At 42.7% G+C, this 144,179-nt stretch overlaps 2 protein-coding genes across 2 annotated transcripts in view; both read right to left on the bottom strand.

Moving 5' to 3' along the window:
• The window catches only part of LOC114572381 (synaptic vesicular amine transporter), a 33,342-nt gene extending 19,085 nt beyond the window's left edge, over window positions 1-14,257 (bottom strand). Inside the window, exons 1-9 of the mRNA XM_028603990.1 lie at window positions 14,204-14,257; window positions 13,899-14,080; window positions 10,693-11,029; window positions 8,252-8,310; window positions 8,069-8,152; window positions 6,532-6,624; window positions 6,068-6,157; window positions 5,842-5,885; window positions 3,339-3,399 (exon numbers count right to left, since the gene is read on the bottom strand). Coding sequence (XP_028459791.1) covers window positions 3,339-3,399; window positions 5,842-5,885; window positions 6,068-6,157; window positions 6,532-6,624; window positions 8,069-8,152; window positions 8,252-8,310; window positions 10,693-11,029; window positions 13,899-14,031 — 901 coding nt within the window. The 5' untranslated portion in view covers window positions 14,032-14,080; window positions 14,204-14,257. The remainder of the gene's footprint in view (window positions 1-3,338; window positions 3,400-5,841; window positions 5,886-6,067; window positions 6,158-6,531; window positions 6,625-8,068; window positions 8,153-8,251; window positions 8,311-10,692; window positions 11,030-13,898; window positions 14,081-14,203) is intronic.
• Window positions 14,258-54,236: 39,979 nt separating this feature from the next.
• Window positions 54,237-134,006, bottom strand: LOC114572384 (synaptic vesicular amine transporter-like). The gene is made up of 16 exons (XM_028603995.1): window positions 133,980-134,006; window positions 133,675-133,856; window positions 130,464-130,800; window positions 129,639-129,697; window positions 129,456-129,539; window positions 125,867-125,959; window positions 124,004-124,093; window positions 117,216-117,259; window positions 113,918-113,978; window positions 110,327-110,422; window positions 98,808-98,886; window positions 81,785-81,836; window positions 79,854-79,917; window positions 78,910-79,029; window positions 76,241-76,374; window positions 54,237-54,529 (listed from the first exon to the last, which is right to left on the bottom strand). Exons 2-16 carry the CDS (start codon window positions 133,805-133,807, stop codon window positions 54,503-54,505), a joined length of 1,473 nt encoding a protein of 490 aa, XP_028459796.1. The 5' UTR covers window positions 133,808-133,856; window positions 133,980-134,006; the 3' UTR covers window positions 54,237-54,502.
• Window positions 134,007-144,179: the final 10,173 nt, after the last annotated feature.

Below are 144,179 nucleotides of genomic sequence, written 5' to 3'. Positions count from 1 at the left end.
ACAATTAGATAAAATGTATCACCTTTTGCCATCAACTTCTAACGGTTCACCTATAAACGCAGGACTGCTAGAAAGAATGACAAGACCTGACATATACAGTACTTAGACTGCTTTTATCCTATAGACCTTCAACAATTAATGTTAAAGGTGTCTTCAGCTAAGCCTTCTACCTGTATCTTAAACCCCATCCCAATGAGGCTACTTAAAGAAGCCTTACCCATGGTTAACACTTCATTACTAGATATGATCAATATGTCCTTATTAACAGGTTATGTACCGCAGTCATTTAAAGTAGCTTTGATAAAACCTCTTCTGAAAAAACCTACCCTCTATCCTGAGGTCTTAGCCAACTATAGACCTATATCTAACCTTCCCTTTCTTTCAAAGATCCTTGAGAAGGTAATCGTTAATCAGTTATGTGATTTTCTACACAGCAATAGTCTATTTGAGGACTTTCAGTCAGGATTTAGAAAGCATCATAGCACAGAGACGGCACTGGTGAAAATTACTAACGACCTTCTAACTGCTTCAGACAAAGGACTTGTCTCCATACTTGTCTTATTAGATCTTAGTGCTGCATTCGACACTATTGACCATACCATCCTGTTACAGAGATTGGAACATTTAGTTGCCATTAAAGGAATCGCACTAGCTGGTTTATGTCCTATTTCTCTGATTGATCTCAATTTGTTAATGTCAACGATAAATCCTCCAGGTACGCTACAGTTAGCCATGGCGTTCCACAAGGCTCAGTGCTTGGACCAATTCTATTCTCCTTATATATGCTTCCTCTCGGCAATATTATTAGGAAACACTCAATTAACTTTCACTGTTATGCGGATGACACCAGTCAGTTAGCTAAACTTCAAGCATGCATTAAAGATCCTGGATGAATTACAATTTTCTGATGTAAAACTCAAACAAAACTGAAGTTATTGTGCTGGGACACCTCCGAACCTCATTATCCAAAGATATAGTTACTCTGTATGGTATTGCCCTGGCCTCCAGCACTACTGTCAGAAATCTAGGAGTTATTTTTGATCAGGATATATCCTTCAACGCCCACTTAAAACAATCCTCAAGAACAGCCTTTTTTCATCTTTGTAACATTGCCAAAATTAGGCACTTTCTGGTCTCAAAACGATACTTCCAGGCTGGACTACTGTAATTCCTTACTTTGCCCCATTAAGTCCCTTAAGACTCTCCAGCTGATCCAGAATGCTGCAGCGCGTGTTCTGACAAGAACTAAGAAAAGAGATCATATTTCACCTGTATTAGCTTCTCTGCATTGGCTTCCTGTAAAATCCAGGATTGAATTTAAAATCCTGTCCTGACCTACAAAGCTCTAAACGGTCAAGCAACATCATATCTTGAAGAGCTCCTAGTACCTTATTGTCCCACTAGAGCACTGCGCTCCCAGAATGCAGAGTTACTTGGGGTTCCTAGAGTCTCTAAAAGTAGAATGGGAGCCAGAGCCTTCAGCTATCAGGCCCCTCTCCTGTGGAACCAGCTCCCGGTATGTGTTCGGGAGGCAGACACCGTCACCACATTTAAAAATAAACTTAAAACTCTCCTCTTAATATGGCTTATAGTTAGGGAGTGAGGAGTTGCAGCGTTCGCCTAGACTGGCGGGGGAGGGTATATAGCTAAATACATGGCACCCCTTCTCTTCTCTGCTTCTCTTCATAGTCGTCAGATTAATCTACCATAAAATCAATGATATAATCAAAGTAGAGGGAGGCAGGCCAGTACAGCCCGATCCGGCAGGGGAGAGTTCTAGCCCAACCAGGCTCCTCTCCTTTACCTGTCTCTCTTAGTTATGCTGTTATAGTTTTAGACTGCCGGGTGACTTCCTTTGACACACTGAGTTTCTCTCTTCTCTCTCTTTCCATCTGTGTGCATCCTTGTCCCAGAAATGCTTGTTACTAATTTAGCTCTGGGGAGCTTATTCGCCGGAGTCCTTATGCGTTTCTTTTGCCCAGCATGTTTCCTTGGACTAGGGTGGCACCTAAATCATGGTTGCAGCTGTCCCAGTGGTCCTGCTCCACGCCCTGCTATGCCCTGTTACACCCTGCTACGTTCTGCAGTGCCCTGCTACATCCTGCTACGCCCTGCTATGTCCTGCTACACCCTGCTTTGACTCTACTGTGCCCTGCTACATCCTGTAATGCCCTGCAGCGCCCTGCTATGCCACTACTACAACTACTATTTCTGGTCATTGTTCCAGTATCTTTATTGTGACTATTATTGCCATTGTTCATCACACCCCCAACCGGCACCGTCAGATACCGTCTACCAAGAGCCTGGGTCTGTCCGAGGTTTCTCCCTAAAAGGAAGTTTTTCTCACCACCTGCTCTTGGGGGAATTACTGGAATTGTTGGGTCTTTGTAAATTATAGTGTGGTCTAGACCTACTCTATCTGTAAAGTGTCCTGAGATAACTCTTGTTATGATTTGATACTATGAATAAAATTGAATTGAAATTGTGGCAGCGATAAAAGCAGTGATGTTTCCTTTTCACTGTACAGGATTCTCACACCGCCTCAAAACACGTGGGTTTGCGTTTCGCCAAAAGTTGATTCGGTCTCAAGGCCCCCTGCGTTTTTTTGAGTTTCCCCCTGCTGCAACCGCTGCCGCAACTTAAACACACTACCCACATTTGATTGTCGTGGACAGAATTTGAGCAACTAAATACTGGGAAGAATCCAGTTTGGTGACCTAAGGACTGCACCGTTTTGCTGATGATGTAGTTCTGCCTTCTTAATCAACCTGTGACCTCCAGTGCACACTGGGGCAGTTTGCAGCTGTGTGTGAAATGGATGTGCTAAGAGTCAGCACCTGGTACTGTCCTAGAAAACAGTGGATTGGCCCCTTTGGCAATGCTCTCAATTTCAAAGCCGTGTTCCAAACGCTACTCCATGGTCTTGATCTTTGGCTGGTGACTGAGTGTGCAGACAAACAGCCAAAATGAGTTCAGAGTGTCTGAGTTCAACCTATTTTACTGGGCTCTATTTAGAATTTAATTGTGCTTGATAAATATACTGGTAGCTTAAGGATGGTACATTAATTAAATATAAGGAAATGATGGAACACACTGAACACATTGTTGTTCACAGCATTTTTCTGATGGATAGATGACTCTCTTTAACATGCCAAACCCACTTCACAACATAAGTCCAAGCCAAGCAAAGTGCTTTAGACAAAAAACAAGATCCGGGTCAATTTCTCTCCCTACTCTTTTCCCAGCCCTATTATAAAAGGCAATATTCCACTGATGCTTCTCCTAAGTGGGATGACATTAGGTTTCTTCATAATACTGTGCTGCTATTATTTTCTTACCAGCTGCGATCAGAATGTATGGATCCTTCATTAGCGTCAATAGCGGGGTCCCCTTCTGACTCTGTGAAGGACAAAGGCACAAGAACAACATTATATATTAAATACAAAAAGCTTATACCATAGCCCTCAACACAACGCACTTGTAAAAGACTCAGGTTACAAATCTTAGTGATAAAAAGCATTTTTATACTTCCTTTGTATGTTTGCACACACTGCCAACATCACCTCGCTTTGTCAGACCTTCATCCACAGCGCTGCGGAGGAAGGTCTGGCTAGTCCACACAACATTCCAGGATGGGAGAAAAACCTGCTCTGGTTTATTGGCATTTCTTTAAACCAACCACAATCGTCTTGGGCGACACTAAGCACCAGACGGAGCCACATTGGTTCTGCTAAATAGTCTCAGGAAGGAACTTGTTTTGGTGGAACATGTGTACGTTCAAAAGTAGTTTTAGTCGTGCAACAGAAAACTCAGATTGGACAGATAGTCTAGCTAGCTGTCTGGATTTACCCTGCAGAGATCTGAGGAGCAGTTAACCATAGTCCTCACAAATCCACCGGAGGTTAGAACGTCTACAATAAGAAAGAGGAAGGAGCTGACATCCGGCTGAAAAGAGTGACATCTGGCGGAGCAATCCCAGAAGAGGAAGGTTGTGAATATAGGGCCCTATCTTGCACTCAGCGCAATTGTGTGTTGACTTGGGGTCACATTGACCCATTTTCAATTTTTGTTTTATATCAGAAAATATGGGACGTACAAATAAGCGCTGAACACGTGTAGAGGAAAAATTTAACAATTCAAAACGTTGGAAAAGGCAAAAAAAAACAATTTGAAAAAAAGGCGTCAAAAATGTCAAAAAATTGTGTTTTTTTTTCAAGGTTGACGGGAAGACAACACAAGGGGTATTCATGAAACAGCAACTTTCAAAGTGGCTTATTTGGTGCATATTTTTCCATGTCGCTCTTAGTCTCGGCCCTCCTTCGCTATCAGATGGGTCTGACCCATGAGTTTGCTGTGGGGCAAGGGGAGCTGCCCCCCTGGTGGCTGAAACGGATAATTGCATTGTTTAAAAAAAATGCATGTTGCTAGTCTGGACATCTTACCGTGCCAAGGTTGCAATAAAGGTTTCCTAAATGCCACATTTGATGTCAGCTTACTAATCGATTGCAGGTTTTGTGTAGATTTGGACTTACGTTTATTTCACTTTGTTTAAATGGCGAAGTGGAGGCCTAGTGACGAGTCCATAGCAAGTTTATTTCATGTGAATACTAGTTTACTAGAGGAGTAACTTAGTATTTGAAGTAATGCAGTAATGCAGGAAGTGTGCATGTAGTTTCCATGCTTATTGTGTTTCCACAACATTAGTGAGTAAATCTACTGAAATGGCCCCCACACCATAACAGAGGAGTGTGATGCATCAGATGAGAATGCAGAGGTTTAGTCACGTATGTCATTGCTGTAAAAAAAACAATTGGAATCTGTATATATTTGCCAAGCGCAAACCAGTACAGAAGGTATCGATAAATTGTTGGGGGAGGGTCATGCCTTTTTTCCAAATCGTTTTGGAGGGTCATAGAATTTTTTTCGGAGTGTTTATTTGCACCCCTAGTACGAATAGCCTCGGCCACACAGCTGAGCTATTCACACCCTGTGACGTAACAACAAAAACACGTTGCGTGCACCAAAATCATGGCAGATGTTCATCTTCCATGACTGCAGAAACTGGCATATTAGGAAAGTTTTGTCTCTAAAGTTTATAACAATTGAATTTCTAGCGGAAAATGGATACGACACTTGTGCTTTCTGTCTTCAGTGAAAGCATACAACCGTTAGTTTGTTAGTACCTATTTTTTGTATACAGTATGGTTACCTAGCAACCGAGGCTTGAAGACACCAAGTGGTAAACAGTTGCCCAACATTCTGTAAGAACTGCTAGGTGAGTGGTTAGAACACTGAGCTTTGGTCTGGGAGTCAGAATTTTGGTTCCCTGGTGAGGTGATCTTTATTTTTTTCATTTTGGATTGGACAATTTGCATGGAATTGTGCAAGTCAGGGCCCACGAATGCAAATTTTTGTTTTGCAGGGTGGTAGGGGAAGACTCATGAATATGCCTGCTCTGGTTGGGTTGGTTAGGTTTAGGCAAGAGGAGTGGGATTGGTTAGGGTAAGAATGTCAGGGCGATAATATTCCAATAAGGTGTAATACATGAGTAGTATGGATAACTGTGTGTAAATATATGACAAGGTACTGTAAATGCACAGGGGTGCAAATAGCATACATTGATATTACAGTAAGTGCAGTCCATTTACCATTTACCAAAGGCCATGGATGTTTTGTTGCATGTCATCCCCCTTCTCTGTTTCTCTTAACACTTCCTGTATGTATGATCCAATTAAGAAAAAAAATGCCATAAAAACTTCTTTGAAATGTTCTGCAGCTGTAAAGGTCATCTTAATGAAGTAATAAGCTTTAGGAAATGAATGATCATGCTAACAAACTCACCTCTGGTTCCACCTTGGTGGGCTGAAGAACAAAGAGCTGCAGAGCTGTAAAGACACACATTGAATTAACTCATTGTAAGCCTTTGATATATTAGAGAATACATAGTATTTAAAAAATGTATGGAATTGTGTTCAACAATGTTGAGCTCACACATTATCTTCGATTATATTATTATTTGATATATTATTCTTGTTTGGATGTACAGTAAGAGACAATGTAACTGTACCTCCATCAAACAAAGCCAGGAAAGCCAGAATAAGGAAAGGAGCAGTCTTCCCAACAAACTCATACATCACGCTGCCGAATGGGGGTCCAACTGTGGAGAAAACACTGCATGGTCAGTTGTGGAGAGATCAACTTTAATATCACTGCAGTAAATGCAGCTTTTTAACCTAGCTTTTTAAGACCGCTCACATTGCAACAAGTGTGTCAGGTTACTTTTGAAAAACATACCAGGAAAAACACGTTTTAAGATTAGATATTTGTATGGAATGTACACTAAAACTATGGAATATGTTTTCACTTATGTACTAAAAATGTTGGGGTGACAAGTTTCATGAATCATTTTTACTAGCTTAGACTTGGACTGGTTGTAGAATGATGAGTTTGTATGTCTACCCACGCTCCATGTTTAGTCTGTTGTCACCTTTACAGAAATGTCTCTTGGTTGGACTACGCTTGTTTACATACCTAACACTCCCAGTGCCAGCCCCCCCAGGGCGATCCCGATAGCCTTGCCTCTCTCCTCATCATCAGTGTACACACTCGCAAGCATTCCCATCCCTGAAAACACACAGATGTAAAGATCGTGCATGAATTATCACTTGTTCATACAGGTTTTATACAACATAACCATTACTGATACAGCAAGTCCTATAAGAGTTCTACAAGAAATACTTTGTGTGATTGACATGAGTGCTACTGTAGGTAGTTCCATGATGATGATGACTTTCTTATAATATGCACCTCAATTTTATACAGTATATACTGTATAGTAGGGGGTTCCTACTCTATTTCTCTTTCAGCTAAGGGGCCTGTAATTGTTGCAATTACATTATAAAAATGTATAATTTGTTGTCATGATTGAGAATTTATTTAAGTTGCATTTGGTATTAATACATGATTTTGATTTGGTAAAAGGAAAGTACTTTTGAATTCTCCGCATAAGGCCCGATGGGATGCGCGCGCGTGAGAGAGTCACAGCAAGCTTACAGAAAGCACGGACAATTTAATGCTCTGATGAAAGTTTTACCATTGTTACAACGGATGTCAGCGATCATAAGGAAACCTCTTAACACTATTCTCTTGTTTGTAGCATGCTGCCAACTAGGTATGCTGTTTTGTACACTATGTCTGTACTTTACTTTGGTGAATGTTATTCTACATGCTGCGCATCTATGTTCATATTAAGATCTATATCAACGATGTTCCACTTGCCGCTCGAAATTCCGCCGGATGAGTCTTTTCGGCCGGATGGCCATTACCTTCCTTTCTTTGTGTTGGCGTTCTAACCTCCGGTGGATTTGTGAGGACTATGGTTAACTGCTCCTCAGATCTCTACAGGGTAAATCCAGACAGCTAGCTAGACTATCTGTCCAATCTGAGTTTTCTGTTGCACGACTAAAACTACTTTTGAACGTACACATGTTCCACCAAAACAAGTTCCTTCCTATTTTGCAGCAGCGCGGCACTTAGCGCCGCCCAAGATGATTGTGATTGGTTTAAAGAAATGCCAATAAACCAGAGCACGTTTTTCTCCCATCCAGGAATGCTGTGTGGACTAGCCAGACCTTCCTCCGCAGCGCTGTGGTGGAAGGTCTGGTAATGCGAGATTAATATTAAGCTAATGTGTTCTTTATTTTTTATTGTTATACTGTGTGTTTAGTTTTCACTGTGGATTTGGAGAGATGCTTTGAAAAACCAGTAACAAGAAAGCCACTTGTGTCTGCCTGTTCTTCGAGGGAATTATAGGGTGCAAAACTTTGGCGACCCCTGCCCTACACTCTTTTCATCGGATGAGAGGACAGGGGTCTTCACCCCCTGTCTAGCATGGCAACATTTAGGCTACAAACAACCCATAATGCAACATTAATTTAAATAACATGCTCACTCAATAACACTCAATGTCTATTTTAATTAATATGAATGTATTCAGATGAGCTGAATAGCTGAGCAGATGACGGACTGGATATGAGCATCACAGGGAATTAGAAAGGGGGGGTCTTACCAGCCACAGAGGAGCAGGACGAGCCCACACCCTGCAGGGATCTGGCCACAAACAGCAGAGCGTAGCTCGATGAGAAGGCAAACACTTCACAGCAGCAGGAACAAGATAAATACAGACAGAAACATCAGGCATGATGCAAGCATTCAGATTTGTGATAATGACGAGACGTTGGATGGAACTTACTGATAGTAGAGAGGAACATGATACAGAAGCCAGCGAATAGGGGAAGCTGGTATCCTATTCTAAAGGGACACAGAGAAAAAAGAATACATTTAAGCTTATAATGAGTTTGAGGTGTCTACACACTCACAGATAGGTTAAAGAAATGGCTGCATTGAAAGGGGAAATTCATTCTTTTCAGCATATTGTCCCTTTCTAAAGCAGTGAGACCTAAAAAAATTAATTGTTAGAAGTTATGGAGGACTGCTAAAGTTTTAAATGGGAAATGCTTCAACCAGTTAAGATTATATATCTGTACATATGCATATGAATAACGGTTAAAATCCACTGTCAGTTTGAATACATTATTTAATACATTATTGCAGGTATGGAGGATGTAGATTTTTCTCCAACTGTGTATGAAGTGTCAAAACAGAAGGCACAACCAGTACAGATTCATTACCTGAGAACCAAAATGATTCACATAAACTGCATAAATACTGTAAGTGTCTTTTTAACACCATAGACACAAAAAAAGCATTTGTAGAAATTCTGTATTTGCATGACACATTCTTGCCAGTTACAATTGTTAGCCTGACATTTTAACAGGAGGACTATGACAACATCTTTCATTAAAATGCTAAAAGCTGCCATGCACACGGAGCTGTTGTGTCCCCCGTAGAGACTGGATATGCTTGACTTGCCTTGTATTGTCCTCTGTCAGGAGGGAAGGTGACTAAGAACAGGTAATGTTTATATCTGAGTGCCCATCGGAGACACTAAATATTGCTTTTGAGGTGAGTGCCAATAATGTTGGAGCGTCCACGCTTCTCCCTCTCCACTGAACATTTATCTCACATTCTGCTCAAATCTTTGGACTGGCTCTGTTCTGGTAGCTTTTATTCTTCAGAATTCTTTTGTTTTCTTGACCTATTGTTATAAATAATATGTATAATATAAAGTTCTCCTCTAGATTTTAGGTGCCACTCAACTTGCAGCAAAAAAATGAAAAATGTGAAGAAGTGAAAATCAAACCTAAAATCCTCCTTGCAATTTTTAGTCCAAAAGAATCAGCACAGTACTATTGAAGCTACATTGGCCTTCTATGAAGGTAACAGTCTCTAAGCTGCTGGCTGCATGGCTAACCGATGCAGACAGGTAGTTCATTAAAGCAAAGCCATTATTATTTAAAAGATGTGGCCATTGGGTGGCAACAAACCAACCAACATATTACCTGACATATTTGTATAAAGTTGTTATTGCTGACGTGTTACAAACAATAACCAATTTACACAATAGCATTCATTTGAAGTCATGTTTCTGGTAGCTTAAAAGAAGAAAGTCCATTATTCACATTTTAGCTCTGTTTTAGTCACAATAACAAATTCAATTTATAATGTCTGCATTGGTGGTGATCATGAGAATAGTGTTCTCCTTAATTAAGGCTTTGCGACAAGTACATTTTCGAAGGCGATTTGTTGATTGGCTGCCTGAAATTTGAGTAATTCATCCAGCTATCCATGCAAGAAAACACAATGCACATGCACACACATGCAATCATTCTGCCGTTTTTGATTCAGTTTGATTGGATCTGGAGCAGACATGACATTCACCCTAAAAACCAAAAGGACATTAAACTGACAGGCTTTCAATATGCAACATCAGATTTCCCTCTCTAAAACTTGAAAAGAGAGTCTGTTGCTGCTCTTTCTCTTCAATTTCTGTTGGATGTTGAATTAGATAAGAGCACGCTATTCTGTGTTGCTCTCTGGCTGCCTTTCCAAACACAAAGGAGAATTTGGCCCTGAGCTAGCAGGAAGCCTCTGTGGCCTGAAAGGAAAGCTGTCATACTGTGATTGTCTTGCTCTGTCCTTTGTTATTTGGCTTTAAATGAAATAATAATACATTTCTCTCCAATGTTTTTTGTGTGTCTCTTTAACAGTTCTTGCATCATGTCATAAAATGCCACATAGAGCATCATTGTAGTTATTGCAAATATGTTCTTCACATGTATTTAAATGAGCTAAACATTGAAGTTGTAGACACATTGCATTTGTTACAATTGGCAATTTCTAAAGTAACCAGTAGGAAAGAGATGTGATGATGGTCACTGAAAAGTCTGTATTTAACACATAGTACAGTGACAGCAACAAACCAAGTCTAGTACGGACCAGAAAGCTAGATCTATCCTCAAAGCTAGATCTATCCTCATGTTGGTTGTGACTGAATGATTGAGAAAGTAAAGGGAATTATATGCTAGGATGAATGGCAACTTGTGGCTTTCTCTTCATTATGTGACAACTACATGAATTTCGATTGCTTCTACTGATTTTGTGACAGTAATTTCCAGGCTGCTATTACATAAGTTCCAGGTTGCCTGCGAAAACCCTTAACCAGCTAATTCCCCAGCTGTAAATGCTACGTAATAAATGTATCCACACAGAAACACAGAGAGAAAAACCTACCTGTTTGTGAGTGGGCCTATGAAGGGGTTGGTAATCAGCTGTACGGTGGCCTTGGAGGCGAACAGCAATCCCACTTTGACATTCTCATTGAGCAGCGTGCTGGCAGACTGGGGGCATTCAGAGGAGTTGTGTGGCAGCTGTGTGGCAGCGGGGGCCGTAGGGACCAGGTCCGGAGACCTGGCTGTGGTGTTGGAACCTGAAGACCTCACGGTGTTATCATATAAGGACACAATGCTGTGAAAGGTTCCTGGAGCTGCCGGCTGTGATGCTGTGCTGTTCTTCAACACCACGTCTGTTGACTCATCCAGAGTGTACAGGTAGCTGGGGATGATGGGAACTAGAGGGCATAAAGAGGTGAGAGGAGATTGATGCAATGAAATATGACCCGACCACTGACTGATGTTCACTAGCATGATGTTACGGCAATTATGTCAGCAGAGAACAACAGGGCTAATCACAAGCACTAACCTAAAGAAAGAAAGAGACCACCATGACCACATCACCAAAAATTACATTAAAGAAAAGAAAAAGAGGGGGGGCAAGGGGAGAAGGAACCTAAACCAAGCTTTCAGAGGAGCTGCAGATGACGGTATGAGTTTCCTGACAATCTACAAAGTGTGTTGTGCGGTGAATCATGACAGGCTGCTCTATAGGAGTCCTGAACCAAAAACTAAGACCAGAAAAGTTGTATAATAATTGCTCTTTAACATTTGAATGAATGCAGAAAAACATCATTCCTTTCCAGAAACAATGTCCCGCCTCCTCTAGACAATCATCCTTGGTATTCACAATAATAATAGGAACTGTAGACAGTGAGCCCTGTGGATTATGTTGCTGGTAAAAAAAAAGTGCGTGACATTTCACAGCTTTGACCACCACGAAGGATTATATTCATCTCCACTGTATTGGGTGGTGGGAGAAGTTTCAGAAGTTCAGGCTGAATTTGGGGGAAACTAGACAGATTACATCTAAATCATTTCCTTTTGATGGAATGTGTGGCCATAAGTGTAGCCATATGGCTGATCATTTAGTGCTTCAGCCTAAAAGTTTCATATATTCATCTTCTACCGTGCAAAAAGCTGGCACTCTGTTTTTATGGCATTTTTTTGAATGTTATGGCTTTATTTAAACAGAGTTTTAAACAGAGAGGTGAAATGAGAGTAGGAAGAAGCTCAGAGCAACATGCAACAAAGGTTCCCGGTTTGCTTTTCATGGTCAGCACCCAAAACCTCAAGGCCACGGGGCGACCCCACACCCTGACATTCTATTATATTGCTGAGTGGAACTTTATGTAGGAGGGAGTAATATAGCACTGCTCATGACATGATGCAGGCAGGCAGAAACACGCTCATGGGCAAATGTTGCTGCTGGTAACAGAAAATAAAGACATTTGTACAGCAAGACTCTTCAGAGTGATTTGGTGAGACAAACCAGGTTGAGGCAACTGGTATTAAAAAAAACTATCTACCTTTTTTGATTCTTCACAGAAACATGTTCTATTTTCTCACATGACAGACAGTGAATAACAAACGTATCAACAAAATTGTTGGCCCATTGTGTTCTCCTGCTGCTCCTGGACACGCTTGGTCAGTTTGGCTATTTGATCTCTTCATGATGTAGCACTCTTAAACAAAGGCCAATCAAGACATAGTTAACAAGGTCTGTTGGAAATCCCTCTTTAAAATATGAGTTTGTGTGATTGGTTACTAATAGAGTTACAATATCCAAATAGTATAAATGATTGTGATAGTGGACATGAAATATGATCTACGATTTTGAATACTGCAGTGATTGAATATTAATAATATTAATGTGGGTTGGACTTTAAAGGCTGTATGTAACCAACAGATGTCATTTTCTGTTTTTAGGGTATTTTCAATGATTCAATTCAACCATTTTCAATAATTGTGCATCACGTGCCAAGGTCTGTTTCAAACTAGTGGAGCGATCTGCTTTAACAGCCTTAATTCAAGATCTTGTCTCTATGAAATTATAACATTCTATGAATAGATGAGAATGGTTCCAGCTGTCAGAAACAGATGCAGAGTGTGTGGAAGCTGCAGGTCTGACTCAGTGATCCAACAAAGACGTATCTGATTGCCTACAGACGTAACACAACTTGTCAAAAATGTAAACTATTGATGCTGCTCTCAGTCATTAACTCTTCCTACACACGCTTCGTTTTTTTTTTTTTACCTTTAAACTATTATTTTATATCCATTATGTTTTAAAGGAAAAATCAATAGAAACGTGTATTATATATTAGATGCATTTTATGTCATTAAAATACTTAATATATGATATGTGTTTTAGAAAAGAATGAAAGGTATTTCAAAGGGTGCTCTGGAAATGATTGGGATGATAATGACACACACACACACACACACACACAGAGAGAGAGAGAGAGAGAGAGAGAGTTTTTCAGAGCATCAGCAGCAGTAACACACTGGGTTATATTGAACATTAGACAGAGTGTTTGAGCTGTGATGTAGACGTGCGTGATCAGCTGTGAACGTGCACGCGGACAGCTGCTGTTCTTCTGCTCCAGTGAGCATCAAGAGCTTTGGAGCCGGTTTAACTGGACATGGATCTTTCTTTTGGCTCTTGGAGGAATTTGATATCGTAATAACAAATATTGGAGGGGACACTTTTCCTTTCTCATATTGGGGATGACGTGAGCCCGTCCCCGGCGGCGATTACGCGCTTGCAGCCTATAGGCTACGAGAATGAGTTTTGGAAAATGACAGAATTACCATCAATAGGCTACAGTGTATTTGAATAGCCTACCTACTGTCTGTTGTTACTTTATCACCTGGACTCTACTCAAGTTGAAATACACACTTTACTTAAGAGAGTATATCACTAGGCCTATTATGGGATGTTATCTCTCGGCCAGCGTCAGGTGCAGGGTTAGCGATATATGTATGACCTGAGCTCACATCTGATTTTGTAGTTTTTCAGTCATTCGATATTCAATTTGAAAGTTAAATGTAAAAATGATAATAATAATGTTCACTTTGGTAACCTGCCACTTGCACTATATTCCAGACATATGGACACATGGTTATGAGGGGTTTGATGGAGGGTTGGTCCGCACACAGCGCTGATCTCTGGACAGACCTGGGGAACTGGACTACCTGTTGCGCAAAGAAGAAAAGAAACTCTTTGCAGAGATGTAAGAGATGAGAAAAGTAGAGTGTACCTACCGACTACAGTCAGCAGCATGTTATCCAAGAGCAGAGCGACGAAAACAATGAAGAGACTCAGTTTCCTCGATTGTCTCTCCTCTCGGAGCCATTTGATCAAACTAAACTGCCGAAGCGCATCCAGTCTCCCCATGGTGATAGTCCCGAAAAGAGCAGGGTAACAGAACGGACGACAGAAGCTCCTGGAGAGACACAAGTGCCAACGATTGGTCAGTAACTTTAACAAATAACCCTCCCAATCTATGTGAAGTGGTGGATAAACTGCTGAGAATGTGAGGCGGAGCGCTGCACAGCATGCATCTTACCTGGGATGCGCAGGGGGCCAACAGCAGCGGCAGCAGCGCGGCTGGGAGGACGGGATGCTGTCTTTCTACTGACTGGAGCCACCGCTGACGTCACTCACCCTGTATGTGTGTGGGTCCCCGTCAGACCTACCTTCACACATTCAAGCCGCAACTAGATTAGATCAGCTCAAACAATGGACAACACACACAAAGCCTAACGCTCGGCTGTAATGATGATGGATCAATACTGAGCTGATGCCACCGTGTGACACTGCTTGGTGATCAGAAACAGGGCTCAACGCAAATCGTCTTATTAACATCATAATTTAAAAAAACAATAAAGAATAATAATAATAATGTTTTGTACATTTTCATTAAAGATTTCAATAATTGCCAAAATCCCAATCACTAACTAACAGGTCTGCATACAAGATCAAATACAGATGTAGGCTATGTGTTTCGCAATTTAGACAATTGAACATTTAATTTTAATCCACATGACCACAAACAGCCTTCAAACCACCATCCCTATATTGCATAACACAAAAAACCTGTATATACTTTTTGGCCCACAATCCATGCCCCTCCAGATATTTTTGACTGACTTTAACACTGTCCCACATTATTATTATACTGCCCCCCTTTTCCAAACCACATTTCCTAAAGTGGGACACTAGGAAATGTAATAATAATAATAATAATAGTAATAATAATATAATACATTTTATTTGTTGGCACAAATATTTATAGTTTCTACGTACATACATTATACTGTTTTTGGATGGACAAACATTTCATAAGAACAATAGGCCAAGAAATAGCAGGATTTCTTTTTTTTAAACAAATTCATACTCATGATCAAGTTTTTTAAAACTCCATGTCATTGGCCTTTGGGCGGTCTTCACACAAGGAGCTTCCTGTTGATGATTGCTGCACCCTCATACATGACATTTCAGAGGTCATATGATTTTGATTACATGACACCACAGCTTTGGCCAACCAATCATTTTACTGGCATTCATGTGTTTATGGTGGACCTACCAACATTAGACCTTAGGTGTCCCACATTAGGCAGTGTCTAGTCTATATTCACCACGTTCCACTTCCTGGATTGTTCCGTTGCCGCCGAAAATTCCACCGGATATTCCTGTTTTCAGCTGGATGTGTGTCCCCTTCCTCTTCCTTTGTGTTGGCGTTCTAACCTCTGGTGGATTTGTGAGGACTATGGTTAACTGCTCCTCAGATCTCTGCAGGGTAAATCCAGACAGCTAGCTAGACTATCTGTCCAATCTGAGTTTTCTGTTGCACGACTAAAACTACTTTTGAACGTACACATGTTCCACCAAAACAAGTTCCTTCCTGAGACTATTTAGCAGAGGTACCGATGCTCCGTGCGGTGCTTAGCACCACCCAAGACGATTGTAATTGGTTTGAAGAAATGCCAATAAACCAGAGCACGTTTTTCTCCTGTCCCAGAATGCTGTGTGGACTAGCCAGACCTTCCACCACAGCGCTGTGGAGGAAGGTCTGGCAATGTGAGACTAGGCAGTGTCCCACTTTAGGACAATTCACCCTATTTGAAGTGATCTGATCATGAAATTAGTGACATTGGGTAAAACTGCTGAATTAGATCCATACCAAACCAAAAGTAAAGCCATAAATGTTTGATTAAGGACTTTAACAAGTTAAGTTAAAGCTGCATTCATGTTTTTCAACGTGTTAGAAATTGAAACCATAACTATAAAAATGAAGGATGAAGCTTCCGGGTATGAAAAGTGAAACCTTAAAGCTGCATTCTCCCAAGCCTATAGACATTCACAGCAGGCGTTGCAGGTACCAATGGTACAATCATAAAGCATGACAGTCATCGGACAATGGACTGTCTGAACTGTTGTGAGGGAAGCTCTACCACCTGAACATGATCCGGGGTAAACCGTCGAGGTAAGGCGCAGAGCAGTGTGCAGGCAGAGGCAAAGCACAGCGCAGGTACACATCATCATCATCATCGCGTCTGGCTACCTCCTCTCTCTCTCAAAAGTCAGCGGCAACACAGTCAAATTTAATTGCCACTGTGCATCATGCCAACTGCTATAATTATTATGATTCATATTTCTCTATATTTGTATATCTCGGCAGATGGCCGCCCACCAAGAACCAGGTTCTGTCTGAGGTTTCTGCCTGTTTAAAGGAAGTTTTTTCTCGCCACTGAATTTGAACTTTGAGTACAGCGCTCGGCAGCAATTTCTGATGGTGTGCCACACCGAGGGTAGTACTTTGTCTGAGTTGTGTCCAGCGCTCTTGCCAAAAAAAAACAATGGCACAGCCAGCGCAGAGCGGTCTTACTGCTGATCATGTGTAGGCGGCTTCATAGGGACAGAATGGAGAGGCTAAAGAGAAGTTACTTCCCCTAAAGCTAACAGAATCTTAAACGTGGACAGATCTTAATAAACTACACCTCTGAGGTTTCCTGTTGACAAATACCTCCAACCTTCCCTCTAATATTTGCACCATACACCATTGTCTTTTATTTGCTGTATATATTGCATTCTTGATATTTTGTTATTTATGTTGAGCACAGTAGTAGAGGGGCCAACAAAGCTTGAATGAGCTTTACTGCACATTGTAGACATATGTTGAGTATGTCACGAATCAACTTGAATGTACTGTAGACTGTTCAGTCTTTCAAGGTTTGATACTGTCCAAATGGTGCCATCTCTTGGGCAAGCGATGGGATGGCACTGGATGGGAGATTAAATCCCAACCATGATTAAACAGTGAGTCAGAATCCAACATTAAACACACAGCGGTGTGTACAGGTGGGAGATCAGTGTCATAAAGGTTGGGTTCAGTTAAGTTCTGGTTCCAACTGTTACAGGGGCGGGTCCAGAGGGGGAGCCTGGGGTGGCACCCGCCCCCCCTGAAATATGATTGCCCCCCCCAATCCATTGGGCTAGAGGGCTGTCAATCTAACAAATGTGATTTCCATTGGATCAGAGTACTGTTACTTCGCTGCCTGTTCAACCAATTGCTGCCTTTCCATTTGGTAAATGGATATATACTTTAAACACACATTGTATGGCAACTGTGTACTAGTTTAGAAGTAGAAACATATTGAACTCGCTGTAGAGCACTTTTTGCTGGAAGAAATAAATTGTGTATTGCACTTTATTTCTGTTCTATTTCCTATTATCTGAAAACTGTATACAGTTATTGGTCCCTCCCTGTGCCACCCCACTTAAAAAATCCTGGAATTGCCCCTGAATTGTTATGCTCTGTTCAGTATACTAATAGACCTATTTACATAAACACATGTCTTTTTGGACTATGTCTGTATATTGCATAATTCCTAATTTATTCTTAATACTGTGAACTTTTGCACATCCCCTATAGCAGTGGTTCCCAAACTGTTTCACACAAAGACCCAGGGACGGACTGACAATCTGTGCGTTCTGGAAAAGTCCAGAACGGCTGTCCAACAGACGGCCGTCAGCACAAAAAAAAAAAAAGTCTATTAAAGCGATATTAACAGCCAACAGCAGGGGGCGCAAATACAATCACTTATATGCTACGTGTAAAAATAAAAGTGAAGAAGAAAAGTCGGCCTACATCATTAGACGTGAGTTAATTTCACATCAGCAATACTGGTAAGTGCCAGGAGCAGGAAACATTATAGGCTGCCTTTATCCCTATCTTAGTGAATTGCATAGTCAGCTCAACATGAGTGTGCATCATGATTATAAAAATGATCGTGCCATTTAGTGCTGTCAAACTTAATGTATTTAATAATTTCTGTTGAAACAATAAACGTGTTAGAAATGAATCGCGGGTTGACCGCGATTTCACTTGGTTGTATATGAGATTGTAGTGAGCTCACTTTTGCTGCTAGGATGAAGACCATGGTATTAAATTAAATGGGAAAACATCAGGCATGCATTGGTACCACTCTATATGTGCTAACAAACGGGGAAGTAACTCACCAAATTTAACCAAAAGTTTAACCAAAAAATCCTAGCTTACACTTTCTGTCTGTCTTCCATCAGAGTGCAGTTTTTCCTTGTCTTTCATATTTGTGTTTACTATTGTGGAACTGGCAAAGACCTGGTGGTTGTTTGTGAAAGGGCCTAATCATTTTCATCATTTCACAGTCTTAATATGAATCAAAAGTGTAATATGACATTGAGAAAATATTAAATAGGTTATTAAATGCTAATTCTTTAACACAAAGCAACACATGTTATATACATTTATATTTGAATAGTTATAGTATATAGTAACTAACACTCTCAGTGTAGTTTTGGTATAGACCTACAATATATCTAATCCCCATGTTCAGGTACAGCAAGTAGCCTACTTTATCTCTGAAAGAGTAATACTCTGTACTGTTTTATAATTACAAGTTTGTGTAATTTGGGGTTTCTGTAGCCAGTGACATTTCATTATTTGTGTTTTATTTTCAATGCAGATGTAATGGCATTGTACATTTTTAGTTTTTATTTGAAGGCTGAGGCTTCATTAATAAACACAAACCCAATTATCATCAGTGATTTTGAGATGTTTCTTGCTGTGAATACCTTGTCTGATAGGCTACAGTATTGTGGCATAGTATCAGGACATCCTGGCTAGTGTCTGTCGCACACGGCTACGGGCAAATGGTCGGATGATGGGCCTATTTGGGAGAAAGTCCAGGGCTGTTTTTTAGCCCCAGTCCATCCCTGCAAAGACCCCTAAACTGACACAAATTAGACCACCCCCCTTTGCTAAGATTTTGCCCCAGGGTCCCCCGTCAGATAGATTTTTTGCTTTTAGATGTTTTATTACAGAACGTGTATGAATCCCATGACCAAAATAGTCATACATTCTGTCATCGTGCTACTTATGGATAGAATGATAGTCAAAGTTAAAGTAAAACATTTTTTCTCCCCTTTTGGCTGGGGACCCCATGGAACCTCCACAAGGACCCCTGGGGGTCCTCAGACCCTACTTTGGGAACCACCGCCCTAAATTTTAATCTCTATATATTCCCATTGGTGTCTACCTCGTCCCGAGTCTGCTGCTGGACATCCTCTAAAAAGTCCCCAGCCCTGTTCTTCACCACTACAACTCTCTGTTCGGTCCACCCACGGGGCTGTCAGCACCCAGTCTTCATCCCCTCAACCGCTTTTCCCCCCTACAACGGTGATCGTCGGTGATTCCATTATCAGGAGTGTACGTTTCTTCAATGCAGCACACTGTCTCCCCAGGGGCCACGGTCACTGTCATCCGGGATAAACTCTGGGATCTATTACCTTCACTCCCGACTTCCATAAAAAGGATCATTGTCCACGTGGGAACTAACGATACAGTCCGCCAACAGCCGGAGCTGACCAAAAAAGATTTTAGCCAACTTTATAAGCTTTTAAAACAATGTGGCAGATCTGTTTTTATCTCAGGTCCCATTCCCACTCTGGGCCGTGGGGCCACTCGCTTCAGCAGAGTCTTTAGCCTTCACAACTGGCTGCAGTCTGCATGTGGGGCACACAATGTTGGTTTCGTTGACAATTTTAATCTTTTGGGATCGATATTCTCTCTTTATGAGAGACGGCATTCATATTAACAGGCTGGGCTCACAGGTGCTAGCCGCTAACGTCCAGCGTGTTGTGCAGTCCTCACCACACGATTGACTATTCACACAACACACACACACACACAGACTCTGGAATCCCTTTCTCCTTCTATGGCCTCACCTCAGGACACTGTTTGCAGCACTAGCCCCCCCTACTGTCTTCCCTTTCCATTAACACCCTTGCGGTTGAAATTAGTTACTTCCCCCTCTTTTTCTCAAGGCCTTGGAAACAGTGTTAACCCCCCATACTGTCATTGGCAACAACACAGCCTCTTCTCTTCTCTCCTATCCAGACTATTTTAACTGTGAGGTCCTCAACCCCTGGGAAGTGTACCAGCAGATCAGTGTCCAGGTATCTGCAGCCACTGGCCCGGGCTTCTGCTGTGCCTAGCAGTAAGTCCGTGCCTCTCAGGATGGCGCTGGTAAATGCTCGTTCCATCACCAATAAGTCTTTTATCCTGAATGATTTATTCATTGAAAAATGCCTTGATTTTTTATTCCTAACTGAGACTTGGCAGAGAAGCATGGAATTCGGAACTCTAATTGACTCTTTGTCCACCAGACTGTCATTTTATCAGTACTCCAAGGATCTCGGGCCGGGGAGGAGGGCTCGCGGTGGTGTACGAAAGACACTTTCAAAGTCGGACAGTAACCTGTGGGGTGTTTTCCACATTCAAACTACAGGTGACCAAAGTCGGTAGTTCTAATCCTTTTTATTGTGTTTTAATTTACCAGCCCCCTGGTTCAAACAGTTCTTTTATTTCTGAATTCAGTGATCTTTTGTCCTATAATTGGTTTGGAAAAAGTGGTTATGGTTGGGGATTTTAATATTCATGTCGATGAAAATTCCTGCACCTTTGCCGCAGATTTTCTTAATGTCACTGAATCTTTTAATTTTATCCAACATGTGTCTGGTCCCACACATGTTGGGGGTCATACTTTGGACTTTGTTTTTACACTTGGTCTTAATCTTGACTCTATCTGCACTGAGGAGTTGCATGCCACTGACCATGACTGCATTTTATTCAGCCTGTCTTTTAATTTGGATTTACAGCCCAGTAAGTAACGCCTAAGCAAGTCTTGCATATTAAATTAGGTTTTCTGCTGCATTTGACCAAAGTTCAGTGTTGTCTTATAATACTGACATTAATGGTCTGGTTCACTCATTCAACACGTATTGCTCATCACTTTTGGATAATGTGGCTCCAAGTAAAGTGCGACTCGTCCCTTTTGTTAATTCATCCCCATGGTTAAATGACTCCACTCGCTCTTTTCAACGTTTATGTCGGAGGGCTAAACGAGAGTGGAAAACCACCAAGCTGCAGGTGCACCGGATCCATCACAAAGAGCTATTATTTGAATATAATAACATGGTTAAGGAGGCGAGGACATCATACTTTACTAACCTTATTGCTTCTAGCAAGTGTAATCCCAATTTTTTTTTTCTCTTGTTCTTTGAAAATAAGATCAGAGATGTCAAGAATAGCATTATCTCCACTGCCACGGTATGTTCTTTTCAGTTCACTCGGCCGTTAACTTTGAACTGTTTTGCTCTTATTTCTCTGTTAGAACTCACTGACTTGGTGTACAGTATGAAGCTATCCTCGAGCCCGGTAGATGTTATACCTACTTCCCTTCTTAAAAATGTCCTCGGGTCTGTAAGTACTTGTTTACTTTCTATAATCAACTGCTCTCTGCAAACCGGCTGTGTCCCATTGTATTTTAAACATGCAGTGGTTCAGCCACTTTTAAAGAAAACAAATCTGGATCCCTCAATTCCCGCAAACTATAGGCCAATCTCCAAGTTGCCTTTTATTTCAAATATTTTAGAAAAAGTCAGCTCTCTGCTGTTTTAGCCACTCACAATAGTATCCAATGATCTAATGATGTCTTCTGATGCGGGTAAATGTTCTGTTCTGGTACTGTTGGACCTTAGCGCAGCGTTCAATACTGTGGATCACACCATTTTGCTTGACAGACTTAAGCGCTGGGTTGGGATCTCTGGCAGCGCCCTGGACTGGTTCACCTCCTATCTTTCAGATAGAACCTATTCAGTGTCACTGGGCCCCTATTCCTCTGAAAACGCAGCTCTTTCCTGTGGGGTGCCGCAGGGCTCTGTATTAGGTCCAATTCTATTTACATTGTATATGCTTCCCCTAGGCCACATAATTAGGCAATTTGGAGATATACGTTATCATTTCTATCTTTTAATTCGGAGGAAACTAACAAAGTGTCAGCACTGCTCAATTGTTTGTCCTCCATTAAGGATTGGTTGGCAAACAATTTCTTGCGGCTTAATGAAGATAAGACCGAAGTCCTTATTGTTGCTCCGAATACTACAGCCTCCAAAGTTGTTAATCTTTTGGGGTCCCTTTCTTCATGGTTTTGTTTCATCACAGCTTGATTACTGCAACTCCATTTTCACTTGTCTTAGGAAGTCATCCCAGGACCGTCTGCAACTAGTGCAAAATTCTGCTGCTAGGCTGTTGACCAGGTCCAACAGGTCACTTCCAATAAAGTTCAAGATCCAATTTAAGGTTCTAGTTCTTACATATAAAGCATTGCATGGACAGGCGCCTGTTTATATTTCTGACTTGGTCCAGCCGTTCTAACCAGGAACTACCGGTGGTGCCACGTACTCGTTGAAAGACTAAAGGTGATCCTTCCTTTGAAGTGGTAGCTCCGACCTTGTGGAACGCTCTTCCTGTTAACTTACGTTCTGCAGTCTCTCGGTTGATGCTTTTAGAAAGCAACTGAAAACATACTTGTTTCAACTGGCTTTTGTCTAATGTTTGTAATTTTGGGTTTTATTCTTTTAATCCTCATTCGAACTGCATTTGTTGTTGCTTGTTTATTTTCTGTTTTGGATTCTATTGTATTTTAATCAAATGTCTTCTGTGTGAAGCACTTTGTGACTCTGTCTGTGAAAGGTGCTATATCAAATAAATTACTTACTTACCAGTGGTGGAATGTAACTCAAGTAGGCTACTGTACTTCAGTCCAAATGTTGAGGTACTTGTACTTTACTTGAGTCTTTTCTTTCATGCCACTTTCTACTTCTACTCTGCTACATTTCAGAGAGAAATATTGTATTTTTTACTCCACTACATTAATCTGTTACAGCTTTAGTTACTAGTTACTTTACACATTAAGATTTCTGCACACTAAACACATGTAGTATATGAAATCTGATATTTGATTCTAAAGTAAACTAGCCAACAATATAACAGCCTACAAGTCCAGCTGACATGATTAGACCATTAAACCACAACTGGTTGGATCCTTTACAAATTCTACAAGGTTTTAATACTTTACTACTATTTTCCTGATGATACCTTCAGACTTATACTGAAGAAACATTTTCACTGCAGGACTTTAACTTGTAACAGAGTATTTTTACATTGTGGTATTAGTACTTTTACCTAATACCATTGGTGCCTGCCCCCCTCCCCCTCAGCACTGGCTCCCCCCAAGGCTGCATGCTGATCCCACTACTGACTCACACACGACCTGTAGTGGAAAGTTTTTATAAGTCATACTAATGTGTGATATTTCATATTTTATCCATAACTCCATGTTTTTTTATATTCTCATCATTTTATATATATTAACTTTATACTATACAATATTTACTCTGTTTTCTATATAATATAATATATCAGTTATAAGGATTTAGTATAATACTCTATTACTCTAAAAAAGTGATCTTAGCTTCTTCTGTATCTGTCATGCAAGCCTATGCGGCCCCCTCTGTCTCCCTCATGCACACTGTACATGAAGCAGAGGGCTGAGTATGTTTTCCGCAACTAGAGGAAACCTTCCACAGAAAGCCTCAGGGCTCAGCTCTACATGAGTAGGCTTTCCGCAACCTGAAGAAGGCTTCCGCGAAAAGCTCAAGACTCAGCAGTAAAAGAAGCAGTGTCAGCAGGAAAACAGTCCCTCTCGTCTCATGCTCAGCTATAAAAACCCTGAAGTTTCTTTGTTCACTGACACACTTTCTCAGATTGCTTGTCGGTCTGTTAAACTGTCTCCTTCTTTTGCAAAAGAATAAAGAAAATAACTTAGAGAACTCCAGCGTGTCAGACAAACTTATTTTCCAGCTTAATCACCGAACACCAAAGAGATTTTCCACAACAGACCTCACACCCCTCCCTCCAACTCTGGGATTACATTGGCTGATGACATGCCAGTGGCGGGACTCAACTAGGGAGAGGACGAGTCCGCCCACAGAGATGAGGTCCAGAAACTGTCGGGTGGTGTACAACCTGTCACTACATTAAAAGAAACATTAAAAGATAGCTTTTTCTCGCTATCATCCTATCCTGGCCAATACATAATTGGTGGTGATTTCAACTGTGTACTAGACCCGGCACAGGATCGATCTACTGGCATTGATGCTTCCCATCAACAAACAAGAAAGATCATTAAAAAATTAATGGTAGATCTAAATTTATGTGACATTTGGAGATATCTTAATCCCAACAAAAAAAGACTATTCATGTTTTTCAAATACATTTAAAACATACTCTAGAATAGACTACTTCTTAATCTCTAATGGTCTATTATCTAAAGTTGAGAAATGCTGGTATGATAGTATACTGTTGTCTGACCATGCTCCGATCTCCTTACTAATGCAGGTGCCTAACATAATTCCCTCACCTCCCAGATTTTGGTTTCAATCTAGCTGGCTCCAGTACCCTGATTTTGTGAAGCTTCTGGATGGAAAAATATATGATTACTTCTCTTTAAACACAAATCAAACTAGTGCTTCAATAAAATGGGAGGCATTCAAGGCATATTTAAGGGGTGAGATAATCAGCTATACAAAATTCAAATCCAAGCTATATTATACACAATTAAACACCCTGGAACAAAAAGTAAGGGACTTAGAACAACAGCTTTATGACAGTGATTCTCCGGAAAAACAACAGGAACTTCTCCAATTGAAATCCCAATACAATGAATTTACTACAAATAAAATAGCTTCAAATTTGTTGTGGTTAAACAATCATATTACGACCAGGGAGAAAAGGCTGGAAAGTTGTTAGCATGGAGAATTAAGAAGATACAAACAAACAGAGCTATTAATTCCATTACATTAGAAGATGGGAAAAAACTAGTAGATCCAGTTGAAGTAAACACTGCCTTTAAGAAATATTATGAAGATTTATGTAAATCTGCATATCCGGATAGCTCACAACCGGCTTATATTCCCAACCCTGACTGAGGAGGCCAAGACTAATCTTGACAAAAATTTAAGTATTGAAGAACTATTAGATGCGTTAAAGAATATGAGTAGTGGAAAGGCACCCGGGCCTGAAGGCATACCCATAGAAATATATAAGAAATTCTCGGGGAAATTGTTACCACATATCCTTGAGATGTTTCATGAATCCTTCGAAAAAGGAATACTACCTCCATCCTTAAGATCAGCAGTAATTTCCCTTTTGTTAAAACCAGGCAAATCCCCCTCAGAAAGAACATTGTACCATCCTATATCGTTAATGTCATGTGACACCAAAATACTATGCAAGGCGCTGGCTAAGCGGATAGAAACTATTATTCCCATCCTGATCGCTGATGATCAAAATGGCTTTGTGCAGGGTTAGGAATGGAAGTACCTGTTAAATACACTTAGAAGATTTGGTTTAGGGGAAACATGCCTTAAATGGATTCAATTATTATATACTGAACCATTAGCAGAAATTAAAACGAATTGCTAATTTTCAAAGTCCTTTAATCTCTATAGATCAACACGACAAGGCTGTCCTATGTCCCCTCTATTGTTTTTATTTGCCATCGAACCCTTGGCCATGTCTATCCGTCAATCGTCTGAAATCACGGGTATGACTATAGGTAAGACGGAGCATCGTTTGTCTCTATTCACAGATGATATTGTTGTGTTTTTAACAAATCTAGGAAGTTTTGGTTAGTTTTCTGGCTATAAAGTCAACAACAGCAAGAGTGCCTTATTATTACTAAATAGAGCAGAAAGAGAGTCCCCCCGGAGCCATGCAAAGTTTGCTAATGCCCCAGAAGGATTTACTTACTTAGGAATTAAAATAACCCCTGACATTGAAAATATTATATCACTCAATTATGACCCTCTGCTAAAAGAAGTAGGAGAATCTCTGGAGAAATGGAGTTCAATGCCTATTTCTATGATAGGATATGTAAATATTATTAAGATGTCTATCCTGCCCAAATTTTTATATCTTTTTCAGTCCATCCCACTCCCTCTGCCCACCTCTTTCTTCTCTACACTTAACAAAAACTTCACCCGCTTTATATGGAATAGTAAGCGTCCTAGACTGCGACTCTCCCTGTTACACCTACCATATGAATGTGGGGGACTCAGACTGCCTCATATGAAACTTTACTATTGGGCAGCCCAACTCACTACGGAGGGCCCAGCATGGCTAAAGATAGAAAATAACACATTAGAACTGCCACTGCACTTGTACCTTTACTTGGCACCAACCAAAATACTCAAACAGCATGCACATAATCCATTCCTCAAAAATACTATATCGATCTGGCACGAGGCCCAAATTTTTAAATGAAGCTCCCAAACTATCCGGTTTTACACCTATTTGGGGAAATGAAAACTTCAGAGCAGGGAGATGTGATATGGGATTCAAACACTGGATAGAAAAAGGACTAAGCAAAATAAAAGAATTGTATAATGATGGGACTCTAATGTCATTCCAACAATTAACAGATAAACACAACCTTCCCAAGAAACATTTTTTTAAGTATTTGCAAATTTGAAGCTTTGTATATTCCCAAATTAAGACTACCTTAGAACCTACATTATCTACTCTCGAAAAATTCACGGTAAGCCATTTACATGCCAGAGGTCAGTTGTCAAAGTTTTATGCTATACTATTAGCAGGCTCCAAGGAGAACTCCATATCGTATTTAGGAGCATGGAAGAATGATCTTCAGGTAAACATCTCTATAGAGGACTGGGAAAAGGCATGTCTTCACGCCCAAACCCAAACTATAAATACCAGATTTAAACTGTTGCAGTATAAGTGGTTGCTCAGGACTTATATTACTCTGGTTAAATTACATCATTTTAATCCTGAGATCCCTGATACATGTAGTAAGTGCACTGAAGAAATTGACACTTTCTATCATTGTATGTGGGAATGCTGAAAACTCCAGGTATTCTGGAAAGAGGTTCTAGGGCTGACTTGTGTGTGAATTGACAGATATGGTTGTTCCCATTGCAGCTAAAATGTGTTTACTACACATATACCCTGAAGATTTCCCAGTAAACGCAAAGAAACGCAAACTGATCAATTTCTGTTTGTTGCAAGCCAAACGTGTAATTGCCTTAACCTGGAAGGATACTCCGAGACCTGATTCTAGACAGTGGGTTAAGGAGATGTCGAAAAATTGACCTACATAGCAAGAGGGAAAGTTGAGGATTTTTATAAGATATGGATGCCTTTCTTAAATTTTATGAACAACATGAATATCCAGGACGGAATCCGTCCTGGTCGTGGAACAACGGACCAGCTCTTCACTCTTGATTGTTTGATTGCTAAAACACTGTCAAGTGACAGCCTTTGTTGCGTTTGATTGCTAACTTGTAGCCTGCAGTGAACGAACCTAGTTATGTAGGTCCATTTTATTGTATTGACATTACAGAAGTCTCTTGTTAGCAGGTTCTTGTAGGCTACTTCAGCCTCTAATCTAGATCTGACATCAGGGATCATGCCGTGAAAATGTGATGCCTTATGCTAAATAATAAATTACTGCTATGTAGTGGCTATTCAGTTTAAAAATTATAGCCACTGTCCCAGCAATAGAAGAGCGGTTTTAACGCACATTTGTTCCTTTGTTGTGGATCCAGGCATGCGGTCGTTGTTTGAAAGTAATATTTAAACACAAATATCCTACCTACAAATAAATCTTTATCATCCTACCAAAACATTGTAGGCTAATGTTGCATGTGTGAATCAGGGAAAATAAAACAATACTGACGGTTTCTTAAATTATATAAAATAAGATGAAACAGGATGACTAAATGTGTGGTTAAAAAACTGTGTTTGGTCTCAACTAAAGCTAGGACTTCCAAAAGGACCCCACACCTGTCTCCAACTTCCCTTTATCAATTTTACCACACCCACAATTTACCATGGTGTGGCTAATCTGCCAATCACTGGCCTAGCTGTCTATCAAAATCAGTGGATCAGAACTATAACCAAAATATGCGAAGTTCTTAAAAATAATACCTATTGTCTTTCAATATGAATAAATATAAACAAAATCTGCCTTTTTTGTTTGGCTCCTACAGCTATGTAATGTACCTACAGTGGGTTGCATAAGTTTACACACCAATGCGAAAGTTGAATAAAAAGAGGAATAAAAAAACATCTTTTGGAAATTAATGTGATAATAATTATGTCTTAATTAAAAAAATAGGAAAATCCAAGCTTTAAGGACACCAATTTTCTTTTTGATTGAATAATGTATCGTAAATAAATAAATGTTCTTCTTTAAAATACAGAGGGCATAAGTATACACAACCGTATGTTAAATTCCCATAGTTATTTCATGGATCCGGGATACTATGCATCCTGATAAAGTTCCCTTGGCCTTTGGAATTAAAATATCCCCCCCCACACATCATCACATACCCTTCACCATACCTAGAGACTGGCATGAATTTATTTCAGTTAGCCTAATAGCTGGTTTGATTTTCATTGAGAGATGATCTTATGGAAAGTACCCCATACCAGTCTCCAGGTATGGTGAAGGGTATGTGATGATGTGGGGCTATTTTAATTCCAAAGTCCAAGGGAACTTTATCAGTATGCATAGTATCCTGGATCCATGAAATAACTGGCCTTTAAAAATAAAAATCTGCCTTTTAACATAGGGGTGTGTATACTTGCCCCCTATATTCTAAGGAAGAACATTTATTTATTCACTATACATTATTCATTCACAAAGAATGAGAAATTAAAGAAAATTGGTGTCCTTAAAAGTTGGATTTTTCCAAATCTTTTAAATTAAGGCATTAAGATACATTTTTCAAAAGATGTTTTTTTTATTTATTTATACAGCAAAAGAGATCTACGTCTGTTGCAAAAGTGACACATGCGCAACTCACATCTGCAATCGACACACATCGGGTAGTGACACCAAGTAAGGCCGGTTACACACTGCACGCGTCGCGCGAGCGTGGCGTTTCTGTTGTGTCTCAGCTGCGTGGATTTTTCTGTGTCCTACAGACCAGAAGCGTGTCTGACGCGGCGCTGCTCCTGCTGCTAGGTACAGGGAGGGCTGATCTCGGGACATAGTGCCGACACATTCAAACTCTGAAAAATGGGTAAGTGGGCTGTCTGTTTATAACAACTTAGTGTAGCTGTAAAGAGCCTATCTAGCCTATCTGATGTTGGACCGTCACTCAGAACACACACTACGTTGTTATCGTAGCCTATCCTACCATTTACATATAGCCTATTGATTTGATTAAAGCAAGACAACTTCGGCAGTATTGACTGCAAAATATGTTACAGAATATTTCGTTCTGTATGACAGGTGCAATATTTGAAAATATTTTCTCTGAAATTTTGTATTACATTTATATCTACATTGATGTCAAAACCTAGACTTTCAAACCTCAAGACGTTATTTATTAATGTGCATTTGTGTCTAAATGACATATACACATATTTTCCTATTCTATTTTGCCTGGAAACGCTTCCAACAGGCTCGCGTCTCGTGTGAAAAATAGGCGTCGGTTCTATTTCTAGCAGGCACGCGTCTCATGCCGGCAGTGTGTAAGCTCTAACCTGTTACCATGGGAGCCCAAATATAAACGGACACGCCACGCGGCTGACATGCTCGCGCGACGCGAAGCTGCCCAGTATTGGACCTTCTTCACTAACTGGGTCTGCCTCCCTCACTTCCTCATTGCTTTACAGCAGCACCATCTTGTGCTCTGGTAACGCCACTGCAGACTGACGTGGTGTAGAATTACTCAACGCTCTTATTCCCATTGTGTAATGTAATATATATATATATATTCACATTGCTTTATTCCCTCCATTTCGTGAGTCCAAGGTTGACTCATATTTCAGCGCTTTCGAGTGGATAGCTGCTGTACTAAGTTGGCCCAAAGACTTCTGGTCCCTTCTCCTCCAGTGTAAATTAATGGGGAAAGCTCAAGAAGTCTGTGCCAGTTTATCTATTGAGGATAGTCTTGACTATAAAATCTTGAAAAAGACGGTTTTGCAGGGTTACGAGCTGGTCCCTGAAGCATATCGGCAGAAATTTAGAAATAGTGAGAAAACTGCTAACCAGACGTATGTTGAGTTTATGCGTGACAAGAGCGTTTTGTTTGCCAAATGGTGCCAAGCTTGTAACATTAAAACTATGGCGGAAATCTGAGAGAACGAATTGTTGTCTATTTGAACGAACAAAAAGAATCATCGGTAACAAAAGCGGCTGTGTTGGCTGATGAATTCATTTGGCTCATAAAAGCGTTTTTTCTATGCCATCACCACGTGTTACACATGCAGTGCCTGAGTGTAGAAATCGGTCGCCAAAGCTGATGCGTAAAAGCACCTCACCAGCGGGTGAGGGCCACGAGTGTTTTTATTGCCATGAGCCAGGCCATTTGATCGCGGTCTGTCCGGCTCTTAGAAAAAAAAGATCTCACAAAAGCGCCAAACCTCCTGCAGGTGTGGGTTTCGTAAACGCTGCGTCCCCGCCTGTAAAACACACTGAGCTTTTACCTGAAGAGGTGGGGGTTGACCCTCGTTTCAAGCCGTTCGTTTATCACGGCTTTGTTTCTGTAACCGGTGAAGAATCAGAAGTGCCGGTAACTATTCTTCGAGATACCGCCGCCTATCATTCATTCATGCTGGCTAGTGTTTTGCCTCTCTCAAACAAAACTTCATGTTATTCTGATTTGATAGTGTGGGGACTTAAAATGAGTGAACTTAACGCCCCACTTCACATGATCCACTTGCATTCAGCGCTTGTGTCGGGACAGGTGAAAGTTACTGTGCTCCCACAGTTCCCGATTAGTGGCATTTCGTTTATTTTGGGTAACGATTTGGCCAGAGGAAAGGTGTTTCCTCTGCCCAAAGTAAGTAAGTTAATGATCCCATTTTGGTTGCGTCTGTTTGCTGTCCCGCCTCTGTGTCGTAAGGTGGGTGAAGTTGTGGATTTGTCTGAGTCATTTATGGCTACATTAGGTGAGGGTGAGCCCTCCTTTTCAGTGTCCCCTGTTACTGAGTGTGAAAAGGTATCAAAATGTGTCATTGCAATTGATCTCTTTCCTGCTGACTCAGACCTGAGTTTAAACGTGACCCGAGAAATGTTGATTGATGCTCAGATAAATGATCCGTCTCTAACTTTGTGTCTGTCCCCTGTTGTAGCCGCCAAGGAAGACAGCAAGCCTGGTGTGTTTTTTCTGGACAACGGTGTCTTGATGAGACGGTGGAGTCCCGACCCCAGTGAGATACTACGCGTTGTAAATCAGGTGGTTGTGCCAACAGACTATTGAGCGCAAATTTTGAGTCTTGCACATGACTCCAGCTTAGCTGGTCACCTGGGTGTTAAAAAAACTTACCAACGTGTGTTGCGCAATTTCTTTTGGCCTGGATTGAAAACTGACGTAGCAAAGTATTGCCGCACCTGTCATACATGTCAAGTTGTGGGAAAGCCGAATCAACCTGTTCCTCCGGCCCCGCTTCACCCGATCCCGTTGCTTGGGGAGCCGTTTGAACGAATGTTGATAGATTGTGTGGGTCCGTTACCCAGAACTAAATCTGGATATCAGTACATTTTGACTGTGATGTGCGCTGCGACGCGGTACCCTGAGGCCATCCTTCTTCGCACTCTCAGAGCAAAAGCAGTGGTGAAAGCTCTCACTAAATTCTTTTCAACTTTTGGCTTGCATAAAACTATACAGAGTGACCAAGGCACCAATTTCATGTCCAAACTATTCGCACAGGTAATGAGAGACCTAAAAGTTAAACATGTAACATCAAGTCCTTACCATCCAGAGTATTAAGGCGCACTTGAGCGGTTCCACCAAACACTGAAATCTATGTTGCGTAAATATTGTCTCGAGTCCAACAGAGAGTGGGATGAGGGCCTCCCTCTTCTGTTGTTTGCCGTGCATGAAACTCCTCCGGAATCTTTGGGTTTCAATTCAATTCAATTCAATTCAATTCAATTTTATTTATAGTATCAAATCATAACATGAGTTATCTCGAGATACTTTACAGATAGAGTAGGTCTAGACCACACTCTATAATTTACAAAGCCCCAACAATTACAGTAATTCCCTCAAGAGGAAGCAGTGCGACAGTGGCGAGGAAAAACTCCCCTCTTGGGAAGAAACCTCGGACATACCCAGGCTCTTGGTAGGCGGTGTCTGACGGGCCGGTTGGGGGTGTGATGAACAGTGGCAATAGTAGTCACATTAATAATGGAACAGTGACTTCAAATGGTAGTTGTAGTAGTTCATGTCATATCAGTGCTACAGGGCGTTACAGGATGTAGCGTGGCCCAGCAGAGCATGGACGTAGCAGGACGCAGCAGGGTTCAGCAGGAAGCAGCTTGACATTGCAGGGCACCGCTGAGCTCAGCAGGGAGTGCAGCAGGACCACGGCGACAGCTGGAACCTGGATCTTGGTGCCAACGTTCTCCAAGGAAATACGCTGGGTGAAAAAACATAAGGACACCGGGGAGGAAACTCCTCAGAAGCTAGGATTAATAACAAGCATTTCTGGGACGGGATGCACACAAATGGTAATAGAAAGGGAGAGGAGAAAGCAGCTCAGTGTGTCAAAGGAAGGAAGTAAGTCCCCCGGCAGTCTAAAACTATAACAGCGTAACTATAACAACGTAACTAAGAGAGACAGGACATAAGGAGAGGTAGCCTATTCGGGCTTGAAACTCTCCCCTGCCGGATCGGGCTTGGCTGGCCTGCCTCCCTCTACTTTTGTTATATTATTAATCTAACGACTATGAAGAGAAGCAGGTGGGCCGGGTTAGGCGGACGCTGCAACTCCTCACTCCCTAACTCTAAGCTTTATCAAATAGAAGAGTTTTAAGTTCATTCTTGAAAGCGATTACAGTTTCTGCCCCCCAAACCCAGATTGGGAGCTGGTTCCATAGGAGAGGAGCCTGATAACTGAAGGCTCTGGCTCCCATTCTACTTTTAGAGACTCTAGGTACCACCAGTAACTCTGCATTCTGGGAGCGCAGTGCTCTAGTGGGACAATAAGGTATTAGGATATGATGGTGCTTGACCATTTAGAGCTTTGTAGGTCAGGAGAAGGATTTTAAATTCAATCCTGGATTTTACAGGAAGCCAATGCAGAGAAGCTAATACAGGAGAAATATGATCTCTTTTCTTAGTTCTTGTGAGAACACGCGCTGCAGCATTCTGGATCAGCTGGAGATCTTAAGGGACTTATTTAAGCAACCTGACAGTAGGGAATTAGGGGACTAGTTTTTCAGCATCGTTTTGAGACAGGATATTCCTAATTTTGGCAATGTTACAAAGATGAAAAAAGGCTGTTCTTGAGGTTTGTTTTAGATGGGCGTTAAAGGATAAATCCTGATCAAAAATAACTCCTAAATTTCTGACAGTAGTGCTGGAGGCCAGGGCAATACCATCCAGAGTAGCTATGTCTTTAGATAATGAGGTTCTGAGGTGTTTAGGGCCCAGCAGCACAACTTGTGTTAGGGTTTAACATGAGAAAATTATAGGTCATCCAGGATTTTATATCTTTAATGCACGCTTGAAATTTAGCTAGCTGACTGGTTTCGTCTGGTTTGATTGACAAGTATAATTGGGTGTCATCTGCATAACAGTGAAAGTTAATTGAGTGTTTCCTAATAATATTACCAAGAGGAAGCATATATAAGGAGAATAGAATTGGTTCAAGCACTGAGCCTTGAGGAACCCCATGGCTAACTTTAGAGTACTTGGAGGATTTATCATTAACATTAACAAATCGATCAGAGAAATAGGAACCCAGCTTAGTGCGATTCCTTTAATGCCAACCAAGTGTTCCAATCTCTGTAACAGGATTCTATGGTCAATGGTGTCAAATGCAGCACTAAGATCTAGTAAAACAAGAATGGAGACAAGTCCTTTGTCTGCAGCAGTTAAAAGGTCGTTCATTTCACCAGTGCCGTCTCTGTGCTATGATGCTTTCTAAATCCTGATTGAAAGTCATCAAATAAACTATTGCTATGTAGAAAATCACATAGTTGGTTAGCGACTACCTTCAGCCCTTGTGATTTGGTTTTTGGTCATAGTGTGTGCGGTCCCCTTCGGCTCCTTAAAGAAAAATGGTTGTCAGAGTTGCTGAAACGTGCTGGATTATGTCAGTTCTTTTCGTGAGCGTCTCATTCATGTATGTCAGTTAGCCCGTGATAACTTGGCACAAAGTCAAGTGTGTTTCAACCCGGGGAAAAAGTTTTGGTGCTGCTTCCGTTACTTGGATCCAGTTTGCAGTCTCGGTTTTCAGGTCCATATACGGTGGAGAGGAAAATTAGTGACACAGACTATGTCATTCAGAATACAGATCGGAAAAGGACATCTAGAGTATGCCATATTAACATGTTGAAACATTACTTTTCAAGGATGAGTGATTCCCCGCCATCTCCTGCTGCGCCCATGATGTCTGTGTCCGCTGCTCCTCCTCAGTACAATCTTGCTGATGATGGTTTGGCAGAGAAAAGTGGTTTGATGCCGGCCACTCGTTTGAGAAATTCTGAAGTACTGCGTAACTTGGATGGTTTTTTGTCCCATCTGTCTGATTCTGCCCGTGCGGATATTATACATTTGATTGAGGATAACCTGTTGCTTTTCTCTGACCATCGTAGTCAAACATCTCTCCTGTACCATGACATAGACGTGGAGGGCCACAAACCTATCAAGCAACACGCGTATAGAGTAAATCCGACAAAAAGGGCTATGATACAGCAGGAGGTGAGTTATCTGGTTGAGCATGGATTAGCTGTTCCCAGTACTAGTGCGTGGAGCTCAGCCTGTGTTTTGGTTCCGAAACCTGACAGTACCTCTCGGAAAGTAAATTCAGTTACCAAACCCGATTCATTTCTGCTCCCCAGGATGGAGGATTGCATAGATCGTGTGGATATTATCGTGGTTTTTGCTGAAACTTTTCTGATGTGGTGGCTCCTCTCACGGGTCTTGTAAGTCCTTTAAAACCATTTGTTTGGTCTCCCGCTTGTCAGGCTGCCTTCGATTCAGGTGTTACTATGTAACGCACCTTGCTTTATGCAACCTTATAAATTAGAGGTTGACGCCAGCGTGTGCGGCGCAGGTGCTGTGCTCTTGCAGGAGGACGATCAAACTATTGACCATTCTGTTTGTTACTTCTCAAGAAAGAAATTATAGCACTATTGAAAAGGAAGCTCTCGCCCTTCTATTCGCCTTGTACTGAGAATGTGACAGCAGACGCTTTGTCTAGATGTTCCCCAGATGTCTAGGTATTAAACCTTTTATATATATATATATATATATATATATATATATATATATATATATATTTTTTTCTATGTAAAATAAATACGTATGTTGATCTAACCACCTAAATGTTTGTGGCTACTTGGGAGACGGGGAAGATGGGACCTTTCCATGTTGCGTCCTAGGCACCCCTAGACTGGGGCCTAACAAGTCCACAGAACAATGTGTGGACTGCTACAAAGCAGAGCCCAAAATAGAGAAGGAGTACATGCCAGGCTGGCACGCATTGCATGCAAGTACCTGTCAACCCCTGCAACCACAGTGCCTTGTGAGAGGTTGTTCTCACTCTCAGGCCACATCATCCAAAAGAAGAGAGCTGCTTTGTCCCCTGATAATGTAAACCGACTGGTCTGTCTCAGTAACTGGCTGAAGTAAAGCAGGACTAAGCCAGTTGTTGCTGTTGTTTGTAACATTTTACACTTGGCATTGTTATGGAATATCTTACTCACACTGTCCTCTTAGTAGTTTAAAATGCAGGGAATTGCAAAAATGTATTTTTTCAACATTCAAATTTGGGGTTACATAAGGCTACATATTACTATTTTGAAACTTTCTTAACTATTTATACTTCAAATCTGCAGTCTTACAGTCAGAAAATGTGTGGCAAATCTTACTCATACTGTTCTTTGTAGTTTAAAACTTTTAAAAATGCCATTGATTTGCAGTTTTTACTACATATGTAAACATTGTAGTTGTGTTTAGCTGATAATGTTATGAGTCTTTCATTTAGAAAAGAGACAGAATGAGGCAGCAGCGTCTTATAAGGGATGCAGCATTAGAATGCATTTCCTCATCACACATAAGCTTAATTCAGATCAAATGCATGGTGTGAAGATAAAGTCCCTGTCATAGTTGTTTAGGTGTTAAACTCTGACAGTGACCTTAACGTGGGAAATCGCAAACAATCCACACAAACAATGTGCGTCAGTGAGGGTGTCAGCGGGGGGGCTGCACCACATTCCAAGTTGGAGCTGTCATTAAGTGACAGGACTTTTGGCAAGCAAGGAATTGTTTTGGACAGTAGGTTTGATAGGATTTCTGAAACTCTCTGTAACCCTCAAGCACTTCCACCATAGTAAAAAATGTGCCAACACATTTTGAGTGCATAAGGCGTGATGGTAAAGTTTTCTTTTATGCAATGTGTGGGGAGTGAAGTATATTCTGTGTTTGAAATTCCTGGTTGGGGTTCCTGGAAGATGGTTGCATGTTCTGCCAGATTAGTCTGTACTAAAGCAGGACTAAGCCAAATTGTTGCTGCTGTTGTTCTGAAAGGTATTAAACATTCTGAACTTAGCAGAATCTTTCCTTGTTTTGTTTAGTTCTTCATATTTGCAAAGTTAAGTGATTTAGCATTTAAATATCCATTATTACAAGCTTCAGTCTTAATTTAAAAAAGCGATTAATCGTGATTAATCACAGCAAATTGTGCAATTAATTAGTTTTTTTTTAATCGATTGACAGCCCTAATATTTACACATATAGAAATATACATATATGTGTGTGTGTGTATATATATATATATATATATATATATATATATATATATATATAACCAATAACCAATAACTAACTATGAAAAACATCAGTTGCAACTTTACAATAGCCATCCAGATAATGTTTATAGATGGTTTACAAAGTATTTATTAACTATTTGACAAGGTATTATAATCATCTGTTGCAACTTTATAATAACCATCCAGACACTGTTTATAGACGGTTTAAAAGCAACTAGTAACCATTAACTAAGTGTTAGGAATATCTGGTCCATCTATCTATGTAATGTTTATAGATGTTTTAAAAATGGTTTCTAAAGGTTTACAAACATTTTTTAAACATTACTAGATACCTAATATAGTATATGAGGGATATAATGTGTGTAATAATAAACTGTTAATTTACAGCACTCTACTAATAATTAGTAAACATTATTAATTATAATTGAATTGTTTGTTAACTGTAAAATGACTGTTTGCTAACAGTTAAATGACAATTAACTAAAGATTAATTAACTATCAATTTACCATCTATTAATGATGGTTATTATAAATTGTTACCGTAAATATTGTTTAAAACTCACTGGTAGTTTTTAATACATATTACAATGTACTCTGTCATGTGGTAAAGATAGTATTCAATTCAATTATTACTTTTAGTTTTGTTTTAATCAAGTTGAAATGATTATCTACTATCCAAGGACAACTGATTTTGTAGACAATGGGCCAGCATATAATCATTAAATTAATAAAAATTGTTATTAATTTCCAACAGAATTATCACTTTTCTTAGTGGGACATGTTTTTGCCAAAGTTTCAAGAATCAGTTTTGAACATTTTGATATGAAACACATGGGGATCAGTTATATGCAAATACCCTTAAAAGGAGAATGCAAGAAGATATGTAAAAATGTCGTTAGACCTCAGAGGGTTAATGTGTTGATCAAATAATCATGGTTAAAGGTTATTCCATTCACTGGTGGAAGAAGTCAGATCACTTTTACTTGAGTACAAATAATAATACAGAAGTGTAGAAAGAAAAAGTCCTGCATTCAAGTTGAAGTACAAAAGTATTAGCATCAAAATATACAAAACATACTCAGTACTCAGTGGCTTTCCTCGCGGCTCTGGCTCTGTATAGCAGAGATAATAATTATTATACGGCTCCATGTCCGACTACGGCTCATTGTCCGACTACAGCTCATTGTTCATGGCTCATTTGAACAAAGTGCAGTATCTTTACAGTGTATGCAGACTGTACATACAGTTTTGCCTGAGGCCTCTTGAAGGAGCAACACTTAGGGATGTTGTTACACCAGCTTCTTACACTTATAGATAACAGTAAACCAATGACGGATTGAGTTACATGGGCACTACAAAAAGGAACCTGTTTAGGCTTTCAGCTAAAATTGCAATAAGAAGCAGTGTTTGATATGCACCAGACTGAAATCCATTCTGTTTTGAGTGTGTGGTTAACCGTTTTGCCTGCAGCGTGTTAGCATTTGAACAAAGTACTGCATGTCCACAGTGTGTGCAGACAGTAGTTACAGTTTTGCCTGAGGCCTCTTGGAGGAGCAACCCTTAGGGATGTTGGCTTTGTGTTTGATGTTGTTAAAGATGACACAAGGGTTAAAAAAAAAGTTAATAAAAAAATATCGTGCATGCATAATTCCTAAAATAATGATACTATAATACTGATTAAGCGTTGGGTTCTAAACATTTGAATTAGTGTTTAAATGTTTCTTTGTTAAACTGATGCTGCACCACTGTAATGTATTTATACTGAAATGTGTTGTGCTGCTCAGGAGGTTCTTGACTGAAAAAATATTTCAAAATGGGTACATTATTGAAAAACATGTGAGAACCACTAAAATACAAATACATACATGCCGGCAAAGGAAAACTCCGTGGAAAAAACACACACTACATAACCCTTGTCTTTTTGTATTTATTTATTTATTTTTTAACTTCCTTTTTTTCTTATTGTGAATTTAAATACCTTCTTCATCATAAGTCTATCTAATAATTTACTTACGTTATGTTCATCCATCCATCTTCATCCGCTTATTTGGGGTCGGCGGGGGCAGCAGCTCCAGCAGGGGACCCCAAACTTCCCTTTCCCGAGCCACATTAACCAGCTCCGACTGGTAGATGCCGAGGCATTCCCAGGCCAGATTGTACATATAATCCCTCCACCTAGTCCTGGGTCTTCCCTGAGGCCTCCTCCCTGCTGTACGTGCCTGGAACACCTCCCTAGCAACATGGCATCATGACTTTGCGTAAACATAGACGCCACTTTCCTAAAGCCAAATGGCATGTTATCTGTACACATTTTGAACTATCCACGTGTATGTCTACGCTGTATACAGCAGATGTAAACATACACACCACGTGGCATTGCCAACGTCACACGCTTAGGAAAACAATAAACGGTTGGGTTTAGGAAAGAAACATTGGGGAAGGTTTAAAAAGAAAGTCCTGTGTTTTACCCATCCACCACCCAAATCAACCTCCCTCCACGGACTTAGGTCCTTTCATACTACTCGCTACTGTGAAAATTCACACGTAATGTAGGTCAATGGCGGTCGTACGGCGTTGATAAACACGCTAAAAAGTGATTATGTGTCTTGATAACATGCCAAAGTGGCATACGAATTGGCGTGTCATACATACGTGACTTTATGAGATCAGTCTGTTCCTAGGGAGGCACACAGGGGGCATCCTTACCAGATGCCCGAACCACCTCAACTGGCTCCTTTCGACACGAAGGAGCAGCGGCTCTACTCCGAGCTCCTCACGGATGACTGAGCTTCTCACCCTATCTCTAAGGGAGACGCCAGCCACCCTCCTGAGGAAACCCATTTCGGCCGCTTGTACCCTGGATCTCGTTCTTTCGGTCATGACCCAGCCTTCATGACCATAGGTGAGGGTAGGAACAAAAACTGACCGGTAGATCCAGAGCTTTACCTTCTGGCTCAGCTCTCTTTTCGTTACATGGGTGCGATAATTGAAGTAATACAGCCCCCGCTGCACCGATTCTCTGACCAATCTCCCGCTCCATTGTCCCCTCACTCGTGAACAAAACCCCAAGGCACTTGAACTCCTTCACTTGGGGTAAGGACTCATTCCCTACCTAGAGTAGGCTGGTCCTCATTCCAACCACTTCACACTCGGTTGTGAACCGATATATATATATATATATATATATATATATATATATATATATATATATATATATATATATATATCTGTCCATAAATATTACAAACAGGATTGGTGACTAAGCGCAGCCCTGGCAGAGGCCAACCCTCACCTGAAACGAGCCAGACTTACTGCCGAGAACCCAGACGCAGCTCTCGCTTTGGTCATACAGAGATTGGATGGCCCTGAGAAGGGACACTCTCACCCCATACTCCCGCAGCACCTCCCACAGTATCCCCCGGGGGACCCGGTCATATGCCCTCTCCAGATCCACAAAGCACATGTAGACCAGAAGGGCATACTCCCACACTCCCTCCAGGATCCTTGTGAGAGTGAAGATCTGCTCCGTTGTTCCACGACCAGGACGGAATCCGCATGGTTCCTCTTCAACCCGTGGTTCAACTTTAGTCCGAACCCTCCTTTCCAGCACCTTGGAGAAGACTTTACCAGGGAGGCTGAGAAGAAGTGTTTTATTTTGAAGTCTCTTGTCTGGTCTAGTTTTACTTCCTGTCTTTAGTTTTCCTGCCCTTGTGATTGTCTTATGTGTTTCACCTGTTGTATCACCTGTGCCTTGTTTGCTCGTTACCTCCTGTATTTAGTCTCTGTCTTTCCCTTGTCTGTTGTCAGGTCATTGTATTATGTTTTGAGCATCTGTGTGTTTTGTCTCGCAGTTCTTGGTTCCTGGTACCTGTGATTCCTGTTTTGTATTTTACTTATTCTGGATTACTCTGCCTGCTGTTCGCAAGGATTCCTTTTTGTTTGGTATGGATTTTATCTTTGCTTATTAAATCCTCAAACTCTACATTCCTCGTCTGTCTCTGCATTTGGGTCCTACATTTCCTATAGCTTGTGACAAATGGCCTGACCATCATGGACCCAGCGGAGAGACGTTTCTTCGCAGAGAAAGTGGCCCAGTTCGACCAGACTGTGGCAAAATTGATCAGCAGGATCACCACCCAGCAGCTTGGGTTCAAGGACAAACTGTGAGTGAGTAATTTTGTTCCCCACCTATATGAAGTTAAGAAGAAGAGTGTTTTCATCAAACTCATCTCAATGACTCACCCACCAGCCTGCCTATTCCTCAGCCAGCTAAGACAGTGACTATTGGGGCATTGTTTGTCGCTCTGCCTGCCTCCTTGTCTGCTCCTCTGAGTCGAGCCACTGCTCCACCCGGGGAGGAACCAAAGACTATCACATCCTTGTTCGAACAGTTTTCTATGTGGCTTAAATGGACTGAAAAAGCTAAAGGAGCCAGCCTCCAAGCTGCTCGTCAGAGGTCCAGTGCTTCCACTAGCAGCTCCTCCGACGTAACCTGGTCCGCGTACTTCCACGACCACCAGCAGTCCTATGAGGGTACCCGTCTGGGTATCTTCACTGGGACCCGTGGAGGCCGTAGACAGGGAAAAGGACGTCAAGGCTCCCATCGTCATGCCCCGCTCTTCACCCCAGAGTCCTCGCTGACCAGTGTCCCTGAGCTCCCCAGTGTCCCCGCACCGCCCAGTGTCTCTGACTTGACCAGTGTCCCCAAGCTTTCTAGCGTCCCCGAGCTTTTTAGCGTCCCCAGGCTGTCGTGTGTTTCAGAGTCCCGGCTGACTAGCCGCTTACCTGATCCCTGGCTGGCTAGCAGCATCCCTGATCCCCGGCTGGCTAACAGCCTCCCTAAACCCCGGCTGGCTAGCAGCCTCCCTAAACACCGGCTAGCTATTAGCCTCCCAGAATCCCGGCTGGCTAGCAGTATCCCTGATCCCCGGCTGGCTAGCAACTGCCCTGAACCGGCTATGACCATTCCCCCTGAGACTTTGCCGGTCTCCGGCGCCCCTGAGACCTCCCCAATGACTTTGCCAGTCTCCGGCATCCCTGAGACTGTCCCTAAGACCGCCCCAGTGACTTTGTCCTTGTCCTGCCTCCCAGAATCTATGCCCTTGTCTTCTCCCCCAGAGACTTTGCCTTTGTCTGTCCGACCTACTCCTGCCCCTCGTGTCCTGTCGGCGGTCAGACCAACTCCTGCCCTGCTGACCCGTCGCCTGACTCCAGCCCTGCTGACCCGTCGCCTGCTCGGTCTCCAGAGGGGCTCCGCCTTGGCCGACCTGCCTCGACATCCTGCCTGGCTACCTGAGGGGCTCTACCTTCGCCGTCCTGCTTGGCCACCAGGAGTTTTTTATCACCATTGTTATTTATCTTATATACTAATGACTGTGTCACCCACTATCCTAACTGCTCACTGATTAAGTTTGCAGATGATGCTGCTCTAGTTGGCTTTTGAACAGATAATGAACAGGACTACAGGACTGAGGTTGACCACTTCCATGAATGATGCAATCAAAACTCACTAAATTTAAACATTTTTAAAACCAAAGAAATGGTGATTGATATTAGGAAGAGGCCTCCTCCACTGCAACCAGTTACAATTGACGGGACAGTCATTGAGACTGTGGAGGAGTATAAGTATCTGGGCACTATTATTGATTACAAACTCACCTGGTTGGCCAACACACTAGCAAGATATTCGGGGAGGGGGGGGGGTATTTCTGTCCAGAATAGGAACATGCTGGACAAGGTAACTAAAATGGGCAGGAAAATTACTGGATCCAATGTTAAAAGCATCTCCAACCTCACAGAACAGTATACCCTCAATCTGGCCCTGAGGATACTGGATGATCCATCCCACCCACTTTTTTCAGAGTTTCCCCCCCTCCCCTCTGGACGTAGATTTCAAATGCCCCTAACAAAAAACAAACGTGCCATTACATAATTTGTGCCGAGGAGCACTCAGTTACTGAACAGATCACACACAGGCACATAGAAATTTGATATTGGTCACTATTGATTATTTATGAAATCATCTTAGGTATTAGGTATTGGATTGATGATTGCATGTCACCACCTTTGCTGCATTGTTGTCGTCGTTCATGTTTTGTTATCGGTATTGTCTAAGACTTCATTGTTTGATTTTTGGTGTGGTTTTTATTGTTTATGGTTGTTTACTGTTTTATTGTTGTATTTCCTTAATGTTTAATGTGACTCCCTTGAGTGTAAAACAAATTCCCCTTGGGGCAATAAAGGTTTCATTCATTCATCTTGCCTTCGCCGTCCTGCTCGGCCACCAGGAGGATCTTGCCTTCGCCGCTGTCCACCAGGAGGATTCTGCCTTTGCCGCCGGCCTTCAGAGGGGATTCGCCTTTGCCGCCGTACTGTTCGGCCGTCTGAGTGGCTCTGCCTTCACTATCCTGTTCGGCCTCTAGAGAATTCCCCCTTCGCCGCCGGCCTCCAGAAGGATTCCACTTTTGCTGCCGGCCTTCTCTTACTGACCTTCACTGCCACTCGTGTGGCAGCGCAACCAACCCCAGCGGTTCCTCCCACAGGTGGTGGGCTCATGGGATGGAGAGATAGGTGCCACGTAGTTTTTTCGGGCTGTGCCAGGCCGGGCTCCATGGCAAACTCGGCCACCAGGCGCTCGCTGACAAGCCCTCCATCTGGGCCTGCCTTCAGACGGGGGCCCCGGGCTTCCTCCAGGCAGGGTCACTCTATCTCTTTCTCTTACTCTTACTCTTCGTCTGGCCCCTCACCTGAGACCACTTTGCCATGGGAGACCCTACCAGCAGCAAGCTCCAGACAACACAGCCCTCAGGTTCATAGGGACACACAAATCTCTCCACCACGATAAGGTGATGGTTCCCGTCATCATTACGTAAAGTTGTAATGCTCATTGAAAGGAAATGACTATGCCTATATTTATGTATTTTTTTTAAGTATGACGCCGAACTGTTCTATGATTTTTGTATCAAAAAAAAGCTTGCCACTTGCCTCCCTTCCTTGCGGAAATCATGGGAGGAGAGAGGAAATGTGTTTTAGAGGGATAAGACCTCCTTTCCTCTGAAGCGTCACATTAATTCATCAGCTGTTTGGGCGTAGATAGTAACTCCTTCAGCTGCACGGCTTCCAGGAAGGCTGCTCTCTGTATCCTCTCCTATAGCTCCTTGGAGATCCCTCCTCGATCGAGAAATAATTCAGACGACCTTCACACAGAAGGGACAACATAACTTCCGGTTCAGTTGAGGACTGAGGAGCTATCAAGTAAGGGACAAGGGATGCAGCCCAGAGCCTGGAGAGAGAGCTCGTGGTAGGCCATCCAGTAGCAGCGTCACACATACTCTCCAGTGAATATGGACTGGACATCTGGCAGACGCTATAGAGCTAGTAGGTGCAAAGCTTTCATTTGTCCCCACATCTATAGCACTACTGAACAAGTAACCATTCCAGTCCTTGTCACTATAACACTGGGCTGGCTTTAACTTATGTAATCTGTGTCATTTATTCACCATGTTCAATCTCTTATATCAGCAATTTGCATTCTTTTATTTGTGCAATTCCCTTTCTATGTGTCATTTATTTCATAATAGGGCACGTGCAAGTACATTGTTGTCATGTTATATATTGTCATGTACTGTACTGTACTGTCTGTGTAACTGATAACTAATGCATGTGTTTGCATGCAGCTGTTGTCAGCACTTCTTGCCCAAGACAAATTCCCTACGGGACAATAAAGTTGATCTTATCTTATCTTCTTTTATCATGTGCCACATGAGCTCAACCAGGCACGTGTACAACATCAAAAGCACCTGCACATTTTCTTCCTGGAGAGAAAGTGTCCTTTCTTCTGGATGCATGTTTTTTTGACTGAATACAGCCTATAGCCTATATATTACTGTTTGCACACAGCTTCCCTGTCAAACAAATGTATTTATTCAATTAAAAAATCTAAATATCAGATCGGGAAATTAGACTCTCTCTCGCTGATGCTCCTCCGCAGCAGTGCGCGACACACACACACACACACACACACATGCACACAGAAAGGCAGCAGTCCCTTGCAGCTCCTACCTCACAAAGTTTTTCTTGTCTTGTGTGGGGTTGAGTGGTGATGAACAAAAGACGAAGCAGCCAGTACGTTGAGTTTACAGCTAATTAGCCAAATGACAAAACAAATAGTTAACTTCTGTCTGTTGCTAACATGCATGAGCTATAGCTTATGTATTATGTTAGCTAAGGTTTAGCAGAGGCATCATGGCCCTACAGGCTAATGTTCTGTACTTAATGGAGACACTCCAGACGAACAGCTACAGTAGAATCTGTGTCTAATAACGTTATCACAATCGCCCACATTGATAGGCAAATTAGGCGTTAACTAATTAAAATGTTCTAATATGCAAACATTTGACAAGGCTCTGCAGGTGAACAGGATAGACAAAACTAAACTAAACATATCAGCACAGAACTTCACCAGTTAATGAGTTAAGAGTCTTTCCCCCTTAAATATTAGGTTCAAATTCGGAGAGTAATTTAGAAGAAATCTATAGATTCAGCCTAAAACCAATAAGATCTAAATGTGTATTTTGTAAGTTTTATTTCCGTTAGAGTAAGAAAAAAAATCTCTAAAGTGACCACAACATGAAAAAAGTGTCTTGCATTAAACAGTAACTTCATCATTTATATCGAAGGCTCCCTTATAAAAATAATAAGTGTTTTTATTATTGGTGCAGTGTTTCTTCCTGTAAAATTAACAAAATTGCAGCAACAGCATTTTTCAGTTCAGTGTGATGATTTTTGTTGTGTTATTTAAGTGTTATTTATTCCAATAACACCAAAAGATTTAAAATGATTCATTGCCATTTGCAAAATAAAGGTATTCTTAGTGAAACTATGTCCCTCTCCTTGGTGCAGTCACATATTCTAAATCTAAACTTGAAACTAGTAGCATAGAAAACATTGTGACAGAGTTTCCTTCGCTGTTTGTGATTAATCTGGTGAATACTAAAAAGTCGCTGTGTGAACAAGTTCTCCCTTCGACATCACTTATTAACGTGTGGCCAAGAGTTTGAATCAACCGCAGTGCAAAAGCAGTTTTCTGCCCTACTAAGGCCAGAGCAGAACTAAATACGGCTACATTTTGTAAACAATTAATTTAATAGAAGCACTGCAGTTACTGGAACCTTTCACGGAGACAAATGGAATCTGTGCAAATATTTTGCTTTATGTTAAATTTTTGTTAACTTTGACACAAATTAGCTTCATTGACCAATAGCAACCAGCCTTGGCAGTGCTGACTTATGAGGGACTGGAGAACAGGAAAGTCCAAAACAGCAGAAGCCTCCATCCATCTTCGTCCGCTTATCCGGTGTCGGGTCGCGGGGGGAGCAGCTCCAGCAGGGGACCCCAAACTTCCCTTTCCCGAGCAACATTAACCAGCTCCGACTGGGGGATCCCGAGGCGTTCCCAGGCCAGGTTGGAGATATAATCCCTCCACCTAGTCCTGGGTCTTCCCCGAGGCCTCCTCCCAGCTGGACGTGCCTGGAACACCTCCCTAGGGAGGCGCCCAGGGGGCATCCTTACCAGATGCCCGAACCACCTCAACTGGCTCCTTTCGACGCAAAGGAGCAGCGGCTCTACTCCGAGCTCCTCACGGATGACTGAGCTTCTCACCCTATCTCTAAGGGAGACGCCAGCCACCCTCCTGAGGAAACCCATTTCGGCCGCTTGTACCCTGGATCACGTTCTTTCGGTCATGACCCAGCCTTCATGACCATAGGTGAGGGTAGGAACGAAAACTGACCGGTAGATCGAGAGCTTTGCCTTCTGGCTCAGCTCTCTTTTAAATCTACAACGGTGCGATAGATTGAATGCAATACCGCACCCGCTGCGCCCGATTCTCCGACCAATCTCCCGCTCCATTGTCCCTCACTCGCGAACACAACCCCAAGGTACTTGAACTCCTTCACTTGGGGTAAGGACTCATTCCCTACCTGGAGAAGGCATTCCATCGGTTTCCTGCTGAGAACCATGGCCTCAGATTTAGAGGTGCTGATCCTCATCCCAACCGCTTCACACTCGGTTGCGAACCGATCCAGTGAGTGCTGAAGGTCGCAGGCCGATGATGCCATCAGGACCACATCCAGCCCACCAAACTGCAACCCCTCCCCACCCCGACTACGCCTCGATATCCTGTCCATAAATATTACAAACAGGATTGGTGACAAAGCGCAGCCCTGGCGGAGGCCAACCCTCACCTGAAACAAGTCTGACTTACTACCGAGAACCCGGACACAGCTCTCACTTTGGTCATACAGAGATTGGATGGCTCTGAGTAGAGACCCCCTCACCCCATACTCCCGCAGCACCTCCCACAGTATCTCCCGGGGGACCCGGTCATACGCCTTCTCCAAATCTACAAAACACATGTAGACCGGTTGGGCATACTCCCAGGCTCCCTCCAGGATCCTTGCGAGAGTGAAGAGCTGGTCCGTTGTTCCACGACCAGGACGGAATCCGCATTGTTCCTCCTCAACCCGAGGTTCGACTATCGGCCGAACCCTCCTTTCCAGCACCTTGGAGTAGACTTTACCAGGGAGTCTGAGAAGTGTGATACCCCTATAATTGGCACACACCCTCTGGTCCCCCTTTTAAAAGGGGAACCACCACCCCAGTCTGCCACTCCTTTGGCACCGTCCCAGACTTCCACGCAATGTTGAAAAGGCGTGTCAACCAGGACAGCCCCTCCACACCCAGAGCCTTGAGCATTTCTGGACGGATCTCATCAATCCCCGGGGCTTTGCCACTGTGTAGTTGTTTGACTACATCAGTGACTTCCGCCTGGGAAATCGACGACAATCCCCCATTATCCTCCAGCTCTGCCTCTAAGATAGAGGGCGTATTAGTCGGATTCAGGAGTTCCTCAAAGTGCTCCTTCCACCGCCCTATTACCTCCTCAGTTGAGGTCAACAGTGTCCCATCCTTACTGTACACAGCTTGGATGGTTCCCCGCTTCCCCCTCCAGAGGTGGCGAACAGTTTTCCAGAAGCACTTTGGTGCTGACCGAAAGTCCTTCTCCATGTCTTCTCCAAACTTCTCCCACACCCGCTGCTTTGCCTCTTTCACGGCAGAGGCTGCAGCCCTTCGGGCCCTTGGTGCCCTGCAACTGCCTCCGAGTCCTCCGGGATAACATATCCCGGAAAGACTCCTTCTTCAGTCGGACGGCTTCCCTGACCACCGGTGTCCACCACGGTGTTCGTGGGTTACCGCCCCTTGAGGCACCTAAGACCCTAAGACCACAGCTCCTCGCCGCAGCTTCAGCAATGGAAACTTTGAACATTGTCCACTCGGGTTCAATGCCCCCAGCCTCCACAGGGATGCACGAAAAGCTCCGTCGGAGGTGTGAGTTGAAAGTCTGTTGGACAGGGGCCTCCTCCAGACGTTCCCAATTTACCCGCACTACACGTTTGGGCTTACCAGGTCTGTCCAGAGTCTTCCCCCACCCTCTGACCCAACTCACCACCAGATGGTGATCAGTTGACAGCTCTGCCCCTCTCTTCACCCGAGTGTCCAAAACATACGGCCTCAGATCAGATGAAACGATTATAAAATCGATCATTGACCTTGGCCTAGGGTGCTCTGGTACCAGGTACACTTATGAGCATCCCTATGTTCGAACATGGTGTTTGTTATAGACAATCCATGACTAGCACAGAAGTCCAACAACAAACAACCACTCTGGTTTAGATCAGGGAGGCCGTTCCTCCCAATCACGCCTCTCAGGTGTCTCCATCATTGCCCACGTGTGCGTTGAAGTCCCCAGCAGAACAATGGAGTCCCCCACTGGAGCCCCATGCAGGACTCCAGTCAAGGTCTCCAAGAAGGCCGAATACTCCGAACTCCTGTTTGGTGCATATGCACAAACAACAGTCAGAGTTTTCCCCCCACAACCCGCAGGCGTGGGGAGGCGACCCTCTCGTCCACCGGGTAAACTCCAACACAGCGGCGCCAGCTGGGGGCTTGTGAGTATCCCCACACCCGCCCGGCGCCTCACACCCTGGGCAACTCCGGAGAAGAAAAGAGTCCAACCCCTATCCAGGAGTATGGTTCCAGAACCAAGACTGTGCGTGAGGTAAGCCCCACCAGATCTAACCGGTAGCGCTCCACCTCCCGCACCAGTTCCGGCTCCTTCCCCCACAGAGAGGTGACGTTCCCACGTCCCCAGAGCCAGCGTCTGCCGCCCGGGTCTGGTCCGTCGAGGCCCCTGACCTTCACTGCCACCCATGTGGCATTGCACCCGACCCCAACGGTTCCTCCCACAGGTGGTGGGCCCATGGGATGGAGAGGAGTTGCCACGTAGCTTGTTCGGGCTGTGCCCGGCCGGGCTCCGTGGCAAACCCGCCACCAGGCGCTTCGCCGACGAGCCCGCCCGTCTGGGCCTGGCTCCAGACGGGGCCCCGGCTTCCTCCGGGCAGGGTCACTCCATCTCTGCTTAGCTTTTTCATTGGGGTTTTTGAACCATTCTTTGTCTGGTCCCTCACCTGAGACCACTTTGCCTTGGGAGACCCTACCAGGAGCACAAAGCTCCAGACAACACAGCCCTCAGGTTCACAGAGACACACAAACCTCTCCACCACGATAAGGTGATGGTTCACGGAGAGGCAGCAGAAGCCTTTATATTAATAACTGTGATCCACCATCTACCTTTATAGAGTTGATCTCAGGATTGCTCGGGTGCCGAAGGAAATTCCGCCAGATGTTCTTCTTTTTGGACCGATGTCAGTTACCTTCCTCTTTTCTTTGTGTTGGCATTCTAACCTCCGGTGGATTTGTGAGGACTATGGTTAACTGCTCCTCAGATCTCTGCAGGGTAAATCCAGACAGCTAGCTAGACTATCTGTCCAATCTGAGTTTTTTGTTACATGACTAAAACAACTTTTGAACGTACACATGTTCCATCAAAACAAGTTCCTTCCAGAGGCTATTTAGCAGAGGCACCGTGGCTCCGTCCGGAGCTTAGCACCGCCAGGCAAGTATGTGAACAAGTATGTGTACGACAATGCATTTTCACAAACGGGCCAGTATGATATCATACGAAAAATGCACACAAAAACCTATGATATCCTACAAAATTAGGAGACCGTCGGCTGGTGACGTGACGCCGGCTGGTGACGTGACGCCGGCTGGCTACGAGCTCCATGGCGCCGAGCAGCAGTTGATAGTTGTTTAAGCAGAGCTTTGTGACGCTGGCTACAGACCTCCGTTATATTAGCAGTAGTTGGTTGTTCAGTTACCCGAAAATAGGGGACTTTGAGTTGGGTACAGAGCACCGCGAGCTGGGACATTACGGTTAAATTTAGTCCACAAAATATGAGCGTTTTGCTGCGACGAACGTCAAGTTCAGGCACCAGAACGACTAGTTAAGTTTATTAAAAAGATGGTGGTTTGGATTAAACCACTCCTAAGGAACACGCATTTCCTGTGTGAAAGGCTTTAGTTTCACACAGGAACTCCGCTCTCTGGCTTGAAAGTCCTGTATCTTAACACCCACTCAAATAACTGACCAGTATGATGTATTTTTTTGTCAAAGCTTGGTACAACTAAAGACACCAATTCCAATTCATGCTTGTACTGCACTCCATTGCGGTCAGATTTTTGAGCTGCAAGCAGTTGTGGATGAGAAGTGCTGGTAAGAATCATATTAGTAATATGGCCACATCAGCTGTAGGCTACTCATTAAAGCAACACTAGAGAACATTTCCCGCTTCAGTCCCCCTACAAGTTGTCTCATTGGAACTACAGCTCGCGCTACCCGATCTGGCAAACTTGCATAATGTGTAATGGACAATTCCGCTTCCAACCTGTAGGGGGACCAAAGCAGAAAAAGTTCTCTAGTGTTGCTTTAATTTATAAAAACAGACAAGTAAAATATGAACAGAGGAGCTCTGCTGCACTTCGTGCTGTGCACCTTTATGAAAACTATGCCCACAGATTGGGATTGTTTAATCTTTCTTCAAAAATACTGTATATACCGCCAGAGTAATTTTATGCTTGATTATCACATACAAATTCTATACATAGGAGCTTTATGCATATCATGTTTTCTTCGACATCTAACATAGTGGTGCAAGAAGTTCTTTGCCTGCTTTTTATAATTATACACTTTTAACATAGAACCCTTCAAAAAGGCCACCCAGTATCACAGTTAAGGCCTACCACTGCTTTCACATTGAAATGGAGTTATTGTGAAGCACATGCAGGATGTGTTCAGTATCATCAGGAATGCATCAGAATTAGCTCACTGCAGCAAATGAGTGGGGCAGAACAGAACATATTTAAGGAGTTTTCAGGTTCATACATGTGTTTTAGGTTTGGGCTTTGATGTGCAAACAACACATTGTTTTCTTCACACTGTGTGGGTGTACCCCTCTGTCTGAAGCTCTCTGTTTTAGCACCTGTCTCTTTAAGGGACAGCAGTAGCTCAGACTGTAGGGACTTGACTTGGGAACTCAAGGGTCACTGGTTTTGGAAGTTTTGGACTGGTAGCTGGAGAGGTGCCAGTTCACCTCCTGAGCAGTGCTGAGATGGCCTTGAGCAAGGCACTGAGCCCCCTCACTTTGACATCTCTACATTAGTGCATGTATAAGGTCCTGTTTGTGCATGTGTGCCTGTGTGTCAGGGCTGGACTGGAACAAAAAATTGGCCCTGGCATTTTTGATGCCAGCGGCCCACACCCACCGTGATTGGTCAGACACATTCCCTGCAGACAGTCCTCTTAAAATATGCGTGCGTTCTATGATATGAGTTGCCTAGTGTTCAGCGTTCATGTCATAGTTTTGGATCCTTCAAACGGGGTCTCAAGACTAATCTGTTGATCTTACACTTAAATAATTAATTAATTCTTAGAGTTATGATTTGTATATTTATGGTATTTTTATTATTGATATTTGATATTGTATTGCCATTATTGTTATTATTACTGTTTTGCTTAATATTGGCTTAGCAACTTTAAAAACAGTTTACTGTTAATTTTAACTATTGTAAGATTCATATTTTGTCGCTTTGGACACAAGTGTCTGCTAAATACTATAACCATAACTATAACCCTTCCCAAAAGCTACAATAAAGCTGAGAGTAGTACATGCCCTGGGGTCCGTTCCAGGTAGGAGGTTTAACAAACTCTGAGTCTAACCCTGATGTCTGAGTTGATTTACCCCGAGATGGGAAACTCAGAGTTTTCGGTTCCAGAACAGCTGATTTGAGTTGGTTCAATCAACTCAGAGTATGTTCACTCAGGGTTACGCGCGTGCACAAAAGGCAGTATGAATGGAGCCATGATTCTACGATTCACCATGGTAACAACCACAAACAAACGGGTCGGCGGAAATACTCATGCGCACAAACAGCGAGTTTGAACATGTATTTCGTTAAAAAATCAAGACAGCGGCTGCTGCTGCAAAAGAGAGAGAATTGGTGTGGGAGAAAATTGCTGCTCGAGTCAATGCGTACGCATTCACAGTGTATTAATTTCATATTTAATCACAGTTAACTTATAATATTACTGGTGAAAACTGGAATTGTAGGCTACACCTATAATTTTATTTAGGTGTAGTCCTGCAGAGCGAGTCACACTTTTCTGACGGCTCTGCATACAGTGGCTTTACTATTACAGTATGATCGGCTACACTGTTGTAAAGAAAACTGCTGTTTGCAAAAAAACGTAATGCGACACAAAGAATGTGCTGGGATGTTAAAGCCTGTCCACGATGGCTGATGTTAGTGATATGAGGACGGATAAGATATCTACATATCTAATGGACTGTGATAAAAAATACCTCTCAAATCGGTTATGTGGAAATGAAAATATATCTATAGTCGGGACTCAATACCGACGTAAACTTTCTGTTAATTAATACAGCTTTTTCATCAATGGGATCGTCGACAAAAGGACATGACATGTTTGAGAAAAAAACATTTTATAATCTGCCTAATATCAACCAATAAGTTTTTTTATTCATGCAGATAAAACTGCATTAAAATGCGCCTGATACAGACTGAATGAATGAATGAGGAAATGAGTTTGAGAGGGAGGAGACTGAGAGAAACTCAAGTTTTTTCCCCCGTTTCTCTCAGAGGGAGGTCTCCTCTCGAGGTTTCTTGAAGAAAACCTGCTCCCGACCAGGTTAGGTTCACAGACTCAGTTACCATAGTAACTGACTCTGAGGTTAAGTTACCATAGTAACTGACTCCGAGGTTAAGTTACCTCTCTTTCTGGAACGGAAAACCCAGAGTTTCCCTCATCTCAGGGTTAACAAACTCAGAGTTTTCACTAAAACTGCTTTCTGGAACAGGCCTCTGGAAAAGAGCACCAGTACAAGAGAAGCTAATGAAGCCATTCAAAGAACACTGATGCTTGTATCAAAACTGATTTTATAGATTACACAGACTTTTCAGCTGGCCAACAGGCTCCACTAGCATTTTCCATGTAAGCTTAAGCAGTTAGGTTACTTGACTAACTTTAACGTTACAGCCAAACTGCTTGTTATTGTTATGACGTGTAACACACACACACATACACACACACACACACACACACACACACACACACAAACAAACACAATTCAGGTAATGCTGATGTTGAAGCAGCTGCTACAGCCACAAACATGTCATTTGAAGAATCTGCCTGTAGATTCTTAATCTTTTTCTCCTGTAATTTCTCTGCACCTCCCTTACACTTCGGTGGTCATTTGTCCATTTGAACGTGAATACTAAACTTCCAGCATAACTATTACAGCTCGTGTCTCAGGGCCGGGAGGCGTGGCCATGTGGGATTCGTAAATTTGCGGCCCGGAGTGGGGAAGGGGGTTCCTGGATTTGATTGGGTCAGGCCAGTACCAATAAAGAAAATTAACCAATGGGCCGCTGTGAGTTCTTTATGGGCCAGCCGGCCAAAAAATGAAAAAGGCCTATTTATATCGGCAGTTCAGCCCAAAAGTGCGTCAGCCCACCGGGAAAATGCCCAGTATGCCCTATGGCCAGTCAAGCCCTGCTGTGTGTTAAACAACAGATTGTAAAAATGCAATTTCCACTTGGGGATCATTAAAGTATAAAGTTTGTCTCCTTCTTCTTCTTTTAAGAACAGGAAAAAAAAGCCCAGTCTGCTCTGATTGGCTTGCGAGAAAAATATGGTGCACCTTTGCAAAGGTAGTTCTAAAGCTGTGGGTGGAGATACTCAGATGTGAGCGGTTTATTCTAATGAGCCTGCATGTGACAGAGGAAGGGAAGCCAAATCTGATAAAGCTTGTTAAATAACATGTTTTCAGATCCAGACACTCCAGATAGCCAAATGTATGCGCACAAGCACTGAAAAGTAAGTTTTTCATGATCTGCCCCCATAAAGTATTTATTGTAGATTCATCATTCATTAATCGGGCCAATCCCGATGCGACTGATTGAAGCATCCCTAGTAAGAACTTGTGAAATGGCAGATTTAAAAGAGCAAATACTGATGGAGGTAAAATGGCAAAGAAGATGAACACATGGTGGTAAATACAGACAGAATGTAATGAGAGAGGTGATGAATGATGGCAGATGATGCATGGAGACGAACAAATGGACATGAAGGCAGGATGGAGATATGCATGCAGCCGATTGATGTCCGATGATGGTAAGGTAATTCATGGTTTTTCTCCCATCACTAAAGTCTGTAAAACATGAGAGAGTATGTGTTTCTGTTAAGCTCTAAACAGAAATGTTGAAATGTTTTCATCCACATCAGACAAACTGGCAACTCCTTTATAAGAGTTATTTGCATGTTTTGCATGAGATACACATATAAACCTTATGGAAGCTCTTTTTTCTTGCATTGCCTTTGGAATTCAATATCTTTTACTCAGGAGTTCCAACAATGCAATAGTAGGGGTTTACCTCAGTATTCATAGTAAAACAGTTAAATGTAGTTTATATCTCAACTTGTTAACTGTCACTCGATTATGTCTAGCTGAAGTTATAAAAAAATAGGTATAATTTGTTTTTTTCATGAAATAAATGAGGTAAGCTCAATAGCAGGTACTGAAATCAGTGCACGATCAATGGGTTTGGCTGGTTATGGAACTGAGCAAAATGGTGCTAAATGAACACCAGTGTCAAATGGCAAAATTACATTTGACTTTGCCCTAACTTATTAAAGCTGTGTACTGATGGCAACAACATAGTGATGACTTTGCTAATCTTAACCATACTGCAGTTGCGATTGGCAAATCGTGTAGAAATAAAAAATCTTTGCCTTGGACCTTAGCAAATGATTTTATTGAACAAGTTTTTGTAGAATCGTTAAGTATCAAAATTAGAGTTAAATTCTTGTCTAGTGATGGGGTTAGCCAATTAATTGTATTCTGCCTATGAGGTATTGAACAAATAAGTATTATAAGTTTTTCCATGATTGATATAGTTGGTATAGTTTCTATTAAAAGACTGTATTTTTGTTTTTGCGTTTATTTTTATTTTTAAAATGTGTGGGTGGAAAGGGCTTGGAACGATGTCTCTGTATTTGTTTGGTGAATTCTGTTAAAATTTGAAAACCTAAAAATCAAACATATTTTACAGGACAGTATTTGGCCCAAATCGAAATCTAATGCTTAACTTGATTGTTTCATTGTCATGGAATAAGCAGGATACTGTAACTCACTTCTAGCCTTGTATGCAGTTATGAAAAAATAATAATGCAATATTCTACTTCAGTAGAACACCATAGCTTATATTGCTCTTGGGGGGAAATTGTTGGGTCTTTGTAAATGATAGAGTGTGGTCTAGACCTACTCTATGTGTAAAGTGCAGAGATGGGAAGTAACAAAGTACAAATACTTCGTTACTGTACTTAAGTAGATTTTTCAGGTATTTTTACCATCCATCCATCCATGGATGGATGGATGGATGGATGGATGGATGGCTCGTTACTTTAGTTTCAAATAATTTCAGTGGAGTTACCGTTATTGTTTTTCGCGTCATCAATACCAAATTCAATCTAATTGGATGGGAATATACGTTGCATTTGACGCACCACTACAAGACGACTCGACAGATTCGGCGGCATTCATTCGTAGCAAATCATTGCGGCTTGATTGTGGTAACGTTAGCATAGTATTATGGACGGCAACATGATTGGAAATGAACAAAACGGAGATCCCAGAGATTCGGCAGACAAGCATCAAGACATTCCCAATCATCCTTGGCCTCATCCGAGAGAGATGTTTGACATAGTAGGCATGAAAAATGACTCCTGGCAAATGTGCTGCAAATTGTGCCAACCAAAACACCATGAACTGCTGGCTTTCAAGAATTCACCATCGAATTTGAAAAAGCACAGAGAGGTAAATGCATCTTTTTGTTGTTTACGTTAATGGTCAGTTACATTTGTTCTCCTGCTAGCAATGACAATGCCTTGGCTAGCATTTAGTTAAGTAATCCAAGTAACATTAAGGTTAGTGAGCGTTCAGTTTATTTAAAAATAAAATCTAATACTAGCTAGCTGATACAATATCTGCATGTATAGCTTTATATTAAAAACGAATTCAGTAACTTGACTTAGTGTAACAGTGCTGTGGTAACGTTTTAACCGTGTAATATACGTTAAAAAAGCAACTCCACAATGATATTAATTGTTGGTTCAACCGACAAAACTTCAACGATAATGTTTCCACACAAAAGTCCGAGCCGGATGGTTAAGCAAGCTGCTTCTTTACGAACCTCTTTTTACTCTCCAGAAACATGTTGACCTGCTCAAAATGAACGCTAACATTTTTACACAACTTTGAATGCCGAGATAAGAACATTGAGGGATGAAGAAGAAGCCCCGGTTAAACACAATAAAACAAGCCTCATCACTTCTACAATCCACCATGTTTGTTTGTGGCTAAGTTGTACACAGGGAAAAGAAAGAAAGGAAGCTTACTTGTTTATCGCTTAGGGCTGTTATTCTCCTGTCTTGTAGCTGTCTCTGTTTTCGAGACCACTCTCTCTCTGTTAATGTTACTCGTTCTCGTCTCATATCGACTTTATTTTGCACTAATGTTAACGTTAATGTCTCAAACCTCTCAGACGTAAGTTAGAGGACTTGTTTTTTTTATTATTATCATCAAGACCACTTTACGTGTTTTCTTTCAAACTGTGTGATCTGGTTAAGGGATGTGGGGAGCACAAGTTAAGACCGTTAAGAAATGTTACATTTGTATCTTTTCTTAACGGCCCTTGCTTGCACTCCCCAGATCAGTCAGTCAGTCCCTAGAATCAAGGATGACAGCAATCCAAAGTTCGACTTTACTAGCCATAAAGAATTTGGAAGTTCACACACAAGAAATAATTATGGGCTATGTATACTGTGTATGTTGCTAGTTAAAATATACCAAGATATAGGTTTTAGGCCATGGTGCCTAATGTTTCACATTTCATAGTAAGTTATGTCAGAGGGTCTCGGCTACATCACTGAACAATTTTTTTTTTGTGTTTGTCTGTATTTTCACTCACAGAGAAAGTATGTCAATCATATGGAGAGATACAGAAATCTCACTTCAGTTGTTCAGAAAATAAAGTCAACCCCGAATGCAGACCTACCATTCTTCGGAGGAGGAGGAGGACTTTTCAGCAATCAAGCAGTCCAGTTCCCAAGAAAATACCAAACAGCTGGAGACCTACCTGGGGTGCCCAGGTGATACAACGGATACTGAAGTCTTTCCCGGCAGTATGCCGCCTGTCATTGAGGCTTAACACGGCACTACCTGCCTGCGAGAGACTGTTCAGCACTGCAGGGCTGATTTTTACACCAGAAAGGGCACGTGTTGATTCCAAGAACTTTGAAAATCAGCTTCTTTTGACGCTAAAAAGGTTTCTGGTAGTATTGGATTCACTCTCTGCATCATGCAAACACACACACACACACACACACACACACACACACACACACACACAACATTGATGCTAAAAAAAGGTTCTGGTTATGTTAATTATGCCTTGGAAGTTATTCCACAGGTTTTGAAGGGTCTTAGGGTTTCACCCAACATCAAGCACACACAGACTTTGAGGTATACATGTGATCACTTACGGTCTCTCTCTCTCCCTGTCCCAGAGATTTGTGGTCTATCAAACACTGCTGATTGCAATTTAAGCTGAAAGCCTAAGCAGGTATGTTGTTTTAGACTAGTTAGTGAACATATATGGTATTTATACAGAGAAAGCTCAGAGACTTTTTTTGTATACAAACACCAAATAAGAATGAAACAATTATACACTATACCGTTTGAGAGAAACAGGTAAAAGAGCAAAGATACCAACATGTCCAGGTAAGATGTCTGAGGTTATGTACACAGCTATAAAAAAAGTGAAAAACACTATGGGCCTGATTTACTAACACTGGCGCAGTTTGCACTGCGTCTGTTTATGCGAGTTCGGTAATAGCGCACGCTATGCTTCCACATTTTGCATAGTATTTATCAACCCTGACACCCATCAGCCAATCAGCGTCTTTCTCCGCCCACTATACCGTAAATTGCGCTGTAGCGAAGCGGTACTTGTGCTATGATACCACTGAGTGCAGACTGCGATATTCCCACTGCTGATGCTAGGACTGTTTGAAATGATCTGCTGGAATGGGATGTGAACGCTGAGTGGGAGATTCAATTTCATCTTTGATTTCTTCCAGTAACTCTAATATTGCACGGCTGCTTGATCTGTAACGCTAAATGTAGCTCAGCGTAAATTCAGTCAGGAAGACTCCTATTACGTTGTCTCTCTTTAACTGATCAGCTGGGCAGTGGGTGTTTCGGTTCTGAATACCAATTAGAATCAGGCACTTATGTTCTAACCAATCACAACAGTCTACCTTGTTTTAAATCTGTTCTCTCTCTCCCGCTTCTGTCAGTTGTGTTTTCAGACGAGTGCGACTGGGCTGCTTCGCTGGCGGCTTGCCTGACCTTTGTGCTGCTCCGGCTCGTTCTCCCACGCGCCTGCGGTTTGGGGAGTGGTGTCTCGGTCATCTGCTGCTACTCGCCGTGCTCTCTGGCTCCATCCGGCACGTCACCTGGGGTTTTGCCGGCCGTCACGTGGCCGTCGGCGGACGGTGATATATCCTCGCCGTAGGGACCGGGTCGTTTTGACTCCGCTGGACCATCTCCCACTCAGTTAAGTTGTTCTTTCGTGTTGCCACCCGGGGTTTGCACGGGTCGGGCTGCGGGTACTGTGTTCCATGGCGCTGTCTAACTTCTGGTTCACTTGTGTTCGGGGGTTTACTTGCGGCACTTGCTGCGTTTTGAGTCGGTCGGTGGGCTTGTTTTACTTGACTGCGTTATGGTTAAGTGTGCTCATTCTGCAGGGCACCTACCTTCTTTAGTAGGCATGCAGGCTTGCTGCTTCTATTTTCGGTCGTGCTTTTACGTAGCATGCCCTTCGACTACTCAGTTGGTCTTCTCCCACTTGTGCGGACTGCGGTGGTTTATCTCTCTTCCTATTTCTGTGACGTTGTTATTGAGTTTTATATTTATTTCTTTGGATTGTGGACAGTGCACATTGAGCCACAACTCTGTGGGTTTCCGGTGTTGACCGGTCAGCTAGTTGCGTTTGAGCTCTGGTGGTTACTCTGTCTACTTCAGTGGAGCGTGTATTTACGTGCTGTGCAGCTGGTGCAGTCTCTGCCTCTTAACACTGCTTCGTTTTATCAGCTGTTTACTAAGCGGTGGAATGGTTTCTTATGCATTGATTATGTAGTACTCAACTCTACGATGGCTGTTTAATCTCTGTATTCCACAGTGGACTACAGATGGTGTAAAATAAGGGCGTGGGTGTCTAATAGTTACTTTTAGACTGTTTTAATCATTTTGCAGCCCCTTATTGGCTACTATGCATATCTTCTTAGCTGTGGCGTGTTTGTGTAGGCTTCTGTGGCTTAGTGGTAGTGGGTTGCCTGCCAATCAGTAGGTTGGTGGTTTGATCCCTGGCCCTGCAGTCCCATGTCGAAGTGTCCTTGGGCAAGACACTGAACCCAGAGTTGCTCCCGATGCTGCGCATCAGAGTGTCAATGTGTGTGAATGGTTATCTGATGAGCAGGTGGCACCTTATGCAGAGGCCTCGGCCACAGTGAATGTGTGTGAATGGTGAATGGTTCCGTACTACGTAAAGAGCTTTGAGTAGTCGTTAGACTAGAAAAGCGCTATGTAAAAACAGTAATTTACATTCCACAACGTCTGATCATCGCTGCTGGATTTTTACGTTCGTATTGGTGATAATTGGCTTTTCGAACGGGCCACGCACCACTAGCTTCCTGTCTGGTTAGGATTGTATGAGATATCGTGTTCATTGTCTTCTAGGGACCATTGTGATATCTTTGTGTGGTCTACTGTTGGTCGTGTTTGTATTGTATTTGGTGTATGGGCGTGTTTTCTCTATTTCTTTGGAGTTTGGGGTCCTTTGGTCAACTATGGGTGTTTTCAATGTAAAATATTATTGGTTGACCTGAACTGACTTGCATATCTCCTGAGTGGGGATCCTACTGTTGTGACGGCCTGTGATGTTGGCTGTTGCACGGAACTCTTACCCTTCTTCACTGTAGCCTCCTGTGCCCGGCGTGTCTGTAATCCTCTGTCTGGCTATCCCAGTACGTGCGCAGGGATCCGGTGATAGGTCCGGGTTTATGGTCACTACAGGTTTTCTCATCTTTTCGATCTTGGCTATCTCAGCAGTGGGTGGGTTTTGTCCACTGTTGTGAACTCCCTTTTGTCTTAACCTATCTACTCCGCTGTTGTATACATCATGGTTGCGTGTCCTCTTACCGTATTTTGGTTGTGGCAATCTCTTGACCTTCACTTTTGAGCTGGTGCGGTACCTGTGTCTGCTATTCACCTCCTTTTACCTTGTATCCGTGGGTTTCTCTTGTTCAGTGGTTGCCCCTTCTGCGGGGTTTGTCATCACGGGCGGTGGTCGCGGCCTCTGGCCTTCCACTTTCTCACATACTGATTTCATTGTACTTTCTGGCATTTGCCCCATACAATGGATTGCTGCGTCTGGGGCTGTCTAGGGCCCGGAAGCAGATTTCTGTCCTGCGTGTGGTAGTCAGAGTATCGGTGGCAAATTTATGGAGGGCGCTGTCAATGTCACAATATAATGCTTTGATGAGAAGCTTCACCTGACCGGCAGTCACTTACAATGTTAATAATTCTCGCTATGTCCCTGATATGATATACCTCTGTGGTTGATGCTTTGTCTCGTTTCAGATTCAGACTTTTGGGGGTTTGGCAGCAGCAACCGGTACCGGTAGTGCTTCCTTCTCTCACACAACTGGCGTTTTGGTACTCAGGAATCCCTTTCATTCTATTTAGTGTTAAGTATTTAGTACAAGTATGTAAGTGTGTCCACTCTGGCGTGCTGTCGCCTTATTTCGTGTTCTATCGTCATGGTCATACAGATTCATAGTATTATCCATTTCAATTTATAAGTGGTTATTTGTCATTAAGGCCGCGCACTAAATCACTCTCACCTCTATTTCTGACTTTTCCCTATGCATAGATGTTGGTTAAACCGCATTGGGAACTAGTCCTCCTCAAAGCTAACAATTCATCAAAGTGTTATTCTAGTAATTCCTTTAGAATGGGGCTGCTGCTATTGTGTGAGTCAAGGGGTCTCAGTACTTCTCCACAACAACTTGGACGATGGGCTTCCTCTGTGTACTCTTCATCTATTCACCTGATGTAGAAGATGTCTTCAATAACCAGATCTTTTAAACTTGATGGTGGTAACAAGCATATAACTGGTGGTGGTGTATGGATGGGTGCGTTCTCAATTGGTTCTGACGTATTGTTTTACATTTGATCAAGTTGGTCTGATGTTGCTTCTAGTTGGTTCCTGTCTGAATTCCCTATGTTATGTGTATGTTCAGCCTGACTTGCTGATATGTGTTTTGCCTTATAATTCCAGTTGCCATTGTAACTGCAGAAGTCTGGTTTTTCCTGCCTAGTTGCCGGAAATTCATGTCCAGCTGAATTGCTGGTAAAATCTTTTGTTAGTGCCAGCCCGAATTACCGATGTTTTGTTTATACCGGCCTGACTCGCCGATGTTTTGTGTACCGGCCTGACTCGCCGATGTTTTGTGTACCGGCCTGAATCGCCGATGTTTTTGTTTGTATCGGCCTGAATCGCCGATGTTTTTGTTTTGTACCGGCCTGAATCGCCGATGTTCTGTTTGTACCGGCCTGAATCGCCGATGTTTTTGTTTGTACCGCCTGAATCGCCGATGTTTCTGTTTGTACTGGCTGAATCGCGATGTTCTGTTTGTGCTGGCTGAATCGCCGATGTTCTGTTTGTACTGGCTGAATCGCCGATGTTCTGTTTGTACCGGCCTGAATCGCCGATGTTTTGTTTTCCAGCCCGAATCGCGAGGTTTGTGTCCAGCCTGAATTGCTGGTATGTATTCTGTTTTTAACTTGCATAAGTTTGTGCTCGTTCCGTCCCGTGTGACGTATTACCTAGTATGGTTTATTACTCTAATTATTCACTGACTATGCAACACATTCATGTTCTCTATCACCATACAGAGTTGTTGCAGCTTTAAGGCATGTTTAGCATGTTATTTAATCTCTTAAATTCATTTCAGTTTTGGGGGATGTGTTTGGTTTTCCTACACATTAGATTTGTATAGATACCCCTTAACAATGGAGACTAATCTCCAAATAATTGTTTGTACCTACGTGGTTATATCTTAGTAATAAATGCATGCATATCTGCAACAGAGTCTCTCCTGATTGAAATGTAGCTCAAGTTTCAAATTCAGTCAGGAAGACTCCTATTACGTTGTCTCTCTTTAACTGATCAGCTGGGCAGTGGGTGTTTCGGTTCTGTATACCAATTAGAATCAAGCACTTATGTTCTAACCAATCACAGCAGTCTACCTTGTTTTAAATCTGTTCTCTCTCTCCTGCTTCTGTCAGTTGTGTTTTCAGACGAGTGCGACCCGCCTCCTCCCCTTCCACCTCCAGGCCTTTTTGTGGGTGTCTCTGTCTTCTCCCGGCTGGCGGCTCGTGTTCCGTCTTTTTTTTCTTCTCGCCACCACCAGTGTCTAGTTTCCATTGGGGGATGTGTTTGGTTTTCCTACACATTAGATTTGTATAGATACCCCTTAACAATGGAGACTAATCTCCAAATAATTGTTTGTACCTACGTGGTTATATCTTAGTAATAAATGCTTGCATATCTGCAACAGAGTCTCTCCTGATTGAAATGATGTTGTGTTCACTGACAAAGTGTGATTCTTATGTTAAAAACATTTTCAGCCTCACCTATGTCTTCGTCTTGCTCAGATTACTGTTGCCATTTCACCAGCGGCATAAAGGTCTACGAGGAAACTCGACTGCGGCTGGTTTAGACCTGCTTTTAAGAGGCGGAGAATTTCCCCCGCAGAATAGAGACGCTCTCTTACTGACAGTCTTTGTAAATACCACGTAATATATAATTAGGTGCACTTTGCGCTTATCCTCCCACCTTTTTTTTTCCCCATGACCCTCCCACGAACGCATATTGAAAGCGCAACTTGTCTCTTCTCGCTCACGTGGCAGACAATCTGCGATTTTACCCAAGTGTCCCTGTTAGTAAATAGCCCGCATCGGTTACGTCCGTCTTTGCAACCAATTAGCGCCTGGAAACAGGCGCAAACGGCTTGATAAATCTAGCCCTATATCTTTACAATAGTAAAACTGCGTTCTTACTGTTTTTCAGAAAGTAATGGAGGTGAAAGCAATAGAAACACCACATTCATTTTTATTTAGAGATGATGCAGACATCCAATGTGATGAAGAAAACTTGCCACATGATGCTGGAGCGAGGCAGGATTAGTCACACTATTCTTTGGTACTGTTACGTACCTTTAGTTTTTTTACCCAGTAATTCCATAAATTACTAGAGACAAAATACTATATTGAAGAAAACTGCTGATTTTCATTCCTTCTTGTTTACCTTACGTAGAAATTGGTATATTAAACAATCTATATCTTTTCCTTAAATAAACTATTGAGTAGTGTCAAGTCACTCAAATTGCTCAAACTGTAAAGATGAGAAAGTTTGTAATTTCTGTATTGGTGTTTGATGCTAGTGTTTTTACCCTAGTGTGTTCTGAGTGACAGTGTGTGTTATCTCAGTGAGGATTGTGCATAGTGTTTGGCTGCACTGAGCCTGTTTTGAGACGTGTGTTAAGAGTTGTGTTGCTTTGAATGAGTTTTGCAGCTGATGTAAACTGTTTAGCTCAGGTGACTGTTGGTAGTGCAGACTGTAGTCAGAGTTTTGCACGTGACTCCAGTTGTGCCCACTGTCGTTTAGCAATCGGAAAAAACTGTAATCGCTGAGCTCCTGCGCTCCATGGGAAAGTCCATGGGAAAGTCCATGGGAAAGTCTTTAGCTTGTAATTTCTCCAACTTGTATAGCATTTCAATTGTAAAAATTGTGAGCCTGACATATTCCATTTATTATTATTATTAGCACTCCATGTTCAAAGATTTACCAGCTGTCAGTTTATTTCTAATACATTGCTGCCATCCGTTAGTTGTACTCTAAAAGTATGCAGAACTTACATGTAGATTCCTTTAAATGTTAAGGGGAAGATTAAAAAAGGAACTGGATCTGTGAATTATCACAGAATCACAATTGAATTCATATATTACTACTCAGTCAGAATCTTATTAACCTGGAGTCCCAGTCTCTGTCACAATAATCATATATGTGACGTTTTAGGCCTATTGGCGGACATCCATTTAAAATGTAGGCAATGGCATATATATATATATATATATATATATATATATATATATAAAATAAAGAGCCTTTTCTCTTTCTTCTACTGAAGTTTCTCAGCTTGCACTCTAGTAACATTTGTGGTCTATGAAGTGTTAAAGGCTTTAGACTATATGACAGGATGTGACAGGATGTGATATAGCCTAGGGGGAAGGGCTGTAAAAGAGTAACGGGAAATAAAGGCACAATGCTTGGCACTCGTCGGGAATCTCTCTCTGTGTGCTTATTTGTTAAGTTAGAATCACTTAACTCTACATGGTCTCAGAAGTACTTCAGTTACTAAGTCGGGTACACATGAGACGCAGTTTCGCCTAATTAATTGGAGGGAACTCACGGTCAGTAAGTCTGAAGTTTAGCTAGCTTGTAACGCTAACGTGGCTCGTGGTTGACAATTGCGGCAGACGAGAAGGAAAGAAAATGAGCGATTCCAGATAAGCTTGAGAAGCATTTCGTGGTGAGGAGAAATGTTATTTTTGAGCAGGCCAAATTCAATCAGAGACAGCAGGAACAAGGGGAGACTGTGGATAGTTTTATCACTGCACTTCACTGCTTGTCAGAGCACTGCGGCTACGGACAGCTACACAACGAAATGATCCGAGATAGACTGGTTGTAGGCTTGCGCGATAAAAAACAGTCAGAGCAACTGCAGCTGGACGCGGAGCTTACGTTGGAGAGAGCTGTGACGCGCGCGCGTCAGAGTGAAAGTGTGAAAAAACAACAGGACCTGTTGAAGAGTAACTTTAAAGCAGAAACTACAGACGTGGACAGCATTCAAACAAAATACAAATTTGACAAAGGCAAAGGAAGACAGCAGGAAATGCAGGCTAAAACATATGATAAAAGCACTTATCAGAGACAACCATGTAACCAGACACGGTGTATGTGGTCTGGTAGAACACCAGCACACAACAAAAACCAATGCCCAGCTAGAGATGTAGCATGTAACTTGTGTCAGAAAAAAGGTCACTATGCAAAAGTGTGCATGTCAGGGGCTCTCAACGAAGTTAACACTGCAGTGGCAGATGAGGAGGGAATAGGCACAGTTAGTTCTGATGGTGAACCCTGGCTAATCAACCTTAGAGTGAATGAGAATACAGCTGTATTCAAAATAGATACGGGGGCAGATGTAACAGTGCTAGCTGAAGATGTATTTCAGAAGGGGCAGTTCCCAAAGCTAGAGAGATCAAAGAGAGTGCTGCAGGGTCCAGGTCTGACGCCTATCACAGTGAAGGGGAAGTTCACAGCTACTATGAGGACTGACAGTAAAAGTACCACACAGGAAGTGTATGTGGTCCCGGGTCTGAAGTTTAGCCTACTGGGACGTCCAGCTATCCAGGCATTAGGGCTAGTGGCTAGAGTAGATACAGTGGTGCTGGACACAGTCGAGAGAGTCAAGGAACAATTTCCCGCTCTGTTCAAAGGGCTAGGCAAGATGGAGGGTGAATACAGAATGGAGCTTAAAGCTGACGCCCGACCATTCTCCATATCAACCCCATGACGAATCCCACTGCCTCTCATGTCTAAAGTAAAAAACAAACTTGCGCGCATGGAAGAGATGGGGGTGATCTCAAGGGTTGAACAACCTACAGACTGGTGCGCTGGGATGGTGACTGTACCAAAGCCGGGCAAAGATGAGGTGCACATCTGCGTGGATCTGACCAAACTGAATGAGTCAGTTAAGAGGGAGAGACACATGCTCCCGTCAGTCAAACACAGGCTCGGACAGCTAGGAGGCGCCAAAGTATTCTCAAAAATCAAAAACGCAAACTCAGGGTTTTGGCAGATTCCCCTTGCCAAGGAGTCTGCCCTGCTCACAACATTCCTCACTCCCTTTGGGAGGTTTTGTTTTAACCGCCTCTGCTTCGGCATATCCTCAGCACCGGAACACTACCAGAAGAGAATGTCCCAGATACTGGAGGGACTCGACGGTGCCCTGTGCCAAATGGACGACGTGCTCGTGTATGGAGACACACAGGCCCAGCACGACACACAACTATTTACAGTGCTGGGGAGGTTGCAGGAGGCAGGCGTCACGCTGAGAGCTGAGAAATGTGAATTCTCAAAAAGCTATGTCAAATTTCTCAGACAGATCATAGATGCAGCCGGCGTGAGAGCAGATCCAAACAAAACGAGGGCAGTGACAGACATGGAGGAACCTGAGGACGCGAGCGGAATGAGACGATTTCTCGGAATGGTGAATCACCTGGGAAAATACTTACCTCATCTGTCAGAAAAGACACAGCCACTCCGGGACCTGTTAAAGAAGCAAAACGTGTTTCGGTGGGGGCATGATCAACAAAGAGCATTTGACGGCATCAAAGAGTCAAAGGGTCGACGGGAATGTCGAGTGAGTGTGAACGAGTGTGAACTATTTGATAAAGCTTATAGTTAGGGAGTGAGGAGTTGCAGTGTTCACCTAACTGGCCCACCTGCCTCTCTTCATAATTGTTAGATTAATAATACATAACAAAGTAGAGGGAGACAGGCCAGCCAAGCCCGATCCGGCAGGGGGAGAGTTCTAAGCCCGAACAGGCTACCTCTCCTTATGACCTGTCTCTCTTAGTTACGCGGTTATAGTTACGCTGTTAAACATCCCTCCACTCTCATCTTTCGAAGGACAGGTGAGTATTGTGAACGACACTCCAGTTTCCGCCTGACTTCCTGTTTCTTGTTGCAGACGACAACGGCAGACGCTTAACGTCTCGCGATTTAAAGTCCTCCACAACGAAATACAGTCACTAATTACACCGTTTCGCTGTATTTTAACCGGACCTGTCTGGCCGCAGTTTCTCCGTTGTTTGCAAAACTTTCCTCCGCTCCGTTAGCTAACGTCTAGGTATTTGTTGTGCTAACGGCTAGTTAGCCTACCTGCTAGCGGGAGTTAAAACGAACCACTCAGGATTTTGCCTCCTGGGAAATCTATTGTATATTTTGGTAGCAGTAACGGGCTATCCACTGCTTGCTAAACACAAGCAGGAGCACTTGCATTGTATTTCGACTTGTGAAGGTTTTTAGGTTTTAGGAGAAGGCCTCCATCAACGTTGCTACTAGCTAAACTAGCAAGCTACACGATGCCCCCCCTCAGCTGTTCACCTGGCTGCGACTCGTGCCACCTTTTCAGCCAGAAGATAGTGGAACTTGAAGCCAGAATATCGACTCTCCTCCAGATCAAGGCAAGTGAAGAGTTCCTCGACTCCATTATCATTGGAAGTTCCCCCCACACACACACTGATGGATGTTTTGATTCCACTGTGCCCTGCAATACTCTCACCCCACCACACACTACTACAACCTCTGTCCCTGCTGTCTCTCCTCGGCTTCTGCCGAGGACCCAGCCAGCTCTGCTGACCAGCTCCACTCCACACCAGCCTGAGCCATGGCGTGTAAGCAAGCACCAGAGCAGGCGGTCAGGACAACGCTCAGCCCCAGCCCAACCCCTACGACTAGAAAACCGCTACAGCATTCTGACGAACGACGAGGAGTTCCCTTCTCTGCCACGTCCCCACGCAGCTCATCCTGGTCCATCCACACAGTCGACGCGCCCATTGAGGGCGGACTCTCCCCCTCGGACTCATCAATCTCCACGCTGGTCATCGGAAGCTCCATGGTAAGGGATCTCCACATTCCCCTTTACCCAGCGGTCCCTCCAAGGTCTACTGCTTCCCCGGTGCCAAGGTCCGTGACATCCAGCACAAACTTCCCGGCATCCTCGCCCGCCACTCCAAGGTCGACAACATCATCGTGCATGTGGGCACAAACAACATCAGAGAGAGACGGTCGATAGCACTCCAGGAAGACTTCACCACTCTCATCACCACCCTGATGGACACAGGTAAGCGGATTGTCATCTCTGGGCCTCTACCTACCTACAGGAAGGGTGCGGAGAGATGGTCCAGACTGTTCTGGCTCCACACCTGGCTGGAACCACTCTGCACTTCCCTGGGCCTTCCCTATGTCGACAACTTCAACTTGTTCTGGGAGATGCCCAACCTGCTGAAGCGTGATGGTCTCCACCCAAACCGACATGGAGCCAGGCTGCTATCTGACAACATAACGACCACACTAACAGAAGGCAAGTATTGACATTATGTTGAAAATATCACAGATTCATGTCCCCCAGGTATTGATCCTGATAGCACTATACAAGTGGATGGATCTGAAAATGTTTTCTGTAGGATAACATGTAGTACTAGTATTACTCCAGTAACATGTGGTACTAGTACTATTCCAGTAATTATCAACAACAGACCACACAAAGTGGTGAATAGAGAGGCAACACTTAACAACCTAATTGGAATTAAAACTACCACAGCAATGATAGAAAAGGATAGGAAAATTAGATGTGGATTACTAAATATCAGATCTTTGTCTTCTAAAGCAGTACTCGTAAATGAATTGATATCTGATAATCAAATTGATCTATTCTGTCTTACTGAAACCTGGCTGGGCCATGAAGAATATGTTAGTCTAAATGAAGCCACCCCTCCCAGTCATATTAATACTCAAATTCCTAGAGGCTCAGGCCGAGGAGGGGAGTTGCAGCCATATTTGATTCAAGCCTGTTAATTAACCCTAAACCCAAACTAAATTATAACTCTTTTGAAAGCCTTGTTCTTAATCTTCAACATCCAACACGGAAATCAGTACAGCCAATTATATTTGTTGTTGTCTACCGAGCTCCAGGTCCGTATTCTGAATTTTTATCTGAATTCTCAGAGTTTTTATCATGTGTAGTCCTTAAATCAGACAAAGTACTTATTGTTGGTGATTTTAATATCCATGTGGACGTTGACAGCAATAGCCTTACTACTGCTTTCAACTCATTACTGGATTCAATCGGTTTCAGTCAGAGTGTGCACAAGGCGACGCACTGTTTTAACCACACCCTCGACCTTGTGCTGGCATATGGTATTGAAATTGAGGATTTAATATTTCCGCAGAATCTGGTATTATCAGATCATTTTTTAATTACTTTTGAATTCTTGCTACCTGACCATACTAAACCAGATAGCAGCTTCTACACTAGATGCCTATCTGACAGTGCTATAGCTAAATTTAAGGAAAATATTCCTACAGCATTCCAGTCTATGTCTTGCCTTAACATAACAGAGGACCTCTATGTTAACCTCAGTCCCTCTCAAATTGATACATTTGTAGACGGTTACTACGACTTGCCCTACGGACGACCTTAGACTCTGTCGCTCCTCTCAAAAAGAAGACGATAAAGCAAAGGAAATTAGCTCCTTGGTATAACTCCCAAACTCGCAAATTAAAACAAATCTCACGAAACATCGAAAGTAAGTGGCGCTCGACCAAAGTGGAGGAATCCCGTTTGGAATGGCAAGACAGTCTGAAAACCTATAGGAAGGCCCTAAGAAAGGCCAGATCAGACTATTACTCATCATTAATAGAAGAAAACAAGAACAACCCAAGGTTTCTTTTCAGCACTGTAGCCAGGCTGACAGATAGCCACAGCTCTACTGAGCCATCTATTCCTCTAGCTCTGAGTAGTGATGACTTCATGAGCTTCTTTAATGATAAAATTATAACAATTAGAGATAAAATTCAACACCTTTTGCCCTTAACTTCTAACAGTTCATCTTTAAATGCAGGACCGCTAGAAAGAACGACGACTCCCGACATATACTTGGACTGCTTTTATCCTATAGACCTTCAACAATTAATGTTAAAGATATCCTCAGCTAAGCCGTCTACCTGTCTCTTAGACCCCATCCCAACGAGGCTACTCAAAGAAGCGTTACCCGTGGTAAACACTTCATTATTAGATATGATCAACATGTCCTTACTAACAGGTTATGTACCGCAGTCATTTAAAATTGCTGTGATAAAACCTCTTCTGAAAAAAAAAACCCACCCTAGATCCTGAGGTCTTAGCAAACTATAGACCTATATCTAACCTTCCCTTTCTATCCAAGATCCTTGAGAAGGTGGTTGCTAATCAGTTATGTGATTTTCTACATAGCAACAGTCTATTTGATGATTTTCAATCAGGATTTAGAAAGAATCATAGCACAGAGACGGCACTGGTGAAAATTACCAACGACCTTCTAACTGCTGCAGACAAAGGACTTGTCTCCATTCTTGTTCTACTAGATCTTAGTGCTGCATTTGACACTATTGACCATACTATCCTGTTACAGAGACTGGAACACTTAGTTGGCATTAAAGGAATCGCACTAAGCTGGTTTAAGTCCTATTTCTCTGAACGATCCCAGTTTGTTAATGTTAATGATAAACCCTCCAAGCACGCTAAAGTTAGCCATGGCGTTCCTCAAGGCTCAGTGCTTGGACCAATTCTATTTTCCTTATATATGCTTCCTCTAGGTAATATTATTAGGAAACACTCGATTAACTATCACTGTTACGCAGAGCGATACCCAATTATATCTGTCAATTAAGCCAGATGAAAGTGGTCAGTTAGCAAGACTTCAAACGTGTATTGAGGATATAAAATCCTGGATGACCCACAATTTCCTGATGTTAAACTCAGACAAAACTGAAGTTATTGTGATAGGACCAACGCACCGCCGAACTTCGTTTTCGAAAGATATAGTTACTCTGGATGGTATTACCCTGGCCTCCAGCACTACTGTCAGAAATCTAGGAGTTATTTTTGATCAGGATATATCCTTCAACGCCCACTTAAAACAAACCTCAAGAATAGCCTTTTTCCATCTTCGTAACATTGCCAAAATTAGGAATATCCTGTCTCAAAACGATGCTGAAAAACTAGTCCATGCATTCGTTACTTCTAGACTAGATTACTGCAATTCCTTATTATCAGGTTGCCCAAATAAGTCCATTAAGACTCTCCAACTGATCCAGAATGCTGCAGCACGTGTTCTGACGAGAACTAAGAGAAGAGATCATATTTCTCCTGTATTAGCTTCTCTGCATTGGCTTCCAGTGAAATATAGGATTGAATTTAAAATCCTCCTCCTGACTTACAAAGCTCTAAATGGTCAAGCACCATCATACTTAGAAGAGCTCATAGTACCTTATTGTCCCACTAGAGCACTGCGCTCCCAGAATGCGGGGCTACTTATGGTTCCTAGAGTCTCTGGAAGTAGACTGGGGGCCAGGGCCTTCAGCTATCAGGCTCCAGTATTATGGAACCAGCTCCCAGTCGGGGTTCGAGAGGCAGACACCGTTACCACATTTAGGAGTAAACTGAAAACCCTCCTCTTTGATAAAGCTTATAGTTAGGGACGAGGAGTTGAAGCGTCCACCTAACCCAGCCCACTGCTTCTCCTCGTAGTCATCAGTTTTTTTTTTTTTTTTTTTATACTGTATAATTAATAATCGAGCGAGAGTAGAGGGAGGCAGGCCAGTACAGCCCGACCCGGTTGGGGGGAGTTCTAGCCCGACCAGGCACCTCTCTTTAACCTGCCTCTCTTAAGTTATGCTATTACAATTCTAGACTGCCGGGGAGGCTGTTCCTCCCTAAGACACACTGAGCTGCTCTCTCATCTCTACTTGTTACTTTTGTATGCATCCTGTCCCAGAAATGCTTGTTACTAATCTAGCTCTGGGGAGTTTACTCCCCGGAGTCCTTATGTTTCTTCTTCGCAGAGCAATGCTCTGCGATTCTCTGCATTTCCCGGCTGCATCCTGCTGCGTCCCACTGCATCCGCAGCCTCCCCCCGTGCTCTGCAGCGCCACGCTACATCCCGCAACGCCCTGCTGTGATGTTCATAAGCACAGAGTAGTCAGGATCCGGTATAGGAGACTGCACTACTCAGTATGACACGATGTGCCCTGCTATGACATGAACTTCCACGATAACCTTCAAAGTCAATGTGACTTCTAATGTGACTGTTATCACCACTGTTCATCACGCCCCCAACCGGCTCGTCAGACACCGCCTACCAAGAGTCTGGGTCTGCCGAGGTTTCTTCCTAAAAGGGAGTTTTTTCTTGCCACTGTCGCAATAGCCACTGCTAATGCTTGCTCTTGAGGGAATTACTGTAATTGTTGGGCTTTTGGAATTTATAGAGTGTGGTCTAGACCTACTCTATCTGTAAAGTGTCTCGAGATAACTTTTGTTATGATTTGATACTATAAATAAAATTGAATTGAAAATTGAATTGAATTGAAAGAGGAGCTGAGCACACCACCAGGGCTGGCGCTCTACAACGCAAGGGCGGAAACGGTTGTCTCAGCTGACGCGTCATCATTTGGACTGGGAGCTGTGCTACTCCAGAGACAGGAGGATGGCCACCTTAAGCACAGATAGAGAAAGAGGCTTTGGCAATCACATGGGCGTGCGAGCGCTTCTCAGACTTCCTGGTGGGCATCACGTTCCACGTTGAAACAGACCACTTTCAGCTTCTCCATCTCACATGTGGCCGGCAAGAAGTTGGCCACGGCGGATGTGCTGTCAAGGGCGCCGTTGCGAGACAGAGGGCAGCCAGAGCAGGAAGAGGAAGTCAACCTGTATGTACACATGATAATGTCGACCCTACCAGCTACAGAAAAGAGGTTGCAAGAAATAAGGGAATACCAAGAACTGGACGAAATCCTGTGCCAAGGAAAGAAATACTGTACTGAGGGCTGGCCAGACAGGTCCACAATAGACAGAGCTTACCTACCGTTGGCTCATGTCGAGGATGAGCTATCTGTGGAAACGGCTTATTACTGAAGGGATGTAGGCTAGTTATTCCCAAGCTGCTACAGACAGACATCCTTCAGAAACTGCACGCAGGACACCAAGGTATAGCAAAATGTCGTGAAAGAGCCAAACAATCTGTCTGGTGGCCGGGACTGTGTACACAGCTTCAGAAAGTGGTTGAGGGCTGCCACACGTGCAAAAGAAAGAATCAACCCCAAAGAGCCACTGCTGCCCACAGCATTCCCTGATAGGCCATGGGCAAAGGTGGGTGCTGACTTAACCAGTACCTTTTGGTGGTAGACTACTTTTCCCGTTTCATAGAGGTAGCTAAACTCACATCAACCGCCTCATTAGCAGTAGTGGAACATTGCAAGTCTATCTTCACCCGGCATGGCATACCGTCCGAGGTCATAACAGATAATGGACCCCAGTTCTCGTCTGAATACTTCACTCAGTTCGCAGCACAGTGGGGGTTCACACACGTTACGTCCAGCCCAAGATATGCTCAGAGCAATGGAGAGGCAGAGCGTGCTGTGCGGACAGTTAAAGGTCTCCTACAGAAAGGACAAGACCCGTATCTGGCACTCATGGCTTACAGGGCCACACCACTCGCCAACGGGTACAGACCAGCACAGCTGTCTATGGGCCGGCAGCTAAGGACAACAGTTCCGGTCACTGTCATCTCTCAACCCAGGCTGGATGGACATAACCAAACTCAAAGAGGTGGAACAGAGGAAAAGACAGAGAATGAGCTGGAACTTCAACAAAAGACACAGAGCTCATCATCTCAAAAGTCTGACACCAGGCGACCATGTCTGGGTAAAGACACAAAAAAACACAAAGGAGAAGGGGACAGTGATAAGACAGGCGGAAGCACCAAGGTCATACATCATTGACACTCCCAGAGGGAATCTGCGCCGCAACCGAAACCACCTCGTCTCTACGACAGTGGCGCCGACAGCGCAAGCCATCCTGCCAGACTATCCTACCAGACCATCCCACCAGACCATCTTACCAGAGCCAGAGCAACTTTCTGGCCCCACTGGTCAGCCAGTGGGGCCAGATCATGCAGAGCAGGGCTCAGTTCAACCATGCAGTCCTGAGCCTCCGGCACGCTACCCTGTCAGAGAGAGACAGCCTCCAGGGTACCTGAAAGACTTTGTGGCTAAATAGTAGGTACCCCTGGTGAAACTGAGTGATTTCTACGGGGCAGAATAAACCCCCACACTCAGTAGAAGGATTGGGCAGTCTACCCCACCTTCTTAGTTCAGATATTCAGTTAATGTTCACATGCTTATTGTTCATAAGACACAGTTGGGTATTACTTTACAGTTAACTTGTGATATAGTCGGTTACAGTACAGAGGTGCTAGTTTAATCTGTCATATATCAGTACAACTGATCTTAGGGGGGATGTAGTGTTAAAGGCTTTGATATGACAGGATGTGATATAGCCTAGGGGGAGGGGCTGTAAAAGAGTAACGGGAAATAAAGGCATGATGCTTGGCACTCGTCGGGAATCTCTGTTGTGTGCTTATTTGTTAAGTTAGAATCACATAACTCTACAGTCTAGGTAGCTTTGCATAAAAAATGGTCATTCGCAAGTCTACTTTTACTTTTATACTTTAAGTACATTTCCAAGCCTGTACGTTGTTACTTTTACTTGAGTAAATAAGTTAAATCAGTACTTCTACTTTTACCAGAGTATTTTTTAACACAAGTATCTGTACTTCTACTTAAAGGAACACGCCGACTTATTGGGAATTTAGCTTATTCACCGTAACCCCCAGAGTTAGACAAGTCGATACATACCCTTCTCATCTCCGTGCGTGCTGTAAGGCTGTCTGACGGCTCCAGCGACATCAGGCCAGGACAGAACATCAGGTGAATGGTTCCAGTAATCCTACTGCTCCGAATAAGTGACAAAATAACGCCAACATGTTCCTATTTACATGTTGTGATTTATAGAGACACAGCGTGTACAAAAAACAACGTAACATGAGACACAGCCATCTTCTAACTGTAAACAAACCGGGAACTATATTCTCAGGCGGAAGAATATAGTACTTGGGCGGAGTGATATGCTCGCAGCAAACTTCTCTGAGAATATAGTTCCCGGTTTGTTTACTGTTAAAAGATGGCTGTGTCTCATGTTACGTTGTTTTTTGTACATGCTGTGACTCTACAAATCACAACATGTAAATATGAACATGTTGGTGTTATTTTGTTACTTTTGTCACAATTGGGAGCAGTAGGCTAGTTGGAACCAGTTACCTGCAGGATCTGTGCTGGGCTAAGCTAATACTGGAACCGCCAGACAGCGTTACAGCACGCACGGAGATGAGAAGGGTATGTATCGACTTGTCTTACTCTGGGGGTTACGGTGAATAAGCTAAAGTCCCAATAAGTCGGCGTGTTCCTTTAAGTACGAGAAGTGAGTACTTTTGCCATCTCTGGTAAAGTGTCCTGAGATAACTCCCGTTAGGTTATGACACACAGTTCTTTTATTGTTAACGTTTTAATTTGGCCCATTCTAACTTCTTAAAAGCAGACATGATTAGAAATAATATGCTGGTACTTTCTGTAAAGTTTTGCAGTTTTTTTATAACTTTTTTTTTTTTTATATGTCTGAAGATGCTACATGCAAAGTTTCAGGCAGATTGGGCGAAAACCACAGGAAGAGTGGTTTTGGACATTTCATGGGGAAATGGGCATATACCATGTCATGTGATTCATCTTAATTCAAGAAAAGTGGAAATGTAAGGTTTAAATGTGCGATGTGTAATGTAGGAGATATCTGCCAAAACCCATCTACCTTGATTATAGAGGCACTTGTTGGTCCACGTGGGTCATTTTTGATTGTGTGAGGTGTAACATTTTGTTGACCTTGCCTTCCAGGGCTTCCATATTTCTTTGAGTTTATAAAGAATTTCATTGACTGTATTTATGTGTGCTTTGGATCTTACAATTTTCTCTTCTTGTCCCGGTGGACTCCTGAGGAAGATGCAAAGAGGAGCAAAAATAATATCCACTATTCCAATGATGGTCATCAGCCAGGGGAAGCCAATACTCTCAGCTATGGCTCCTCCGATTGATGAACCTGCATCAGTCAGGGACAGATCACATACAATACTTGTTAAGTTTGGCTTGTTCAATTAGAGCAGCACTTGGCATTGCAACTCTGTACAGACATATTTACAACAACATCTTCATTCAGGATAAATACATGGTATAGAGCAGTGGTTTCCAAACATTTTTTCCTTGGCGCGCGCCCCTACTTATGTCTAAGAAAAGCTGAGCCCCCCCCAACTGCCGGAACACACACACACACACACACACACACACACACAAACACACACACAAAGTCTTCCTCGATGGTTTTCATGCAAATGTACATCATGATAAACCTGTTTTAACACAGCTACAGCACATTGTTTTAATTTGGCTCTAATTTAACACTAATAATCAATAACTTATTAAACTCTTATGAACATGTTTTATTCTATCATCCAGTTCATTCATGAACTAATGGCCACCTTGGGCTTGCATACCTCTGACTAGGGATGGAATGTCTGGTGTGAGGTTAGTGACAGCCAGCCTAAAGTCCTGGTGTACATCGAGCCTGTTACGGGCCTTTGTTTTTATTGTTACAAGGCCATCTCAGACAGATATGAGATATGTGATATGTGCTGAATGGGAGAATAATCCTTGTAATTACATGTTTGGCCAGTCTTGGTGCAACAGCATGTCCTTTGACGATCCAAAACTTTTTGTATCCATTCTCCTGGAAATATTTCTTTGACGCAGAATCAGCTTGAAGCAAGCTCATCTTCACAGCCGATGTATTCCACTTCCTCCATGCTAGAAATAGCATAGGGTCCATCATCCACGACTCTTTTAATAAGTACTCATCAACATCGGCAAAACATGACTTAATTTCCTCCTGGAGCAAGTTCATATGTCGGGTAAACAGTGCCACCAGACTGTTTTATCAGCAGTGGAAATTGGTGCAGCTCTCCTTTTGTCATTTTCCCAACTCTGTATTCCATTTTGCGTACAAAAGCACTGAGAGCGTTTGATTCGGAGCCTTGCATCAGCTTGTTTGTCTCATTGTAGAGAGCAAATACAGTATGTCTGCTAGGTATGCCGTTTTGATCCAGAATGCATCAGTCAACTGTTCGCACAGTTGTCAATTGTGATCTTGCAAGAATTCCTTTATTTTTTCCTGCAGTTACATAAAACGCACAAGCACTTGATCACGCGACAACCAATGTACCTCTGTGCGCTACATCCTCACACAGCTGGGCAAACAGTCTCTTGTTTGTAGGGCGAGCTTTGATGAAGTTTACAACTTTAACAACAGTTGCCAGGGTGTCACTGAGGTCTTCTGAAAGTTTTTTACTGGCTAAGGCTTGGCGATGTAACATACTTTACAACTGAATGGCAAAGGGAACATTTCTAAGTGTCTTGTGCATCTGTTTGTGACAATCTTTGACAGTGTCATCAGAGAGTGGGACGGTTTTCACTTCCACCACCTGTGGGCCACACAGTCTCTCTACAATTTTCAGGCAGGCGGGTTTATTAGATGCTCTCCAATAGTGTGTGGCTTTTTAGCCTTGGCAATTAATAGCGAACACTCAAATGACGCTTCTGTGGCTCTGTGTAAATGACTGCCGGCTCTTTCAAATGCTTTTCTGATGTCCGTGGATCTTTTTGATAGTGCATGTTGCTTTTTCCTCTCAAAAAAGTCCTGGCCTTCTCCTGGTGTTTTGTTTCTTGGTGTCGTTTCATTTTGCTTGGCTTCATGCTGTCATTAGCTAGCTTCTCGCCACAAATGACACAATCTGGCCAAAATGTGTCCTGTCCTTCAATAAAACTGAAGTTGAGGTAACTCTCGAGATATAGCCATACTCAGTCATCAGCACTTTTACATTTCTACGACATGTTTCATCCATAAAAGTGTAGTTGCCGTGGCGGTAGGAAAAACGAGGATGATAGCAGCTAGCAGCTAACCTGATGACAGCAAGGTTCCCAGGTTAAGAGGTCCCGGAGGTTTGACCTACTAAGTAGCCTGCCTACAATTTTAAGCAAGAACAAAAAATATAGTTTTTATACAGACTTGTATACAATATCTATTCTAGTGTATTATATATTTTTTTTTTATGTGCACTCCAAGCTGTAGTTCCAATGAGACAACCTGTAGGGGGACCGAAGAGGGAAAAGTTACAGTGTCGCTTTAAAATACAGTGTCCTGAAAAAGGGGCGTTTCTTTTTTTGCTTAGTTCCATTCCAAATATTCTGAGTCAGTATTCTAGGTTAAATGCTGTTATTTGTTACATGGAAACACATACGGTACTTGCTGTGTAATAATCAAAAATTAGTGCTAGAAGATGCATAACCACCTGTTTCTATTTAATGTCATGGTTACATTGCCTTAACCTAGACACCAAGTACCACAACCATTAGCTGGAAACACATATGGTCATGTCCTAATAATAACTAATGAGTCAGGCCAAAATCAAGATCAGCCAAAGATTTCTAGGGATTGGACACTTTCTGTCTCTTTTCAAATTCAAAGACACTTTAGAGATATAATAGTCTATAATATTGCTAAGGTTTCATGGTTCCTTCTTACCTAAAGCAAATCCCATGCACAAAGCCACATCAGCAATGGCATACACACTTCCATAAACAGACACATGGCGCAGGTCCACCAGGTCACCCATGATAGGCATCATAGACAAGTCCACCATGCCTGTAACACAACACAGACTATATAGCTCTTACATGCTCAGCCATGGGAACACTTGTACTTCAGGGTTTCCCGCAGCACTTTGCAGTTAAGATGTCCGCCTAAACAACACACGCCTGCCGCCTTAACTAAGTCGTAAAAAAAAAAGTATATAAGCAATATTCGCCGTGTTACTCTGTCTTGTTTTCTCCTTTTCATTCCAAACCGTGACCAACGCCAGTCTCCCTTCTCTGTAGAATGCATTAAAAAAATAAATAATAAAAAACAAATCAGTTTTTACAATCTTTAAATATGTGATATGCCTCTGAATCGTGTGATGCGTCCGCACAGCCGCATCTGGTGGTTGAATGTCATCGCGCTATCTATCATAGTTCGCCAAACATGCTACAACATTCTTTATCCAGGGATACATTTTTTTTTTTTTCCCATCTGGCATTTGGATAGCCGACAATCAACCTGTTAATCTTTCCTCATTGCTTCGTTCCCTCCAGGGCAGACGTTATTAAATGAATAACGTTAGTTGAGTTAAAATCCCGTTTCTGGTGAGCAAATGAATGAGCTTGGCTTTCAGTCTGGGGTTTATTTCGGACACCACACACACTGTGTACAAAACTTAAACTTATACCACCAACTCTGCTCCGGTCACATCTACACATCTGCTTTTCTCTTTCTCTATCTCTCTTCTGCCCACTTCTGACACACACAGAGCTCTCTTAAAGGACCCCCCGCCCCCCTCTGACAGCAAACCCCACCCTACCCTCTTAACTAACACATTTTCTCCGAGAAACCCTGTACGTGATAAGCATAGTATTACATTTATGACTTACCAATAGCAAAACCAACACCAAAGATTGGAACAATCAGACCATAGATGTTTTTGGCAAATGGAACCTAGAACAGAACAGATTTATGAAAATGTATATTTATGTTTATTCAATTTGAATTCATTCATTTGTATTGGAGTGTAAACGACAAACATTTTCCATTTGGGAGCGATGCTGGCTGCTTTTTGATATTAGCATTGAAATCACTGTGAATTCAGACTCCCATTGGCAGAATGAGGGGTGAATGAATTTGGAGAGTCATGAGATATAGAACAGGTGGATAATGTGGATCATTTGGACAATCTGGATGTTTTTTACCCTAGAAAAACAGTTCCAACCCTCTCAATGCTTTTTTGTACATTCAAATCCTAACCTGGCTTTGAGAATATAAACCTTTTATACTTAGTGTACATATAATGCTTTACATTCTGCATGTAGTGGCTCTACTGTTGTGTTTCTATTGGCTGAGGAATGTAAAATTTCAGGACTGATGCATCTTAATGTGTATGAATTATTAGATATTATATAACAAGTAGATCCAGGCAATCTGATTGGTCAATTAGAACGTGATCAAATCAGCATGTGCTCATCACTAAAAAATATTACTCCGCCATTTCCATGGCAACAATGTAACTTCCAGAGTGGAGTCAGAAATCAGTAGGCTACAATATTGATTCATTGATCATTTTGTTGTTCATTTTGATTCATATGGTGGACCTAGATGATTTTGATGAATGGTTGGAAGAGGATTTGAAGAACACAAAAGCAAAAACAATGACAGTAGTGTCGCATTGTCATTATGTAGTTAAATATTATTGGAAATGTTTGGATCACATCAGCTTTGCCAGTGAGTGTTCGCGGTGTGAAGTTGGCGGACGTAGGAGCTAAATCTAAAAATGTATTGCCGGCAAAGGGAGGGTTAAGTCTTTTTTGACGAAAGGTCCCCAAACTCCTCTGGTGGCCCCTTAAATAAATAATGAACAGTCCCTAAGAGGTGGAAAGTAACAAAATACATTTTACTCACTCAAGCTTTTAAAATCGGGATTTTAAAATGTACTTCATTACGTTTTGAGTGAAGTATTGTATTTTGCTACATTACAAATCCCATCCGTTACTGAGTAAAAAAACAAAAAACTTTGACTAACGAAAATCAAAAGGAAGAACAAAAAAATCGTGCCCGGAACAGCTACACCAGACCTGGGCATTCGTTTTTTGTACGAACGTATGCAGCTTCTTCTTCTCTGGTTGCAAGTCGCAATTAAAAGGAAGTAGAAGAAGAACTGCAATGTGTCGGACGGTTGGACCCATAGTTAGACAGTAAGAAAGGTCGGACCCATGGATGTGTCGGTGAACCACGAACTGAGTGGGAGACGTTAGCATGGACGTGAATGAGCTGTTATCCCTCAAATATGACAGCTCATGGGAAAGAAAGAGGTTGATACAGAGTGCCGAGGTTTTAACCAAACATGGACCTCTAAGTTTTTATTTACTGAAATCAAAGGTAAAGCTGTGTGCTTAGTTTGTGGAGAACAGATCGCTGTGTTAAAGGATTATAATTTGAATCGGCACTACAATACTAAACACACAGAGAAATACAACAACTTGACTGATGCAGAGCGGGCACGGACATCTGAAGCTTTGCTAGTTACGCTGCAATAGCAACCAGGCATCCAGGGATGCAGCAGTCAAGACCAGCTTTGTGATATCCCACAAAATCGCCAAAATCAGTAAGCCATTTTCTGAATTGGTTTAAAGAAATGCCAATAAACCAGAGCATGTTTTTCTCCTATCCGATGATGTTGTGTGGACTAGCCAGAACTTCCTCCAAAGCGCTGTAGAGGAAGGTTTGGCAAAATGAGAGAGTTCAGTTCCAGTGCTGAAATATCTAATATCTGAATTCCCACTAATGGTGTAGTTGTCAGCCTTATACTTACACATATTACACTGACTCCAACCAGCACTATTCCAATGAGAGCACAAAGCCATCTGTCAGGGAGAGAAGCCAGGGTCAGTGTTATCAAAATGAAAACACTTTTACAAAGATAAATCAGTCTTTGCTTAAAGTTAGAAAATAATGTATGTTTTTCATGTATATAACACATATGTACATACATATGTTTAATATTATATTTTACCTCATTACATAGTGTACATAAACATAACTCATGAAATACTGTAAATTACTTTTTCTTAACAGAGTTATGTACACTCTCCCACCCAATATCATATCACAGATGTTGCTATAGCTGGGAATGAACAGTGTAGGTAACAAATCTCTATAAGCATAATGTGTATTATTCTTTTGGCCAGTAGTTTTTATTGGCAGCCAATGGCAAATTAACTTTTTTTTTTCTATGGGGATAATGTGGAGGTGGGGTAATTTCTTCTTTTTTTCTGAAACACGTGTGTTTGAATTAACACACGCAACATAAGTTAAAGAAAATCTTTAGAAAACAGATTGACTCAAAAGGATTCAGTTACAAAGACCAGGTCCAGTTGGAAGTATCAGACGAGCCAATCAGAGTCCAGTATTCAATCACCAGGGCAAAGATGCTTTGATTCTACTTATATAACTCACCATTCATTTGTTCCACATTTGATCAAGCAACATTCAATATATATTTTAATAGCAATGCACTAAATAAGTAGCCTGACAAGGCAGACCCACATCAAGATGTTGGGTCTGGGAACTCACCACTGACAGGGCTCAATTCGAGGGGCGGGATAAACGGTTGTCTTTCAAATTCTCTCTGTACGTAATAGGATAGAGCTACAACCAGGCAGAGCAACAAAGAAGGTAGTGTCACTGTAGCGAAGCTAGTTGATAGATTAAACTTTGGCCGTATCCGGTCTCCGAAGACATCTTCTTTTTTTAAGAATGATTTCTGTGCCGTTCTTTGTTCTTTTCTCAAAGAAAAGCTGAACTCCAAGTCTTCCAGAAGACCGCTGTCCCCAGCAGCAGCAGCCATAAGCCCGCCCACCGACTCTGTACACGATGTGATTGGCCTGACCAGAGTTTGGTTTTTCCAGCTCGCAAGTCAATGGAGAGTGCCTAGACCCACCTGGCTGCAAAATAATTGCACTGCCGGTAGGGTGCGTCTAGATTTTTAGGCTACTAAATAGGGCTACTAATGTATTTCAATAGTGCTCCCATATAGTTCTCAGTAAACAAGGTGGACACAGAATGTTTGATGAGGTTTATGGACACTAAATAGGAACTCTCATTACACATTTTGCCTTTGAATCATAAAACTGTTGCCATCTCCAACCAAATACCACCTGAAGCAACCCCAGTGCCCTAAAATATCTAACAGTTCAAACAATGATGCAGCCATATATGGATATAAAACTCCCAACTTGACTGGATTTGAAATTTCATTGACATTAGCTTACGTTTACACCAGGCTCACGTTAATGTGAGGTCTAATGATTTAACACATGGTAAAAAGACTGCCCTGGTTTTCTTTATTGCAATAACAAGGATGGTCTTGGCCAATGGTTTTTATAAAAGGTAATTGTATTTTTTTTTCATTGCCCTGTCATCACACCCTGAATCTGTAGACATTTTGATGTAAATTCCAGATGTGTGAGAGATGAATTTGAATTACATTTTTAGTCAAAAGTCAAAATGGAGAACAGACACAGCCACCAAACCACACAGAATAAACAAGTCATAAATATCAACCATCTGAAAGCTATTTTATCCTGAAATATACAGCACCGTCACAATATACACACGAAACAATGTTTTTAACAACTGAGGCCGGAAACTGCACAGAATGGAGGAGATGTTTCTTGTAGAGATAAAGTTAAATGCTTTGAGTTGGTCTAGTACAACTGCCACACAGAGGATATGAAGGAAATAGAAGGTGAACTGAGAGTTAGGCAGCACAAATCTGTACTGTCTTACCTCTTTAACAATATAGCAGGTTATGTATGTGTGTATTAGTGATTTCATCAGCTCCCCTTCAACAAGGGTGTGTGTCCTGCTGTAGCAGTGCTCTGCTTTGGACGACGGACTCAAGGATCAACATGAGGCTGTTACTGCAGGTATTGAGGCTGTATATAATATGGGAGTTGGGATAAGCTTCTAATTTAACAGGAAATCCCCATTATGACTTACCAGAAAATAATACTGAAGTTCCCCTCACCATTCAAAACATTCCCCTTTTTCTTTCAGGTAACACAGCCAGAATTCTACTTCAAATGACGTGACTTTCTTTTTTTGTTTTTTTTACACGGAAACACATATGGTACTTTCTGTGTAAGAACCACCAATTAGCACTGCACAAACTCCTATGTTTGTGGTGGAACATTGGGAAAAAAAAACTATTTGTAAAGCAGCCCATAGTGTATTTCCAGAAGGCTTTGGGGAGGGCTTACATTTATTGGTTACACTAGGGGCCGCTACTATGTGTATTGGCCCTATAAAAGTGTGTAACTTTTTAATAATAATAATAAGCATCCGTTACATTCAAGCCATTGCCAAATGAGTTGCTACAAAGCTAACTAGAACTGCAAGCAGTTATGACGGGGTCCAAGCCTCCCGGTGCCAGTCGCCCATTACGCGAGTTGCCCCCGACTACCCGGGGAGCGCGCAAAAGTGGGACCCAAAGTGTAACGAGAGCAAACGTCAGTAAATATCGAGAGGTTTGCCATTGCAAATATCCCAGAGCCCTAAAGGATTTTTGACCACCTCTGGTCCGTCTGGCTTTATTTTCTATAAAGGCTTGTAAAAGCTTGTAAAAACTGGGCTATTAGAATATTTGTGCTGCAGTGAGGTCACTTCAAAGTTAAAAAGGTTCTAGGACCATAAAGACAAATAAATAAATAAACGGAACATGAATCTCACAGATATATATTGATTTCACACACATAGCAATAAAAGCTAAGCCAATCTCCTTTCCTAATATGCATTATGAGGCAAACAGTGAAAAAATAAAAATTGTATACAGTGGACAAAATATCTAAATTTTTTCTAAACAAGTCCAGACGCTTTTTTCCTCATGATATTCACTTATGCCAATACTTATGCCAATACTAAAATAATAATGTCATATTTATTGATATCACACACACAGCAATGCCACACAAGCATTTGTGTTGTCTAAAACCGTTCTATATATTTGGAGTCATCCAGTGCAACAATAAACATATTGAACAGTATAACTCATATAAAAGACAAACTATTTTGTTATTACTATTACATTTCTTACAGTGTATCAATCTTGGATGTAACAGTATGGACTAATTGCACAAAGACCTGAAAAATTCTGGACTTCAAGGCTGGATACAAAACCTTCTGTAAGGGCTAGGAAGACATCAGCAAAATGGGGCAACTGTTAGCTTTTAGCTCCAAAAGACTGTATGTATGGGCTGAAATATGTGCCATCTGAAACTGAATTTGAATCATTTATATTTGAATTTGAATTGCTAAACTTGAATTATTGCATTGAAAAACTGAATTTGAATCATATAATTTGAAATTGTATTGTTTAATTTGAATCATTGCATTGAAAAACTGAATCTGAATAGTATCATTTGAAATTGAATTTATTTGTTTGTAACTGAAGTCCAATAAAATTTGATCCTCACTGAAAATTCAACTCTCTATATATCTTCACATACAGTTCTCACAATTCAGATTCAGTTCTCAAAATTCAATTTCAAGTTACTGTGACAGACATCCGGGTAGTTGGAGGATGAAGGAAGAGCAATCGACCGTACGTCATCCTTCCACCGCTGGTTGTCGGGGTGGTGCCCAGCTAATGATGTGGGCTATGTGAATAACTGGGGGGCGTTCTGGGGAAAGCCTGGTCTGATGGAGAGAGACGGCATTCATCCCACCTGGGACGGAGCCGCTCTCATATCAAAAAATCTGACCGAGTTTATCAGACATAAACCATGACAACCCAAGTTTGATATTAGTAATCAGGGGTGCAGTACTACGCGCCCCTCGGTGCTTCCGTTGGAGCAGTCACACACTCATAGTCTAATAAGCACGGTGTCTGTCCCCCGGCTCAGATCGGTTAAATCAAAGGTAAACAAAAGATGCGCTATACTTAACAACCTAATTGGAATTAAAAAGACTGCAACGATTGAACAAAATAGGAAAATTAGATGTGGACTATTAAATATTAGATCTCTGTCTTCTAAAGCATTATTGGTTAACGAGTTGATATCAGATAACAACATTGATTTATTTTGTCTTACTGAAACCTGGCTGGGCCATGAAGACTATGTCAGTCTAAATGAAGCCACTCCTCCCAGTCATATTAATACTCAAATTCCTAGAGGCTCAGGCCGAGGAGGGGGAGTTGCAGCCATCTTTGATGCAAGCCTGTTAATTACTCCTAAACCTAAACTAAATTATAACTCCTTTGAAAGTCTTGTTCTTAATCTTCAACATCCAAAATGGAAAACATAACAGCCAATTACATTCGTTGTTATTTACAGGGCTCCAGGTCCGTATTCAGAATTTTTATCTGAATTCTCAGAGTTTTTATCATGTTTAGTCCTTAAATCAGACAAAGTACTTATTGTAGGTGATTTTAATATCCATGTGGACGTTGACAATGATAGCCTTAGTACTGCTTTCAACTCATTACTGGATTCAATCGGTTTCAGTCAGAGTGTGCACAAGGCAACGCACTGTTTTAACCACACCCTCGACCTTGTGCTGGCATATGGTATTGAAATTGAGGATTTAATAATATTTCCGCAGAATTCGGTATTATCAGATCATTCTTTAATCACTTTCGAATTCTTACTACCTGACTATATTAAATTAGATAAAAGCTTCTACACCAGATGCCTATCTGACAGTGCTATAGCTAAATTTAAAGAAGATATTCCAACAGCATTCGACTCTATGTCATGCCTTAACATAACAGAGGACCTCTATGTTAACCTCAGTCCCTCTCAAATTGATACATTTGTAGATGGTGCTACGACTTGCCTACGGACGACCTTAGACTCCGTTGCTCCCCTGAAAAAGATGATGATGAAGCAAAGGAAATTAGCACCTTGGTATAACTCCCAAACTCGCAAATTAAAACAAATCTCGCGAAACCTCGAATGTAAGTGGCGCTCCACCAAAGTGGAGGAATCCCGTTTGGATTGGCAAGAAAGTCTGAAAACCTATAGGAAGGCCCTAAGAAAGGCCAGATCAGACTATTACTCATCACTAATAGAAGAAAACAAGAACAACCCAAGGTTTCTTTTCAGCACTGTAGCCAGGCTGACAGAGCCATCTATTCCTCTAGCTCTGAGTAGTGATGACTTCGTGATCTTCTTTAATGATAAAATTACAACAATTAGAGATAAAATTCATCACCTTTTGACCTCAACTTCTGGCGGTTCACCTTTGGACGCAGAGTCGCTAGAAATGACGACTAGTCTCGACATGTACTTGGACTGCTTTTGTCCTATAGACCTCCAACAATTAATGTTGAAGGTATCCTCAGCTAAGCCATCTACCTGTCTCTTAGACCCCATCCCAACGAGATTACTCAAAGAAGCGTTACCCGTGGTAAACACTTCATTACTAGATATGATCAATATGTCCTTATTAACAGGTTATGTACCACAGTCATTTAAAGTAGCTGTGATAAAACCTCTTCTGAAAAAACCCACCCTCGATCCTGAGGTCTTAGCAAACTATAGACCTATATCTAACCTTCCCTTTCTATCCAAGATCCTTGAGAAGGTGGTTGCTAATCAGTTATGTGATTTTCCACAGCTTATTTGAAGACTTTCAATCAGGATTTAGAAAGCATCATAGCACAGAGACGGCACTGGTGAAAATTACTAACGACCTTTTAACTGCTGCAGACAAAGGACTTGTCTCCATTCTTGTTTTACTAGATCTTAGTGCTGCTTTTGACACTATTGACCATTCAATCCTGTTACAGAGATTGGAACACTTGGTTGGCATTAAAGGAATTGCTCTGAGCTGGTTTAGGTCCTATTTCTCTGATCGATCTCAATTTGTTAATGTTAATGATAAATCCTCCAAGTACGCGAAAGTTAGCCATGGGGTTCCTCAAGGCTCAGTGCTTGGACCAATTCTATTCTCCTTATATATGCTTCCTCTAGGCAATATTATTAGCAAACACTCAATTAACTTTCACTGTTATGCGGATGACACCCAATTATACTTGTCAATCAAACCAGACAAAACTAGTCAGCTAGCTAAATTTCAAGCGTGCATTAAAGATATAAAATCCTGGATGACCTATAATTTTCTGATGTTAAACCCTAACAAAACTGAAGTTATTGTACTGGGACCCAAACACCTCAGAACCTCATTATCTAAAGACATAGCTACTCTGGATGGTATTGCCCTGGCCTCCAGCACTACTGTCAGAAATTTAGGAGTCATTTTTGATCAGGATATATCCTTTAATGCCAATCTAAAACAAACCTCAAGAACAGCCTTTTTTCATCTTCGTAACATTGCCAAAATTAGGAATATCCTGTCTCAAAACGATGCTGAAAAACTAGTCCATGCATTTGTTACTTCCAGGCTGGACTATTGTAATTCCCTACTGTCAGGTTGCTCGAATAAGTCCCTTAAGACTCTCCAGCTGATCCAGAATGCTGCAGCACGTGTTCTGACAAGAACTAAGAAAAGAGATCATATTTCTCCTGTATTAGCTTCTCTGCACTGGCTTCCTGTTGAATCCAGGATTGAGTTTAAAATCCTTCTATTGACCTACAAAGCTCTAAATGGTCTAGCAGCATCATATCTAGAAGAGCTCCTAATACCCTATTGTCCCACTAGAGCACTGCGCTCCCAGAATGCAGAGTTACTGGTGGTACCTAGAGTCTCTAAAAGTAGAATGGGAGCAAGAGCCTTCAGTTATCAGGCTCCTCTCCTATGGAACCCGCTCCTGATCTGGGTTCGGGGGGCAGAAACTGTAATCGCTTTCAAGAATGAACTTAAAACTCTTCTATTTGATAAAGCTTATAGTTAGGGAGTGAGGAGTTGCAGTGTTCACCTAACTGGCCCACCTGCTTCTCTTCATAATTGTTAGATTAATAATACATAACAAAGCAGAGGGAGGCAGGCCAGCCAAGCCCGATCCGGCAGGGGGAGAGTTCTAAGCCCGAAAAAGCTACCTCTCCTTATAACCTGTCTCTCTTAGTTACGCTGTTATAGTTACGCTGTTATAGTTTAGACTGCCGGGGGACTTCCTTCCTTCGAAACACTGAGCTGCTCTCTCCTCTCCCTTTCTATTACTATTACTATTTGTGTGTATCCAGTCCCAGCAATGCTTGTTACTAATCCTAGCTTCTGGGGAGTTTACTCCCCGGAGTCCTTATGTTTTTTCCCCCAGCGTATTTCCTTGGAGAACGTTGGCACCAAGATCCTGGTTCCAGCTGTCGCCGTGGTCCTGCTGCACTCCCTGCTGCAATGTCATGCTGCTTCCTGCTGAACCCTGCTGCTTCCTGCTGAACCCTGCAGCTTCCCGCTACATCCAGTCACTGATCCATTATTAATGTGACTATTATCGCCACTGTTCATCACACCCCCAACCGGCCCGTCAGACACCGGTTTCTTCCCAAGAGGGAGTTTTTCCTCGCCACTGTCACACTGCTTGCTCTTGAGGGAATTACTGTAATTGTTGGAATTGTTGGGGCTTTGTAAATTATAGAGTGTGGTCTAGACCTACTCTATCTGTAAAGTGTCTCGAGATAACTCTTGTTATGATTTGATACTATAAATAAAATTGAATTGAATTGAAATTGAATTGAATTAAATTAGATCGATAGGTAAAGTTCAGTGGCGCAGGATTAGCACTAAAGTTGCCAGACTGTTGTGCTGTTTATGGATGTTGGAACGAAAGAAATGAAAAAAACAAACAGCAAGGGATAACAGTTCACAGGTGAGAATGTGTTTTAAGATATAAATGCCGCCTTGGACCTGCAATCTGAGCTCCGGCGGCGGCGGGAGGTGGAGAGTTCCGTGGCCCGACGGCACCGTCTCTTTCCCCGGGCAGGAACACAGCTTTGCCTCGCTGGTGCACCGGTCCCCGCTGATCCAGATGGGACCGGCCAAAGACAGAGTGGTGATAGGGAGGATCTTCCATGTAGTCCAGGACGACCTGTATGTAGATTTCGGCTGGAAGTTCCACTGCGTTTGCCGGTGGCCGGCGGACGGAGAGAAGCTAAAGTGGCAGCAGAGTCCGTCTGTGGCTGCAAGATCTGGAGCTCACTGCCCGCTTCCTGGGAGACAAAACTGACACCACGCTGCTGGAGGCCCGGGCCATACTGCTGGGACGGCTGGAGGGAATGGAAGCCCGGGAGAACTAGAACCAGGACTCAGCGGAGCGGACTGTCACAGCCTGCTGAAGTTTAAATCAGAGGTTTCCTAAAGGGAGTCTGGCGGTACTTGGACTGTGGACGACGAAACATGACTTGAAGTCTTGTTAAATAAATAACTACATGCAGAAATAAATGAATAAATAGTGGATGGGTGACCCTGGACATTTCAGTCTGTTTAAACTTCACTTTGAAGCAGAACCTCTTAGTTCAGAAAGGTGAATTCTATTTGGACTCAGATCTGTGAACTGATTATAATAAATATTCTTTGTATTAACACATTAATTAGTCTCTTTGTTTTGTTTACTGCACATTATGATAAAGCTAGACTTTTAAATCACAAACAAAAATAACTTTAATATGTATATAAACGCTCTTAGGAAGGAGACAGACTCAAATAATAATTTACTATTTTGCGTTTCAATGTGGAAACATCTTGTATAAACTCAGGGTACTGGCTCTTACATCACCTTGTATTGCAGGCTTGCTGATGTACAAAGTAAACCAATGCAATTCAAATGTTTAAATTAATTAACATGTATTTTCAAATATGGATAGTCACACTATTTTGCATGCAGTAGGCTAGGCTAAAGTAAGTAGCGATAGTTCATTTTAAGTTTACTTAAGTGGAAGAATGTGACTAATAAACCTAGGCCTACTAACACCAGGCATTACATTTTGAACATTGTGAACAGGTAGATTATATTATCTATGAGTCTCTGGGTCAAGGCGAGGCAAGCACTTCTTCCTCGTTTCATGGTGGGTACTGTGCTCCAAAACGTAGGTGCTGATTGGCTGAAGAGGAGTCCTGTGTATCTGCGCCACTGAACTCTACCTATCGATCTGCGCTCAATTGCTCTTCCTTCATCCTCCAACTACCCGGATGTCTGTCACAGTAATTTGAAATTGAATTTTGAGAACTGAATCTGTATTGTGAGAACTGAATGTGAAGATATATAGAGAGTTGAATTTTCAGTGAGGATCAAATTTTATTGGACTTCAGTTACAAACAAATAAATTAAATTTCAAATTATACTATTCAGAATCAGTTTTTCAATGCAATGATTCAAATTAAAAAATACAATTTCAAATTATATGATTCAAATTCAGTTTTTCAATGCAATAATTCAAGTTTAGCAATTAAAATTCAAATATAAATGATTCAAATTCAGTTTCTACTGGCACATATTTCAGCCCATACGTATGTTTATATATACATATATTATAATTACGCAACCTTAAATCAATCGATCCCCACCATCTCTCTGACCTGCTCTCCACCACTCTCCACCTGGACTCAACCCTTACCTCACCTTATGATCTCACAAACCACCTCAACTCCACCTTGTCTACCTCCCTCAACACTCTGGCCCCCCTCAAAACAAAAACTGTCACTTTTAACACCTCTTCACCCTGGTCCACATCTGCACTCCGGAAAATGAAACAAACTGGCCGCCAACTTGAACGTCTGACAAAGAAATCACCTCTCACAGTCCATCATGAAGCCTATAAACTCCACCTCACTGTCTACAAAGACGCCCTCATTGCTGCCAAATCTGCCTACCTCTCAACCATCCTCACCAACCCCTGCCAAAACCCCAGAACCCTCTTCTCCACAGTGAACAACCTCCTCAAGACTCGGACCAACACCCTCCCTACCTCTACTCCAGATCTCTGCAGCTCATTCCTCCACTTTTTCGCTGACAAAATCAACATAATTTACCAATCCCTATCCCCTATATCTGACCTTCCAGTATCTACTCCAGTACCCACAACGGCCCATCTCTCCTGACCTCCTGACCCCTCCTCCACATTGCCTCTTCTCCAAGTTTGACCCGGTCACCCCTCCTGAAATCTCTAAACTCATCAGCTCTTCCAAACCCACTACCTGCTCCCTTGACCCCCTCCCTACTCCACTCCTGAAGTCTTGCCTCCCCGTCCTATGCCCCTACCTCACTAACCTCTTCAACTCCTCACTGTCCCTTGGAACTGACCCTTGTGCCTTCAAAACTGCCGCTGTCACCCCAATCCTTAAAAAACCTGGTCTGGATCCCTCCTCCCTCAACAACTACTGCCCAATATCCAACCTCCCCTTTCTTTCTAAAACCCTCAAACGTATAGTGGCCTCACAACTCCAAACCCATCTTCATGCCAACAACCAATTCAAACCCCTACAATCTGTTTTTCACCCCCTCCACAGCACTGAAAACCACTCTCCTCAAAGTCCTCAACAACCTCCTCACCTCTGCTGACACCGGTTCTCTCAACATTCTCATCCTCCTCGACCTGAGTGCAGCCTTCGATACCATGAGCCATAACATCCTGCTCACCAGACTAAAAGAGCTCGGTATCGAAGGTACTGCACTCAGCTGGCTCCACTCCTACCTCTCCAACAGATCCCACTTCATCTCTCTCCATAACCACACCTCTGCCACAGCCAAAGTCACTCAAGGCATTCCCCAAGGCTCTGTACTCGGCCCCCTCTTCATCATCTACATCCTCCACTTTGGTCAGATACTCTGCCACTTCAACCTGGACTTTCACTGTTACACCGATGACACCAAGATCTACCTCAGCACCCCCACAATCCTCCCCTCTCCCACATCAACTCCTGTCTGTGAGCTATTAAAACCTGGATGCAACACAACTTCCTCAAACTCAACAGCAATAAAACAGAATTCCTCCTCATAGGCTCCAAATCCACACTCAGCAAAACCAATAACCCCACTCTCACCATCGACGGCACCATTGTCTCCCCATCTCCCCAGACCCGCAACCTTGGCGTGATCTTCGATTCCACCCTCTCCCTTGAGCCCCACATCCATCATATCATTAAAGTGCCCATATTATGAAAAAAACACTTTTTCTGGGATTTGGGGTGTTATTTTGTATCTCTGGTGCTTCCGCACGCATACAAACTTAGAAAAAAATACGGTTTCTGAATGTGTCCTGCCTTCAGTCTCTGGGTGAGCTGTTCAAAATCGGCACGGCTTTCTACATCACAAGCCGAAATGAGCTGGCTAACCGCAACCGTTAGCTCGTAGCATTAGCGTTAGCGTTCTCAATAGCAAAGCACTGCTACAACACACACAAGTTCACCATAATCTATGAAAGAATTACACTACTGGTCAAAAGTTTTAGAACACCCCCATTTTTCTAGTTTTTTATTGACATTTTAGCAGTTCAAGTCAAATGAATAGCTTGAAATGGTACAAAAGGTAAGCGGTGAACTGCCTGAGGTTAAAAAAAAGTAAGGTTACCCAAAACCGAAAAATAATGTACATTTCAGAATTTTACAAAAGGCCTTTTTCAGGGAACAAGAAATGGGTAAACGATGTAAAGCTGTTCTGCAGCAATGGAGGTTGATCAAGCTTTGAAAGTTGGTGCTACCTATTCCCACAAGTGTTCCAACTTGTCTGGATTACTTACAACCCCCTTTGTTTGTATAAAAGTATTGTTGGAACACACTGTACTACCGTACCCTCATGAGCATTATGAACAGTATTGTACTGAAGAAAGTAGTGAGTTGCCTTAAAAATGGCGGGAAAAAGGCAATTAACAATGGAAGAGAGACAGACCATCATAATACTTAAGAATGTTGGTCTTTCCTACAGAGAAATTGCGAAGAAAGTCAAGGTGTCAGTGAGTACAGTATTCTTCACCATCAAAAGGCACTTAGAAACTGGGGGAAACTCTGACAGGAAGAGGTCTGGGAGACCCGAAGCCACAACAGAATCAGAAGACAAGTTTCTGAGAGTCAACAGCTTGTGTGATAGGCGGCTCACAGGACGACAGCTTCAAGCACAGCTTAATAGTGGTTGTAATAAGAAGTCTCAGTTTCAACTGGAAAGAGAAGACTTGGAGCTGCAGGTTTGGTAGGTCCAGTTGCAGCAAGAAAGCCATTGCTAAGACGTCAGAATAAGAAAAAGAGGCTTGCCTGGGCCGAGAAACACTGCCAATGGACTACTGAAGACTGGAAGAAGGTGTTATGGACTGATGACTAAAAATTTGAAATCTTCGGTTCATCACGCAGGATTTTTGTACGCCGTCGAGTAGGCGAAAGGATGGTTCCTCAGTGTGTGACATCAACTGTCAAATAGGGATGCACCGATCCGACTTTTTCAGTCCAGATACCGATACCAGGGCTTTGTGTATCTGTCGATACCCGATACCGATCCGATACCGTCGCTGAATTAATAATAAACTGTATACCTTCCACCTTATACCTTCCTTACACCATATGGAAGAGACTAAAGGCACCAGACCTTCCTAACTAAACATTACTTTCCTAACTAAGACAAAATAACATAGATGTAATGCATTAAATTCTTATTTATTTGTTATTTAAAAAACAACTGTGCATTCAAATCGAAAATATAATGTAATCAAACTTCTTAAAATAAATTTAAATAAATAATAATGGGCCATCAGTAATGGGCCACCTTTATATAGGTTTATAATGGCTTATTCTACTGTCAGGAGTACATAGAATATCTCAAAAACATGTTAATTTCATCATGTTTACTAAAAGCTTTTATTACTAAAGGATTTGGCTCCACAACATTATACAATAACTTTATATGAAGGGGAATCCATGAAACAGTTACAGAAGCTAAACTATTTGTATTGTACAAACTGGAAAGTAGTAAAATAAACTCAAATCGAATGAATACACATACAATCAACTTTAACATTGTTTCCCTTTCAAAACAAAATAGTTGTAAGCTAGTTGTATAACCACTACCTTGGCCACAGGTAAGTTAGGTTGTAGTGTGGTTGTAGTGGGCGAGTGAACGTAGCTCCGCTGTCAGCCTCCTTCGCTGTTTGAATAACGTCAGCAGGTTGGAGGACGTATTTCAGCAAGGCGAGACATCTTAAATCCAGAGTTTTAATCATTGCTCTGAACCCGTCTTTCTCAACGGTCTGTAGCGGGACCGGAGGTGGATTGCGTTCATAATGTTGCTCCGCTGCATGCTTGAAGTGACACGTCTTTAACGTTATCACAGTAACGTTAATACGGCCGAGTAACGTTAGAGCGACGGACAACAACAGTGGCTAAATTATGTCCGATTTGTTAGAAACAAAAGACTTCGGAACAACAGACGGCTCCTCTCTTGAGCACACGTTGTTCTGGTGTATCTCCGGTCTTTCTTCATCCTCTAGCTAACTTTCTTCTCGGTTCTTGAATGTGCAGTAGCGACCGGAGCCTCTCCCAGCTTAACAGACTGTTATGCTACCTGGCTAGCTAGGCTAGCAGCTGTAATGTTACCCAGCATGCCATTCGGCGGTGTAGCTACATTTGTAAATGTAAAATTATTAGTGTTAGAAACTGTTTAGGTCTCAAATTGTTATATGCTTTGGTGTTTTATCCTTTTAAAGAGAGTTAGTTGTGGGTTATTAATTGTTGTATTATATAGTTACTACCATGAGTGAGAAGGGTACGCAGTTAACAGGGGTCCCAGTTCTGCGACGGAGTGAAAAAAATAAACAAAAAACTATTACTACTATTTTGTCAATATCGGGGCCGATACCCGATCCAAATATCGGATCGGTGCACCCCTACAGTCAAACATGGAGGAGGAAGCGTGATGGTCTGGGGCTGTTTTGCTGGATCCAGGGTCGGTGATTTGTACAGAGTGAAAGGCACCCAGAACCAAAACAGCTACCACAGCATTTTGCAGCGCCATGCAGTACCCTCTGGTATGCACCTAGTTGGTCAGGGGTTCATCCTACAGCAAGATACTGACCCAAAACATAAGTCCAAGCTATGCCAGAACTACCTTAGCAAAAAAGAACAAGATGGTAAGCTTAAAAACCTGGAGTGGCCAGTACAGTCACCAGACTTAAACCTCATTGAGCTGGTTTGGGATGAACTGGACAGAAAGTGCCACACATTTATGGGAACTTCTGCAACAGCGTTGGGAAGAACTTTCTGAAGAATATTTGATTTCCATTGTAGAAAGAACGCCACGAGTGTGTTCAGCTGTTATATCTGCCAAAGGGGGCTATTTTGATGAGTCAAAAATTTAGAATACATTTTGGTTTATAAATTGATTCCATGATTTCTTTTTTAATTTCAATTATTTTTTTGTTCTATTCTTTCATTTCAGAGTACAATAAGACATTGAACTGCATGAATTTCAATAAAAACCTGGAAAAATTGGGATGTTCTAAAACTTTTGACTAGTAGTGTACTTACATGTGCGCCCTCATTTAAAAGTCTCCCAGTTAATCCTGCCTTGTAACTGACCAAAGTTGGAGAAACAGCCTTTCTTTTACTGTCTATGGAGCTAGCTAGCTGACATGCTCTACATCTGAGCTACTGCGCATGTGCGAGTGCAATCAAAGATAGTATAGAAGAAGAAGAAGAAAAGAGGTCTCACTATGTAGCTAAAACAGAGACCTGATGAAAAGAGGATCTGAATCAGTGAGAGAGAGCTGTGCAGTACAACAAAAATATGGTGTTTTTTGAAAAATAAACCATGTAAACCTATTCTGGTACAACCTTAAAATACAATTATGAACCTGAAAATTAGCATAATATGGGGGCTTTAAAACCTCCTTCTTTCACATACACAACATTGCCAAAATCAGACCCTCTCTCACACCCCTCGCTGCAGAAAGACTCATTCACGCCTTCGTCTCCTCCCGACTGGACTACTGCAACTCACTTCTCCTCGGCATCAGCTCTACCAGCATCAACTGACTCCAACTGGTCCAGAACACAGCAGCCCGACTCATCACCCGCTCCAAATCCTGGCACCACATCACTCCAGTCCTAAAACAACTCCACTGGCTTCCCATCTCCCACCGGATCACCTACAAAATCCTGGTCCTCACCTACAAAGCCCCCACTATCTGCCACCCTCATACCTCACTGACCTCCTCTCCCCGTACCAACCCTCACGGTCCCTCAGATCCACCTCAACCGGTCTCCTCTGCATCCACGAGTCCAACCTCCGCAGTTTTTGGGACAGAGCATTCTCCAGGGCAGCTCCCAGGCTCTGGAACTCCCTCCCCCAAGAGATCCGCACCTCTGAGTCCCTCACCATCTTCCAGTCCCGCCTCAAGACCCATCTCTTCACCTCTGCCTATCTGTAGCACTACGTCCCCCTCCCTTTTCATCTGTGACTGAATCCTGTTTGGTTTTGTCTTATTTTGTTCTGTTTTGCATTGTTTTTGTTTTCTACCTGCCCTGTAAATATAAATTCCATTTATTATTAATTATGAAGTTATTAAGGCGTCGTCGGCGTTTGGCGTCGTATACAATGTACTCAACCTCAGAAGAGGTAAAAGGGCCCAAACTGGTCTACGTTGACTATAGCTCCCGCAAATGGCAGAATTTTGTCAAATTTGGTACAGAGCCACAGAGCTGCATGCCGAACAAGCATGACAATATTAATGTTGATAGAAATTACTATGGCAGAGATATTACAATCGCAAATGTCCCATTTGCATGCATTGAGTTATTGGCCAAAACTGATAATCGTTGATTATAGCGCCCCCTAATGGCCGATATTCACCAAACTCAGCATAGAGCATTGTACTGGGATGCTGAACGATAATGTCAAGTTTTTTGCTGATAGCATTACATTTAGCCGACATATGATAAAGTTTGTGTTTGGTAGCTAGCTAGGAAATTTAGTTTGGTCGTCAAATGTGCATACTTTAACGTAGCAAAATTCTTTTAATAAGTTTTGGTCAGGTCCATCTGGAGGTGCTACCTACCAGGTTTGGTGCAGATCGGTCGCATGGCCTAGGACGAGTTCGAAAAAGTAGGTTTTTGATGGTGCAGAGTCATGGAAGTCTTGTATAATGTAGACGCACCGTCAGTGTTGTTGTCTTTACTTAGAATTCCTCATGGGGGCGGCAGAAACTATGCACTATAGCTTTAAAAGGTATAAGGTCATTTATTCTATTTGATGTTCTTTGAACCTAGCCTCGTGAGACCGTCCTGATCTCGCGAGCTCCAGTTTTCCACTCGCAGATCAGTCTGGCATCTTGAGATAGAGAAAATTTGGAGCCATTAGCCAAACGACCGGGCCAATCAGCGTTGGTTTTGAGGTGGGTTAGGTGGTGATAGACAGATGGTTTATCCAATCAGCTAATCAGTATTTTCAGACAGCGGTAGCCCTAATTCTGTTAGCTGCTTGCTAATGCTTTTTTTCTCTTGGATCCTTCTTTTGGAATATGGTCCGGGAACCTGAAATGGTGTCTTTTATTCCTAAATGCTCGTTACACAAACGGCAAATATCCTTTACGGACATGTTGCTTGCAGCTATGCTTTGCCTGCAGCAGCAGGGGCGGGCTTGTGGTTGTATTTTCATACGCTTCGTGGATCTGATTGGTTGATTTGGCCCGTCTATCACCAACATAGGTGATAGACAGATGGTTCATCCAATCAGCTAACCAGTATTTCCGCCCCTTCCCAAAAGTTTTCCAACGGAAAGTTCCCAGATGGATATGCCGAGCAAATGCGAAGCAATCCATCTGGCGGAGTCAGGTTACTTTGAACCTATTCACGCGTGGAAACAGATATCACAGGGACCAAGAGAGTGAGAGAGAGAGAGAACAAGAGCGAGAGTGCGAGAGAGAGAGAGAGCGATAGATAAGGATAATTTCTCTCCTTACCTCCCCATCTTGTGCGCCAACGTGCCGAAGATGTAGGTTCCAATAAGGTAGGAGATGGACGCTGGTATGAAAGCGACGCCTGGGCCACAGACAGACACATACAGAGAGAGAGAGAGAGAGAGAGAGAGAGAGAGAGAGAGAGAGAGAGAGAGAAAGAGACAGACAGACAGAGATGAGGGACTGAAGGTGTGGGCAGGCTTTCTCTGTCTCTGTATAAAAAATATCTGGCAGGATAGCGGAGAGACACTTGCACTATGGCAAGTCTCTAAGTAAAAGATGTATGTATATAATGTAATTGAGAAACTGTGGAGCAATGTTTGATGATGTTAATTTGTAAAAATTTAAAAAATAGTAACCAGAGAAACTGATTATCACTCTTAGCAATGGAAAGCCAATGTGTTTTTGCATTAAGGGTTTTTGAATACATTTTTTCTGAAAAGTGAAAGATTATAATTTGGGGTTTCACATCATATGTGATGAATCGTAGAGATGGCAAAGAATCCCATGTTTACGACTTGCGTGGGACTACTGGAGATTGTATGATTACAGAGATGGTTGAGTGGGGGTATAAATATTGTGCATTGACTATAAATCATTATATCCATTACATTGAACGACAAACCTTATCCATGCTGTTTATTTTTTAGACACTTCAGTATTATTAAGTCCCACGTCGGATATTTTGGTACTCTTAAAAACAGTGGTGTTGTTATGACTTGGATGTTGACGTGTACACTATTTACTTATGCTTCTTCTCAAAGTTTCTCTCTGATTCAATGAAAAAGTTAACTAAGTTGACTAAAAAATAACTTCTGGTTGGACTCAAACTGCATTTAGTTGTATTTGTACTTGTACTGCAAATGACAATAAAGTTGAATCTAATCTAATCTAATCTAATCTTTTTAAAAAACAATTTATTCATTGCAGTGTTTTTGAAGTTTAAAGTCAAGCCACCAAAATACAATGAAAGTGTGTTAGTTATAGTGGGTGACTACTTACACAATTATTTTAATATAATTTAATATATTAATGTAATATTAATATATTAAATTATATATTGATAATATATATAAGATGGGGTAGGTCCTGTCTGTGACGAGGGAGCGGGAATTCGGACCCAAATGCAGAGAGGAGGCAGGCAGGCAGGAGGCGGTCAAACTAAGGTATTTATTACAACAAAGGGCGGCAGTACAACGACTGGAAACATACAGAATAAAACACTGAAGGCAGGAGCGAACAGAACACACTAGGGAACAAACAACAGACATGGGCGAGCACACAAGACGATCTGACAAGAGACAAGGGGAACACAGAGGCTAAATACATGAGGTGACAGGCAAATCATAAACAGGTGAGACAACAGGTGAAGCACATCAGGGCAGGGCAAGACAATCAACAAAGGTGGGAACAGAAAGCAAAGCTAGACATGACAAGACAGAAGACCAGACTATCAAAATAAAACAGGAAGCAGAACATAAACCGGGAAACATGAAATCAACTAAACACAGAAACTTGACAACACTAAACACAAGGGAGAACAACAAGAACAGGAAACATACAGAAAACTACGAAAGCAACAGAAACGGCAACAAAACACAAGGCAAAATACAGAAACCACAACAGAACAAAACACAAGGCAAAATACAGAAACCACAACAGAACCCCCCCTCAAGGGTCGGATCCCAGACGACCCTAAAACAAAGAACGGCCCAGGGAGGGCAGCGAGGGAAGACAGGAGGGGAAACAGTCACTGGGGCACCAGGAACAGAGGAGCCCGGGGCACAGGGAACAGAGGGGCCCGGAGGCACAGGGAACAGAGGGAACAGAGGGGCCCGGGGCACAGGGAACAGAGGGGACCGAGGGGCCCGGGGCACAGGGAACAGAGGGGACCGAGGGGCCCGGGGCACAGGGAACAGAGGGAGAGCCCTGGGGTTACGGGGAACACAGAGAGCCCCGGGGGCACGGGAACACAGAGCACTGGGGGCATAGAGCACAGAGCACTGGGGGCACAGGGAACACAGAGCACTGGGGGCACAGAGAGCACAGAGCACTGGGGGCACAGAGAACACAGAGCACTGGGGGCACAGAGCACTGGGGGCACAGAGAACACAGAGCACTGGGGGCACAGAGAACACATAGCACTGGGGGCACAGAGCACTGGGGGCACAGAGAACACAGAGCACTGGGGGCACAGAGAACACAGAGCACTGGGGCACAGAGCACTGGGGGCACAGAGAACACAGAGCACTGGGGGCACAGAAAACACAGAACACTGGAGGCACAGACAACACAGAGCACGGGGGCACAGACAACACAGAGCACTGGGGGCACAGAGAACACAGAGCACTGGGGGCACAGAGCACTGGGGGCACAGAGAACACAGAGCACTGGGGGCACAGAGCACTGGGGCACAGAGAACACAGAGCACTGGGGGCACAGAGAACACAGAGCACTGGGGGCACAGAGAACACAGAGCACTGGGGGCACAGAGAACACAGAGCACTGGGGGCACAGAAAACACAGAACACTGGGGGCACAGACAACACAGAGCACTGGGGGCACAGAGCACTGGGGGCACAGAGAACACAGAGCACTGGGGGCACAGAGCACACAGAGGACACTGGGGGCACAGGGAACACAGAGGACACTGGGGGCACAGGGAACACAGAGGACACTGGGGGCACAGGGAACACAGAACTGTGCCGACTTCAACAAGACAGACTAGGATAGAACAGGGACAGACTCGGACAGAACAGACTCAGACAGAACAGGGACAGACTCGGACTCAGACAAGGGAACAGAGGGAACAGAGGGGCCCGGGGCACAGGGAACAGAGGGGACCGAGGGGCCCGGGGCACAGGGAACAGAGGGAGAGCCCTGGGGTTACGGGGAACACAGAGAGCCCCGGGGGCACGGGAACACAGAGCACTGGGGGGCATAGAGAGCACAGAGCACTGGGGGCACAGGGAACACAGAGCACTGGGGGCACAGAGAGCACAGAGCACTGGGGGCACAGAGAACACAGAGCACTGGGGGCACAGAGCACTGGGGGCACAGAGAACACAGAGCACTGGGGGCACAGAGAACACATAGCACTGGGGGCACAGAGCACTGGGGGCACAGAGAACACAGAGCACTGGGGGCACAGAGAACACAGAGCACTGGGGGCACAGAGCACTGGGGGCACAGAGAACACAGAGCACTGGGGGCACAGAGCACACAGAGGACACTGGGGGCACAGGGAACACAGAGGACACTGGGGGCACAGGGAACACAGAGGACACTGGGGGCACAGGGAACACAGAACTGTGCCGACTTCAACAAGACAGACTAGGATAGAACAGGGACAGACTCGGACAGAACAGACTCAGACAGAACAGGGACAGACTCGGACTCAGACAAGACAGACTCGGAACCAGACAAGACAGACCCGGGCAGGACAGGGACAGACTCGGACAGAACAGACTCAGACAGAACAGGGACAGACTCAGACTCAGACAAGACAGGCTCGGACAGAACAGGGACGGACTCAGACGGGACAGACTCAGACGGGACAGACTCAGACAAGACGGACTCAGACAAGACGGACTCAGACAGAACAGGGACAGACTCAGACAGAACAGGGACAGACCGAACAGGGACAGACTCAGACTCAGACAAGACAGGCTCGGACAGAACAGGGACGGACTCAGACGGGACAGACTCAGACGGGACAGACTCAGACGGGACGGACTCAGAGAAGACGGACTCAGACAAGACGGACTCAGACAGAACAGGGACAGACTCAGACAGAACAGGGACAGACTCAGACAGAACAGGGACAGACCGAACAGGGACAGACTCAGACGAGACAGACTCAGACACAGGGGAAGTAATAGGGATACAGACAGTGAAGGGGACGGAGACAAGGACGGGCACGGTGACGGGGACAAGGATGGGTACGGTGACGGGGACGAGGATGGGCACGGTGATAGGGACGGAGACGAGCACAGTGACAGGGATGGAGACAGGCACGGAGACAGGGACGGAGACAGGGACGAAGACAGGCACAGAGACAGGGACGAAGACAGGCACAGAGACAGGGATGGAGACAGGCACAGTGACAGAGGTGGGCATAGTCTTAGGGGCGGTCTCTGGGGCGCCAGAGACCGGCAAAGTCCCAGAGGCCGGCGAAGTCCCAGAGATGGTCCCATGGGAGCCGGAGACCGGCGAAGTCCCAGAGGTGGTCCCAGAGGCCGGCAAGGACCCAGAGGCCGGCAAATTCACAGAGGTGCTGGGCAGTACTGGGACACTGGGCAGCTTGGGGACACTAGCGACACCAGAGGACTCGGGGACGCTAGAGAGGCTGCTGGCTAGCTGGGACTCGGAAGAGCTGCTGGCTAGTAGCTGGGACTCGGGGAAACTGCTAGGTAGCTGGGACTCGGGGAAACTGCTAGGTAGCTGGGACTCGGGGCACTGCTAGCTAGCCTGGAGTCAGGGAGCCGCTAGCTGGCTGGGAGTCAGGGGAGGCCGCTAGCAGGCCGGGAGGCTGGGAAGAGGCCGCTAGCAGGCCGGGACTCAGGGAGAGGCCGCTAGCAGGCCGGGACTCAGGGGAGAGGCCGCTAGCAGGCCGGGACTCAGGGAGAGGCCGCTAGCAGGCCTGGAGTCAGGGGAGAGGCCGCTAGCAGGCCGGGACTCAGGGGAGAGGCCGCTAGCAGGCCTGGAGTCAGGGGAGAGGCCGCTAGCAGGCCTGGAGTCAGGGGAGGCCGCTGGCTGGCCTGGAGTCAGGGGAGAGGCCGCTGGCTGGCCTGGAGTCAGGGAGAGGCCGCTAGCTGGCCTGGAGTCAGGGGAGATGCTAGCTGGCCTGGAGTCAGGGGGCTGCTAGCTAGCTGGGATTCTGTGGGGCTGCTAGCCAGCTGGGAGGCAGGGAAAGAGCTGTACGCCAGCCCATGGACAGAGGACCTGCACGCCAGCTCGAGGTCAGGAGGGCCGCACGCCGGCTCGGGTCAGGAGAGCCGCACGCCGGCTCGGGTCAGGAGAGCCGCACGCCGCTCGGGTCAGGAGAGCCGCACGCCGCCCGGGTCAGGAGAGCCGCACGCCGCCCGGGTCAGGAGAGCCGCACGCCGCCCGGGGTCAGGAGAGCCGCACGCCGCCCGGGTCAGGAGAGCCGCACGCCGCCCGGGTCAGGAGAGCCGCACGCCGCCCGGGTCAGGAGAGCCGCACGCCGCCCGGGTCAGGAGAGCCGCACGCCGCCCGGGTCAGGAGAGCCGCACGCCGCCCGGGTCAGGAGAGCCGCACGCCGCCCGGGTCAGGAGAGCCGCACGCCGCCCGGGTCAGGAGAGCCGCACGCCGGCTCGGGTCAGGAGAGCCGCACGCCGGCCCGAAGTCAGGAGAGCCGCACGGCGACCCGGCGGCTGCACGCCAGCGGGCGACCCGGGCGGCTGCACGCCAGCGGCGATCCGCACACAGGTCGGCCCAGGCTCAGGTACCCCGGGTCAGGTCAGGCTCAGGTCCGCTGGGCAGCTTGGGCTCAGGTCCGGTGAGGCTGAGTAGGGACCTGGCGCTGAGAGCCACGACGCCCCTTCCTCCGGCCCACGGCCTCCACGGGTCCCCGCGGAGACGGCCAGGCGGGTTCCTTCATAGGACTGCTGGTGGTTGGTTGTGTATACTGACCAGGTTGCGTCCGAACGGACTGCTAGTTGAAGCACTGGGTCTCTGACTAGCAGCTTGCCGGGCTGGCTCTTTCAGCTTCTTCGGTCCGTTTAAGCCACATGGAAAATTGTCCAAACAAAGACGTGCAGGGCCTTGGTTCCTCTCCGGGTGGAGTGGGGGCTCGAGTCAGAGGAACGGGCGAGGAGATAGACGGAGCGGCAAACAATGCCCCAGTAGCCACGGTGTTAGTTGGCTGAGAGACAGGCGGGCAAGTGGGTGAGCCATGGAGGAAGCTATCCAACTTCTTCTTCACAATGTTTAGGCATGGAACAAAATGGCTCACCCACGGTCTCTCCTTAAACCACTGTTCTTGCGTGGAGATCCTCTCCAGAACTGGGGCACACCGACCGGGTCTTGAGTCCAAAAGGCTCTCCACAGTGCGCTCAAACTCTGCTACTTTCTCCTCGAAAAGTTGCCTCTCTGCTGGGTCCATGCTGGTCAGATCGTTCTGTGACGAGGGAGCGGGAATTCGGACCCAAATGCAGAGAGGAGGCAGGCAGGCAGGAGGCGGTCAAACTAAGGTATTTATTACAACAAAGGGCGGCAGTACAACGACTGGAAACATACAAAATAAAACACTGAAGGCAGGAGCGAACAGAACACACTAGGGAACAAACAACAGACATGGGCGAGCACACAAGACGATCTGACAAGAGACAAGGGGAACACAGAGGCTAAATACATGAGGTGACAGACAAATCATAAACAGGTGAGACAACAGGTGAAGCACATCAGGGCAGGGCAAGACAATCAACAAAGGTGGGAACAGAAAGCAAAGCTAGACATGACAAGACAGAAGACCAGACTATCAAAATAAAACAGGAAGCAGAACATAAACCGGGAAACATGAAATCAACTAAACACAGAAACTTGACAACACTAAACACAAGGGAGAACAACAAGAACAGGAAACATACAGAAAACTACGAAGCAACAGAAACGGCACAAAACACAAGGCAAAATACAGAAACCACAACAGAACAAAACACAAGGCAAAATACAGAAACCACAACACAGACTAGGGCTGAATGACTAAGGCTGAATGATTTTTGAAAATAATCTAATTGCGATTTTTTTCCAAAATATTGCGATTGCGATTATTTTTTAAGCTCTTTGTCTTCTGTATTATTCAACAAAAACTAGCAATAAATCATTGTATAGTATGAACAACACAAGATTAGCTAGATTAAACAAACTGTTCTTTACTGGAAGCCAGGTCTGGATGTGATGATGACATTAGGTGATGCATGAATTTATATGAATGACATCTTTTATTTAACTACTTCAATCCCAGTAGTATATTGAGCACTGACCAAGCCTGGTGTAAACATTCATATGAAAGTCAGAAACAAATCACACTTAAGTGCAGATTGCAGAAATATAAAAACAAATGTGGCTTTACCACACTTAGTAGTATTTAGATTATTTTATTATTTACATCAACATATGTAAACATGTGGCGCACTTTTTAAACACTGTCTTTGAACTTTACTAGACAGTTAAATAAGTAAAAATATATACATCGGTGTATTTTCTTTAACAGCGCACAGAGAGGAGCTGCCTCCAGCCCCTCCCTCCCCTCATGGAGTTGCGTGCCGTGTGCATGACAGCGTCAACGACGCTGCACTAGCTCAGAGAGGCTATCGTTACGTTAATAGTAGCATGCAGGTGTTGCCGTGGGATTAACTGTACTAATAAAACTGTTGAAACACCGCAGCCACGCTGCTGTGAAAGCTCCCCGAATGTCATTTATCAGTCTGACTGTTACCCCTCTCAGCGGTAGCTCCTCCACTCCATATCTTTATAACGTAGCTAACCGCTAACCGGAGCTAACCGCTAATCTTTGCTAATCTTTGCTAACCGAGCCTTCAGTTCTGCGTGCCTGTATTCATTAACTGCATGTATGGACTGGAGCCCGAATAAAACCCTTACACGTTTTAAACTACAACTCAGAGTTGTTTGAATGACAGAAATCAGCTCAAGGTACGACGTAGCGTTAGCATGCTAAGTTGATGCTTTCTCTGCGGAGTGCAGACTGATTTGCTCTCATGAGTCACGTGACCAAATCGCAGCCTTTGCGATTAGGAAATCGCGTTTTAACATATCGCGATATTATTGCAAATGCAATTAATCGTTCAGCCCTAGTCCTGACCCTGCCGCAATTTCATTAGTTAAGGCTGATTTATAGTCCTCAACGCAGAGCTTTCTCCGTAGCCTACGTAAGTGGCCTGAAGTTTATACTTATGTGTTGGTGCGTTTGTGATCTCTTCAAGAGAATATCAGGGCCGACGTGTGTGTGTGTGTGGTAGAGTGAGCGAGAGAGTGATGGTGATTATCTTCAGAGTGAGTAGCGACTCTACGTAAGGTCATAGTAAGAGAAACAAAGTGTATCCCCTGTTCTTTCTGAAAATGTTCACACTGATGTTACTAAAATATTACAAAATATTTTTTTTCAAGTTTTCCCAGGTTTAAAACGAATGGAAATCACTTAGAAGGGATGGACACATCTTAGAAATTCTGACGCACTATGCTTTGGAAAATGGTTTCCAGTAATGTACAGTACACACACAGTGTAGTAGAGGTTAAACAATGCAAAACACGTATTGGGCCCTTTAATGTTCAGTTTTTGTTGACACTGTCATAGAGGTCTAAATGAAATCATATGTTTTAACATACAGGTCACAGTGGTGGTGTTGTTCTGGACTGCATCATACTCACAGGTGTTTCTAATAATCTGGCCCCCTCATCTATGTAAATAGAAAGGACCAAAAATTAGAAACACAGTATAACACTACCGTTATGCGACACCTGTAACTATGAGCTCAATAAAACACCAACCCAGTCTCACAGCAGTTTGTGATATGGTCATGTAATTTAATCTATTATAAAGTATAAATTATAGAGTGTGGTCTAGACCTACTCTATCTGTAAAGTGTCTCGAGATAACTCTGTTATGATTTGATACTATAAATAAAATTTAATTGAATTGAATTATTGATTTGTGGACACGGACACGTTTATCAAATTTTTTTGTGATGTTGAGCACATTTTTTAAACTAATGTATTTCAATGGGAAGCATTTTTCATGATCACATCACGACTCTTTCTGCCAGTCAGGCTGCAGCAGAGAAGCTGTACACAGCTTTGCTACTATTGGTATTTTTAGCCCAATAACTGCTGTTTTAATCAACATTTATTCACCAGATCTTATCATGGTTTATATGTATTTCTTTTAATGTTATTATTTATGTCTATTTCAGCCAGGGAAGCTGGATTGCTTTGTTGTTTATTGATATTTTTAAAACTATAACGCTACGTCTAACATTTATTTAGATGTTATCATGTGAATTGGACAGCGATCAGCGGGTCTTTAACGACAATATCGCTTCAATTACATATTTAATCAGTGGTTTTGTCACCAGCAACAACACGTTGCTCAGTTTTGATCCAGTAAGTTATGCACCGTAATAATCTTTAAAAAAAAACTCAGCGGAAGTGATGTAGTAATTACCGCTCCGCGTCTGTGAAAGATTGCTACACGATGTGAGAATTTATACAATAAAAATACCAATAATGAAAAAATAGTGTTTTATGCTAAGCACTTTGATTTGCCTTATATATACTGTATAAACAACCTACAGTTGAGTGTTTAGAACTACAGCCTAATGGCTTGTTTGATTATTGGGCATTTGTTTTGACTTTTACTGTTGTGAAAAACTAAAACTAAACTATTTACAAACAGAAAAAAAATGTATTTTATTTTCCATGTATCATTATTTAGAAACGCAATTTTCTAATTTTGCGGTTGATGAATATTTATAGCAAAGATTAAAGGGAAAAAACATGAGCATATTCATGTGTGGGACTTAGTTTGATTCAACATCACACTGCATTATTAGTTGTTTTAAATAAATTACTTTTTTGAAATAATTTATGGTAATTAAAAAGATAAGCAGATTGTTGCCGAGGTTTTTGTTCACAGAGTAAGATGTATATAGCTTTGTATGCGTATGTATGTGTTTTGGCATTTTTGGCACACTTCTGTCTCAGCCTATCCTGCACACAGACACAAGTACTTTAGCATATTCTGCTGCCAACAATCTCATTCAACCATTTGACAAACTGAGTTGGTCGTGACATGGGTCAGAGGGTATCAGAGGTCATAAATGATGAACCAATCCATCAGTTCTTGGTGTTCATATGGACAACATCTTTGCCTGGAAGGCCAGTGTTGAAAGTGTGTGTTATCATTTCGAGCAGAATCACGGTGAATCAGAAGGTTTCTGTTATACAAGGTTGCATTACATTACCCTCTTATCCTCTGGCAGAAGACACACACATAGGACCAGCTGTTATAGAAGGTGCTACACACATAGGACCAGCTGTTATAGAAGGTGCTACACACATAGGACCAGCTGTTATAGAAGGTTCTACATACATAGGACTAGCTGTTCTAGAAAGCTCTGGACCTCAGCTGTCTGATGTAGATATGGTCACCAAAGTTTACCCACTGTCAAATATGGTAATAAGCTATTTTCACCTATTTAACGATTTGATTTTTAATGATGACACCAGTGTGTTCCCCATCCCCAAAAACCCCAGGGTGTATCCAAAATTCTACACTGCCAACTTCTACTTATGAGACATATACCAATATATTTATAAACTACTACTCCCACTATAGAGGCGCCCTAGAACCTGTTACAAAGCTGGTTCACTTGTAGTTCCTCCGGGGTGGGTGGGAGGACTGGTTCGGCTCCTGTGGTTCTGCTGTTGGCCTTGAACGGGCTTCATTCCATTTCAGATTGCCGCTGCCCGCCGGCCGACCGAGCAAACAGTACATGAGACAAATACATGAAACTGTATTTATTATTATTAATATCTTTATTGTTTAAATCCTCAAATATAACATTAGACAAAAACATCAATATTACGAATATTATGTTTTTGTATCTTTCTATCCGCCGAGCGGTAATTACTACGTCACTTCCGGAATATTCCGCAGATGTTTTTAAAGGTTATTACGGTGCATAACTTACTGGAACAAAACAGAGCAACGTGTTGTTGCTGGTGACAAAACCACTGAATAAATATGTAGATTGAAGCGATACTGTTGTTAAAGACCTGCTGATCGCTATCCGATTCTCTGATATGAATGCCTGCATTGCATTGTGGGAAACCGGCTTTGAATGCGTCCATCTCGGCTCATATCGTAGGCTACAACAGCATACTGTAATATTTCCCTGGTAATGGGACCAAAATAATATTATTAAAATTAAGAAATGAATACCATGATAACATCTAAATAAATGTTGATAGATGTAGCGTTATATAATAGTTCTAAAAATATCAATAAACAAAGCAATCCAGCTTCCCTGGCCGAAATAATAACATTAAAAGAAATACATATAAACCATGATAAGATCTAGTGAATAAATGTTGATTAAAACAGCGGTTATTGGGCTAAAAATACCAATAATAGCAAAGCTGTATACAGCTTCTCTGCTGCAGCCTGACTGGCAGAAAGAATCGTGCTGGGATCACGAAAGATGTTTCCCATTGAAATACATTAGTTTAAATAACGTGCTCAGCATCACGAAAAAAATGAGATAAACGTGTCTGTGTACACAAATCAATAGATTAAATTACATGACTATATCACGAACTGCCGTGAGATTATTGATTTGAATTGACACATTTCTGACAATGTCAACAAATAAGTACCATTTGTGTGGGTTCTCCCATTTGTGTGCATTTTGAAATACTGACTGAATTTCTTTTTTAATGTGTATTTTCTTAGTGAGTACTGAAAAGAGCATTATAAATACCTAGCTGCCATTTACTGGAACACATGGTCTCCATCATCCAGATTGGCAGCATTGGCTCCATCATGGCAAAGGCCATATTTCCAAAACAAATGGCACCTGGGGAGGAGGATTGAGCATAAGTTGACAAAGTGTCAGTTATACTCTGTTTTTGTTCCTTGGTCCCTATTTGTTAAATTTCCCTTCCAACCTCCAACCTCCGACCTCCAGCCCCACCCACCCACCCACCCACACCCACCCACCCACACACCCACACACCCACACACACACACACACACACACACACACACACACACACACACACACACACACACAGCTCTCTTTGTTGCTGTGTTTCAGTAATTCATGTGATGGAAAAGGCTAACTGGCACACAAATGCAATTTTCCTGCCACATACATGTGTATGTTCCAATGCAGATAGCAGTAAGAATGAGATCATGGCTTGATGAGTTCAGCCTTGGGTAGACTCCGTGGGTAGAGTCCGTTTGACCTGCTAGGATTGTGAAACTTGTGTTTCACAATGACTGTTGGCCTGTGTTCATATCATTCCTGTCTGTCACTGCAGAGGATCACCACCTTGTCACGGTGAGAAGGCGTGGGTTTGCCTGTGTTGTCGCTCCTGGCAACAGCTTAAACTTGGAGGCGCATGAAAGGGAGGAATGGCCAGTCTAAACTTAGCCCAGGTAGTGTGTTGTTACTGGGCATCTGTAGTTATGGACTCCCCTTGATCCCGGCCTCCTCTGGCCACATGTCAAAGTGTCCTTGAGCAAGACACTGAACGCCAAGTTGTTCCCCGGGCGCTGTATGTAGCTGTCCACTGCTACTAATTCTTAGGATGGGTTAAATGCAGGGATTGAATTTCACAACATTGTACTGTACGATATGTGACCAATAATAAAAAAAGTTTCTTTACAAAACACATGTCTGAGCAAGCTTAGTTAATGAGGATATCAGAACCTGGGGGCAATTCTAGGATCAGATCTTTAGGGGGGCCTTGCAAAAGTGTTTACCCCCTCCCCCCCCTTGCTAAATCAGTAATTTCACTGGATAACAATGAATATATGTATGTATTATTATAACAGAGGATACATGCAAAATATTGAACATATGAAAAAACTACAAAAGTCCCTTATGGACTACCAGAATCATTGATAATGAGGAGTAAAATATTTAAAATAAAACTTTCCTTGACTGAGTTACAGGTGCATAGCATTGGCTACAGCGACACAGGATATTAAACCTCTTTCTTTGAACCTGTATTTGTTTGCCCTCTGTCACTAACAGCCAAGTTTGCAAACTCTAAATTGATTTAAAAAAATAAAACTTGTTTTTATTATTATCATTTTTAGGGGGGCTGAAATTAAATTTAAGGGGGCTTGAGCCACTGATCAGAAGACGTAGGCAGTACAATCGGATTAACAATCAACTGTAGTTTTTTCGTCAGCTCTACAATCATATGTCTTGGAGAGCAGTCTAACCCCTGACTGCTGGACAAATGTTAAACCCAAACATGCAGTGAGGGTGAATTGAGAAAACCTAAAAGAGGCCCCTGTTCGCAAGGTGCAACCCCTGATATCATGTGGAAAGGCTGGGGACATGGAATCTGATCTGGGCATGTTCTACTTGGATTCTCTACACGTCCTACTTCTGTTATGTCAGCTCATTGGTACATGTGGCTGTAGTAATCCAACAACACAACAGTTGTAAAAGAAGCCATCATGATGAAAAAGAAGGCTTTTCAGGCTCGCCTCTCCTGGGTAACTTCTGAATCAGCAAACAGATATCTGGATGCAAGGAGGACTGTAGCTTCTGTGGCTGCAGATGAAGGCAGAGAGGCCATGGAGGAGAACTTTCTGTTGGCCTCAAAAAGTTTCTGGCAAATCATCAAGTCAAACAATGAGTAGAAACAATGGCTTACGGTGCATTCAGACCAAAAAAAACGATCCGGTGATTAGCAGGGTAGTGCGGCAGGGGGACTGTCAGCCCATTTCTGTGATGTCCTGTTGTGTTCTTAAACCCCCCAACAAAGCACAAGTAGACTTTATATTTCACAGTTAATGTTTTCCGTCAGATCGTTTATAGATTTAGAGGTTTTTCCGACCCCACTTGAAGACAGCTTCATTTCCCAGGAGAGAGAGAAAGAAAAGAGAGGAGCGAGACACAGCGAGTGCTGTTGTAGGAAACAGTCAGCTGTTACACAACCTCGCGGGCAGTTCAGTGTTTGTCTTTTGTTTTTTACCCTCAAAGTGTTTAAAACTTTCTTTTGGCAGTAATAAAAGCAGTGATGTTTCCTTTTCACTGTACAGGATTCTCACACTGCCTCAAAACACGTGGGTTTGCGTTACGCCAAAAGTTGAGTTGGTCTCAGCTTTACGGCACAGGCCCCGTGTGTTCTTTGGAGTTTCCCCCTGCTGCAACCCCCGCCGCAACTTAAACACACTACCCCCATTTGATTGTTGTGGACAGAAATTGAGCAGCTAAGTACTGTGAAGCATCCAGTTTGGTGACCTAAGAACTGCCCCGTTTGCTGATGTTGTAGTTCCGCCTTCTTAATCAACCTGTGACCTCCAGTGCACACTGGGGCAGTTTGCAGCTGTGTGTGAAATGGATGTGCTAAAAGTCAGCACCTGGTACTGTGCTAGAAAACAGTGGATTGGCCCCTTTGGCAATGCTCTCAATTTAAAAGCCGTGTTCCAAACGCTACTCCATGTCATGTTTCGTCCCTGTGTCTAGTTGTTGTTTGAGTTTGTGTTACATTTTCTGTTTTGTTTTCCACTTCCTGTTTTATCTTGTAAGTTTTCTCTCTTCCTGTTGTGGTCTTGTTTTATGTCCTGCTAGTATTTTCCGCTTGTGTGATTACCTGTCCCCGCCCTAATGTGTTGCACCTGTGCCTAATTTAGTTGTGTATTTAAGTTCTGTCTTCGCCTCTCCCCAGTGTGAGATTGTCTGTTTCCTTTGTGTGGAGCTTTTGAGCGGTTTCCTGTATTCCTGTTTGCTGTTTGCTGTTGTTTTTTTGGATTCCCTGGATTTTGGACCTTTGCCTGTTTTCTGGATTTTTCCCTTGCCTGTTGTTATTTGGACACTGCTGCTGAGTTTATTTAACTGCTAAATAAACTGTTGTATTTTGAGTCTTGCCTCGTGGGTCCATTTTCTGTGTGCTTGATACTCCATGGTCTTGATCTTTGGCTGGTGACTGAGTGTGCAGACAAACAGCTAAAATGAGTTCAGAGTGTCTGAGCTTAAACTATTTTACTGGGCTCTATTTAGAATTTAATTGTGCTTGATAAATATACTGGACGGACTATAGCTTAAGGATGGTACATGAATTACATATAAGGAAGTGATGGAACACACTGAACACAGTGTTGTTCACAGCATTTTTCTGATGGATAGATGACTCTCTTTAACATGCCAAACCCACTTCACAACACAAGTCCAAGCAAAGTGCTTTAGACAAAAAACAAGATCCGGGTCAATTTCTCTCCCTGCTCTTTTCCCAGCCCCATTATAAAAGGCAATATTCCACTTCACGCTTCTCCTAAGTGGGATGACATTAGGTTTCTTCATAATACTGTGCTGCTATTATTTTCTTACCAGCTGCGATCAGAATGTATGGATCCTTCATTAGCGTCAACAGCGGGGTCCCCTTCTGACTCTGTGAAGGACAAAGGCACAAGAACAACATTATATATTAAATACAAAAAGCTTATACCATAGCCCTCAACCAAACCCACCTTTAAAATACTCAGGTTACAAATCTCAGTGATAAAAAAAGCATTTTTATACTTCCTTTGTATGTTTGCACACACTGCCAACATCACCTCCTTGAAGACCTTCCTCCACAGCGCTGCGGAGGAAGGTCTGGCTAGTCCACACAGCATTCCAGGATGGGAGAAAAACGTGCTCTGGTTTATTGGCATTTCTTTAATCCAATTACAATCGTCTTGGGTGGTGCTATGCGCCGGACGGAGCCACGGTGCCTCTGCTAAATAGTCTCAGGAAGGAACTTGTTTTGGTGGAACATGTGTACGTTCAAAAGTAGTTTTAATCGTGCAACAGAAAACTCAGATTGGACAGATAGTCTAGCTAGCTGTCTGGATTTACCCTGCAGAGATCTGAGGAGCAGTTAACCATAGTCCTCACAAATCCACCGGAGGTTAGAACGTCTACAATAAGAAAGAGGAAGGGGACAGACAATCAACCCTTTGTAATATTTGCAGGGGGGGGGGGGCAGCAAATTACTGTTATTGTACATTTTTGAAAGTTTTTTCAAAAATTAAACAGTCTTAACATGAATACAACATATTATTATAGTCCACCAGAGACGGTAGGCGGAGCTAGTGCAACAAACTCGCTCCTCAACTGCCAACTAACTAACGTCACACTGTTTGGATCTCTGGGAAGTGAGATCCCAATACACACCCACAATTCCCTCTTAGCACCATAGGTGAACGGAGATCTTCCAGATTGTAACTTTATAGAATTGGCATGTTATTTGGAGCAAATGAAAAGTCAAACACGTTATACATGTAAAACAGAGAATGATATATACTGCTAAATATAAGCAGAATAACATTATCTGAGCTTAATAGGACTAATGGAGGTACGGTTCACATTTTAACCGGTACCTGAAATATGGTACCCAATGATAGAGCCCTGCAAGGGTTTAAAATCTAGGCCTGAGATGCTTAGGCCATAGCCTTGTTAATGGTTATGTTTTTTAAAGTGATGACCAAGTAGCCAGCGGCTGACAGCGAGTTGACCAAATGTTTGATCAATTTAGCCTCTCGAATCAACACTTGACTTACCTTCAATAAAATCCATAGATATAAAACACTTCAAGCATATAACAATGTTAGTTTAAACATTTATTATCACCACTACTGTGAAAAGGCATCTTTGACAAGTGGAGGCAGGCTGCTGCACCGACGTGCAGAAAACAAACAGGCGATACAATCTGAACAAATCAACGCTACAGCCAGAAGCCCAGTCTCTTACAGAGCATCATGGAGTAAAGAGCACAGCATCCACAGTGGAGGGTTTAAGTCCAGTACTCATTTCTAACTCTTCCAGCTTTGTTGAAGACACACTCACTGAAACGGACATTTTGTAACCCCACCCACCATCTTTACCTAAACCTAACTGTCCCATTATTGTCCCACATGTCAGTTAAACGTAAGCCAAGAGTCCCGACCAAACGCATCTAAATATGACGCCAAAGGACTAGACGCTAAAGGAGACTTTTGCGCCAGTAACAAACGCCAAAGGCCCCTGACCAAGCGTTGCTTTTGACGCCGCTGGGAGTAAGAATGTGTTGAACATGCAGGTTTTTTTCAGTCGGTACCCTAAAAAGTACCACATTCGGTACACAACCCTATTGTGCCTTGCTGCAAGCCTCTGTGGAACCTAATGGAAATGTCTAATCAGAAAAGGTGAAAGCATCTGCTAATGACCCAAACCAGATTATCTCATTGGCTTTGTTTCCATGAGCAGATCTGCTTGGCTAGTATCTCCACTAATATATCAGATTATGGGTCATCCTGAAAAGAAGCAGCAGAGCACTCTTTCTAAGTGCTGTCTAATGAGTTCATTGAAGCTACTGTGAAGCGCTTTTCACTCTCTTTAATCTTAATACTGATGTATTTACCCTGCCCCAATCACCTTGCTACAGTTATAATTCAAACTCCATGCAGAGGAATAAGCATGGAGAAACAGACAAACGTGACTGACATCCATGGGTTCTTCCATTATTAAATCAGCCTTCAGTCACAGATCGAATCAATTTTCAGTTCAGCACCAGAAAAGGGGTGACAATATATATTTTTAAATGCTTTCCATTTATTACTTAAAGAACTGTCATAAAACACAACGCATTCAAGCCGGGGTCGTTGCCACATGACGCTTACTTTTTGTCACCTAAATTCAACCATAGTGTCTGTCGAAACGTAGACGTAGACATACATGTAACCGGCTACAGCTCTTACTGCCCTGTACCCGGCTCAAAGCCCCCTATTCTCGGGTGACTCAACTACCGACTGCTGCTGATAGGACGGAGCTCTGTAGCTGGCGTCATGGCTTTTTGAGTTCTTCCGCTCCTCCTGTAGCCATCACCGTCTCTGTCAACTACTTTTAAAATGCTCCGTTCACGTGAACAGAAAATTGCGTTGCTTGTATCTTTTCACGGCAACCCTCCATTAAGTAACAGCGACAGCAAAATTGCATTTCACACTATTATTATGGTTAAACTTTGCAATTAATCCGCAGTTCACTCTGAATCGTGAGTGTTGATTGATACGGACCACGGATCAACTAGGATCTGTTACACCACTACTCCTTTCCTTGTACTTCTTTTTCAAATAGCCTTCTAATTGGCTGTGGCCTGTTGCCTCTTGGCAGCCATTGTTAAAGACACCCATCAACTCCACAGATCAAAGAAAAGAGCCAGTAATGGTCTGACGAAAGATTACTTTAATTACTTACAGTTCCCTTTGTTGCTCTCATTCAGGTTATGTGGGCGTATACAGTTTTAAGTCAGTAATTTTAACTTCAGCTTAAAATGGATTGCCGAATTGAAGGTTGGATCCTGAATGTTAAATTGTGAGTGTCCTTGTTTGCTTGGGTGAATGTCAGGCACTGTAAAGTATTTTGTACTAGTTTCAGGTTAAAGGTTCTATGTACAGTAAGTGCAGTCCATTTACCATTTACCAAAGGCAATAGATGTTTTGTTGCATGTCATCCCCCTTCTCTGTTTCTCTTCACACTTCCTGTATGTATGATCTAATTAAGAAAAAAATGCCATAAAAACTTCTTGGAAATGTTCTGCAGCTGTAAAGGTCATCTTAATGAAGTAAGATAAGCTTTAGGAAATGAATGATCATGCTAACAAACTCACCTCTGGTTCCACCTTGGTGGGCTGAAGAACAATGAGCTGCAGAGCTGTAAAGACACACATTGATTAAAATCAATATAAGCTTTTGATATTTAAGCAGAGGTGGAAAAAGTACTCAAATATTGTACTGAAATAAAAGTACCAATACTTTGATGAAATCTTACTCAAGTAAAATTACCTATCTGAAAAATTACTCAAGTAAAAGCAATAAGTAGTTAGTTACTAGTTACTTATTTACATAAAAAAAACTGTAAGACGGGGCGGGGGGAATCTCTCCCATGTAGTGAAAATATGACATGGGGTCATAAATCCAAAACTATTTTGTTTTTAATTAAATAAAAATGTATAAACATCTATACAAATGTATACACATGTAATAATAACACATGTCACACATGACATTTAAAACCCTTAGAAAGATATAATGTGTAATTTTAGGTCAGACCATCCCATAAAATGTTTTCAAACAGTCAATTGAAAGTGAAAGTACCATACATTGTTAGTTCTGAGGGACATTCCTTTCTTCACAAACATAAACAACAGTTATAATGCAAATCAAGGCCAAATCACGTGTTTTGACCCCATAAATGGGTTGGACCCATAGACTGTTAATTATATTAATATAAACCGACCCTAATGTTCACAGCCCAGACTAGCAGCTAGCTTCTACACACCTAAGTAGCCCATACGAGCTAATTAGATGTATGTGAATTAATTTAGCCGGTCTCCTACATACTTGTCCTACAGAAGGGGTGGGCAAAGAAAGAAACCTTCAGAAAATGGCTTACTTCTTTTAGTTTTAGGCGATTTTACGGGATATCCAGGACTGGAATGGCCATCTGGCATTTTCCCAGTGGGCCAACGCACTTTTGGCCCAAATCTCCGATATAATAGTATAATAATTTTTTATTTATTTAAAAAAAAAAAATTGGGCCGCTATGGAAGAGAGAGTAGTTGACGACATGGTATAGAGTAGGCAAATTAACAGGGACTCTCAGGAAGGGACGGAGGCTCTGTGTGTGTGTGTGTGTGTGTGTGTGTGTGTGTGTGTGTGTGTGTGTGTGTGTGTGTGTGTGTGTGTGTGTGTACCTCACGTCATAACGACTGTAACATTAATGTGGCTGTCAGGTAACCTAACTGCTTAAGCTTACATGTAAAATGCTAGTGGTTGGCCAGCTGAAAAGTCTGTGTGATCTATAAAATCAGTTTTGATACAAGCATCAGTGTTCCTTGAATTGCTTAATGAGCTAATGTTATTCAGTAGCATTGCAAAGCCAAAGTGCTCTTTTCCAGGGCATATACTACTCTCAGCTTTATTGTAGCTTTTGGGAAGGGTAATGGCAATACAGTATCAAATATCAATAATTTAAATAAAAAATAAACAAATACCACAAATACACAAATAACTCTAAGAATGAATGAATTATTTAAGTGTAAGATCAACAGATAAGTCTTGAGACCCCTCTTGAAGGATCCAAACCTATGACATGAATGCAGAACACTAGGGAACTCATATCATAGAATGCACGCATATTTTAAGAGGACTCTCTGCAGGGAATGTGTCTGACCAATCACAGCGGGTGTGGGCCGCCACGGCCGATTTTTTTGTCCCAGTCCATCCCTGGAGATATCACAAAGCTGGTCTTGACTGCTGCATCCCTGGATGCCTGGTTGCTATTGCAGTGTAACTAGCAAAACTTCAGATGCAATTTCTCTGTCCAAAACGAATTTCTCCTTAGGGAGACTAATAAAGAGACCCACTCTGCATCAGTCAAGTTGTTGTATTTCTCTGTGTGTTTAGTATTGTAGTGCCGATTCAAATTATAATCCTTTAACACAGCGATCTGTTCTCCACAAACTAAGCACACAGCTTTACCTTTGATTTCAGTAAATAAAAACTTAGAGGTCCATGTTTGGTTAAAACCTCGGCACTCTGTATCAACCTTTCTTTCTTTCCCATGAGCTGTCATATTTGAGGGATAACAGCTCATTCACGTCCATGCTAACGTCTCCCACTCAGTTCGCGGCTCGCCGACACATCCATGGGTCCTACCCATAGACAGTAAAAGAAGGTCCGACCGTCCGACCTTGCAGTTCTTCTTCTAATTCTTTTTAATTGCGACTTGCAACCAGAGAAGAAGAAGCTGCATACGTTCGCACAAAAAAAAGAATGCCCAGGTCTGGTGTAGTTGTTCCGGGCGTGATTTGTTTTCTTCCTTTCGGTTTTCGTTAGTCAAAGTATTTCTTTTACTCAGTAACGGATGGCATTTGTAATACAGTACTTCACTCAAAACTTAATGAAGTACATTTTAAAATAACGATTTTAAAAACTACTTGAAAAATACAAAATATACAACTAAACTACTCAATACAGTGAGTAAATGTATTTTGTCACTTTCCACCTCTGTATCTAAGATAATACATAGTATTTAAAAAAAGTTTATGGAATTGTTTTCAACAATGTTGAGCTCACACATTATCTTTAATTATATTATTATTTGATATCAAATTGAACACAACGCATGGCGGCCAGTGCAGCAGCACGGCGTGCTGTGGGAGAGTTTACATGAGAGTTTACTCAAATTAAACCGGAGATTTACCACACTGAAGACGTTAGAGTCATAGTCGAGGATGAGTTGCTGAACTTTATTATGATCAAAATGCGAACACTAAGTCACGATGATATTGTGGCGATAGTAACGAGCAGTTTCAGCTCCGAGCGGATTGAGTCTTCAAAGGCAGTTTTGTCAGAACACCTTCCACACAACAAACGGTGGATCTCCCACAGGGGACCAAAGAAGGACATTAACAATGTCAAAATGTGCCTGCAAGCGCTTAATGAGTGCGGTGAAGAGACCCCAAGATTTGTATCGCACTTCCTGGATGAATTACCCCCGTCTCATTTAAACACATCAATGTGTCTGTGCTTCTCGGGAATATGCACCAAATCAATGTTGACATTGAGTACTTAAAAAGAACTATGGGAACTCAGGTAGCTGCCTGTGAAACATTACAGTTTCTGTTAAACTCGACAGCCGGCTGACTGCTGTGGAGGGGCACTGTGGCCCGGACGCTACTTTTCCGGCTGCCTGCCTCTCTGCTGTGGAGATACAACCGGGCCCTGCGCCCGACAGGTCTTCCCCCGACTGTGATGGAGAAGCCGCCGGGTCCTGATCCTGCCCCCTGCATTCCTTCTGGGGTTAATGGATGGTTGACTGTATTGCCTGGCGGGACCGACAGCAGTCAACCAGCCCAGTCTGTAGATCCAGCCCTGGGATGAACGCAGACCCCCCCCCATGGAGCACGGTGGTAAAGGATGGGAGCCGACTGAAGCAGGTACGACTGAAGCAGGTACGACTGAAGCAGGTACTTGAGAACCCTGCCCATCGAATCCCTACACCTCGTACTGTAAAAAGTTCAGCGAGGTATGTGAGAAAGAAAAGCAGCATAATCGGGACTGGTGTGGTAAGCAATATACTGGCTGTCAAAACTAAGATGGTAAAGGTATTTGCTACAAAGTTTGATCACAGTGTAGATGCCAATACTCTTAGTGAGTATTTAAAAAGGATACTGGGCCGGGAAGTGACATGTAGCAAAATAGAGACAACACAGAGTAGATTCAGCTCCTTCTGTATCTCCGCTGAATGTAATGATGTGGCGGAGCCGTACGACCCGCAGCTTTGGCCCGCTGGGTCTTTTGTCCGACGCTACTATGAGCCTCGTCGCCCTAGAGGAGCAGACGGAGGTCCATCTGGTCCAGAGGATGCCCCTCGCTCTCGAGGTGAGGGGCTGCTGCACGGTAACGATGCTGGGGTACCTATTATATGTGTGGGCGAGGACGGGATGAAGGCCAGCTGCTCCGTTGGGAGCATTAAATGCGGGTTGTTTCATACAACACTCGCAGGTTGCAAGTAGGACACACTGCTACTGATAGATCAAGACGTCTGGTTGTAGACACATTGCTGGACGAATGTGCTATTCTGTGCCTGCAAGAAACCTGGCTGGCGAAACAAGATCTAGATAAGTTGAACACTATACACATGAACTTCCTTGGGGCTGGAGAGTCCACTACCGACCTCAGTACGAGGCTGGTTCGAGGTAGGATAGCTGGTGGTGTAGCTATATTGTGGAACATCAAATATGACCCAGTGGTGAAGGTGGTGCGTCTAAATGTTGACTGGGCCGTTGGACTAGAGTGTAATTGTAATGAAAAGAAATGTATTATTTTAAATGTTTATACACCGTATGAATCATATGAGCATGAGGACGAATTTCTGAACAGGTTAGCTTTTATTCATTTATTCATAGAGGATAACAGCTCATCCTGTGTCATGGGTGATTTTAATGCTGACATGTCTGATAGCAAATCCTTATTTGCAGCACACCTACAGCAGTTCTGTAATAAGTCTAAATTAATTTTATCTGTTGCCTGACACAAGTTTTACCTACGTTAGTGAAATGGCACACAACATCTTGGCTGGACCATATTGTGACCACAGCTGATGCTCATGCCTCACTGGGTAATGTGGAGATTTGTTATGAACTTGCCACCTCTGATCACATACCTATTGCTGCACTGATAGATGTTGAGAATGTTCCCCTGCTGTCCAGAAATAATAATGTTGCTTTCTCAAGTAAACTGGACTGGTCAAAACTGAGCAAAGAGGTGGTGGCTGGATCTTCACTGCGAACGGAAAGTCTCTAAAATAATATTGCCCTGCGCCCAGATAGCTCAGTTGGTAGAGCGGGCGGCCATGTGTAGAGGTTGACACCTCGACGCAGCGGACCCGGGTTCGATTCCGGCCTGCGGACCTTTGCTGCATGTCATTCCCCCTCTTTCTTCCCTTTCACTTCTTCAGCTGTCCTATAATTAAAGGCCTAAAATGCCCAAAAAAATAATCTTTAAAAAAAAAAATAATATTGCCCTGCCTCATGAGGCCCTAATGTGTTCAGATATGAATTGTAAGGATGTGCAACATGTTGAAAAACTAAAGTTAAGTATGCACTCCGTTTTTATTAAGAAAAATGAAAACACGATGAGAGCAATAATAATAAAAAAACAACCTTACCGGTTGATATTGAAGGGGTTGGTAGCCCAGAAAAAATAGCTAAGCTTTGGTGTAAGCACTACAGTGACCTTTTTAATGGTCTTAAAAGTAATTCAGTTAGAATCAAACATGAAGATATTTATTTCTCAGCAGATATGATAGTTAGGGCAGCAGATATTTATGATGCTATTCATATGTTGGATAACAACAAAGCCTGTGGTATGGATTGCATTACTGCAGAACATCTAAAATATGCCAGCCATAAGCTCTGCCCTCTGCTCTCCATATGCTTTAATGGTTGTCTGGTTCATGGTGTCCTGCCAAATTAATAACTATTATGTCTGTAATGTTAGTACCTGTGCTTAAAGACAAGGCTGGTAAGCTCAATAGTATTGACAATTATCGACCTATTGCATTAGCCAGTATCTTGTCAAAAGTACTGGAGAGAATATGGCTAAACAAAGCTAGAAATGTATGTCCTTACTACGGACAACCAGTTTGGGTTCAAAAGAAAACATGGAACTGACCTGTGTATCTCTGCTCTTAAAGAGATGATGTCCAGGTACACAAGCCTAAATTCATCTGTATTCCTATGCTTTATTGATGCGTCAAAGGCATTTGATAGAATTAATCATGAACAATTATTTGTAAAATTGCTAGATAGAGGTGCCCCTAAATTTTTTTTGAGAATTTTAGCATTTTGGTATGCCCACCAAACATTTCAGGTTAAATGGGACAATGTTGTATCTGCTCCATTCTGTGTTGCAAGGAGGAATTCGGTCTCCTATTTTATTTAATGTTTATATGGAGGAATTATCAAATCAGCTAAATAGGTTAAAAACCGGCTGTCTTGTGGGCAACACCATTGTTAATCATCTTATGTATGCAGACGACCTGGTCCTGCTCTGTCCATATAGTGCTGCAGCAGATGCTGAAGGTGTGCTCTCAGTATGGCCTTGATTATGACATAGTATAATGCTAAGAAAAGTCACATAATGATAGTTAGAAGCGATGAGGACAGGAAATCAACTTTTCCGACCTTTTATCTGTCAGATAGTCCTCTTGCTGTGTGTGAGGAAATTAAATATTTAGGTCATGTCATATCTGATGACTGGACGGATGACAAAGACCTCTACAGACAGCGCTGTAAAATTTACTCTCAAGTTAACATGCTTATAAGGAAGTTTTCCATGTGCTCTGACTCTGTGAAGTGTTCTCTCTTTAGAACCTACATCACACAGTTATATACGGCTCAATTGTGGTCTAATTATAAGAAAAACAGTATGCAGAGGCTCAAGGTAACATACAATGATGCAATGAGGCTGCTGCTCCGTGTCCCTAGGTGGCATAGGCCAGCCATTTGTTTTTGTCCACTAGAGTGCCAACCTGTGAGGCACTCTTAAGACAGCTGATGTTTAGTTTCATGTGTCGCCTGGACAAGTCAGAGAACCACATAATTGAAGCTTTAGTCGCCCTGTGAAAAGCTGTTCTAGATACACTTCTAGGTTAAGACGGCATTGGTGCAATAGTCTGTATATCCTATAGGTTAATATGCAATTTTTATGTATTATTGTTATATTGCTATAGGCTAATATGTAATTATGTATTTTTGTATCTATGTATACTGTATTATGTGTTATATGGACCTGGGTCTGCAATATATATATATATATATATATATATATATATATATAAAAATATTATTCTTGTTTGGATGTACAGTAAGAGACAATGTAACTGTACCTCCATCAAACAAAGCCAGGAAAGCCAGAATAAGGAAAGGAGCAGTCTTCCCAACAAACTCATACATCACGCTGCCGAATGGGGGTCCAACTGTGGAGAAAACACTGCATGGTCAGTTGTGGAGAGATCAACTTTAATATCACTGCAGTTAATGCAGTTTTTTAACCTAGCTTTTTAAGACCGCTCACGTTGCAACAAGTGTGTCAGGTTACTTTTGAAAAACATACCAGGAAAAACACGTTTTAAAATTAGATATTTGAATGGAATGTACATTAAAACCATGGAATATATGTTTTTATTTGTGTACTAAAAATTTTGGGTTTCATGAAATGGCCCCATTAAGCCCCAAACATTTCTACTAGCTTAGACTTTGACTGGTTGTAGAAGGAGGAGTTTGTATGTCTTTGGTTGCAGCTTTTGTCACAAGTTGCAGGGAATGGAGGACCTAAATGCAGAGAGCCAGAGGAAATCAAAAAGGAACACTGGTCAGCTCAGGCTCTGGTCTGCTGGGCAACTCCAGTCTGACAAAAGGTTGATGCAGGGCATGGTGCTGGGAGCCATGTTGTCCCTTCCTCTTCGGCCTCCACGAGTCCCAGAAAAAAATAGCCAGACGGGTCCCTTCAAAGGACTGCTTGTTGAAGGGGGTCCCTACTAAACAGGTCTCAGTTGAGCTGACAGATAAGTGTTCAGAAGAGCTGCAGGAAGGCAAACTAGACCGTTGCTTTCCAGCTTGAAAGCTGGCGGCTTTGGCCTCTTCAGTCCGTCTAGCACACAAAGCAAAATACTCGAATAGGGTCATAAAAGGTCTCTGGCTTTCCTCCAGGTTGAAACTCGTTTTGACTTGGAGAAGCAGACAAAGGGGCTGGCCAGGTCCGCTGAGGCTCTGGTTGACTGCACGTCAGCTGGGGTTCTGAAGGGCTGTACGTCAGCTGAAGAGACTCTGGAGGACAAACAGGGCTCGGAAAGGCCGCAAGGCTTGGAGACAGGGAAGCCAAACTCTCGCTCCGTAGCCTGCCAGCGCACCTCCATAAGGTGCCTAGCATAGGTGGGGTCCTCATGCAGTGAGCGATAAAATGTAATCATAAGCTCACCATAAGAGTCCATAGGGTGAATGAGAGGATCAAACACTGCTGGGTCCATTAGTGGTTGGTTCTTTCTGTCACAAGTTGCAGGGAATGGAGGACCCAAATGCAGAGAGCAGGAGGAAGTTTGTTGTTTGAGGATTGATTTCACCAACAAAAATGAAGTACATACCAAAAGTGTTCAGAAAGTAATAGGAAAAAACTAATTCCAGAACAACAGAACAGCATCTCAAAACTGGAACTCCGAGACAAAAGGTAGACTCCATGCACAAACACACCAACAGAATACACATCAACAGAATCCAATGAACCGACAAGAGACAAAGACACAACAGAGACTAAATAGACCAGGTAACAAGGACTAACAAGGGACAGGTGACACTAGGCTGGGTAAAAAGGTGAAACACATAAGACAATCACAAGGGCGGGACACTAAAGACAGCAAGTAAAACTAGACAAGACAAGGGAGAAAACAGATTTCAAAATAAAACAGGAAACAGAACATAACAGAAACTCACAAACATGACAGCTTTATGGTTTCCTGAAGTTTTGATAATTCACAGAGGATGGGAATGTTTTTTCTGTTCAGAACAGATGTGGAAGTGTTAAGGTAAGAATCCTGCCTAGTGCAGCTGTAGACAATATGTTATGTGTTTTTTTCTTTTTTCTTGTATTAATAAGGACTCAGCATTAATGGTAGACACTCAACCCACGCTCCATGTTTAGTCTGTTGTCACCTTTACAGAAATGTCTCTTGGTTGGACTACGCATGTTTACATACCTAACGCTCCCAGTGCCAGCCCCCCCAGGGCGATCCCGATGGCCTTGCCTCTCTCCTCATCATCTGTGTAAACACTTGCAAGCATTCCCATCCCTGAAAACACACATATGTAAAAATCTTGCATGAATTATCCAGAGATGCTCACAAGTCTCTGAGCTAGAGTCCAAGTCAAGTCTCAAGTCTCTTGTGGTTATAATAAGTGTTGCATCACGTACAGCGACCCATCCAGGCTGCTTAGAACACTGCATAGCTATATATAAGGAATTCAATAGCATGTAATATGTTATTATGACTCCTTTATCTATTAGCATACAGTATCAGCTTTGATTTTGATTTTGTAAACAGACTATTGCAACATGACAAAAACACCAAGAATGCTTTACTTTTAAGTTAATATCTGTATTTTGCCTTGTAGCTTGAACATACAGTACAGTACAGACCAAAAATTGAGGTTCGGAAGAAAAAGGACTCCCTTGTCTGTCGATGAATTATAATGAAAGGCCTTGGCTCCTATACCTTAAAAACTACTGTAAGTCAACACATCCCAGACTCTCAAACCAGTCTAACGTTATATCTAAATGAAACTGTAACGTTATATGATCAACAATAATCCTGTAACCTGTTTGCAGACAACGTTAATAATTAACGCGATGGCAGCCAGATTAACGTTAAATGATTAACGTAACGTTAATCGACCACCACAAGTTTGGCAATTAAACAAACGCTCATTTATATTTGATAAGGAAGAAAGTCGGAGTTAACTTCCCGTAACGTTAGCTCGTAGCTAAAGCAAGAAGCAAGCTAACGGTAGATGGTCAATGCTGAGCTAAACATGTTTACTCACCTCTCAGGGTGCGTTTTCAGATGCCTGATAAAATTAGATGTGGTTGAGCCAGAATCTTTTAGCGTGATACCGCATATTTGGCATTGAGCGCTGCTTTTGTTTGGGCTTTCTTGTTTGAAGTTTTTGAACCCAAAGCTTACGATGAATGGCACAGCAGCGGCCGGTGCATTTGACATGTTTGTTTGTTGTCCTCTCATGTGTGGCCGCGCTCTCGCAGCCAGCAATACGTAGTAGGCTATGTGTTGTAGGCAGGCTCTAGGTAACGGAGGGAGGGGTATAGCGAGCTGATCAGACGTTTCCTAAAAATAAACATTGTTCACGAGTCCCGCAGCTCGAGTCCGAGTCGAGTCTGAAGTCTTTCGAGGACGAGTCTCAAGTCGAGTCTCAAGTCACTGTGTCTGCGACTTAAGTCGCACACGAGTCCGAGTCTCAAACTCGAGTCCCCATCTCTGGAATTATCACTTGTTCATACAGATTTTATACAACAAAACCATTACTGATACAGCAAGTCCTATAAAAGTTATACAAGAAATACTTTGTGTGATTGACATGAGTGCTACTGTAGGTAGTTCCATGATGTTGATGACTTTCTAATAATATGCACCTCAATTCTATACAGTATGTATAGTAGGGGGTTCCTACTCTGTTTCTCTTTCAGCTAAGGGGCCTGTAATTGTTTCAATTACATTATAACAATGTATAATTTGTTTTCAACCAATGTCATGATTGAGAATTTATATAAGTTGCATTTGGTATTAATACATGATTTTGATTTGGTAAAAGGAAAGTACTTTTGAATTCTCCGCATAAGGCCCGATGGGATGCGCGCGCGTGAGAGAGTCACAGCAAGCTTACAGAAAGCACGGACAATTTAATGCTCTGATGAAAGTTTTACCATTGTTACAACGGATGTCAGCGATCATAAGGAAACCTCTTAACACTATTCTCTTGTTTGTAGCATGCTGCCAACTAGGTATGTTGTTTTGTACACTATGTCTGTACTTTACTTTGGTGAATGTTATTCTACATGCTGCGCATGTCACTCGGGATTGCTCTGGTGCCACCGGAAATTCCGCTGGATGAGTCTTTTCGGCCGGATGTCCGTCAACTTCCTCTTTCTTTGGGTTGGCATTCTAAACACCGGTTGATTTCTAGCTAGCTAGACTATCTGTCCAATCAGAGTTCTCTGTTACACGACTAAAACTACTTTTGAACGTACACATGTTCCACCTTCCTATTTTGCAGCAGCATGGCAGCTCCATCTGGCGCTTAGCGCCGCCCAAGACGATTGTGATTGGTTTAAAGAAATGCCAATATACCAGAGTACGTTTTGCTCACATCCTGGAATGCTGTGTGGACTAGCCAGACCTTTCTCTGCAGCGCTGTTGAGGAAGGTCTGGCAATGCTAGGTGATTATATAGGGTATTTCACACTGTTCCTTAAGGTCTCCTAATGGGGTATGTAACATTGGTTGGGTCTGAAAATTGCCTGGTTGATATTTTATTGGCCCTTATGCATCCCTGTGTTTTAGCCCTATTTCTAACAAGAGCTTTTCTTCTAAAAATGGTATGCACATGAATATTTAGATGAACTGTGCGCTGATTGGTTGAGCAAATCCCCATACACACACATTGAGACAGTAGGTCTCATATTTTTGACACTGCAATGTTTAATTACCAAATTCACTTCTGAGACTTTTTTATGCGAGAAATCAACTATATAAAGCTCAAATATGGGCCTTTTTTACGAAAATTGATGGCTAATTGCAAATTTGGTAAGACGTGTCGGACTTTAGGAGCTCCACACAGTCTGACGAGAAAGTGGCAGCCTGCTGGGCTCCATACCCAGGGCAAAGTCACCCTTTGTGGATTACTGCACTACCGGGGCTCCGCGGAGCTGGGTGGCTGCCAGCATAACTATAATATATTTACAGTTTGAATTTCGTCACAGCACTTATATCACCGCTACCCCAAGGTCTTACAAGGCTAACAGTTGTGTCCGATTTCAATTTAAGGCACTTTTGTGAGGGGAAGTGAATTTTGAAATGGAATAGCAGAGATCTGCGTGACCTAGATTCAGAAGACTACCTGATCTCATGTCAGTTGTGTAGCCTATGTAAATGTTGGGGTGTGACAAATAGAGAGACTAGAGCCAAATGAGGAGGAGCCGCCGAGTTGACGTCAACTACGCGGCTTGTTGAGATTTGCCCATTTTCAGCAGCCGTTTCAAATTGTGAGATTTGCAGAGGAAAAGAGGTTTTTGAGGTTCTATGTATGTCCTATTTACCCAGCAAACTGTCATTTTTCAACTATGACAAGGTAAAATCAGTTTTGCATTCCATCACCCCTTTAAGCTAATTTTTGTATTGTTATACTGTGTGTTTAGTTTTCACTGTGGATTTGGAAAGATGCTTCAAATAAACCAGTAGCAAGAAAGCCACTTGTGTCTGCCTGTTCTTTGAGGGAATTATAGGGTGCAAAAAAACGTTGGCAACCCCTGCCCTACACTACTTCCATCGGATGAGAGGACAGGGGTCTTCACCCCCTGTCTAGCATGGCAACATTTAGGCTACAAACAACCCATAATGCAACAATAATTTAAATAACATGCTCACTCAATAACACAAGCCAATATTTATTTATTGTCTATTTTAATTAATATGAATGTATTCAGATGAGCTGAGTAGCTGAACAGATGACGGACTGGATATGAGCATCACAGGGAATTAGAGAGGGGGGGTCTTACCAGCCACAGAGGAGCAGGACGAGCCCACACCCTGCAGGGATCTGGCCACAAACAGCAGAGCGTAGCTCGATGAGAAGGCAAACACTTCACAGCAGCAGGAACAAGAGAAATACAGACAGAAACATCAGGCATGATGCAAGCATTCAGATTTGTGATAATGACGAGACGTTGGATGGAACTTACTGATAGTAGAGAGGAACATGATACAGAAGCCAGCGAATAGGGGAAGCTGGTATCCTATTCTAAAGGGACACAGAGAAAAAAGAATACATTTAAGCTTATAATGAGTTTGAGGTGTCTACACACTCACAGATAGGTTAAAGAAATGGCTGCATTGAAAGGGGAAATTCATTCTTTTCAGCATATTGTCCCTTTCTAAAGCAGTGAGACCTAAAAAAATTAATTGTTAGAAGTTATGGAGGACTGCTAAATTTTTAAATGGGAAATGCTTCAACCAGTTAAGATTATATATCTGTACATATGCATATGAATAACGGTTAAAATCCACTGTCAGTTTGAATACATTATTGAATACATTATTGCAGGTATGGAGGATGTAGATTGTCTCCAACTGTGTATGAAGTGTCAAAACAGAAGGCACAACCAGTACAGATTCATTACCTGAGAACCAAAATGATTCACATTAATACTGTAATTGTAACACTGTACAAAAATACTGTAAGTGTTTTAACAGCATAGACACAAAGCATATATATATATATATATATATATATATATATATATATATATATTGACTGAATGATTGAGAAAGTAAAGGGAATTATATGCTAGGATGAATGTCAACTTGTGGCTTTCTCTTCATTATGTGACAACTACATGAATTTTGATTGCTTCTACTGATTTCGTGACAGTAATTTCCAGGCTGTTAACATAAAAGCAACAATAATGTTCCAGGTTGCCTGCGAAAACCCTTAACCAGCTAATTCCCCAGCTGTAAATGCTACGTAATAAATGTATCCACACAGAAACACAGAGAGAAAAACCTACCTGTTTGTGAGTGGGCCTATGAAGGGGTTGGTAATCAGCTGTACGGTGGCCTTGGAGGCGAACAGCAATCCCACTTTGACATTCTCATTGAGCAGCGTGCTGGCAGACTGGGGGCATTCAGAGGAGTTGTGTGGCAGCTGTGTGGCAGCGGGGGCCGTAGGGACCAGGTCCGGAGACCTGGCTGTGGTGTTGGAACCTGAAGACCTCACGGTGTTATCATATAAGGACACAATGCTGTGAAAGGTTCCTGGAGCTGCCGGCTGTGATGCTGTGCTGTTCTTCAACACCACGTCTGTTGACTCATCCAGAGTGTACAGGTAGCTGGGGATGATGGGAACTAGAGGGCATAAAGAGGTGAGAGGAGATTGATGCAATGAAATATGACCCGACCACTGACTGATGTTCACTAGCATGATGTTACGGCAATTATGTCAGCAGAGAACAACAGGGCTAATCACAAGCACTAACCTAAAGAAAGAAAGAGACCACCATGACCACATCACCAAAAATTACATTAAAGAAAAGAAAAAAGAGGGGGGGGCAAGGGGGAGAAGGAACCTAAACCAAGCTTTCAGAGGAGCTGCAGATGACGGTATGAGTTTCCTGACAATCTACAAAGTGTGTTGTGCGGTGAATCATGACAGGCTGCTCTATAGGAGTCCTGAACCAAAAACTAAGACCAGAAAAGTTGTATAATAATTGCTCTTTAACATTTGAATGAATGCAGAAAAACATCATTCCTTTCCAGAAACAATGTCCCGCCTCCTCTAGACAATCATCCTTGGTATTCACAATAATAATAGGAACTGTAGACAGTGAGCCCTGTGGATTATGTTGCTGGTAAAAAAACGGTACGTGACATTTCACAGCTTTGACCACCACGAAGGATTATATTCATCTCCACTGTATTGGGTGGTGGGAGAAGTTTCAGAAGTTCAGGCTGAATTTGGGGGAAACTAGACAGATTACATCTAAATCATTTCCTTTTGATGGAATGTGTGGCCATAAGTGTAGCCATATGGCTGATCATTTAGTGCTTCAGCCTAAAAGTTTCATATATTCATCTTCTACCGTGCAAAAAGCTGGCACTCTGTTTTTATGGCATTTTTTTGAATGTTATGGCTTTATTTAAACAGAGTTTTAAACAGAGAGGTGAAATGAGAGTAGGAAGAAGCTCAGAGCAACATGCAACAAAGGTTCCCGGTTTGCTTTTCATGGTCAGCACCCAAAACCTCAAGGCCACGGGCGACCCCACACCCTGACATTCTATTATATTGCTGAGTGGAACTTTATGTAGGAGGGAGTAATATAGCACTGCTCATGACATGATGCAGGCAGGCAGAAACACGCTCATGGGCAAATGTTGCTGCTGGTAACAGAAAATAAAGACATTTGTACAGCAAGACTCTTCAGAGTGATTTGGTGAGACAAACCAGGTTGAGGCAACTGGTATTAAAAAAACTATCTACCTTTTTGATTCTTCACAGAAACATGTTCTATTTTCTCACATGACAGACAGTGAATAACAAACGTATCAACAAAATTGTTGGTCCATTGTGTTCTCCTGCTGCTCCTGGACACGCTTGGTCAGTTTGGCTATTTGATCTCTTCATGATGTAGCACTCTTAAACAAAGGCCAATCAAGACATAGTTAACAAGGTCTGTTGGAAATCCCTCTTTAAAATATGAGTTTGTGTGATTGGTTACTAATAGAGTTACAATATCCAAATAGTATAAATGATTGTGATAGTGGACATGAAATATGATCTACGATTTTGAATACTGCAGTGATTGAATATTAATAATATTAATGTGGGTTGGACTTTAAAGGCTGTATGTAACCAACAGATGTCATTTTCTGTTTTTAGGGTATTTTCAATGATTCAATTCAACCATTTTCAATAATTGTGCATCACGTGCCAAGGTCTGTTTCAAACTAGTGGAGCGATCTGCTTTAACAGCCTTAATTCAAGATCTTGTCTCTATGAAATTATAACATTCTATGAATAGATGAGAATGGTTCCAGCTGTCAGAAACAGATGCAGAGTGTGTGGAAGCTGCAGGTCTGACTCAGTGATCCAACAAAGACGTATCTGATTGCCTACAGACGTAACACAACTTGTCAAAAATGTAAACTATTGATGCTGCTCTCAGTCATTAACTCTTCCTACACACGCTTCGTTTTTTTTTACCTTTAAACTATTATTTTATATCCATTATGTTTTAAAGGAAAAATCAATAGAAACGTGTATTATATATTAGATGCATTTTATGTCATTAAAATACTTAATATATGATATGTGTTTTAGAAAAGAATGAAAGGTATTTCAAAGGGTGCTCTGGAAATGATTGGGATGATAATGACACACACACACACACACACACACAGAGAGAGAGAGAGAGAGAGAGAGAGAGAGAGCCAGTTTTCAGAGCATCAGCAGCAGTAACACACTGGGTTATATTGAACATTAGACAGAGTGTTTGAGCTGTGATGTAGACGTGCGTGATCAGCTGTGAACGTGCACGCGGACAGCTGCTGTTCTTCTGCTCCAGTGAGCATCAAGAGCTTTGGAGCCGGTTTAACTGGACATGGATCTTTCTTTTGGCTCTTGGAGGAATTTGATATCGTAATAACAAATATTGGAGGGGACACTTTTCCTTTCTCATATTGGGGATGACGTGAGCCCGTCCCCGGCGGCGATTACGCGCTTGCAGCCTATAGGCTACGAGAATGAGTTTTGGAAAATGACAGAATTACCATCAATAGGCTACAGTGTATTTGAATAGCCTACCTACTGTCTGTTGTTACTTTATCACCTGGACTCTACTCAAGTTGAAATACACACTTTACTTAAGAGAGTATATCACTAGGCCTATTATGGGATGTTATCTCTCGGCCAGCGTCAGGTGCAGGGTTAGCGATATATGTATGACCTGAGCTCACATCTGATTTTGTAGTTTTTCAGTCATTCGATATTCAATTTGAAAGTTAAATGTAAAAATGATAATAATAATGTTCACTTTGGTAACCTGCCACTTGCACTATATTCCAGACATATGGACACATGGTTATGAGGGGTTTGATGGAGGGTTGGTCCGCACACAGCGCTGATCTCTGGACAGACCTGGGGAACTGGACTACCTGTTGCGCAAAGAAGAAAAGAAACTCTTTGCAGAGATGTAAGAGATGAGAAAAGTAGAGTGTACCTACCGACTACAGTCAGCAGCATGTTATCCAAGAGCAGAGCGACGAAAACAATGAAGAGACTCAGTTTCCTCGATTGTCTCTCCTCTCGGAGCCATTTGATCAAACTAAACTGCCGAAGCGCATCCAGTCTCCCCATGGTGATAGTCCCGAAAAGAGCAGGGTAACAGAACGGACGACAGAAGCTCCTGGAGAGACACAAGTGCCAACGATTGGTCAGTAACTTTAACAAATAACCCTCCCAATCTATGTGAAGTGGTGGATAAACTGCTGAGAATGTGAGGCGGAGCGCTGCACAGCATGCATCTTACCTGGGATGCGCAGGGGGCCAACAGCAGCGGCAGCAGTCCTCCCCCAGAAATTTTGAGGGTAAAAGACTTCAATTCCTGCATTCTGATAAATTTTTAGGCACCAATTTATGATAAAAACGTCTACGAATCACAAAATTCTGGTGGAAGTTAATTATAATATAATGGAATATTATTATAGTCAGTAGTCCAGTAAGGGGGCTTTCACATCTGGGACATGGGTTGGATACGAAAACACGTGACCCCAAAGTCCAGCTGTTTGATTAGCATGAACAGGGCTTTATGGTCACTTTTTTCCCCAAGGAGCACGTTTTGCTCTCAAGTTGAAAAATATAGGATTGACTTACAGAGGCTACTGCTTTTACTGCTAAATTGTACAATAACACAATCATGTTATAGATACAAAACGTTGTGAAGTTTAATGTTTTCTACATTCTATTGATCAAAAATTATCAGTGATGTTGAATATAGCCTACAGTGTAACGGACCACCACAGTTTATGCATAGGCCTACTGTGCCGCGGATTAATTGCAGAGTTTAACCTAGGCTACATAGCGTAAAACTAAACACTACTGGGGCACAGAAGAAAGACGGAGCCTACACTTTGCATCAGGCGTTAAAACCAACTGTACCAAAACACCGAATTAGACTACTAGTTAACGCGACGAGACGTTTTTTAACCGGTTATGAAACTGTCTCAATTTAATACTGATGCCGTCAGACAGCCGCGTGGACAGACAGAAGTCGGAGCTCCGGCGGAGCTCTGCGGCCGTCAGCAGCCGGTCCCCCAGAGCATGATCACCAGGAGGGTCCGGTACAGCCTGAACCCTGCAAACGGAGATCCAGTTTGATGGTGATGTGCTTGATTTTTTACTTTGACGTGAATTTGAGTAGCCTAACCTCTGGATGGGTCGGTCTTCCCATGTCGGCACCAGACCGGCCGTTGCCGACTGGCCAAATGCTTATTATTATTATTATTATTATTATTATTATTATTATTATTATTGTATAACCATAGTGAAATCGTGCAAGTGATAAAAACCCGTCCTATGCGCTGTCGGCCTGTAAAGACAATGTATTTGTATATTTAAAAAAATGGTCCGGCCCCTCTGGCATTTGCCAGAATTGCCAGATGGCCAATCCGCCCCTGGCCATCCCCGACCTTCTACTTTTCAAAATAAAAGCTTGCGTCCCCGTCTCATGCCATCCCGCCTGGTGCCGTCCGGAATAAAATACTTAAAAATATATTTGGTGTTTTTTAACTAAACAGTAAGATAAATGCAGACTATCATGCTAATGAATAAAATACTTTATACATTTGGTGTTTTTCTAAACAGTAACGGCAATCATACAAATGAATAAAATACTTTAAAATATATATATGTCTATAAGATAAATGCAGACTATCATACTGATGAATAAAATACTTAAAAATGCCCATCTCTCTGCAGTCTGCATCAGCGTCCAACTGGGCATCATGGAGAGGTGGGCTACAGATCTGCAAATGCTTCAGTATAACCTGCCTTTTTATTGTTGTCTTGAGGCAGAATGGGCAGTGGAAGTGACCACTGCTTCCACTCCTGCAGGCCTGGTGGCATTTTGTTATGAAGAAATCTATTAAGGGACAAAAGCTTTACGTGCTTACCCTATAAAATAAAGCAACTAGTATCTAAAGTTACTATTAGTAAGCTTACTAAGTACCAGTAGTTACAAACAAACAAATGATAATGGCATAGCACAAAGCTGATGGAGGGAACTAACCTTCATGTTGAATGGCATTCTTTACATGCACCTCCATGTGCTGCAAAACCTTTGCCCTACACCGGGGCTTGTATATTGAAGTGGGGCAAAGGGGGACAATGATGGTCAGTACAGCACACCGTGCATCGTGTCACCTCTGGTGTGTTATTTTTTTTAAAGACACTGATGTGTACGTTAAGGAAAATCACAGAAAGAAACCATCAAAGTCTGCAACCATAAATTGCTCTAGGTAATGTTAGCTAATATTCGCTAACAAATGTCAACCAACGCTGATGCAGGTTTCATCAAATGTACGTTAACATCAGGGACACAATAATATCCAGAAATCAGCAAACTATATTTATGGCTAAAATTGTTACTTTAACAGTTTAAATGTTTTTCAATTGATTGCAACAAACGTGGTCACAAACTTACCCATGACTCCGGTGACTCCATCTGGAAAATAATTCGCGATTTCATATTTTTGACCCTCTGAACTTACCATTGGACAGCCTCGGCATGAGACGGGACGGCATGACATGGGGCGCTCCAGGCTGCAGCCATACCCGGCCTCAACTAATGGACAACACACATAAAGCCTAACGCTCGGCTGTAATGATGATCAGAAACAGGGCTCAACAAAAATCTTCTTATTAACATCATTTTAACCCTTGTGTTGGCCTTGGGTCAAATTTGACCCATTTTCAAAGTTTTTTATATCACAAATATGGGTTTCTTAAAAAATTGCCCCAAAATAACTTTGATGCATGCATGTACATCTTATGGAACCCATATACATCCATGTTCTTCGCAGGTAAGATTAATGATAATGTTTTATTTAATTTCATGGCATTTGAAATATAAAAAAAGAAATTTCAAAACAGTATCCTGACCAAACTTTTACATAAACCAGTCTGTGATTTACTCAACATCCTTTGATCTTAACTATTCTATTAGTCAAAATAATTCATAATATCTGCTTTTTTTCATGTTTCATGTTTTGTACATTTTCATTAAAGACTTCAATAATTGCCAAAAGCCCAATCACTAAGTAACAGGTCTGCATACTGCAAGATCAAATATAGATGTAGGCTATGTGTTTCGCAATTTACACAATTGAAAATTAAATATTAATCCACATGTGTGCCACCATCCCTATATTGCATAACAACACAAAAAACCTGTATATATTTTTTGGCCCACAATCCATGCCCCTCCAGACATTTTTGACTGACCTTAACACTGTCCCACATTATTATCATACTGCCCCCCCCCTTCTCCAAATTTCCTAAAGTGTGACACTAGGAAATGTAATAATAATAATAATACATTTTATTTGTTGGCACACTTTAAGACACCCAATGACACCTTACAAAACAATTAGTGACATTGGGTAAAACTGCTGAATTAGATCCAAACCAAAGTAAAGCCATAAATGTTTGATTAAGGACTTTAACAAGTTAAGTTAAAGCTGCATTCATGTTTTAGACATGTCAGAAATTGGAACCATAACTATAAAAATAAAGGATGAAGCTTCCAGGTATGAAAATTGAAGCCAATGCGGAAGTGCCTTAAAGCTGCATTCTCCCAAGCTAGACATTCACAGCAGGCGTTGCAGGACCAATGGTACAATCATAAAGCGTTAATTCACAGTCATCTGACAATGGCCTGTCTGAACTGTTGTGAGGGAACCTCTAGCTCACCCAGTAAGAGCGTTCGCCCCATGCTGGCTGAGTCCTGCAGCGGCATAGAGTTTGAATACTCTGAAAATAAAGGGAAGAGCCCCAAAAAATAATCCTAAAAAAAGTGTTAATTTAACATATTATTTTTCCGTTTCAATAATATGAATTCATTGTGTAATGTTAAGTAATTTCATCATGTCCAGGATACCATTGATTTTGACCATGATTTTCCATCAGTTCCTTGTTGTGTGTGTGTGTGTGTGTGTGTGTGTGTGTGTGTGTGTGTAAATACAGTTGTATGTTGAAATGATTTGCATTGACAAAAAAGGCAGAGTCAGATTTCTGTACTCAAAATTGTCTATATTGAGTATAAAAACTTAGAACGTACCAATTTTACCCAAAATGAATGACTCCGTGCAGTTACTATAAACAGATTTGACAGAGGGATCAAAAATCTTAACCTCTACATCAACAGCAGTGGATTCAACCACACAACTATGCAAAACACAATGTTTTCAAATTGTTGTAAATTCTGCATACAGTGCAATGGTTTTAAATATAAAGTAACCTTGCACTAACCATTTTCACAGTGTAACAATTGGAGCATATATATACTTCAAAACATATCTTCATAGTGGACTTCGAACAGCAAAGACATTTATAATACTTCAAACATATCTTCAGTGGACACAGCAAAGACAATTATAGTACTCTTTTCACATTAGATTTAAAAGTGCAAATACAAAATACTGTGAACTGTTACCAAAACAGAGCTCTCCTGAGAAAATAAAAAAAGAATAACACCATTTTCCTGAAATAGTCAAATCAAACATGGCACAAAGTAAATAAGGCAAAATAAGAGCTTGTGCTTTGTTATTAAGTTTACTCCTAGGGTAACTTCAGTTTTTCTTTCAACCTGGACCCTATTTTCCTATGTTTTTGTGTGTAAGTGACTGATGTGAACAACAATCTTTGAAAATGCGTCCAAATGTTCATGGTCAGTTACAGACTCAGATTATTATTCTAAGTGTCTGACAACATTATGGAAAGGATCCCTACAGAGATAGAGCTTTTTATTAAAGAGTAAGATCCTAAACAGTACTTTTAATCTGGTGGAGTTGGTGATGGTGATTTCGGGGCTGTTTCATGTTAAACAAAAAGGATCTCACTCTTTAACAAAAAGGTCTATATCTGTAATGTTGTACGACAATTAAAAATAAAAAAAAAATACTAAAATATCAACACTGTGTACATTTTCTTTCCTGAGGAATAAACACAAAGAGAAAAATGTTTTTGAAAACTCTTAAAAAAATTTTCATAATTGCATCACAAGGGAAAGAGCGGTCCATCTGGTATAGCAGAACCAAAGAGGTCTGTTGGTTTATCGCTGACAGATCAGTCTTTAATAAAAGAGCCTGTTTTCAGAGATCAAACTTTTGCTTTGTTTGCAAAAGGTTATTTCCATGCAGTTCCATGCAAATCCTGTCTAGTTAATTCAAACAAACAAAACTAGTCCAAAGGGTAGATCCATACCAACGATGCCTTTAGGGACAACTGTCACTTTCACTGGAAGAGTCTGTTTTTTAGAGCGAGTGCTGTGTTGGAAAGTTTCCCTCCATCAAGGTCCATGAAAATCTTTTGGATTACCTTAAAGGTATAACAAAGGTCAGCAGGGTAGCTGAAGTTCAGGGCATACATTAGTCCAAACAGCATAGCAACAGCTAATGCTACATTATCAAGATCTTGCAACACCTTGATGCCTTCAAGGACAATTCTGATGGCCTCTGGTTCATCACTTGAAGCATGTTCTTTAAGAACATAAATCCCAACAGTGGTGTCTTCAATGGCCTCATTGATGGTGTCTTCATCCATACCCTGTTGAGTGGCGGTGAAGGTAGTGACTGAAATGAGAAGACAGAAAACAGATTACAAAAGGTGCAGGCAGGAAAACACACAGGACAATGTTCAGGAGCTTGAGTCATTATGTCACCAAGGAGACAGGAGCAACAATCAAGCAAAGATAGTGAGTCAATCCGGGGTTTAAATACTGAGCTTGATTGTAGTTGATGACCGGCAGGTGTGTACGGTGGGAGGAGTGTAGTGAGGAGGTGAGCAGGTGTGCGCAATTAGCTGGCTGGCACAGGCAGGAGGGGAGGGGGGAACACAGAGAGAGACAGAGGGCATTTCCCAATCTGTGTTCTTCTATTGACTTGTGTTCCTGTGAAACGTCATCTCGTGTTGCCAAAGTACTGGCCCAATACACAAGTTCGCATTTCGCCAAGAACAGTTAAAATTCCGGATGTATTCTTGACACGCCCATTTACCGAGGATGCATTGGTTGGTAACTTGTATGAACTTCGCAGCACCAGTATCCCAACATTCATTTCAGCATTCTGTGATGGTTGGATTTCCAGTACATAGACAGCCCAAAAACGGGAGAGAAATGAACGGTTTATATTTCGAATATAGGCAGTCTTGCGAAAATCTTTGCTGAATTGACAACTAGCTTAGAGTTTTCGGAGCTCCATAAAATGACGCGGCCGCCAGCTTACGCCTGCCGGGGCCGCTAGCTTGGCGCTCGGACAGTCCCACTGGGAGACCCCGCTGTAGGACCCCGGAGGTTTTAGACCGGTTCCGTAAATTTATTTCACCGTTTTGGATTGTTTGTGTAAATATCACAACACATGTGGTTAACTGTTTTCGGAGTTAAACTCAACAAGCACACACACACACACACACACACACACACACACAGGAGAGCTACCTATACCAGATAGACTGTATATTAGTCTATGAGATACACACGTTTCTTTTTGGTGTATTTGTTTTCTGATTTATTAGAAGTTGAGTTTCATTCTTTATGATAAATGAACAGTTGGACATGAAGTGGTAACATGCTATGGCATGTTATGTAGACTAAAGGGGAGACACCAACCTTTATAATTTGAATTTCTATATTTCACATATACAGTGCACTACAATAATATAGAAATGATAATTCCACATAACACTAATAGGAACACATAGGACACACCAGTGCATATGCCTATTTATTTGTTTAATTTAAACTTACTTAAACTTATATGCTAATAATAGTAGGGATCGCGTTCCACTCTTTTGAATAAGTAAAGGGTGTTTGAGCTAAACCATAAACAATAAAATTAAAGCTCAATTAGCTTAATTTTTCAATATTATTGCAATAGTTGTAGCATTATGAGGTTTTCTTGTCCGGAGATTGTTTTAATACAAAGTGGTTATATTGTTGTGGTTTTTATTTCTAGCTGGTATTTTGGAGCCTTGCAGGTAGCCTCTGTGCTGGGGGTGTTGAGCAATAACAGGAAGAAGGCATCGTCTCAAACTGTTAACAGAGTTTTCTGTGCTTGTGAACTTGCGAGTTTATTCTTCCAAGAACAACCAGCAAGAACGTTCTCCCCAAGAACACAAGTCCGTAGTTTGCATTCTAGGTATTGAGAAACGCCCAGAGCCAACACAAACTGACAGCAGAACATATCAGAGGAAAAAGAAAAAAACAGAAACTCACAGCAAGCCTGACTCCAACCAACACAGATTGTATAATGCTATGAAACAGAACATTTTAATAGATTATCAAAAATATAAATCAATACATTTTCTATTAATCAATGAAACATTTCAGCCCAAGTGATCAATCATGAGAACAAAAAGGGAGTAGTAAGCACACAACACATACCACATATCTTCTATCTTCACCCATAAATACAGACTCTCATCCAGCATCTATATCATCACACTGACAGAATTGTTTTTATTAGCGTCTTAGTTTAGCACTTTTGCTTCATTTTGAAGTCAACTACTGGTGTACACTGTCGTATATTGCTCTAAGAATATTACAACATGGTTCCTACAATGGTACTAGCCTTGCTGTCAGCTCCAAATCACGTATGAAAGAGATGACAGTAAAGACAAAGAAAGACACAAATATTAAGATAAGACAATAAATAAATAGAGGAAAGTTTAAAACTGAGACAAAAAGATGAATATACTGTAGTGGGAGAAAGTTGAAAAATAAGTAGATGTAGGACCTTCCTTGCTTTCTGTACAATTTGTATGCCGTTCTTGCCAATAAATTGAGGTAAGTAAAATATTTTACATAACCTTTCCACAATTCTAAAATCTTAATGTTTTTCAATAACACCGTCACAATTCTTAAGGTATCTAGGTTTTCTGGTCCGGGGGCCCCTAGGATCTACATCTGGCATTTGTGCAATGATTGTTTTGAGCCTTTCCCCTAGCTGTCCTCTCTTTTCGAACAGCTTCATCAGGTCGTCAGAGCAGGCATGGCGTTATGGGTGGGCCTGAAAACATTTCCTCAAAAAACATTGATGAATTAATATATTATTATTTCCATCCATCCATCTTCGTCCGCTTATCCGGTGTCCCCAAACTTCCCTTTCCCGAGCAACATTAACCAGCTCCGACTGGGGGATCCCGAGGCGTTCCCAGGCCAGGTTGGAGATATAATCCCTCCACCTAGTCCTGGGTCTTCCCCGAGGCCTCCTCCCAGCTGGACGTGCCTGGAACACCTCCCTAGGGAGGCGCCCAGGGGGCATCCTTACCAGATGCCCGAACCACCTCAACTGGCTCCTTTCGACGCAAAGGAGCAGCGGCTCTACTCCGAGCTCCTCACGGATGACTGAGCTTCTCACCCTATCTCTAAGGGAGACGCCAGCCACCCTCCTGAGGAAACCCATTTCGGCCACTTGTACCCTGGATCTCGTTCTTTCGGTCATGACCCAGCCTTCATGACCATAGGTGAGGGTAGGAACGAAAACTGACCGGTAGATCGAGAGCTTTGCCTTCTGGCTCAGCTCTCTTTTTGTCACAACGGTGTGATAGATTGAATGCAATACCGCACCTGCTGCGCCGATTCTCCGACCAATCTCCCGCTCCATTGTCCCCTCACTCGCGAACAAAACCCCAAGGTACTTGAACTCCTTCACTTGGGGTAAGGACTCATTCCCTACCTGGAGAAGGCATTCCATCGGTTTCCTGCTGAGAACCATGGCCTCAGATTTAGAGGTGCTGATCCTCATCCCAACCGCTTCACACTCGGTTGCAAACCGATCCAGTGAGTGCTGAAGGTCGCAGGCCGATGATGTCATCAGGACCACATCATCTGCAAAGAGCAGCGATGAGATCCCCTGCCCACCAAACTGCAACCCCTCCCCACCCCGACTACATCTCAATATCCTGTCCATAAATATTACAAACAGGATTGGTGACAAAGCGCAGCCCTGGCGGAGGCCAACCCTCACCTGAAACGAGTCCGACTTACTACCGACAACCCGGACACAGCTCTCACTTTGGTCATACAGAGATTGGATGGCCCTGAGTAGAGACCCCCTCACCCCATACTCCCGCAGCACCTCCCACAGTATCTCCAGGGGGACCCGGTCATACGCCTTCTCCAAATCCACAAAACACATGTAGACCGGTTGGGCATACTCCCAGGCTCCCTCCAGGATCCTTGCGAGAGTGAAGAGCTGGTCCGTTGTTCCACGACCAGGACGGAATCCGCATTGTTCCTCCTCAACCCGAGGTTCGACTATCGGCCGAACCCTCCTTTCCAGCACCTTGGAGTAGACTTTACCAGGGAGGCTGAGAAGTGTGATAACCCTATAATTGGCACACACCCTCTGGTCCCCCTTTTTAAAAAGGGGAACCACCACCCCAGTCTGCCACTCCTTTGGCACCGTCCCAGACTTCCACGCAATGTTGAAGAGGCGTGTCAACCAGGACAGCCCCTCCACACCCAGAGCCTTGAGCATTTCTGGACAGATCTCATCAATCCCCGGGGCTTTACCACTGTGTAGTTGTTTGACTACATCCGTGACTTCCGCCTGGGAAATCGACGACAATCCCCCGTTATCCTCCAGCTCTTTCTCTAACATAGAGGGCGTATTAGTTGGATTCAGGAGTTCCTCAAAGTGCTCCTTCCACCGCCCTATTACCTCCTCAGTTGAGGTCAACAGTGTCCCATCCTTACTGTACACAGCTTGGATGGTTCCCCGCTTCCCCCTCCAGAGGTGGCGAACAGTTTTCCAGAAGCACTTTGGTGCCGACCGAAAGTCCTTCTCCATGTCTTCTCCAAACTTCTCCCACACCCGCTGCTTTGCCTCTTTCACAGCAGAGGCTGCAGCCCTTCGGGCCCTTCGGTACCCTGCAACTGCCTCCGGAGTCCTCCGGGATAAAATATCCCGGAAAGACTCCTTCTTCAGTCGGACGGCTTCCCTGACCACCGGTGTCCACCACGGTGTTCGTGGGTTACCGCCCCTTGAGGCACCTAAGACCCTAAGACCACAGCTCCTCGCCGCAGCTTCAGCAATGGAAACTTTGAACATTGTCCACTCGGGTTCAATGCCCCCAGCCTCCACAGAGATGCACGAAAAGCTCCGCCCGGAGGAGGTGTGAGTTGAAAGTCTGTCGGACAGGGCCTCCTCCAGACGTTCCCAATTTACCCGCACTACACGTTTGGGCTTACCAGGTCTGTCCAGAGTCTTCCCCACCCCTGACCCAACTCACCACCAGATGGTGATTGGTTGACAGCTCTGCCCCTCTCTTCACCCGAGTGTCCAAAACATACGGCCTCAGATCAGATGAAACGATTATGAAATCGATCATTGACCTTCGGCCTAGGGTGCTCTGGTACCAGGTACACTTATGAGCATCCCTATTTTCGAACATGGTGTTCGTTATAGACAATCCATGACTAGCACAGAAGTCCAACAACAAACAACCACTC

This window comes from Perca flavescens, chromosome 17, assembly GCF_004354835.1.
Source record: "Perca flavescens isolate YP-PL-M2 chromosome 17, PFLA_1.0, whole genome shotgun sequence".
NCBI lineage: Eukaryota > Metazoa > Chordata > Actinopteri > Perciformes > Percidae > Perca > Perca flavescens.
Note: the sequence above shows the minus strand (reverse complement) of the source record. Positions and strands in the feature narration are given on the sequence as shown.

Excerpts from the sequence above, each read along its gene's own strand:
- LOC114572384 (XM_028603995.1), bottom strand. The coding sequence starts at position 133,807 with ATGGGGAGACTGGATGCGCTTCGGCAGTTTAGTTTGATCAAATGGCTC. Across the intron at positions 124,094-125,866 it reads GCTGGCACTGGGAGCGTTAG|TTGGACCCCCATTCGGCAGC; the intron begins GTATGTAAACAT and ends TTTTCTCCACAG. Across the intron at positions 79,030-79,853 it reads TGGTGTTGGTTTTGCTATTG|GCATGGTGGACTTGTCTATG; the intron begins GTAAGTCATAAA and ends GTTGTGTTACAG.